The sequence below is a fragment of the Mirounga leonina genome, unplaced genomic scaffold (assembly GCF_011800145.1).
Source record: "Mirounga leonina isolate KUSES-001 unplaced genomic scaffold, KU_Mleo_1.0 Mir_55, whole genome shotgun sequence".
NCBI classification, from domain to species: Eukaryota; Metazoa; Chordata; class Mammalia; order Carnivora; family Phocidae; genus Mirounga; species Mirounga leonina.
In genome coordinates, this window is record NW_023270816.1 from 1817767 (window position 1) to 1933651 (window position 115885).

A 115885-nucleotide genomic window follows, 5' to 3' on the forward strand; every position below is an offset into this window, starting at 1 on the left:
CGGGGGCTCGGGGGCTCGGCTCGCGGCGCGGGAGGGTCTCGGGGCGGGACCCCGGACGCCAGCGGCGCCGTCTGCAAAGTTTGCGTCTGAGCCTGGGCTGCGGCCGGGCCGGAGCGGGGGAAAGTTCCCGCAGCCCCGGAGCTCGCTCGGGGGCAGCCGCCGGCCCCCGGCATACCCGGCTCCTGCCCCGAGTGGCGGCCACTGCCCGCCGCCGCCGCCGCCGCCGCGGGGAGCGCCCCTCCCTCCGCCGGAGCGGGGGAGCCCGGCCGCGCCGGCCGGTTTGGGGGGCCCGAGCCCCGCCGGAGAGCACTGGGCATTTCCAGTGACGGCCCGCGAGCCAGGGCTCCCGCTTGAGGGAAAACGCATATTGAACGCCCCGCGCCTCCACTTCCTTCATTTTTTTCTTGTGTTTTTTGGTGTTGGGTTTTTTTTTTTTTTTACCTTTTGTTTTGCTACCTTTTCGGTTTGAATGGTATTTCCAGCGTGAATAAAATACAGAGGGAAATGACTGTGCTTTCAGTAACGAGTTTGCTTGAAAAAAAGGCCCAGGCCCGAATTACGTGGTGGAACTTTGACTGGAGCATGGTAATTGGCCCGGAGTGGTGGTTTGCTTATTTTAGGGTATTGTTCGTGGCATTAGCGGTCACCCTTTGCCACCTGAGCGTGCAGGAGCCACCCTCCCCCGCCGCCTTTCCTGGGGCGTTTTCTTTAGTTCGTCATGCAAAGTAGTAACTGGGAAAGTCGCAATCACTGAGGACTCCCGGTGGGAGACCCTTCCCAGAGCTGGTGATGTGCTTTGAGGAATGGCTTGACTTTTGCAAATAGTTTTTGTGATGGCACCTTAATACAGCATCGGCACCCTCTTCCATATTTATGTTTGAAATCTCTGAGCTTTTGGGTTGGCGAAAACCTTATTTTGTTGTTGGGTTTTTGTTTTTGGATCAAGGATCATTTAGGAAAGGATATACAGTTTGAAATCCCTTTGAAAGATCAGATTGTCTGATGTCATTTCAGACTGTTATAATTTGTGCTCTGAATCTGCTTAGGTGCAGTGTCTATTTTTTAAAAATGGAGATTTTCCTCCAGGGAACCTGTCGTCTGCTGTTACTGAAATAATTACCTGCTTGTTAATACATTAATGGCTATGCTCTTCCTTGGTTTTATTAGGTGTGGTAGAACTTGGTACCTTTTTAACATACATAATTTTGTGTTGATCTTTTTAAAAACAAAACTCAAGCCAAGGATTTCTAAGGAAATCTGATTTTGAGGTTTGTTGCCAAACATCCCAGAAATGGCCAATTACAGGTCCTATTTTGCACTCATCTTGCAACCTTAAAAGCTGTTTGTGGTAGACACGTGTTCAGTGGAGGTCAGTGTTGTTGTGTTTTGCCCTCTGATCTGCTGATGCATGTTACCTGAACCCTCTTTTCAATCAGGTTAGCAACTAGTGCAGGTATACATAATGAAAACTTTATTGGATAGCTAAAACTGAACTTAGTTTTTCTGTAAAGTTGAAAAGGGCAGTGATCCTTTTTGCATGTGTCCTCACTAAACCAAGCCTTAAAGCACGTGTAAGCACTTCCTACCTTATTACCTACACCACTCTGGAGGCAAATTCCCGTGATTCCAAGTCTGTCTGTCTGTCTCCTTTTTAATCACTCTTCCACAAGGTATTCATCTCCATGTTCACATGATGACGAGCCACTTCCAATTTAAAAAAAGAAAGGAAGAGCAAAGAAGCACTTGTTAAAAGAGGACCCTAACTCCGTTTTCTGATCTACTTCCTGGTGATCCTTGTGTCAAACCAGTCTCATTTTTTTTATTATTACCAGGGAGGAAAGTTGTCCTTCTTTTCCAATCCCCTGCAACCACACCCCTGCCTTTGCTGACATCTGAGTAGTTTGGAGTTTTTCCTTTTCTCCCTTTAATGGGGTAGGTGGTGAGGACACACTCAGTAATAACTTCTAACTTTTTATGAAATTTCAGACTTTCATGGCACTCAGGCTCTTGCTGCAAGCCTCAAGAGATGAAAAATAAACAACAGTACTGGCTGGGTTAGGTGGTGTTGAGTTTTCCTTTGAATTTACCAGAGAATGGCCTCAGTTCTTTTCAGAACTAATTTTCTTATGTATTGCTCTGATGTATTTTTTCGAAAACGCAGTTATCTTTGAACTGTCGTGATTAAAAAAAAAAAATCTGCTATGTTCACAAGGGAAAGAAATTATCTTTTAGAAGAAAAACTTTAATTGGGCAATTCTTCCCTGCCAAAGAAAGTTCATCAGTACCTGCACATTTAAAGGGATTATCTTCTTTGTTTCTAATCGCTGCTCAGGAGGATGCTGAATTCAGTTGTAAGTAGGTACATTATTCTGACTCCAATCTTATCTCCCTTAACAAATACAGTGAAGGGCTAATATGCCTGTAAAGTCTTGGCTTCTACTAGAAACCTCAGAAGGTTGAATTTTATCACAATCCTATGGTGGATTTAGGAATAAATTAAGTTTTATTTATTAAGTCTTAGGAAAGAAATTTTTTTTTTTTTGCCCACATATATCAAAAGGAGCATGAAAATAGTTAATGGAAGTTTATCCATAGCTATATAATTTAGCTGTAATTTCCTTGTCAGAGTTAACCTTTGGTAACTAAGTTGGTTCCTTTTGTGCTTACATAGTCAGTTTTGGGAGTTATTTTAACAAGATTCTGGGAGTCCCAGATGCACTTTTTTTTTTCTTTTCTGTCTCCAGTGTCTAAAGTAAAATATTTGTGGTAGTGCTTGGTTAAATTGAGTGGGTGTGGAGTATTGAAAATACTGGTAGGAAATGAGTGAATTGCTCAGGACTGTTCCATGATATACATTAGTGAGAACAGTAGAAAGCATATTTTGTAGTCTATCCTAGCAAAAACCTCTTTATTTGAGTGAAAGAAATATCTTCCTATTCTTTCTATTCAAATCCAACGTTAAGCCTTAAGGATTAACGTTGGATTTGATCATTTTTTTAAAACAGTATAGAAAATGCTAACTATTCAATTTTGTGTAAAAGTAAGTTTTAATGTCTAATAAATAGAATATCTGGACAGTATTTGTATAGCCCCCCTCCCCCCAAATACTGATAGTAGAAAGGTCAACCACGTTCTTACTGAGAAAGGAATAGTTGAGAAAGCAGAAATTTTTTGCAGTTTTCTACTGCCCCCTGTTTTTGTATTGACCATCTGAAAATTATAATTTTACTTTGATTGCCCACCTAAACCTTTTCAACTTCGCCTATACTGTTCTGTTCTTTTCTGGAATGCTTTTCTCTCGCCTCTTCCCTCCAGATGCGCCCCCCCCCCCCCCCTTTTTTAAACACATTATGTTTCAGCTCAAAGCATCCCTTCCTCCGGAAAGCTTTTCCTGATCCCCGCCCACCTCTGTTACAGGGTCACATTGTATGTCCGGCTGCCATTTTATATGTTTTGGGGTGTAGTGGCTGTGTCCTATAGGATGCCCTCAGCCCCAGGAGGCTGGGACTGTGTGTGCCTGCTCACCTTTGAATCCTATGTGAGTGGCACAGGCGAGGCTCTTGATAAACTTACTACATGAATGAATGTTGAATTTTCTTGCCTGGGTTCCTTGCTGTCCAGTTTGAAAGTGCGAAAGATATTCCAGGGAGAGTAGTGACTGCTAACTGACATTCTTTGAATTGTGCACCTTTATTTAAAAGATTTTTGTTTATTTATTTGACAGAGAGAGAGAGAGAGAGAGCACAAGTAGGCAGAGCGGCAGGCATGGGGAGAGAGGGGGAGGAGGCTCCCCACTGAGCAGGGAGCCTGATATGGGGCTCAATCCCAGGACCTTGAGATCATGACCTAAGCCGAAGGCAGACGCTTAACTGACTGAGCCACCCAGGCACCCCTAATTGTGTGTTTTAGTAAACTTTTCCTTTTTAAGTATACATGCACAATGGAAAATACACATCTACAGTTTAGGTACTAGAAATCTTTTTTATATCTAGCAATTCAGTTTTACTAGTGAGAAGTTGGTTCTTATGTTTTCAGGTACTTGGAACAAACCTCATACTTCTGACACTTTAACCCATGGTTGTTAGAAGTGTGTTTGATTTCCAAAAGTATAGGGTGTTCCTGTTTATCTTTTTGTTAATGATTTCTAACTTAATTGCATTGTGAACAGGGAATCTGATAGTCATACTATACCTGAAAATTTGTTGAGGTTAACTTTGTACCTCTCTTATAGTCCACTTCATAAATGTGCCACCTGTTTGTAAAAAACAATATGTATATCCCCTAATCGATGTGTGTGTTCTGTGTATGACCATTAGATTGAATTTAGTAATTATGTTGTTCGCATCTGTATCATTACAAACTCTACTTGATCCATTGTATATAGCTGATCTTTTGTCTACTTGATGGAGATGTTAATTAAAATGGTGTTTTAAAAAAACTTCTCTAAAATTAGGGCGCTAGGGTGACTGGATGGCTCAGTCAATTAAGCGTCTGCCTTGGGCTCAGGTCATGATGGTCCTGGGATGGAGTCCTGCATCAGACTCCCTGCTCAGCGGGGAGCCTGCTTCTCCGTCTCCCTCTCCCACTGCGGGCCCCCCCACCCCCTTCATACTCTCTCTCTCAAATAGATAAAATCTTTTAAAAAAAAATTTAAGTTTAGAATTAGTATCATCTTCAAGGTGAATTGAACTTTTTACCAGTATGAAGGGACGCTCTTTATCTAGTGTTTTTTCCTAAGGACAATTTTGTCTAAAGTTAATGTGGTTTCTCTAGCTTTCTTTTGGTAAATATTTGCCGGGTATATAAAAGCCTATAGCTGAATTTTACCTTTTTATCTAGTCTGGTGATCTTCGTGACTAGAGAGTTTTGTCTGCTTTTATTTGTGTTTACTGATGTGTTTGGATTTCTGGCTACCATCTTATGGACTGACTGGGGATTTTTTTCCCTCTTCCTCTTATTTTACCTGCTCCCTCCCCAACTGTTTGGAAGGTTTGTCCTATATGTCAAATTTTTTTTCCAGTGGTTACCATAAGCATGTATGTTACCATATCTAAATTAAAGTCCGAAGTTACTCACTATCATTACCCTCCTACTGAATTACAAAAAGGCCTTAAGATATTTAACTCCAATCATGTGCCGCAATATGGTCAGTTACTGCCCAGTATTGTAATTCTGTCTTTTCCACCAAAAATTAGATGTTCTTTTTATTTTTTATACAGCTAATGTTTATTTAGATTTAATCAAATTTTACCATATCTTTGCTTACTATTCCTGTTTACATTCCAGTCCTCCTTTCTGGGATGATTTTCCTTCTGCTTAAAATGAATTCTTTGGAATTTCCATTGGGGAAATTTGTTGTTGGTAAATATTTTGTTTGTGAAAATGTATTTTGCTTGAAAGGTAGGTTTCTAGGTTGACCGTGTTTTCTCTCAGCATATTTGTAGGTGGTATTCCCCTGTCTTCTGTGGGCTCTCAGAGTTACTCCTAAGAAGTTAGTGGTCTGATGTTGTTCCTGTAAGATGGCCTGACTCCTCTCTGCCTGTTTTTAAGACCTTCTGGGTAGCCTTCCTACCGTGTAGTGTTACCTCAGTCCATCCATGTGTGGATGGTATTGGCATTGCGTGAACTTTATTGGGTATGTTGGGTCTGACGATGGGAATTTCAATCGTTCTAAAATAGTGCAGTTAGTGGAACTTTCTGTGGCCATGGAAATGTTCTACATCTGTGCAGTCCCATATGGCAGCTGCCTGCCACGTGTGGCTAATGAGAATTTGAAATGTGGTTAGTTGAGGAACTGTGTTTCGATTTTTAACTTAAATAGCCACTCCTGGTTAATGGCTGCCATGGTGGGGAGTGCAGTTGTAGAGAATTCCCAGAAGTGATTATTTCGTGAACAGGCCTCTTCCCCATTCTCTCTCTCTGGAACTCGAATTAGCGTGACAGGGTCCAGAGGACCTCTAACTTCTTACTTTCAGCCCGCCGTGTTCTTTCTCTTTGTGCTGCATTCTGGATCATTTCTTTGGCTCTTACCTTCGGTTCACTACTCTTTCTTTGGGCCTCATCTGCTCTTTTATCCATTACTTTTATTTCAATTATATTCTGTTTTTAGAAATTATATTTGGTTCTCTTTCAAATCTGCTTGGTCATTCTTTATAGTCCCACTCTTTGCTCATATGTTTAAGCTTCTGTTAAGCATATTAAACATTTATAGTTTGTGTCTGTTCTGGTATCTGAAGTCTAACTCAGCCATCTGTTTCTGCTCACTCTTACTCATGGTGCCTTGTTTTCTTGTGTGTTTTGTATGTTTGTGTGTGTGTGTTTTTCCTGTGAGTTGCTCATTTTCCTTGGAACTTCATCTGAGGGAATTTTGATAACTAGATTGAAGTTAGTCTTCCAGAGGGAATTTGTCTTTGCTTATGCCGGTCTCCTGGGGACACTACATTCTTGTGGCCACTTTAATTCCTGGCTCAGTGTTCTTCCATCCGTTCTGGTAGCAGAAATACTTCAGATGTCAGGGGAAATTTCCCTTATTTCTCTACTTGGGTCGATGATAAAACAAGTTTCCTTGCTGCCCACTTTGGAATGACAGATTTTCTCTTTTCCCCTTATACTGAAGTCCTTTTGGGCTGCCAGTGTCTAGCTTAACACAGGAATCTCTCTCTCCTACCTCCCCCAGGACTGCCTGTGGCATACGGACTCGAACTCAGGGTCTCTGGGGTCTCAAACTCAGGGTCTGCAGGAGACTCCTGGAGTGGAATCCTGTCTCAACACACATTTTTCTCCCAGGGTTTCTGCTCTCGATGCCTCTGTGACCTCTCTAGAGACTTTCCTTTTGTGCTGACTCAGCAATGTGTTTTAAAAGGTGTTTATGTGTGTGTCTTTTGCTTTTAGTATTCGGCACTTTAGTGTTTAGTCTGGTGGTGGGTGGTTCAGGGTATTGGCCTGCCATGGGTGCTGGAACAAAATCCACGTCAGAGCTTTTTTTTAAAGATTTATTTATTTTAGAGAGACAGCACATGCATGTGCATTAAGTGGGGGAAGTGGAGTGAGAGGGAGTCCTCAAGCAGGCTCCCAATTAGTGTGGAGCCCATCGTGGGGCTCGATCTCACGACCCTGAGATCATGACCTGAGCTGAAATCAAGAGTCAGGCGCTTAACAGACTGAGCCATCCAGGCGCCCTCCCAAGTCATAGCATTCTTTTTTTTTTTTTTTTTTAAGATTTTATTTATTTATTTGATATGAGAGAGAGAGAGAGGACAAGCAGGGGGAGTGGCAGAGGGAGAGGGAGAAGCAGGTTCCCCGCTGAGCAGGGAGCCCGATGTGGGGCTTGATCCCAGGACCCTGGGATCATGATCTGAGCCGAAGGCAGACACTTAACCATCTGAACCACCCAGGCGCCCCAAGTCATAGCATTCTTTATAACAGACTGTAAAGTGAGGGAAGGGAATATGTGCACACATAGAGTCAGTCTCTTCTTTGGAAGGGAAAAAGGTAAAAAACAAAGTAGTTACACATTTTAGTGGAAACCAAACCTTAAGTCAAGTGATCAAAATAACAGACTGTGGTGGGCATATTTCACTTTCCAATTGGGGTTTCTTTTCTTCCCCACCCCTCTTGTTGACTATTAAAAGCACATGATGGATTTAGCCCTACTTATTCATTTTTAGATATTGTAAATACAGTGCTTGAGGATGTTACTCAGTATGACTCAATTCTTCTAAGCTATTTTTAGTCTCTGAAAATGGAGTCATACAGTATCATTACCTGCAGAGGCAGGAGGCAAAATCACCTGTTGGTGGTGGTTCTTGACGTCAAAGAGACTTCCAAACTTTAGGGGTAAGTTAAGGAAGGTGAAAAATGCACCATTTATCTGGGAGCTGTTACCCGTCATCATTCCCGACCTCCTTCCTTTGAACTCCGAATGAGCTCAGTGCCAGGCCCTCTGCTGCACTTGGGATGTCGGCATAAAAGGCCTCATCCTAGCCTCAGAGAGCACTTCCCAAAGTTGTAGCTCCTGGAGTGTTGGCTCTCTGCTGGGCACAGTGGGGGCTCCTGGTGCTGCTTCTCAAGCCCACAGGGCTTTCTAAGGAGCTGAGTCTTGAAACGTCTGGTTTTTTCTTAAATTCACGGAGTGAAGTTTTGCCCTTATTCTATCACATCAGTCACTTTGAAGATACGTCTATAACACATCTTGGCAGTCTGCAAGACCAGACTGTCTTGTAGGAACCAGGCTACCCAGTTGAGCAGATACTTCAGCTTCTCTGTGCCTGTCTTGTGCTGGAAGGATGATAAGATCTGGATCCTTGCCTAAGGGAGTTGACAGTCAAAAATTAAGGAGCTGTTTGAAATGTACCAGTTAAACGTCAGTTTAAATGTATTTTCTAACGCAAATTCACAGAAGAGGGCTTGAAAATGTAGATCTATGTGTTAATATGATTGGTCTGTCTCATGGTGGCTGCACCCAGGAGCTTCTGTTTCATCTTTTAGCCTGTTTTGAATTCTCAAGATTTTGAGTAATGAATATTTGTTGCTTTTGTAATGTGGAAGAAAACAAGTTCTTTCCCATGTTTCCTTATTGTCATTAACCGGGCCCTGAACGCAGGTTCCCAAACTTACCCACCTTCTGTTAATTTGCTTTGAATTTATACTAAGATGAAAAAAGTGTTTTTAATTAATGCTTTTAAATAGTAAGTGGCACTTCAATAGAAAAATGCTAATGCATGCAGGATTACAAATGGAAACTTAAAATTCTATTTTACTTCCCTAAGCACTGTGTTTTCTTCTTCCAAAGGAGAGAAAGTATGTTTTTTAATTTTTAAAAATAACTGAAAACCAGCACTGAACCTGAAGTTACTAAAAATTGGTGCTTTATAAATACTTTTGTAATTTTAACCTGCCTGACTGTGCCCTTTCCCTCAGGAGCTTGAAGGAAGCAGGGCCTCTAGCCCTCAATGGGCAGGACTGGGTTTTCATCACTTCCTTATGTTCCCTGCCTTCATAAGATTTTGGAGTCGAGAATTAAATTTAAGATTTTACAGCCTTTTTGTTGATGTGTCAGACTTTGTCTTGTGATTGCCCTGCCCAGTTAGTAGAGCACATTCAATGTCCTCAAACCACCTCCCCAACCTAGAAAACCCAGTAGCTTCTAGATTACTGAGATTTGTAGTTACCTTATATTGATTTATCTTAATCATTTAAAGCCAAAATGATACCAAAGAATATGGAGATTGTGTATAGAATTCTGATACTTAAACTACTTCTAGTATTGACTGCTCTATCTGTAATATTTTGAAAACCATTCCCCTTTCTGATAATTCAAAACATCTCATTCTGTTTCTATAGTTTGTGTTATGAAAGTAACAGATCTCTAAAATGCAAGTGGTAGTTTTCCTTAGACTCCCCTCTTTGACTCATTAGCAATCTCTGCTGTAAAGAAAGATTATGGCAGTGGTAATAAGCTTCCTTCTGAGGGAGAAATTGGACTCTTACTAAAGTGCGTGGATATTTTATGAGCTGTGATCGTGTTTCCGAGACTTGAGGCACTGATGGTAGAGCTGTGGTACCCCAGCTGCGCCGCAGCCCCCCATCCAGAGAGCTTGTTAAATCACAAATTGCTGGGCTCCAACCCCAGAGTTTCGGATTCAGGAGGTGGGGCTCAGAACGTGCATTTCTCCCAGTTCCCAGGTGATGCTGATGTTGCTGGTTTGGGACCACACTTTGAGAACCACTCTGTGGAAGATGAAAAAAGGAGAATCAGAACCCAAGTTCTATTCTTGGTTCATCCTGAAAATCTGTGGGCTCTAGAATGGGGGCGGGGGGGGGGCACAGTAGCATGCCTGTGAGCAGTGAGTATGGTTTCTTGTGTTTCAGTGACTTTTCTAACTGGATTCATGTGATGCTGAAAATCAAAAGATTGGTATTCTCAAGGAAAGGCTGGTTTCTTGTCAACTTGTGGGTCATTTGTATTGTATGCAAATGGGTCTCTGATGATTATGGTGGGAGGTGGCTGTGGCTAATTATTAACTCTTCCTGTTGCTTTTAAGATTTTATTTATTTATTTGACAGAGAGTGCGAGAGAGGGAACACAAGCAGAGGGAGTGGGAGAGGAAGAAGCAGGCTCCCCTCTGAGCAGGGAGCCTGATGTGGGGATCGATCCTAGGACCCTGGCATCATGACCCAAGCCGAAGGCAGACGCTTAATGACTGAGCCACCCAGGTGCCCCTCCTCTTGCTTTTAGTTAGACAGAAAACAGGCCATACAATTGTGTATATCATTAGAGTTTACAGTAATCAGCCTTCATTTATTTGCTTTGTGGAGTATGTGTATAATGATAACAATTTCTAATTCACTGGGGGGATTACTAGGTAAAGGAATCCTGTTTTTTAATTATTTTATAATTCATATAATCTGATATTTGCATAAATCTAAGTTTTTAAAAAATCTTATTTGTAGTGTGTGCCTATTTTGGTGAATTTGAATTGCATCAGATTCAGTTTTCCTATTTTCTATTGAGAAACTATCCAGGTTTCCCCCTGAGGCCCCCTTAAAAGCCTTAAAGAAGTAAAATTTTGTTAAAGTATTTATTAAAGCGAGAGAAAAGGTGAGTGTAATCCCTGAACTAGAAAAGCCTACCTTTGAATAATTGATTGGTTTGGACCCATGCATGAAGGCAAAGGTGTGCTTTGGAAGATAGCTTTGTGATTGAGAGCCTGTCTGTGATCCCGTAACTTGCCTGTAGTATCTCTGAGAATTAACACGTGTCTAAATAAGAATGGTGCAGACAGATACTTTAAAATCTTTGTTGGCATTTACGCCATTCAAAGTCTATTTGTTGGATCCATAAACAGTATATACTATTAGTTATGGAAGGAATACATTTAATTTTCACTGTCTAATGTTAACATTAGACTATTATTATACATAAATACCAAGGGATATGTATGGGAAATGTTAAGTATGCCACCAAAAGTCAAATGCATGGGTTTGTTTGTTTGTTTTTTCATTCATCGGCCTTTACCCAGAACTTAGAAATCCTGTAAGTGCAGAATGCATGTATATTTTTCTACTCTTGAAGATTTATAGTCTAATGGGGAAAACACTTCAGTGTCTTTAAATGTTACAGTTGCTGCTATAGAAGTACATGCCATGTACTGTTACGGCACAGTAGCTGGAGTCAGAAATGAGACCCTCCATTTTCCTGCATTCACTTTCATTGGAAACTTGAGTAGAAATGAATTTATGGCAATAAAGAGACTGCAGTTTGACAAGTTCACGTAAAAATAAAAGTGTTAAGTACTCAGACATACATTAGTCATAATGCAGAGGAGGATCGTTTGTCTACTTGAGGACATTAGCGAGCAGTGTCAGATAAATGAGGACACATACTCAGATCGAAGTCTCTTTTAAAGAGTTCTTTATTAGTGACTGCCCTTCCAGGACAGAAAGTACATTTCACAGAAGGCAGATGTTTCCAGTCTCCTGGTTGTGATCTAAAATTTTATCTGAGACTGATCACACTAAGCCACTTTTAGGAATCCGTAAACAACACGTGCCATGCAGAGAGTCAGGCATGGCTCTTTCTGAAACCCCATGGTCATGGACATAGTCTCGCAATGGTTAAAACAGATCTTTTGATTTCCAGCTTACCAATTTAATTAAAATGCTTGGAATGTTTTATATGCCTGGTTTGCAATACCTCCAGTTTATTCCAGATTAGGGATTCCCAGCTGGTGAGCTTTCAGGGGATGAAACATGGTCATAGACTGTGTGTCTTTTTCACATTTGCAGTACTGTTTTAAAAATATATGTCAGGGGCGCCTGGGTGGCTCAGTCGTTAAGCGTCTGCCTTCGGCTCAGGTCGTGATCCCAGGACCCTGGGATCGAGCCCCACATCGGGCTCCCTGCTCCACGGGGAAGCCTGCTTCTCCCTCTCCTACTCCCCCTGCTTGTGTTCCGTCTCTCGCTATGTCTCTCTCTGTCAAATAAATAAATAAAATCTTTAAAAAAAAAAAATAAAAAAAAATAAAAATATATGTCAGTTGTGTTATTAATAAAATATGAATACATTTACAAATGTGAATGACTTCAGGTGCTTTTTTGGCATTATGTTACTTATCAATGAATTGTCCTTTTGTATAATTACTGTTGTTTGTGGGGTGATGTATGTGTGTATGAATTAATTTTGAGGGGCGCCAGGGTGGCTCAGTTGGTTAAGCGTACGCCTTCAGCTCCGGTCATGATCCCAGCATCCTGGGATTGAGCCCCAAGTGGGGCTCCCTGATTAGCGGGGAGTCTTCTTCTCCCTCTCCCCCTGCCCCTCCCCTCCACGTGCACATGTGCTCTTTTTCTCTCTCTCTCTGTCTCTCAAATAAATAAATAAATCTTTAGAAAATTAATTTTGAGGTTGTTGAGATCCCTCTATGATTCAAGGTAGTTATTGCATAAAAGCCCATTTCCCTTATTAGTATTTGCTTTACCTTAAGTTTTATATTTAGGAGAGAGATTTTACTGGGTTTTCTATTAGAGATTCAATGAACAAATATGATTTTATATAATCATGAAGTTTGTTTCAGTGCAATGGTGGTGGTAGAGCACAGAGATTGGGAGTGTGGGCTCCAATCCAGATCAAATCCAGCTGCGTTACTTAGGAAAGTTACCTAATGCTTCAGGTTCCTCATCTGTAAAATGCAAGTAATAATATGAACTCAAGTGTGAATGCCACAGTCCAGGTAGGGAAAACATAGAACTTTATTTTCCATTAATAATTTACAGCAAAGTATGTCCCCATCCTCCCGGGGAAGTAGAACTGTCATCTGTGAGTTCACAGACCTCCTCCTCTTGCCTAGGCTTAGGTATGATTTGAGGATGGGGATCCCTTTATGACGTCATGGCCCGGGGGGGACTCCACCCTGCCCTCCACCACCTCTCTGCGCAGCGTGGAGGTACTGCTTGTTCTTCTGGTCTGCGCCCTCAGTGGGGTGGTTCTCTCCACATGCCCTTGCTGTGCCCGAAGGGGTGGGAACCATGCTGCTGTTGTCATGCTCTCGGGGACACAAATCTCTGCAAAGCTCAGACACTGTCTGTCCTAAAGCATTAATAGCTGTTCCCCTCCGGTCGATTTGCTGTTTCACTGGGGCTCTGCCCCGGGCTCACCATTGCCTCTAGACTCGGTTCTGTACTTCTCCGTCTCTACCCCAGGCTTTGGGAGTGGAGGTGGAGATGTGCAGTATTTCTCACAAGTGTGTTTTCTGTGTAGACCTAGCGTTCCCTCTTCTTAGGGCCTTTGGAACCCACAACCGGGAAGGCTGTTATGTTCTGCCATGTCCTGTCCCTCTCCCGAGGCAGTGGGCACTGATGATTTGGGTTTGGGGAGGTGGGAGTAAAGACAAGGAAAACAAAAACCCTAGGGATGAAAGAATGACATTTCAAAAATACTGTCTCTACCAAATCATCTCAAGAATTAAGTAAAAATTCATGCAAAGGGCTTACCAAGTGTCTGGCTTATAGCAAAGGAGAGTTGTTATGGTTCAATGGTGTTATTTGTATTGTTATAACAGTAAACTGTAAACTAAGATCTGTTAGACCCCAAGATCAAGGGTCCACCTTAACTGTATTCAGGGAGCTGAAACAAATTTTTCTAATTTCATGTTACACTTGTGGAGGCGATCAGCCTTTCTGTCTGCTTCATATTTATCCGAAACTTCGGATAAGTTTCCGAATTGGGGTGTCTGACAATTTGAGTTTGAGTCTTTTGCCATGGCCTTGGTGTGCCTTGTTAATTCTGGTAAATTACCTTTCATACATCAAAACAAGATAGAAACGAGGCCAAACGTTAGAGGCGTGGAGGACAGAAGTGTGAATAAGTCCATGGAGTGCGCTGGCTTTGCTGGAAGAGCTGTGCTGTTGAGCAGACCCGCTCCCTGAGCTCAGATGGCACATGTCGCCGCATCCTCGCCGTGGTGGGTCACCGTGTCACCCTGTTCCTTCAGTACATTGTTGAATACCTGCAATGGGCCAGAAACTGTTGGAGCATTAGGAATACAACACTGAAGGAAAGAACTAAAAGGCCCTGCTCTCGTGAACCTTGCCTTCTGCTGGTGGAGGGGATGGCAGGGAACCAGGGCGGTAAGTCGGCAGCTACAGCTGGGAAGAAAAGTTGTCCGTGAGCGCGCGTGCACACCCAGCGCTAGCCGGGCGGCCAGAGGAGCCTCGCTGGGAAGGTGGCCCGCCAGGAAAGGCCTGAAGGAAGGTGCGAGCACTGTTCCCCACCCCAGCAGCATCTGGGGAAGAGCAGCGGGGCCCTGGCTGGGCCTGGGGTCCTGTGGGGGTGACGAGGCCTGTGACATTCATTCCGAGTGAGATGTGAAACCGCTGGCTTTTTTCTTTTTTCTTTTTTTTTTTTTTTAAGGACTTGGGCTTGCCTTTATTGGCCAAAGCTAACCGTGGGGAGTTAATACTCTGTTCACTTTCGTATTATTGGACTTAAGTCTTATTTTATCTCTTCTTGAAACTTGATTGTATTTAATTAAAGTCGCACTAGGAAAATTCCGTGCAACGTTTAAGCCAGTCAATGAAAGAGCTATAAAAGGATTGATAGAGTATCCTTTTTTAAAAAAAATTGTATTTTAAGAGCACACGTCTCGTGATGAGCACCGAGTAATGTATGGAATTGTTGAATCACTGTATTGTAAATGAAACTAATATAACTGTACGTTAACTACAGCAGAATTAAAAATAGATAAATTATTCTTTTATATACGAAGACTACCTCAGTCAGGTCAGTTGAAAATAGCTTTTAAACGAAATTTAAAAAATCTTGAGCACAGTGAATTTTAGATTCTATCTGGTAGAACTTCTCAGATGTCTCCTGGTTATACTGAGAGCAAATACATACATCTATCAGCCCACTTGCTTATTTGGAGTATAGGATAGTTGGTTTGGCAATCATCATCCTATCAGCTTAACTGGTGTTCACCCAGACAATAAGTAAAATATTTCCAGACTGAAAGATTTTAAACAGATACAAAAATATTTATAACCGGTTACAGCCAACGTCATTCGTCCTCTAACTGGAATCACCGCTTGCTAACGCAGTAACCTTTCTGAAGCTTCAGCAATTTTGAGAACAGTAGTGTGAGAAACCAACGAGAACACCGAGAATTGGGTCAGAATGTTCTCACAAGCTTAGAAGAAGTGGCACCATCCTGGCTTAGGCTTTTGAGATTCAGTGAATCTTTATTCTTTTCCTGGTTCCATGAGCGATTTTTCTTCTGGGGGGGATAGGAAATATATTAGGGAAATTTCATATTGTGCTTTAAAACTTCATGTCTGTGATTTTTAAGATATGTCTAAGCAGTTTGGCATGATGCAGTATTTTTATTTTATAACTTTTCGATTTATAAAAATTTCAAACACAGACAAAAGAAGAATAGTACAGTGAACCCCCTCAGTATGTACCCATCACCAGCCTCAATAGCTACCAACTCCTGACGGTTTTCTTTCCTCAAACCTTCCTCACCTATTTTCCCCTTCTTTCATTATTTTGAAGCAGATTCCAGATGTATTATTTCATGATAAATATTCAGTATAGGGGCACCTGGGTGGCTCAGTCAGTTAAACGTCCAGCTCTTGATTTCTGCTCAGGTTATAATCTCAGGGTCGTGGGATTGAGCACCGCGTCAGGCTCCTCGCTCAGTGTGGAGTCCGCTTGTCCCTCTCCCTCTTCTCCCTCTGCTCATGTTCTCTCTCTTTCTAAAATAAATAAAATCTTGGGGCGGCTGGGTGGCTCAGTCATTGGGTGTCTGCCTTCGGCTCAGGTCATGATCCCAGGGTCCTGGGATCGAGCCCTGCATCAGGCTCCCTGCTCCGTGGGAAGCCTGCTTCTCCCTTTCCCACTCCCCCTGCTTGTGTTCCCTCTCTTGCTGTCTTTCTCTCTGTCAAATAAATAAATAAATAAATCTTCAAAAATAAAATAAAATAAATAAAATCTTTAAAAAAAATATTGCAACATATACCTCCCCAAATAAGACTTTTTAAAAACATAACAATTATTCCTATCATACGTAAAAATTGAGAATAAATCCTTAATATCTTGAAATATGCAGTCTAATGGTAGGCAGGGTTGTAAACATACTCGTAAGTTAATAATTCACTGTATTTAAATGTCTTGATAATGCATTAAGATAAGGACTGCCATCTAGTTAACTAGATGCTTAGGTGAAGGTTAAAATGATTATCGATTGGCATTTGTATGAATCTGCCAGTGTTAATTTAAAGCAAATTTGGCCATAGGTAGTGTGTCTACAGCTCACATACCACAGGTTTTAGAATATATGTATTGCTTTCCTCTTGTCGACTCACTGCCCTTAACAGAATCCTCAGCAGACAAGGCCCTTCTAAAGCCTTTCTGTGCAGTTCAGGTGGTGCCAGCAATGGGCTGATGCTTAGGATTAGGGGAAAATGGGATTATATAGTCATTTACTACATCAGATGTGACCTCCAAGTGATACCTGTAGTTGGTTAAACTCCAATCAGACCTTGGCTTTCTATCACAGGATTGGTAAATGTATATTTATGTATTCTTAAAATAAGATGGTATTTTCATTCTTCACTTTCAGCATGTTTTGCACAGAGCACAGAGCGCATGGGCGAATCTGGGAAGGTAATCCTAGGGGGTACAGGCTGCATGACCCTCTCATTGTTGATTGCTTAGCTTGGACTGTGGTTCTCCTGGACCTGTGGGCTTTGAGGAGAATTGATGGGACATGCTGAATTCAGTGTTTGTTCCTTACTCTCCTACCTTGACCAGCTGCCTTGAGTAAATCCCTGTCTCAGTAGGGCCAGATCATGATTTAGACAATGATCAGAAGTGCTTTTGTGACATTTTCAATGAAAATGGGTTTTAGGCAATTACCTGAAAAGCAATAGAATGTAGTTTACTAAAGTAATGCAGTACCATTTTTTGTTCCTGTTTTACAAACAAGAATGGTATAGCTCTTTAAATTTAGAGATCTTACAAGTATGGGGAACTTGATAGTTACAGTTTCTGCAGTAGTCTTTCCTTCTACCCTAGAAGTAAGGGTGGACTTAATCCTATGGGGAAAAAAAATGTTCTCCTGGTGGTGACGGCACATAATCTTTCTCGGCATTTCAGTTTAGCCTATGTTCTTTGCTTACTAGAATTTGCAACTTTAAGCAACTAGGCTTACCTTAGAGGGTATAAAAAAAAAAGTAAAGTCAGTCTCTGTCTTGAGGACCTCATGGTTTTAGTGTTGTAAAAAAACAAACAGCTGTACAGGACCATACTCAATATGAAAATGAAACATACAGACCACCTCACTGAAGTTCAGAACACCCTCTCCCCTGCTTCCTCTGCTTTGGGCCCTCCCGGCTAGCACCGCCCTCCCTGCCCACTGTGCCGCCTCTGTTTTACTAATCTGTTCTCTTGATCACACCGTATCTCCCATTAGCCTTAGAGGACAATGGCTCTTCCTTTCTCCTTTTCATATTCTTTTGGAGTGATTAGTAGTAGATACTCAGATGATTTTCTGAGTAGGAGCCAGGAGCCCCTGGGGGTGCTAGAGAGGCCAGGCGTTGCATCTCACAGTCCTGGGTGGAGATCCTGGCTTCACCGCTTTCTTGCTCTTTGACCACAGGCCCATTAATCACTCTGGGCTAGGGTTCCTCATCTGTAATTATGCAGGCATGTTAAACTTCTGATGTGCAGGAAGGTCTCAAAGAGTATGAAGAATCGTCCTCCCCTTGCCCAAATACGAATTGTATCATCACTGGGAAACCCTGGCCTAGGCTAGATCACTCCCTAGGGTAGACATGGGGTACCTCACCTGACTCACAAGAGGGAGGGATGAAAACCTTAACAAAATGGGGAGGGGGGTGGTCCAGTAAAGAGGGAAGAAGAGGGCATGAATGTCGTTGATCCTGATGGTGTCTTACTGGGTGAGAAAGAGTAATGGGGGCCGGAGGGGGGGGTGGTATTATGGAATGGGAGATAGGCCAGATTTTTAGATTATGGAGGACCTTGAATGTCAGGGAATGAATTTGAACTTGATCTTAGGTGATGGGGTATGATAAGTTTTTGATATGTGACTGATGCGTATTTTATCAAGGGAGCTTTGCCGCAGCCTGCGGAGATGGCTGTGTGAGAGGGAGGGTCGCGGCAGGAAGATCAGTCCGGGGCTCCGATATCACGGAGGGTGCAGGGCAGAGACCCGGGTTAGATGCCACTTCTTCCACTTACCGGTCATTTGACCTGAGGGCCAGGTACTTAGTGTGTGTAACTGGTGTGAGTTGCTGTTTTTCCTGCAAAGCTGAGTCAGCTGCTACCATAGGGCTCTTTTGAAAATGAAGTAAGGACATGTGTCGAGTGCCTCAGTCCCAGGGATGCTAGTCCAACTGCACTTTTCCTCATCCACTTGGTTTTCCCTCTTGGTCATGTTATTGATTTGCAGGAAGGACCAGCTGGAAGGGGAAGAAGAAGAAGCTGGCAGAAATCTGGTCAGAGGTATATTTCGTGTCTCGTAGAAGGTGCCTTGTTGGGACCTGGCCATGGAGCTTTCCTGTCTTCTCGATCTTCAGATGTTATGAGTCCCTTATTTCTAAACTTTTTCTGTCTCTTGCTTGCTTTGTAGCCTAAATTTCTTCATTTGATCATGTATGATTCATTCTTCTGTTTTTGGCATGAGAGACTTTAAGTTAGCTCTTTGCATTGTGCTTTATTTTGCTAGCGTTGGCAGTCTTATTTTACTACCTTAGACTTGTAATTCAGTAAAAACCAGCTCTAGTTTTGTGGTTTGCTGTTAGCTGTAGAAATCTAGAAGAGAAATTGTCCAAAAGAGGAACCACTGTTGAAAAGAAGTCATGATTGGGGCACCTGGGTGGCTCAGTTGGTTAAGAACTGCCTTCGGCTCAGGTCATGATCCCGTCGAGTCCCGTGTTGGGCTCCTGGCTCAGCAGGGAGTCTGCTTCTCCCTCTGACCCTCTCGCCTCTTATGCTCTCTCTCTCTCAAATAAATAAAATCTTTAAAAAAAAAATAAGTCATGGTTTAGAGTACTGCTCTTCATCCAAGTAGCAGTTTAGAGCAGGCATTCCTCATGTAACCCAGTGTGTGTGTATGGATGTTGAAGGAAAGGCATCATTTTGAGTAGTTTAATTTTAAAGATCTGTGTATTTCACTTAAGTATAGTAGTGTTCTTGAAATACTTTAATATAAAGATTTTTTTTTGCATTTAAGACAGGGGATACTCCATTCAGACCCTTCAGAGAAATGGACAGCCTGGGTCTGTAATAAAGTTGTGTTTTAAAGCATAGGTCAGTAATTGTATATGAGAATATATGCACTGCTACGTACAAATTAACTTCAGAGCACAGATCAGAAGTTAGTATTCCTCTCCTTCTTCACCGTCCCCTTCAACAGAATCCACACCAACCTCCTCATAATCATCCTGGTCAGCCATGTCCTCATGGGCCGCAGGAAACTCTCCTTCCTCGATGCCTTCGCCCACATACCAGTGAACAGAGGCACACATGGCGTATAACAAACTTGTGGTCCAGGTGAGCCCGGGCGTCAGCGATGACCATGCTCAGCACGCTCATAGCTCGCTGTACTTTTTTTTTTTTTTTTTTTTTAAGTCAGAAAACCAATGTTTTATTCCTAGAGCTCTGCCATATTTCTAGCGGGTGCTGATGGTCACCTGCCACACACACACCAGGTTTCCTCTGTGTAGTTGGCAAACAGAGTCTGACCATCAGCAGACCAGGCCAGAGAGGTATACTGGGGTGGCTCTGCCTTGCTGCTGGTACTGATAACTTCTTGCTTTAGTTCATCTATAATGATCTTGCCTTCCAAGTCCCAGATCTTGATGCTGGGGCCCGTGGCAGCACGGAGCCAGTATCGGTTAGGACTGAAACACAGGGCATTGATGATGTCCCCACCATCAAGTGTATGAAGGTGCTTGCCTTTGTTGAGATCCCACAGCATGGCTTGGCCATCCTTCCCTCCAGAAGCACAGAGGGATCCATCTGGAGAGACAGTTACAGTGTTCAGGTAGCCTCTGTGGCCTATGTGATTGGTCTCCACAACAGGTACCCCAGTGGGAGGCTGGTAATTCTGCCAACTTTCAACCTGTTCAGGTTAGCGTAGGTTCGGCGTTCAGTATGGCCTCGTTGTCCACCATGAGGCACAAGCAGAGCGCTCCAGGATGGTGTGGGTCGTGAGGATGGAGTAGGGCTCACCTACAGCTATGTAAACCCGGGGGAGGGTAAATGGAGAACTCCAGCGTGGACTTCTCTCCATAATCGACAGAGAGACGTTCCATCAGCAGGGAGGTGAGACCAGACCCAGTTCCCCTCCAGAGCTGTGGAAAACCAAGAAGCCCCGAAAACCTGTGCACTGGTCGGCCAGTTTCCAAATCTGGCCCAAGACAAGGTCAGTGATCTCCTTGCTGATGGTGTGGTGCCCTCGGGCAGTTCCTGGCAGCATCTTCCTTGCCTGGGAGGAGCTGGTGGTGGGCACCAGTGCCACTTCATCGATGACCGTGGGTTCCAGGTCTACAGACACTGCCCCCGGCACATGCCTGCCAGCCCCCATCTCCCTGAAGACGGCGTTGAAGGCATCTGCTCCTCCCCCAGTGGTTTTGTCGCTTGGCGTCTGACCGTCGCGCTGGACGCCATGTTCCAGGGAACAATCTGGGCCCCAGACTGGCCAGCGTGGACGGAGATGCGCTCACGCGTGGTGGCTGCTTTGTGGCTGCCCAGCAGATGGCCGAGAGCGGCAGGGGAAGGGCTTGCTTCTTACGCGGTGACTCCTGGGTGGTCGATGTACAAGAACCTGCCGATGTAAAATATTTAACTTAAATTCTTGAAATAGGCCCGAAGGGAGTCGCAGGTCATCTAGTCTAAGCCTGTCATTTTTCATGTTTGGAAGCTGAGGCCTAGAAACTCAATATTCAGTGTCTTTTACTTTATGAAATAATCATGGTTATGATGAGGACCCAGCGTCATTAAGGAGAGACTTTTTTTTAATGAGTACACTTTCAGGGTAATCTTTTTGAAACCAGGAAGATACGTAATACTTACCAAAGAAGGACCGTGAAAAAGAAATTTTTAAAAAATTTCATCCATTTTGATGATTGAGCTTTCAGGACAGAGAGGGCAAGCGGGAACTGCCAGGAGGGCATTGCTGAGAAGGACAGAGGCCACGTACAAACTCTGCTGGGAGATTAATAATTTCTACCCTGGGCCCAGGAAGGAGCAGGAGAGCTGATGTGATGTATCCTACATCTTCTGTTCTGGTTTTAGTGGTGCTTGATTCCTGTAATCTGCTCTTCGTTTACTCATAGGTTATATATACAATATCCCCTTTTTCCTCCTGAATGCTAGTAGGTTTTTTGGGGTTTTTTTGTTTTTGTTTTGTTTTGTGTTTTTTTTTTTTGCATGGAAACGTCAGGGAAGTCATGCTAAAAGTAAGGTGTTGATTTTAAAAACTCTTTTGTAAATGTACCTTTGTATTATTTGACCTCTGGCTTATTTACACTTAGCAGGACTAGCACTTCACTGAGGCCTTTGCACTTGGCTGTTCCTTCCTGCCATACCTAGCCTTACGTCCTCCTCCATCCTTGTTCCTCACAAGCTAGCTCCCTCATTCTTCCGTTCTCAAAGTCACCTTCCCCAAACACCTTAAGGTAGCCCTCCACCAGCCCGTTACTCGATCACATCACCCAGTTTCTTTCCTTGTACTCACCACAGCTGGAATTGCCCTGTGTGTTGAGTGACTGTCTCTTCCTACTAACAGGCTCTGAGGGACGGTGGACGCGATGTATCTACCTGAACGGGGCCTGGCAGTGGTAACTGCCTATGACATGTGATGACCACATGAATGCATATCCACCATCTAGCTTCAGTCTGGTTGCCCGCCGTCAGCTTCAGCGATTCCACTGCATCCCAGGAGAATTGCCTCTGATGGCGTTAAGCTGGAAAAACGAGGATATTGGGAGAAAATTCTTCACCAAAACTGTGGTAGAGTTTTAGGAGAGTAATTAAATGATTGGGATAAGCATTGACATTGTGCAAGGTAATGTTTAGTTTATAAACTTGGGAGATTTATGATTACTTGTTAAAGTACTGGTTTTTGGTTCTTTTAGCTGAGACAGTAAACCTGGACTAATGAAGTTTTTCATCTCAAGAAAAGTGCACTTTCTGTAATTTCATAACGGAAATAGGGCGATTGGATTTATTTGGAAATGGTAGAGGATTCATGAGCTCGAACATCTAAACACCTGTTAGGAGGTAGCTACTGTGCTGTGGTGATGAATGGATTAATAATTCATCCATCTAACATCTATTTGAGTGCTGTCAGGTGCTGTGCTGAACAAGATAGAGAAGGAACTGACAGTGTAGTAGATAAGTTAACAAGCAAAAATAGTGTGGTGTAAATACAGTGATGGAGAGGTACCGCGTAGGCCCAGCGGCAGTCCGCAGGAGGGGCACATAACAGATCTCAGAGGTCTTAGGGTGCTTCCCATAAGTGGAGCCTAAGCTGGGACCTGAGAGATGAATGGGGCTTAGGTAGAGAAAGAGGGAAGGTCTGTACAGATTTGGAGTTCATCAGTGTATGGATGGCAGACCCTTTACGGGTGGCCTGTCTCCAGAGGGAGCCTGAGAGAGGACAGACAGCAGAAAGGGAGGAAGTAGTGGGCACGTGCTCGAAGCTAGAGGGAGGAAAAGGTTTCAGGAAGGAGGGGGTAAACAGCAGAGTCAAGTGCGGCCAGGAGGCCAGCAGAGAGGAGGGCGCAGGGGGTTAGCTGTGGGAAGGTTGCTGGTGTCCTCGGCCAGAGCCATGCCAGGGGCACCAGCTGACAAAGCTTGAAGAGTGAGGCTTGAAGAGTGAGGAGCAGGTGAAGCAGACGCTGTGCACACAGAACACGAACCGCTGTTCTTAAAATTGTAATTTCTTAGATTAAGAGAAACATGCACCCCAGTGTTTATAGCAGCAATGTCCACAATAGCCAAACTATGGAAAGAGCCAAGATGCCCATCAACAGATGAATGGATAAAGAAGATGTGGTCCATATATACAATGGAATATTATGCAGCCATCAAAAAATGAAACCTTGCCATTTGCAATGATGTGGATGGAACTAGAGGGTATTATGCTAAGCGAAATAAGTCAGTCAGAGAAAGAGAAGTATCATATGATCTCCCTGATATGAGGAATTTGAGAAACAAGACAGAGGATCATAGGGGAAGGGAGGGAAAAGTGAAACAAGACAAAACCAGAGAGGGAGACAAACCATAAGAGACTCTTAATCTCAGGAAACAAACAGGGTTGCTGGAGTGGAGGGGGTTGGGAGGGATGGGGTGGCTGGGTGATGGACTTTGGGGAGGGTACATGCTATGGTGAGCACTGTGAATTGTGTAAGACTGATGAATCACAGACCTGCACCCGTGAAACAAATAATACATTATATGTTAATTAAAAAAAAAGGAAACATTGGTCAAAGGAACACTTGGAGAGTGAGGATGATGGAAGGAGATGGGAGAGGTTGAAAATCCTGGAGTGGCTAGAAAGTGGAACTTGGGGAATGTTGTCCCAGTGGGCCTGGGGGTCAGGTGCAGATGATCACTGTAGTCCCCGAGAGAGTTTCTTTTTTCTTTTCTTTTCCTCTTCTCTTCCTTTTCCTTCTCTCTTTTTTTTTTTTTTTTTTTTTTAAGATTTTTATTTATTTATTTGACAGGGAGAGATACAGCAAGAGAAGGAACACAAGCAGGGGGAGTGAGAGAGGGAGAAGCAGGCTTCCCACCGAGCAGGGAGCCCGATGTGGGGCTTGATCCCAGGACCCCAAGCCAAAGGCAGACACTTAACGACTGAGCCACCTAGGCGCCCCAACTTTTTTTTTTTTTTAAGATTTTATTTTATTGGGGGCCTCAGTTGCTCAGTCAGTTAAGTGTCTGCCTTCCGCTGAGGTCCTGGGATTGAGTCCCGCCTCGGGCTTCCTGCTCAGTGGAAAGTCTGCTTCCCCCTGTCCCTCTGCTGCTCTCTCTCTGTCAAACAAATAAATCTTAAAAAAGAAAAAAGAAAAGATTTTATTTATTGGGGGGGCAGAGAGAGAGAGAGAATCCTAAGCAGGCTCCCCACTGAGCACAGTGCCCAACACAGGGCTTGATCCCAGGACCCTGAGATTAGGACCTGAGCCGAAATCAAGAGTCAGACTCTCAACCGACTGAGCCACCCAGGCGCCCCCCAACGGAGTTTTCTCCTGGCCTCTCCTAAATTCTTCCTTCCTTTCTTTGTCTTTTGTTTTTTGAAGTTGGAGCCCAGGTGGTACCGTAGTTCGTGTAAGTCCCACAAATGCCCTAAAGCAAACATTGACCCTGAAGCTTATCACATCTGCTTTACAGTGTTTGGTGACGGTACTGAAAGTATCTTACTCTGCTTTAAGGCTTCTGTTGACCTCTGAGAGCCTGTCTTTGTTTCTCTGACTTGTTTCTCTGGCCACTGGCCGCTGTGAATATTTGAGCACCAGCCATCAGCTACAGAAGGCTAATCCGTAGAAGGAAGAAAAGTGCAGTTAGGGGGCCATTCATTTTCTTCCACAATTGTACATCTTTATTTGTACAGTCTTCAAAATTGTGGTAAAATATACATAAAATTTACCATTTTAACCATTTTAAGTGTATGATTTAGTGGCCTCAGTACATTCACGATGTTGGATAACCATCACCAATTTCCAAGTGGGAACTCTGCATTGTAACTAGACAGTAACTCAGCATCTCCCCTCCCAGCCCGTGGTAGCCCGTTCTCTTCTCTGTCCCTACGAATTTGCCTCTTCAAGGTGCCTGGTGGAAGTAGAGTCCTGCGATATCTGTCCTTTGGTATCTGGTTTCCTTCACTTGGCATGGTATTTTCTAAATTCATCCATGCCTGCGTCTATCATTCCTTTTTGTGGCTGAATAATACTTCAGGGTGGTTGGTTATATACTGTTGATGGACTCTCGAGTTGCTTCCACCTTTTGGCTATTGTGAATAATTGCTGTATCAATGTTTAAATAATTTAAAATTAATGTTTAGTTTTTAATGTTTATCAGTTACAATAACTGATTTAATGTTTAATGTTAACCTAGTCACAGATGATGGAATTAGTTGACATTTCTGGGTTAGTTTCCATTGATTTCCTCTCCTTATTGGGGTCTAGTTTCCTGCCTGGTAATTTTTGATTGGATGCCAGACTTAGTGAATTTTACCTTTGTGGGTGCTAGATAATTGTATATTTTTCAAAACTTTCTTGAGCTGTTTTCTGGAATGCAGTGAAGGTACTTGGAAACAGTTTGATCCTTTTGATGCTTTAAGTTTTGCAGGATGAGATGAGAAGAGCCTTTTGGGTGGTTTTCTCCCCACCACTGAGGGGATACCTGTCTGAGTAATTATCCAGTGTCCTGTATCACAATCCTTTTCCGCTATGGCCACTGGGAACCCTAGCTATTTCCAGCCCTGGGCGAACTTTGGAGATGGTTCTACCTGCTGCTTCTGTGGTTCTTCTTCCCTGGTTGGGCGGTTTTCTTGCCAACACGTGCTGCCCAGGACTCAGCTGGAGACACAGTCTCTGTGCAGTTGCTTCTGCTCCCTCTTTGCCACCCCCCCTCCCCCAGTCCTGTCTTCTGAGTCCTCGGTTCTGAGAGATGACACGCTTTGCCTGGGCTTCCTTCCCGCCCCGTGGCCGCAGTCCCGGTGGCCGGCAGTACCCGTGGCAGATCTTGGGCTTACCTTGTCTCCCCTCCCAGGGAGCACTGTCCCGGGCCGCCTGTTGTCCACGGCCTGAAAACTGTTTCACGTGTGTTGTTCAGTGTCTGAGTTGTGGGAGGTGGGAGGGTAGATCCAGGACCTAATATTCCAGCTTCTGTGAAGCTGAAGTTTGTCCCCTATTTATTATGACATTCTGAAGTAGGTTTTGTCCAATTGGCCTTTTCCCAGGACCGATTATCTTAAGAGAAGAGGGGCCCTGGTGTCCCGCTTCCCTCCTCCCTGCTCACCTTTCCCGTGTCCCGCGTAGCCGTTCTGCAGTGACCCCTGGCTGCTGGCTGCCTTCACGCATACCCGCGTCCGGTCGGCCAGCCATGCGGGGATCCCGAGGCTTGGTGGCCTCAGGCACGGATCTGATGCAGTCTCCCAACCGGCTGGCTGGCAGAGGGGGTCCGTCCTGTGGGCCAGCTGCAGCCACTTCCTTCTGCTCCCCTCGCCTGCACCCCGATGTGAGTGAGGGCCGCACAGCAGCATGGGCCTCTGCAGCTTCATCCTCTTACTCCTCGGTCTTCTGTTCCATTTACTTCAAGTGCAGTTCAGGCTGTAGACCGCGCGCGTACAGTCGGGGTCTTGCTTTGTTACCAAGTCGACAGTGTCTCGTCATCGAGGTGTTTGGACTACTTATATTTAATGTGATGATGGACTTGCTTTGGTTAAGGTGTACCATCTTGCTGTTTCTTCATTTGCTGCATCTGTCTTTTGTTTCAGTTTGTTCTTTTCCTTTTATTTATAGATTATTTAATAGTATTCCTTTTTATCATTGGCTTATTAGCTATTTATACATACATGTTTCTCTCTCTCTCTTTCTTTCTTCCTCCGATTGCTTTCAGGCTCGCAGTATGACACCCTGACTCCACACATACGGGAATTCAGTCACAGTGTACTCCCGTATCTCCCTCCTGTCCTCTGTTTGGCTGGTACATTTTATTTCTCAATATTATAAACCCCCCAATACACTGTTGTTGGTCTTGGTTTAAGAGTCAGCCGTCTTTGGGGCGCCTGGGTGGCTCGGTCGGTTAAGCATCCAACTCTTGGTTTCGGCCCAGGTCGTGATCTCGTGGGTCTTGGGATTAAGCTGCGGTGGAATCCGTGCTCAGTGGGGAGTCTGTGTGGGGATTCTCTCCTTCTGCCTCTGCCCGCCCCCTTACTCTGTCTCTCTAAAGTAAATAAATAAAAGTCATCTTTTAAAAGTTACTTATCTTTTAGGGAAAGTAAACAATGAGATTTTTTTTTTATATGACCCACATATTTACCATTTCTGATGGTCGGTGTGTAGTGGGGTGTGCGTGTGGGTGTGAGTGGGTCTGTGTGTGCACCTGCATTCAAGTTTCCATCTAGAAACCTTCAGTGAAAAGAGCTTCCCTTAACATCTTGCGGTGTCAATTTGTGGTGATAAATTCTCTCAGCTTTTGTCTGTCTGAAAATGGCTTTATTTCATCCATAATTTCTGAAGGATGTTTTTGCTGTATAGAATTCTAGGTTGATAGTCTTTGTTATTTTTCAGCACTTGAAAGATGGATGTTGACTTGTGTTGTTTCTGCTGGGAAGTCTTTGGTTGCTCTCTTTCCCTTTGTAGATCATGTATCTCTTTTTTTCCTTTGATTGCTTTTAGGATTTTTCTCTTTATTGCTGATGTTCCATGATTTGTTTATAATGTCTCTTTGTGTGGTGTTGTGTGTGTGAGTGGGGGGGGGGGGCGGATTTACTCAGATTCTTGAATCTGCAGGTTATCGTTGTCATCAAATTGGAAAGATTTTGCCATTACTCCTTCAGAAATTTCCATACTGCCTCCCTGCCCCTCTGGGGCACATGTGTATTAGACTGAGTGGGTCTGTCTCACAGGTCACGAAGGCTCTGCCCATGTTCAGAGCCTCTTTTCTTTCTGTTGCTGTTTCTTCAAGTTCACTGATCTTTTCTTCTGGCATTATCCGTTGAGCCCATCCAGTAAATTTTTTAATTTCAGAAATTGTATTTTACACCTGTAGTCGTTCCATTTGGATCTTTTTTATAACATCCATTTTTCTCATTATAATCATATGTTCCTTTAAGTCCTTGAACATATTTATAGTAGCTGTTCTAAAGTGTCTGCCAATTTTATTATGTCTGTCATTTCCTGGTGTGTTTCTAGGGACTGATATTTTTGTCCTGGGTCACATTTTTCTCTTTCTTGGCTTGTCTGTTAATTTTTTATTGGATAGTGGACATTGTGTTGGCATGTTGCTGAGTGTCTGGATTTTGTGTTCTCCCTTTAAAGGGTATTCAGGTGTGTTTGGTAGGCACTTACATTACTTGTGAATCAGTCCAGTTCTTTCAAGACTTACTCTAAGTTTTGTTGGGGTGGGGAGTCCAGAGTAATCTTACCTTAAGGTGCCTTTAGCCCTGCCCTAGCCCTGTTGGGGTCTCTACCATGAATGCTTTGGATGTGTTCAGTGAAGCTTCTCCACTCTGGTTCATCGTAGCTCCCAGCTCTGCCCTGACCTCTGAGTATTTTCTCAGCCCACAGCTCTCCTGTAGTTGTTGTTTGCTTGGTTTTAAAGAGTTTTACCCTATTGTGTGCAGCTTAGTATTCATCAGCAGGCTCACAGAGACCTCTGTGCAGGTTTCTGGAGCTTTTTCTCTGAGTAGCTGCTTTGAGAGTCTGTCCTCAGTTGCTGAACCTCCTGGAGTTCTGGTCTCAGTGTCTCTTCACCTTGGCAGGGCCTGTGCTTTCTGCCTGGGGTTCTCCGCTTGGATTCTTAGTGTTTGGGTCAGACGGTGCCTCCAGGCAGAAAGCTGGAGGCTTCCTAGGGTTCACCTCATCTGCTTCCCTTCTCTCAGAGTTCACTGTCCTCTGCTCCCTGTTGCTCAATATCTGGAAACTGTTGTTTCATGTGTTTTGTCCAGTTTTCTAGCTGTATACAGTAAGAGGGAAAGTCTAGTACTGGTTGCTCCTGTGGCCTCCTATGATTTTGATTAATTTTGTTATTTTAACTACTGAAATTTGATGTATGACTTATTCATTTAATGTACTAGTCTTTCTCTTCTCTATTTTATTTGGTCTGTACTATAACCTCTTTCATTCCGCTTTTAATAGTTTAATCCTTCTAAGGCCCTCAGTGGATTCAGGTTATACCAGGGAAATGATACTGAAGTTCCAGGGCACACAATTATTTTTGGCACCTTGCATAGAGTCAGTATCTTGCAGTTTATCCGCGAGGTCTCCAGATAACAGTGAAGACTGCGTGTTAGCTCAGATCCCCTTTCCTGTGCCTTTCCCTGGTGTGCAAGCGAGCCCTCTGAGAATCTTTGTGTTGTTTGAGAAATACTGATTTTAGGGGAAATTTCGGTTCACATGAGGAACTTAAGGCACTGAATATAATACAATATTTTGACAGATTCCTTTGTGATGACTGTTTCTCTTAACTTTCATGAGATAATGTGGTTTTTTTTCCCAAGTGGGATTGTTGGAGTACTTAGCACAAAGTAATCCGTGTAGTAAAGGGCCAAGTAGAATTTGGCCACCATGATCATTAGCACCGGATGAAAGGGGCTGATAGCTAAACAAGAATTTATTTTACAGGACAGTTTAATCTGAACTAAGTTTTCACTCTCATGGGGAAAATAAATATTTCAAGGGACTTTGTGCCATTTTGGAAACTATGCTGAGTTTATATTAAATATGATGAAATGTTGAGAGATTTTAACATGGTTCTTGCTTTTTGTTTGTGGCTTTAAAGTGCTAAAAATAAGGTGTTGTCATTCTGCATGTCTGAAGTCATAGTGTGTTTCAGGTGCCTTTTTAAAGTGATCACAGTATGTTTGGGATGAATTTATTTGTAATTCTCCCAAAATATCCCCTTGGGATTTTGGATGAAACTGCAGTAGATTTATAGACTGACATGTTTATGGTGTTATCCCTTTGTTCTCAGGAGCGTGATGTGATTTATTGATATGACTTTCTTCACTAAGGTTCTTCATGCCTGTGGTTATCTCTCGTGCTTTATAGTTTGGTTTTTGTGGCTATTAGGAATATCTTCCCAACAAGTTATTATTTACAGAGAAACTGTTGACTTTTGCCAGTTTATCTTAGAATTGGTTTTATTAAATTTTCATTGTCCTGTTATTTTTGCAAATGATTGGGGTTGAGGGACTCCCTGCAGACCAACCTCAGCATTGCTGTACTATCCCTACCTGCATTCTGTATTGCATATACACGGGGGGAGGGGGTGTCTGGAGGGGGTAGTTGACCCTACTGGGAGGTGGGGCTCGTCCTTACAAGATCTGATGAAGTGACAGATTACAGAAATACCTTTAGTGGGAATAAGTAACCCAGTCCTCACTCAGCTCTTTGTCATGAACCCCAAGGCTAGTTCAGACCACTTGGTGGGCTGGAAAGAGGACACAGTTGTGCAACAACTTTTAGCCCAATACAGAATGTGTACATAATGTTCAAAAAACCCAAAGGTCACGATAACTGACATTTACAGGGCCCTCTGTGCCAGTCACTTTTCTAAGCACTTTGCATTTATGACTTCATTTATCATTTGTGTCACGAGGCACATGCGGTTATCCTTATCTTATTCTGGAGGAATTTGAGACAGACTTGAAGGAATTTGGCCAAGTTTAGAAAGCTGTTGAAATGGTAGTGTAGGGAGTTGACCCTGCGTGGTCTGGCTCCAGAGTCCACTCATCATCGCCATGTTACCAGTGATTACATTTCCTCTCCCTTTGTTGGGGGAATGAAAACCATTGTCAACACATAGTGCTGAGGCCCTGGGGGACCGGGTGGGGGGGTGGGGGGCAGACCCTGTTACTGGGAGTGTGTGAGTTTTCAACCAGTGGTCTTTGGGATTTGGGGAACTGTTTTCTTTTACACTTTTGTGTCCCCTTTTTTGCTACAAGTCACGTGTCCTTTAACAATCAGATGGGGGGTAAAGTTACCTTCCTAACCACAGCTAAGTAAGTTTTTATGCGCTTTGCCCTGGAGGTTGCAGAGTGGGTTAGTAACCTTGCTGCTGTGATAGAGAACAAGGTAGATGTGCCGATATGAACAGTCCTAAGATTAAATACAACATGGAGTGTAGAGGAACATAGGTACTGTGGTTCTAATTGGTTCTCACGCATGCGAACACGTGTGCCCAAATGCATGACTTTTTTTTTTTTTTTAAGATTTTTATTTATTTATTTGACAGAGAGAGACACAGTGAGAGAGGGAACACAAGCAGGGGGAGTGGGAGAGGGAGAAGCAGGAGAGAGAGAAGCAGGCTTCCCACAGAGCAGGGAGCCCGACGCGGGGCTCGATCCCAGGACCCTGGGATCATGACCTGAGCCGAAGGCAGATGCTTGACGACTGAGCCACCCAGGCGCCCCCCAAATGCATGACTTTTTGAAGGCTACTTTCAAATCTGTTAGCACTTTGTGCCCTTTGCAGGAGGAGGAGAACATTTTTGAACTTTTTACTTTTTTAGACTTCATTGTATTGCTTTTGTTGTTGTTGTAAAATGTATTATGAATATTATTTTTGTGCAGTGAAAATAACAGTACTCAGAATGAGAGCTCCAGGAAGATGTAGCCTTTTGTACAGATTCTGTCTGCCTCCCAGTCCTAGTCCTCTTGTAAAGTTACGCTTTGGAGGAAGCATTGGGTATTTTCAATAGGATTCTGAGCTTCCTAGGTGGAGGTACAAAACAGTGCTTTCAATTTTTAATTTTGTTGACCAGGCAATAGGTTTATGTTAATTAAAAAACAAAACAAAACAAAAAAAAGCACCAAGATTGTGCAAAGGGGATGAGGCTGGAAATTCCTCTCCTATCTGTCCCCTCCCCCAGCCAGCTGGCTTCTCTCCTTGGGGGCTGTTACCAGTTTCTTTTCTATCCTTACAGAGATAGTCCATGCACATACAAGCAGAGGCATTTCCCCCCCTTTTCACACAAATGGTATACCTTGCTTTATTTTCACACATTCATTAGAGATGATTGCACCTCTGAAAAAGAAGCAAACCCCTAGTTCTTTTCTGCTGCGGAGCTTGGTGCTCCGTTTGGCTGTGCTGGGACACTTGCTATTGTAAACAGCGAGGCAGTGAATACCCTTTTGTGCATGTCACTTTGCAAACATGTGAGTATTTCTAGAGGATAAATTCCTAGAAGAGGAATTTCTGAGTAAGAGAGTATGTGTGTTTGTAATTTTGATAGACATTACCAGAACTGCCTCTCACTTCCATTCACACTATAGGACTAACCTATTTCCCCGAACCTACGCCTTCATCAACATGATGTTGTTAGGAGTTTCATTTTTGTTTCTCTGCCATGCTGATAGGTGAAAAATAGTATTTGTTTAGTTTTATAAGTGAGGTTTTACATTTTTTAGAGTCATCCTTTTTTTACTGATTTGTAGGTACCCTGTGTAGAGTAGGGGAACTACCCTTTAGTCTGTGATATGAATTGCAAATATTTTTTCCCTGTTTGTCATTTACTTTTTATCTTATTATATTGGCTTTTGCCAGGCAAGGCAGATATGTTTTATTGGGGCAAAGAGAAATTTCTCTCTGCCTACCTTTTAAGGATTTAAATTCTGTTTCACATTTGAAGTCCTCCTCTACTGCAAGATTATTTTTCAAATTCTCCTAAAATTTCCTTTAGTACTTTTTATAGTTCCCTTAAAAACCTCTTTTATTATGGAGAATGTCGAACATAGTAAAAAACAATAGTATAATGAAGCCTAAGCACTCATTACCAAGCTTCAGCGACTGTTGACTTACCTTGTTTGGTCCAAGACCCCATCCATTTCCTTGCTCTTACATAATTTCTGAAGAAATGTCAGATCTTTTATAACTTCATCTGTAAATATTTTAGTGTATATTTCTAAAGATGGGTAGTCCTTTAAAAGTATAACCACAGGGGCGCCTGGGTGGCGCAGTCGGTCAGGCGTCAGACTCGATTTGGACTATGGTTGTGATCTCAGGGTTGTGAGAGAGAGCCCAGCGTCCGGCTCCTTGCGCAGCACAGAGTCAGCTCAAGTTTCTTTCTCCCTCTCCCTCTGCCTGTCCCCTCTGTGCTCATGCACCCCACGCTCCCTTCCCCCTCTCTCCAATAAATCTTTTAATTAATTTATTTATTTGACGAGAGAGACACAGCGAGAGAGGGAACACAAGCAGGGGAAGTGGGAGAGGGAGAAGCAGGCTTCCCACGGAGCAGGGAGCCCGCAGGGCTCAATCCCAGGACCCTGAGATCATGACCTGAGCCTAAGGCAGACGCTTAACGACTGAGCCACCCAGGTGCCCCTAAATAAATCTTTTAAAAAATGATTTATTAAAAACTAAATAAAAATAAAAATATAACCACAATACCATTTTGATACCTAAAAATTGAATACTTTTAAATATCACATAGCTCTTAAGTATGCAGACGTTCAATTGTCATATCATAACCTTTTTTGCATTTTGTTGGACTCAGAATCTAAATAAAGTCTATGTATATTGCAATCGGGATCAATCTCCCAAATCTCTTAAGTTATGGGTTCCCCTATTCCACCCCCTCCCCCGACAGGCTTGTTTTTGTCTTTGAGATTTGTTAGAGAAAATGGATTCTGTAACTTCCTACATCTGTATTTTCTTACCGCATCCTCATTGCATAGTTGAATATATTCCTATATATTTCCTATAAATTGGTATGAGGATCTAGAATGGCAATAAGATGCAAATTCCTTTTTTAAGTATATTTCATAACTGGCATTGTATCCCATCAGAAGGCAAATAATTTCTGGCTGTCTTTTGGAGGCACTATGCTTAGATGCATTAAATTATTAGGGATTGAAAATGATGTTCTAGTTCTATTATTCCTTTTTCATTTATTTATTAGCTGTCCTCAAGGTTCATCCACATTTATGCATGTTGCAGAATTCCTTCTTTTTAAAAGCTGAATAATACTCCATCGTATATGTATGTATATCACATTTTCCTTACGCATTCATCTGTCAAAGGACATTTGGGTTGTTTCCATACTGTGGCTATTACGAATAATGCTGCAGGGAATACGGGAGTGCTGATATCTCTTTGAGATCCAGATTTCAATTCTTTTGGATGAAGACCCAGAAGTAGCATTATTGGCTCATATGGTAGTTCTAGTTTTAATATTGTGAGACATCTCCCCTCCCCGCCTCCCGAAAAAAGAGATCTCCATATTGATTTCCATAGTGGCTGTACGATTTTGCATTAGCTGGAATGTTTTATAGAGAGACACTTCTTCTCTGGTACTTGATTAAATAGTGCTACGGTTTATAAAGGAGAGGCAGGATAAATGCCTGTTTTTTTTCACCTGTATTTACCAGTTTTCAAAATTCCCTGTATCCTATAATGGTGATCAGTTATTTTTATCATTTTGAACTCACAGATTTAAATATATTTGATGTGTTAGTCTACTGCAATTCTTGTATTGTTGCTTATATTGTCCCATATTTGGACAGCAAGCTCCTCTGCAGGTTGGAGCCTGTGTCCTTTTGATTCGGTCATAGCAGGTTTTGCTAGTGTCTTTCGTATCTGGTAGGAAAAGACGTTCCAGGCCCATCTTTGTATATTGTGTGTGGGTTTTTTCTTGTTTGTTTTTTTTCCTTTGAAACCTGAAATCAGCCATTTCTTTAAGTAAATCTAATTCCTTTTAATGAAAAATGCTATTTGAAGATTGTAATCTGGGCACTCGCTCTGTGATTCCTCCCTTCCTTCCTTTAGTGTAAATATTTGGACCATCTTGGAATTTATATTGGTATAAGGCATGAGGTAGGAATTCACTTTGGTCTTTTTCCAGAGATCTACCCATTATTATGAAACAGTATAATGTCGTCATAGTTCTTTGTTGTACTCTTGCATACTATTATTATACATGTCTTTGGGACTAGTTGTAGACTTTCTACTTTTTCTAGTCTCTGCTTGGTTTTTGGTGAAAAAAAATTTTTTTATATATTCTTTTTGTTTTTATATGGCCAAATTTTAGGATCAGTTCTGTTTCAGGGAAAAAAAATCTGTTCATATTTTTATTAAAATCGGTGAACAGTTGCTATCTGGATGATCTAAAAACATGGAAAGGTTCTTTGTATGAATTAAGTTTTTGTTGCATAAGAAAGTATCCCCAAACTCATAACTTAAAACAACAGAGACAAAATTTTTCTTTAGTTCTGTGGGTAAGCTGTGGGTGGTTCCAATGATTTGGAAAGCCCAGCTGAGGCTGGATGAGCTTTGAGTGGCCTCCCCGCAGTGCTGGACTCTCACCTGGTGCAGCTGGGCTGGCTCGGGTGGGATGGCCTCATCTGCAGAGGCCAACCCGGGCTGGTTCAGCGGTCACTGAGGCGAGCCTGGTGACAAGACAGGCAAGGCTCCATGTGCAAGTGCTTTTCATGCCTTTGCTTCTGTCACATTTGCTGTTATTCTGCTGGCCAAGGCAAGCACATGAACAAGATCAGAGTCAAGAGATGGAAAAATAGCCTTCGCTTCCTCATGCATTGGAGGAGTGGCAAAGTCATATATTGCAAAGATGGTATTCTTATGGGGAGAGGAGGATTTCTTGTGGCCCCTCTTGCAAATAATCTGCCCTATTCCCCAGTTTTTCCAACTTTCAGGAACATTGTAAAGCTTTTTCCAGATCACTTTCTGCTTTCTGCTACTGTATATGGTGTCTCCCTCCTCCCATTTTAATTTAGAATTCTTGGGCAGGTGGTACATGTACACAATTAAAATGGAAATGATGTGAGGGGTGCCTGGGTGGCTCAGACGGTTAAGTGTCTGCCTGTGGCTCGGGTCATGATCCCAGGGCCCTGGGATCGAGTCCCGCATTGGGCTCCCTGCTCCGCGGAGAGCCTGCTTCTCCCTCTGCCTGCTGCTCCCGCCGCTTGTGCTCTCTCTCTCCCTCTCTCTCTCTGACAAATAAATAGATAAAATCTTTAAAAAAAAAAAAAAAGGAAATGATGTGAAAGGAAATCCACTGAGAAATGCACTCCTTCCCTCTCCCACCTCTATAGGTAACCAGTTTTAAAATAATTTGTTTCTCTCGTGCTTTTTGGTGGAAATACTGGCAAATATAAATATCCTTCTACCTAGGAAAAGCAGTAGTCTTCTGTATGCCCTGTTCCGCAGCTTGCTTTCTTCTCTCCGTGGTGCTCTCATTCCACACCAGTGCAGAGAGACTGTTCACATTCTTCCATTGCTGCCTAATACTCCCTTGTGGTGACAGACTGTGGTTCACTTGACCAGTTCCCTGTGACTAGACGCTAGGGGTTGTATACCGCACCGTTTGCCATAAATACCTGGTACACAGAGATGCATCTAGAGAGTGGAGTCCCAAAATGAGATTTCTGAGTCAAAGGGTCAATTTATCTTTAAGACTATAGTGAGGTAGCATTTCTCCCTCCCCAGATTGGCAGAATATCCAAAAGTTGGGTAATTTATTCTGTCTGTGAAGCTACAGAGAACCATTACTCTGACATATATATATTTTGCTGGTAATAGTTTAAATGGTACAGTCCGTAATGGAAATCTGGCAGCATCTTGCAAATTAATTTGTCTTTCTTTATGTGTGAAATTGAGCATTTTCTTTTAAATATGTTTAAGTGCCATTTATATTTTTCTATAAACTGTTTCTCTGCCCATTTTTCTGGGTTGCTGGTCTTTTTCTTAAGTTCAAGAAGCTCTCTATATTAGGAAGAGTAACCCTTTGTGATATGAATTACATCTTTTTCCTTTATAAGTTGTGCGATATATGTTAATGATTTTTTTTTTAAGATTTTATTTATTTATTTGACAGAGAGAGACCTCAAGAGAGGGAACACAAGCAGGGGGAGTGGGAGAGGGAGAAGCAGGCTTCCCGCCAAGCAGGGAGCCCGATGCGGGGCTCGATCCCAGGACCCTGGGATCATGATCTGAGCTGAAGGCAGACGCCTAACGACTGAGCCACCCAGGGGTCCCTATGTTAATGATTTTTTATAATAACTTTGTTCCCAGCCATGTTACAGGGGTCAGCAAATTGTGGCCCATGAGCAAGATCTGGCCTGCAATGTGTTTTTTGTAAATAAAGTTTAATTGGAATGCAGCCACGCTCATTTGCATAACGTGTCTGGTAACTTTTGTCCTAGAGCAGCAGAAACAGACCGTATGGCTTGCGGAACTTAAAATGTTTAGTATTGTGCCCTTTGCAGAAAAAGGAAAACCGACCCCAATTTGAAGCAACTACATCAAAGTGTTTCGTATGATGCAGCCATTTTGATCTGGCCTTAAAAATAAAAAACCCAGTTAATTTCTTGTGTGTACGTGCAGTTATGAAGCCGTGGGCAGAACAGGCAGTCACATGTGGGCGTCAGAAGTGTCTCTTTTGGCACATTACTTGGTCAAAGTGACGTTATGTATGATATGGCCCGTTTGCCGCCACCTAATCAAATAACTATTAGAGCACTTTTGTCCAGTTGTTCTTATACACAGTACATAAAGAAGCTTTGATCTGGGTGAGTTTGGGTAGGAAGTCTCTTAAAATCATCTCTGTCTCTAGCAGTTCGGTTTGGTTCCGAGGATTTCCTTGGTCCCAGTCCTTTCCAGAGCTATTCTCCATGTATGGAGTACAGGGAGGGGCAGTAATGTGGACATGGATGGTGCAGTGTGATTTATTTATGATGGCTATTCAGAACTTTTCTCTTCCTCTTGTGATTGTATAATTGCCCTTTGTTACACTCAGATTTAAGATTAGTCTAAATATGTCTTGGAAATTTATATTCCTATACTCAGTGAATTGCTATTTACATTTCTATATGTCTTGGAAATTTCCAGAATTGCTCATCTAATTGATCACTAGTTAAAAAATTCCTCTAAGTGCATCATATTTCAAGAAAATAGATACAAGCCCATTTTAGGAAAAAACATTTAAAGAACATACCAGTTTCACTGGTGGTTTATTCCCGAAATTTTTGCATAAGAAAAGTTTTTAGCCATTCTTTATGGCTGCTACAATTCTTTGTAGAAATTTCTTCTTTTGGGAGAAGATCTTTTACTAGAGCAACTATTAAAATAAAACTTAATGGAACTTTATCATCCTGACTGTATTCTTGAATAGGTCATAAACACGTTGCTTGTGAACATTTAAGGAAACGTTATTTTTTTTTTTAAGATTTGACAGAGGGAGCATGTGTGTGCTGTCTCTCTTGCGGTCTCTCTCTGTCAAATAAATAAAATCTTAAAAAAAGATCATTAACATATATCGCACAACTTATAAAGGAAAAAGAAGGTTGAAGATCTGGTTAGAGTTCATTACAATGCAGTTGACAGGGAAATTTGGTTATTTTTGTGACATATGCTTCAGGATAATAACATACCAGCGCATCATATTTCTAGGAGTTTCATGTAATTTTTAGAACACTTAATTTTATTTTATTTTATTATTATTTTTTAAAGATTTTATTTATTTATTTGACAGAGAGAGAGTGAGAGCAGGAACACAAGCAGGGGGAGCGGGAGAGGGAGAAGCAGGCTTCCCGCTGAGCAGGGAGCCCGATGCGGGGCTCGATCCCAGGACCCTGGGATCATGACCTGAGCCGAAGGCAGACGCTTAGCGACTGAGCCACCCAGGTGCCCTAGAACACTTAATTTTAATAACATATCAACGTAAGTATAATGCAGGAGGGTTGAATATCACTTATTTGACAATGCTTCCATGTAATTTAACATACCAAATAAGCCTAATTACTTTAATTTCTCAAAAAAAATCTTTGAAACATTCTATGGGCCCTCAGATTATGTGGTCAAAAGATTTTATTTTAGAAATTGATTTGGGGGAGTAGGTCAGAAATATCAAAAGGTTTGGGCATTTGATTAAATAGAATCAAGTCATTATGAAACAATTACCCATTTAATCACAATGACAGTACAAGATTTCAAAGGCAAATACAGGTTACAGAGTTGTGAGCAAAATTTAGCTCTTTTCCTGTTAAGACTCAGTTTTCTTAAGTAATCAAAGAGCTGATAAACATAGGAAATTATTTTGGCAAATAATAATTGTTATGCAGATAATGTAAAAGGTAAAGAAAAACTTTTGTTTACAATTTCTTAGGGAGAGCAGACCAATAGTTCAAGAGAACTTTGTACTTTTAACAAACAAACAAAAAAAGTTTGCACCAGGGTACTTTTGATATTAAAACTCATTTACTTATTTAAATTTATCCTCATCTCAGCCAGTACTGACCACACATAAAGTTCTTTCTGAAGACTGTTTCTCCATAAAACTTCTACAAGTTTTTTTTTACATTCAGATTTTGCCCTAAATTTTCCCTCTTTGAATAACCAGTCCCACTTGAGGACAACGTTATTTTCTTTTTCTCCAACAAATATGCATTTTCATTCCTCATATTTTTTCTTATGAAAAGCACATCCCACTTTCCTCACATACCAAGTTGTTTCCCTTGTTGTTTCCAGTGATCTTAATTATATTTGTTAGAATTCTTAATGCTTAGAAACCTTAATTTCTAGTGGAAACAGGGTAGTAAGCAATTGTGAACTGTCATGCCAGAATTCATTAGATTGGCAGATATATATTTTATATGAATGTGGTGTTTCTCCATAGTACAGTCTTTCAGTAAAGCATAAAGTATGATTATTAACAGACCCAAATTTATCCTTAGTTTCTGCATTGGTAAGACAGTAGATAAGCCATGTTCATTACTTAATGTTTCCTTATTTTATCTTATTGGAAATGATCTAGACAATCAATGAATTTAACTCATCATTTAACTTAGCAAGACTTTAAAATCTAGGTTACCAGAGATTTCGGAAGCTATTTAAAAGTTTACCTACAAACCTTTTTATTTTATTTATATCTATTTAATTTACTTGTTCTTAACAGTTATACCCATAAAATTTGATGAGGCATCAGACAAAGTCAGCTGTTATTCTAAGTTTCTTTTTCTTCTGGAAGATTTTGCAATAGAGATACCATGAACTTATTTGACTTTTAGTAAACAAGCAGGATAAACATTTTATATTTAATGCTGATAACTCTAAATACATGTCTGCAACCTTAAGTTAGTTTTAATACCAATATTGCCCCAGATCACTTGAACTTGAAAAACGTTTGGGTTAGTTTCTATCTTTCTGAGCTTTAGGATGGCCAGTCCTTACAAGTGCATGCCTTCAAATCAACTAGCTCTTTTATAAATTAATTTTAGCGATACCATCCAGAGGTAGAGAAAATATCTCACATTTACAATATACATGGACACACAAAAAAATGGACAAGATATAAACAAAATCTTAATTTTCTTTCTACTAATATTTGTGGAGAGGACATTACAGGCCCAGTTTTTAAATACTTCTTTTTTTCTTTAGTTTCAGGAGATTGTGTTTACATTTCAAAGATAAGATTTATAATTTTAAGGGACAGAGAAAGAATGTAAAAAAATTTTTTTCTAGACTTTCAAGGTAATTGCTATTAATTGCTATTTAAAATTTACTTTTTTTAAAGGTATAGAACAGTTGTGTTCCAATATCTTGATCTCTTATAATATGTACAAACATTTTGAGAGGAATAGGTGAGGCTTGGAGATTGGTAAAGTTGGTGAGCTTTAACTTGTTTCTAGAGTTATAGTTCTGGTTTTGTAGAGGTTTGTAAAAGACAGTTGTTCCTAATTCCCCAAAGACCTGGATTACAGCCTGAATATCAAGGGATTGGCCCTTATTTATTTTTTTTAAGATTTTATTTATTTATTTATTTATTTATTTATTTATTTATTTGAGAGAGAGAGAGAGCATGGGGGGGGGAGGGTCAGAGGGAGAAGCAGACTCCCTGCTGAGCAGGGAGCCCGACGTGGGACTCGATCCCAGGACCCCGGGATCATGACCTGAGCTGAAGGCAGTCGCTTAACCAACTGAGCCACCCAGGCACCCGATTGGCCCATATTTTTAACTAAATTTGCTTCTCTATATCAGGAAGAATTTTAACTAAAATGGGAACCAAGAGATTTATGACTTTGTAAGGTATGTATAGAGCATTTTAACAAAAGCCTTTTTTTCTGGGTACAAAATTTACCCTTGGCTTTGATTACTCCCTGAACATTGGCCTTTTGCAGATCATTTGTATAAGGCCTAGGAGAAATTTTGGTCATCTATTTCCTCAGTGAAGGCAAAGTTGTGAAATATAGTCAAGTAATCTAATTGCTCCCTAAATTAGGTAGGGTCTTTTGAAAGTAGAAGTAAAAAGATTTTAGAATTTTAAAGATCTGCAGCTGTCCAGGGGATGTGAATTCTTTCACAGCGGGGTAGTCTGGGATACATCTGCAAAGGACACTGTACAGGAATGCCCAAGGCAGGCAGAACGTGATCCCAGGGCCCGGGAGCGTAGGAGCGAGGCCAGCCGTATTGCCAGTCTCAGGTGCTTTTTATTTTCTGGCTTTCAGCTCTTACATGAGCATCCTAGATACCTAGAGCCTAGGGATTAGGCCGGAATGATCTCTGTAATTCAGAGGGAAGTTAAAACAGGCAGGTGAGCCTGGATTTTAAGAAGGGGAATTTACTTTGGGTGTGGACATTTATTTTTAAGTCTTAGGGCTAATTTCTGTTCTTTTGTCTTGTCAGGGGAGTCTCTGAGGCTAGCCATTACACTAATAACACAACTGAGCTCGCTCTCTCTCTCTTTTTAATATAGCCAGTTTAAGGGATCCATTGTCTGGCCATTGGTGAGTAGGATCTATTAGTAGCAACTCAAATCAATAAGCCTTTTAGTGGCTTAACCAAAGATGCAAGAGGCTTCCAGAGAAGGACATAGATGATGCAGACCCCATGATCCAAAAGTTTACTCCCGAAACTAGTATAAGAACGTTTAAAGGCACGGGCAGTAAGGATGGTGTCTCCCGCATCCCATGAGAATGTGAGATGCCTCCAGTCACAGGCCTACTAATCTGTAACACCAGGCAGGTGCTTCTGGAATGGGACTCAAGCAGTGAAAGTTGAGATGACAGAAGTTCCTCTGGGCTGGGACCTCTCGTGACAGACACCCCTGAGAGCTGGCACAGCTGGACAGAGAGAGGCTCGGATCCCCAGTCTATTCGACTGGCCACCAAGGTGCACCCTCTGGATGGTGGAGACCAAAGAGAATATTCCCATTGGTCATAAAGCCAAGCTCTTAGGACATGGAACAAGATGAAAGGAAAACTCCAAAAGCTTTATATAAAGTAAGCCTTGGATCTGCTGGAGCCACACTAATACCTGGGAGGGATGTGCTGTGGGGTTGAGGACTGTGTGTTGTCTTAGAGTATACACCTCATTGTACAGAAGTTTTCTTGAGGTTGGCAGGTGACCTAGTGTCAGTCTACCCTGTTGTGGGGCCAACTTCTCCTATCACGGGAGTCCTCTTGAGGTGGCCAGTGCCCTAGCAGCTTTTAAGTGCTCGACCCCTGCCCACCAGTTTTGTGGCTTTGGCTTCCAAGATGTCCCTTAGCAACAGATGACAAACAATAGAAGAGACACAAAGGAGAACAGAGACCATCTCTGGGAGGAAATGGATCAGTAACCAAATGTAACCAGAGTCACTAAGCCCAAGGAACTAGTTCCACAAACATTTTCTCCTGCTAATCTGAGTTTAGAAAGTAAGAAGAGGACTCTCACCGTCTTCTCCATTGACTCTGCAGGTAGAGATTCCGGGAGGCTGACATGGTAAGAAATCTCACCTTCTGTGGCTGCTGGTCAGATGTCCCAGGGTCTCCCAGCTGTACTTGAGTCCGGGGTGAGCAGGGGCTGGCAAGTTAAAGTATCCTGCCCAACCACGCCAACTGTCCAGGAGCATGAATTCCTGTCCCTTTCTAGGGACATTCCTGTCCTTCTAGCTGGACTAAGAATCAAATTGACATGAGACAGATTAACAGGAGAAAATGAAATTTAATAGCATACATACAGGGAATCCACACAGGCAAAATGAGGTATATGTAGCTGAGGTACAGGGGTGCAAGACCTGGCTACGGGGGTCCCAGACAGACTGGTTTTGGCCATTCGCCACTGACAAAATCCACAGGCAGAGAAAGGAGCCGTGGTAAAAACAAGAAAGGAATTGATTTCATTGAGACCACCCACCAGGAAAACAGCACCCTAGCATCTCAAAGACTGTCTCCAGAGTGCTGAAAGTACTTCCAGGTCTGTATAAGGAAAATGTGGGGCAAAGGTGGGTGGGTACGTGCAAGTGGGTACGTCAGATGTTGGGGTCAGGCATGTGGGGTCTTGCTGGCTCAAGGCAGACCTTATTGCTTAAGGGGGTAGTTTTGGTTCTCATCATGCTTTGTCCATGGGGACTTTTTTTTTTTTTTTTTGCCTGAGTTAAAAGATAAGCTGGACAGAAGAACTTAATCAGAAAGTTTGAGGTCAGAATGCAGGTGGTTGAAGTCCTCCTTCAAATAGGAGGTTCTGAACTAAGATGGGGGCAGGGGTCTGGGGCTTCAGAGGAAAGGAGTGCATTTCCCAGGGCAGTGAGAAGAGCAGGTATCTGCTAATTAGATGGTTGCCCTGCCCTGCAGCTGGGTCATCAGATACAGTTTATCTCAGCAAATAACCCTTATTCTGGGGAAGACCCTCAACGTGGATTCTTCTATGTGGTTAAGGGAAGGGCAGATGTTTCTCTTGAGCTGCAGGGTCTCATTGCCTTCAGCTGAGAATAATCTTCCTACTAACGTGGTCCATCTTGGGGGTGGCCTGCCCTTGGCCCCAACACCTTCTTTGGAAATTTTAAGAGCAACATACCCAAAATGTGATAATCGATCCATGTCCTCTGGGAAAGAGTTTCTTAATGTGTGTGGCCATCTGGGACCTCAACCCGGCCCTAAATTCACAGTTTTAGTAACGACACAGGGGAAGCTGAGGAAAGCATGCGTAGCAGGCTTTCTGAGGACTCTAGGGCAGGAAAGGATAAACAGTAGTTGGGTAGAGTTGGATGATGGCTTCAGAATTCAGAAAACTTAGTAGGTTGGGGCAATGGCTAAATCTAACAAGATGAAATTTTACAGGGATAATATAAGATTCTCTGTTGGATGCAAAGTAACAGCTGAACAAGCGCAGGCCAGGATTGAACTGAAATCACAGATTGTTATAAACCGAAAAGCATTTAAGTCTTAATCATTTAGAATAAGGACAAATACATCTGCATATATTAAAGGTATAATAATGCTCTTAGAGTCTATTAAAGGAAGTTCTTTTTCTTATGATCTTGATGGTTATGTAAAAATGAGATAGAGGAAAGCATTAACGGTATACGATTTCACAAGAAGTCAAATGAGCGTGCTGAAGTAAAACACGCTTGGCATTTGAGGGCCGCCTGGTGGCTCAGTCGGTTAAGCGTCTGCCTTCGGCTCAGGTCATGATCCCGGGGTCCTGGGATCGAGCCCGCATTGGGCTCCCTGCTCAGCCGGGGGTCTGCTCCTCCCTCTCCCTCTGACCCTCCCCCGCCAAAGCTTGCGCGCATGTGCTCTCTCTCAAATGAATAAATAAAAAATCTTAAAAAAACAAAAAGCAAGCTTGGCATGAACTAGTTATATAGAAATATCACTTACATGTAAAATTTCAGTTCTCAGGGGTCACATTAATAAAGGATCTGTCCATCTCTTAAAATTTTTTAGTTTTAGTTTTTGAGTGTCTCTGTTTTTAAAGTGAGAGAGCTACATTACTGAAGATTTACTGCTTTTCCCTAGATTTAATTATGATTTATATAAAACCAGAGAAGCAGGTGCTTAAGGATGGGGACTTGTCCTCTGCATTTTGACCCCCACATGAACTTTCTGCAGCCGGTTTTGGTTTTTTGTCATTTTGAACTTTTTAATTCTCTTGTTCATTTTAGGTTCTAGTGTTTTGTTTTGCAAAATAGGAAACGCAGTAATGTTACTACATCCAGTGTTTCTCTTTTATTTAAAATGTCGTCTTAATAAATTCTTTGGTTTGGGGTTATTGGTTTGTATCAACTTGGGCTCTCTTGGTTGTGTGACAGAATCTGAACTCCCATTAGCTTAGGCACGAAAGGAGACCCGATGGCTCTTGTGTCTGAGAGCAGGAGAGCAGCCTCAGGCTTGTCCCTCGAGTGATCCCCTCAGGACGTTCTTTCTCTTTGTCATTCCACTTTGTACCTCAGCTAGTTAGCCACTGGCAGCATTTTCAGAGAAAAAGACCCTTGCTCCCCAGCATCTGTATCGATTTCTAGGAAAGAGTTCTGATTATCCCTGTTTGGGTTATGTGCTTACCAATGGCTTGGAGTCAAGCAGGAAGTTTCCAGAAGGAAGGGATGTGGAGCAGACAACAGATGTTTGCGACGTGGTCAAGAAGATTGAATACTTTGATACCCCTCTGTTCTCTCTCAAAAGGAAATGCGTGTTAAGGATGATGGGTTCCGCACATACCCGCGGCGTGGCGCCACAGGTCTAGTCCAGTGCCTGGACCATCGAGAGCTTTGGATCTGTAATGTTTATTTTACTGTCGCTAGATGATGGAACTTATGTTCAAGATTGCGGTCTACTATCCCTTCACCTTCTTCTATAAGACTTTTTGGTATTGCTGTTGAAGAGATTGTTGTTGACGGTATGTTTTCAACATGCAGTATCCCATCCCCTGCTGTCCAGGAACTGTGTAGAGACTTAGCTCCTGAAAATACTTGAGTCATTTCTTAAACTGTAGCCAACGCTGGAGAAAGCAGCATCAAAAAATGGACCTTTTCTCAAAGGCCGTACAAAGCATAGGGGGACTGATGGGCATTTGGGGCGGAGGCCAGCATCTCTGTATGCTGTCAGTGGTGGAGCGAGGGAGAAGCCAGATCCAGATACCAGAAAAGCAGGTAAAGAGAGACAGCGCCCCGAGGGTTTCCGTTCTAGGGGCTCCCGGGCTACCTAAGCTTGGTAAGAGTGGTTGCTAAATTTGTTTTCTGTTGACACGTTATGCTCATTTGGGGATGTGCTTTTTAACATTTTTTTGTTCTCTAAAATTGCTCTCAATTCTAATTTCTAAGAAGCGTCTCTAGGATTTTTTTTTCAGGCGGCTTAAATCCGTGTTTCCATAAACCTACAATGTTTATATATATTTTTCCATGGCTAAAGTTCAGTAATATTTAAATGTGGGAGTTTCGAGTTTTCGTTTTTGACTTGTTCCATCAAGTTGTACATTTGGTACACAAGAGGCTTTGGTATGCTGTAGTGGGGATTAGATTTAGCTGCATTAGAAAAAACTTGTTAACCGGGATCCCTAAGGAACAATAACCAAGTAGCAGGTGGTTCATCCGGCTCCTGGGTGCACACCAGGCCCTTCCCAGGAAGCTCGCAGTCCTGGGGGCCACGCCTGGCCCAGGGACCCTCTTCACCCTCTTCACCCTCCTCACGCATTCATCTGTATCTGCCCTCGATGCGTGAGGAATTGAGGTTGGGGTGACGTGGTTTTTAAAAAATACCCCACCACGTGACCAGCAGAATTCTGTCAACTCTTGCAGCAGTATGAGAAAGAGTCATCAGGCGTCCCGTGTCCTGACCCCAGGAAAACTGTCGTTCACAGAGTTCTGCTCCGGCCTGCTCTGGCCACCCCCTTCCCAGCCTCTCAGGACGGAAGGCCAGGAGCTGATGCCGTTCTGTGACTGACAGACCGGACCGTTTGTTTCTTTCTAACATTTTGTTATGAAAAAACCTCAAACATGTAGAAAACTTGAAATCATTTTCCATTGAACACTATCAGCCCATCTAAATTCTGTAAACAACATTTTACTCTACCGGCTTTGTTGTATATTCATCCCTCAGTCTTATCATCTTTTTTTTTTTTTTTAACGTATATCAAAATAAATTAGTATTTGGAGGGTGGTTGTTTTTTGTTTTTTTGTTTTAACCTTTTACCAGTAGCTGTGAATCCTTAATCCTTGTTCTGAGATTTCAGGCATCATTAAGCAAGTGTGGGGAGACTGCACTAGCAAGCAGGAGGGCCTAGCGCAGTTCCAACCATATGGTGGGTGTTCAGTAAATATTTGTTAAATGAGTGCAGTTCCATTAGTCCTGTTTGACTAGCTCTGTACATATACTTGAACTTGCCACTTAGGACAGTTACTTTCCAAATAAATCGTCGGTTTCCTAGGTACATGAAGATGGACCTTCTTTTATGAGATAGTCCATGAAAGACAATTATTTAGAATATGAAACGGATTAAAAATATCTATTAAGTACTATAAAATATATCTATATGATACCTACTTTTTACCACAGGGATCATCTTGGAATGTGCACATAGTGGTGTTCCCGGGAATCCACGTTTCTGGGTTGACGCACACCTCAAGGAGCCTCTTGAGGAAGAGGCTGAAGGAGCAGCCCCACCTCCCATCAACCAGAACAGCTTCCCTTTAGTCTGTTTTCCATGGAATTAAGATTTTATTGCAGGAAAAGTTGGAAAATCACAGCTATTAGGTCAGCTAACCAGTATACACCACCCCGTGGAGGCTCTGGTATAGTGGGTAGTATTCCAGGAGAAGAATGTAAGTATATCTTGCTCCCTGGATCTTAAATTCCGAGTTTAGTTGGCTAGGGGTACTGCATCATTAAAATTCATCCCAGTGGCTCTAGATAAAGAATAGTGAGCATTTTCACTGCCAGGGAATAATCTAAACGTATGTATGAATCTTACATGAGTGTACACATGTGTGCATCTGTGTGTTCCTTTAGTCCCTGAGAGTGAGTGTGCCCAGAATGAACGATGTCTCTATTTTCACTTCTTACCTCTGTAAAGAAAGGGTGTTGGGGCACTTAGGTGGCGCAGTTGGTTGGGTGTCCGACTCTTGGTTTGGGCTCAGGTCATGATCTCCGGGTCTTGAGATCCAGCCCTGTGTCGGGCTCTGCACTCAGTTCAGATCTGCTTGTGATTTTCTCTCCCTCTGCCCCCGCCAAATAAATAAATCTTTTAAAAAAAGAAAGAAAGAAAGGGCATGCTTTTCTCTCCCCAACCCGCCGATGAAATAGGTGTGTTTTGAGGACATTTTGGGATCTGATCTCTGAATGCAGTATGGGCAGCTACCAGAAACCTTCCCTGTTTCCAAAACAGAGTAGGGGCCCTCACCGTTGGTGTCCTCTTTCCTCACAGTAGGGCTGATGAATCATTTTGGTAATATGTCTTCCTTTATTTCAAAACAACCATAGCCACGGTCATGAGTGTTCATGCCAGCATGTTTACAAATTGTATGATAAAGATTGTTTGATTTTTTACTGTGAAGTTTACATTTGTAACTTCCTCTGTTTGTCTCTATTCCCAATAGGCTCGGGTTATGTATGATTTTGCTGCTGAGCCTGGCAATAATGAACTGACGGTTAATGAAGGAGAAATCATCACAATTACAAATCCGGTAAGAGGTTTTAAAATCTGATGGTCTCTTAAGGACAATAATTATTTTTAAGATTTTATTTTGTTGAATAAGTTGATAATTCAAACCCACACAAATTTTTACCCTGTTGTTTATGAAGTATTGATGGTGAAGTAAGACTCTATATTTTATAAACAGTGAATAAAAGTTAAGTCCCCCAAAGATAGTTGGATGGGGTTCCATCAGACAGAAATGGAAGGAGATGTCCCAGACAGATCCCAGCCAGATCACAGGTGTAGAGATTAGAAAACATTCAGTGTTTCTTGGAAGTCACAGCTGAGGCTGATTGACAGCCTGTGAGCCAAGTGTTTGGCTGAATACTACACATGTATTCTTGACATGTTTTCTCCATGAACTCTGTGAGCTAGGGACTTTTAATCTGTGTTTTACAAATGAGGGTAATGAGACGTAGAGGGTAAGCAAACTTGCCCAAGATCACTTTGTTTATAAGTGGCAGAGTAAGGGTGCAAAACCACATCTGCTTGGCCTCTGAGCCTCTGCTTTTTCTCTCTGCGGGAACACAACACATAAACAAGGGTCCCAGGGGTCCGGGGCACATATGTGCCAGTAGCAGACAGGCTAAGAAAACTGGCTCTTCAAGCCAAATCAGACAGGATCTGTGGGCCAGGATGTAGACTTTGGACTTCATTTGTAAGTAGTGGATTCATTTAAGGGTTTTCTTCTTGATGTTGTTGTTAGGCAGGTGATGTCGTGAGACTTGCATTTCCAGGAAATTAATCTAGCACAGGTGTATTGAGTGAACTGGCGTGGCGGGAGCCTGGGGATGCGACTTCAGGTCGTAGCAACAAGAATTGAAGAAAGCTGAACACAGGAGGCCTTGCAGAGTCAGACCCAGAGGACTTGGTGCCAGATTAGATACTGTTGGAGAGAAAAGAGGCAGGGATCCCCAAGAGTTTTGGCCTTTGACCTGAGAGAATGGTGGATTTATTAAGTACGTGAGTCAGAGAGAAAAGCTTCTTTGGGAAGATTAAATGAGTTTATTGTTAGATATGTGGCGCTTGAAGAATAGTAAATAATTAACCCTTCCCTACAGCTTTGCCTCAGTTTAAAAATGGAAATGGCCGAGCTGGAGGTGAGAGCTGGGGATAGGCCAGCTCTCCAGGACACCTTTGAGAGTAGCATGTGAAGAAGGTGGCCGGGACAGCTGGAGACGTCTTGGGAAGGGAAGGAGGAGATGCAGGTGTTCCTCCAGGTGGGGGGGACAGGGGCCTGGGACAGCTCAGAGACCGGGGAAGGAGAACGGGAATGACCAAGAGAGGATGGTGGCTTCTTAATACTGATAGTATTTTCAAAACCTGTCTTAATATGTTTTAGATACAAAAAATAATTACTGGGTAGGAAAAGTATATATAGTTTTAGATACTATACTAAGTGTATATAAGTAAATAGTTTATTTTTAATCATTAGAGAGATTAAAGATTCTTTATCTGATTTTTTTAAATGAAGAAATAGTCTTCATTTCCTGGTAAAATAGTATTTACTCAAAAATGGACAAAGTAGTCGCTTAATGTGATTTTTATTTTTATTATTTTATTTAAAAAAACAGTTAAGCACCTGACTCTTAGTAATAAGAGTAATAAATCTGTAAATAAATAGTAATAAATAAATCTGTTTTTAATAAATAAAAATAAGCCATTTATTTATTTAAATAAATTTAATAAGCCATTTATTTAAATAAAATAAAATAGTAATAAATAATAGTAAATAAATAAATAATAAAAATAAAAGAATGGGGAATGACCAAGAGAGGGGAGAGGCAGAGGGAGAGAACAGCCCTGACTTGGGGCTCGATCCCAGGACTTAGAGATCACAACCTGAGCCGAAGGCAGACGCCCAACCATCTGAGCCACCCAGGTGCCCCTTCAAATGATTTTTTAAAAATGTATTATGAGGGCACCTGGGTGGCTCAGTCGGTTAAGCACCCGACTCTTAGTTTAGACTGAGGTCTGATCATAGGGTCATGGGATCAAGCCCCACGTCGGGCTCCAAGCTGAGTCTGCTTAAGATTCTCTCTTCCTCTCCCTCTGCCCCTCCTCCCGCATGCGTGCTCGCTCTCTAAATAAATAAATAATAAATAAAATCTTCAAAAAAAATGTGTTATCTAAATTCAGATAGGTATTAACTAATTGAGACATGATTTATGAACTTAAGACAACTCTTAAGGTGAAAAAGTAGGACTTTGTTGAGATAATAGATTGAAAAGTGGGAATTCTAGTATATTTTATAATTTAGTTTAGCATTGTTTATCCAGAAGAATGAAGGAACCATGGATCAGTTAGCTTTTCCTAGATAATAGGCAATCCCAAAGTTTAGTGGCTTAAACAAACAACCATTTATTGTCTTGCTCAGGAACCTCCAGGTTGGCTGGATGGTTCCACTGACCTGAGCTCTCTCACACGTCTGCAGGCACCTGGTGGGCAGCTGGGGGCTCAGTGCTTTAACACGTGGTCCTTCAGGTGTCTGGCAATTCCCCTGCTGAGGGTTGGCTGGCTTGGGGTGGGGAGTCCAGGAGACTGAGCCTTTTCTCTGTCATCTAGCAACCAAAGTTATTCACACAGCTCTTTTGGAAAAAGTGTGCAAAGCCTCTTGAGGCTAGACTCTGAACTCACTCTATGTTATTTCCACCTCACCTCATTCTGTTGGCCACAGAGGTCACAAAGGACAACACAGATTCCAGAAATGAGGGTGTCATTCTGCTTCTTGACAGTCGGGGCTGCATTTTTGTCATCTGCCCCCACCCAGTGAATAGAGAGGAATTACACATGGATGACACTCTAGCCTATTGAATGGGCTACTTTTCAGTCTTTGATCACTTGTTTGATTTTTCTTGTTTTTAGATGATATCATTTTCCAGAGTAAAGAGAAGCCTTAAGAATTTATAACTTTGAGGGCGCCTGGGTGGCTTAGTAGTCCGTTAAGCATCCGGCTCTTGGTTTTGGCTCAGGTCATGATCTCAGTGTTGTGTGCTTACCCTCGCTCGCTTGCACTCCCTCTCTCTCATATAAACCTTTTAAAAAAATTTATAACTTTGAACAGTGTTAGCTCTGTGGGAATAAAGAGCTTAACATTAATTATTTTTTCATGTATAACAAAGCAAAATTTCTGTAGGAAATTCCAAATATAATGTCATATTTTTTCTTTTCTCTCTTTTTTAAACTTTATTAGGATGTTGGTGGAGGATGGCTGGAAGGAAGAAACAGCAAAGGAGAACGGGGGCTTGTTCCCACAGACTATGTTGAAGTAAGAACTTATTGTCCTATAGTAATTAAACCTGGTCTTTGTCAGACATCTTTTTATGAATTATGGAAAGTAGCAACTTTATTTTTAATAAAAAAATTTCCATTGTAAAAGTAATACCTCCTAATTATATAAAACATGAAAAATACATTGAAGTAGAACTAAGAAAAAATGTTACCTATAGACCCAAGCTCCAAAGAGTGACTCCAGATATTTAAATTAAGTTCCTTCTTGGGAGAGCAACTTCTAATTATTCTGGATGAATGTCCCTATTTTTCCTTTGTTTATATTGTGTAATCGCTGTTGCCTGTAGTACTGTTTATATTACGAGTTCATTCACAAAGTTTAAAAAGATTTTTTTTTAAGTAGCTCTCTTTGCTCTGTGCTGGTTTAGGACCTATCCCTCAGCCCGCACTCCCATTCCCATAAACAGAGGGTCTTGGATGAGCTCCTGGGAGCTACTAACCTGGTTTAAGCTCTGTGCCCATAGATGGCAAGGGTAGTGTTCCAGCCCCTGGAAGGAGCCTCCCACCTAGGACACACTCAGCTGACAAACCCCCCTCTGAGCCAACCTCCTGGCGCCCCCTGCTGGTTGTCTGTAGGTTACTCAAACTTGAGTTCTGGATACTTGGGTCAGCTTGCCTCTCCCCCCTCCAGTGACCAACTGAAACCAAGGTTGCCTGGTGCCCTGTGAGTAAAACGGAAGTGAGATCAAGAACAAGGGCCCTCTGGTTCCCTCAAGCAGAGAGGAATGGTGCCCCGGGGGGATGTTTACCTGGGTGCTGTCTCTCTCCCTGTTGTTCTTGATGGAGAGTTGGGGTGGGGAATTTTGAACCCTCTGGAGAATCCGATGAATCTGTGGCTCTTCTTCTCAGAAATCTGTGCATGTGCATGCACCCCAGGCTCGCCTGTGCAGTTCCAGAGGGCTCACAGGCCCCTGGACTCAGCCCACCTGTCTTAATGTTTGTGTCATGCTTTACCTCTGTGCACTGTGCAGGCAGGATCCTAAAAATGGACAAGAAGGAGAACAATCTGAGGATTTAAGTTGGTGCTGGCATTGATTGCATTTTCTAGAACTCTGCATACTTCTAGAAAGGAATAGTTAATATAGATGTTCAAAGGCTACCCTACCTTTTAAGAATATAAACCTCTTTTCCATAATAGATGACAATTTTTGCTTGCCTTTAGAGACTCTGTGAACTACCCCTAATCTATGAAAAAACTGTGGTTCTTTCTAATATTCAGATTTTGCCCAACGATGGAAAAGACCCATTTTCTTGTGGAAATTCAGTGGCTGACCAGGCCTTCCTCGATTCCCTCTCAGCAAGTACAGCTCAGGCCAATTCGTCAGCTGCCAACAGTAACAACCAGGTGAGTCTTCCGTCATCTGGCTGGACTGAGAGAGCAACGCATCTCTGACGGCTCACGATGTGTTGTAGCGGATGCTGTTCCCTGAAAGCACAAAGTAGCTGTTAGATGTCTGTGTGGCATTTCTGTTGGGCATTAACAAAAACTTGCCTGTTAGACCGGCTGAAGACTGTTTTTAAAGTTGATTATAAGAGAGAATGCAGGGTGTCCATTGAGCGTTGCTTCTAGAAGTCTGGCATGATACAAACACAGACCCTTTAAGGTGCAAATATTCTCCCAAGTGGGGGAGGAAAGGCAGGGTCCCACACTGAGGCGATGAGTGTCAGAGCTCCAGCTGGAACAGGAAATGATTTCTCTGACCTTGGCGTGTTTCTTACACTCATCTTGCAGATGCAGTGCAGGTGAAAAGTGGCCACAAATCCAGCGCTCAGCACTCACTACTGCTGTTGTATTGCCTCTAGGAAACTTAAAGCCGTGGGACGAGTTGAGAAAAATACACGGAAATTCGACATTAATTTTAATGAAAGTTTGACCAGTTTAGGTGACTCTGCCTAGTTCAGTTACCGTTAAATGATTACCTTGGGTGAGCGGCAACAAGAAAAGTCAGAAGATGGAGATCAAAATGTCACCGCTTCCTGCATCCTTAGAAACAAATGGGCTTTAGGGCGTGTTATTTCTTGATATTCTTTAACTACATAGAAGGTTTTCAATTATGTGAAGCGTCATAGTCCTATCACTTAGTAATTATTTGCTTACAGAATGCTTATATCTTAACCTTCCAAGATAATTTATCCAAGTGCTGTTACCATATGTTAACTGCAGATTCTGTACGTTTTGATTTATTTATTTTTTAAAGATTTTATTTATTTGAGAGAGAGAGAGTGAACAGGGGAGGAGCGGAAGGAGAGGGAGAAGCAGACTCCCCGCTGAGCAGGGAGTCCCGACTCGGGGGCCCAATCCCAGTATCCCCAAATCATGAACTGAGCTGAAGTCAGACGCCTAACCAGCTGAGCCACCCAGGTACCCCGATTTTATACATTTTTAAATAGCTTTTGGTGGACATCCTGAATTACAAATTAGTCTGGCCCAATTTTAAAATTCAGAGGCAAAGAGGTCACCGTAGTTGAGCATTTTCCTGCATTTTGTTACTCTAGAATACCTGAGAACATTGGTCAGTTAAAGATTACTCAGGATAAAACATGAAGAAACAGTAGTCAAGCCTCACTTGAAGTTTACCAGGGATTCTCAGCATGAGTGCTGTGGATACTGGGGCCTGAGCTCTGCGTTGTGCAGTGTAGCAACACCCCTGGCCTCTGCTCTCTGCGTGCCAGTAACATCTAGTTGCCCTCAGGTGTGACCATCAAAATTATCTGCAGATGGTGCCAGATGTCCCCTGGGGGCAAAGCCAACTCAGCTGAGTTTACCGAGTTAAACAAAAACATCCATGAAATGGGTTTGCATCGAGTAAAAGACAACATTTTAGTAAAAGGGAATGATGCTGAGATGATTTAGAATAAGCAAAGGAAACAAAAGATGAAAAAATATTCATCCTATTTTAATTCAGGGACCTACTTCAGCCGCTGTCTCAGGATGGACTAAAGCACTCTGACCGCAAATTCACCATCAGGCTCAAGTCTTACTCTGTTACGAAGTAGCTTCCTCGGTATCTAAATGTAGCAGTAGGAACTGAGTAGCATAAGTCGAAATAAAACCAACTTTTTGAAGGTGGATTTTACTAATCCATTCTAACATTAAATCTAACCAGATCCTTTGAAAGCAAAGAAAAAGTGAACTGAAACTAGAAGTAACAAAATATAGAAAGCATGACCATAATTAATTAACTGAGCATTTGGATTTAATTTAAATAAAAAAAATTTTTTTTTTTTTTTGAGAGAGGGAGTAGGTAGGGAGGGACCGAGGGGGAGGGAGAGAGAGAATCCTGAGCAGGCTCCACGCCGAGCCTGGAGCCCGACGCAGGGCTCTGTCCCACAGCCCTGAGATCATGACATGAGCCAAAATCAAGAGTCAGACGCTCAACCAACTGAGCCACCCAGGCGCCCCCTTCTCAAGTAAAAACATCTATGCTTTCAGTTATCTGGAATAGAAGAAGAATTTAAATAGACCAAAATGGTGGTGCGTTTATAAATACCATGAAAAATGTCATGAATAGGAAACCAGGCAGCCATTTTTAATTGGTAGCTTTTAAAACTTTTGCTGTCAGGTTTACTCATTCTTTCATTCTCTTGAATGTCAATAGGAAAAAACTATTTTTGTTCCAGGGTTATGCCCGTTGGGATTTTCACATTACTCTGGCAGTGTGTGCTCTCCCAGGGGACAGTTTTATTTGGAGGAGCCAGCCCTGCCCTCTCCCCGGTCAGGCAATGCAGGGCGCACCTCCCCTTTCCACCCTGCACACTGCTCCAGATCAGTCTGTGTTTGCTCTCCTCAGCGCCAGTTATTTTAAATCTGGCTTTCTTCCCACACAGGCAAGGTGCAAATAGCCAATAAACATAGGAAAATACTCATTTTTAGAGTCTGCTCTTAAAGGGTCAGAGAATTAAAATGTTTTAATACCGAGTGTGAGGAAAGGCATGTTCAGACAGGCATGTTCTGATGCAAAGCTGGAGGAAGGATAAATTGATGAAGCATCTGGAAGGCAGTTTGATAACATGCATTACTATTTAAAATGCATGCCCTCTCTGATGCAGCAGTTTACTTGCAGAGCTGCCCTTGGAACACAGCCATGTGGGCAGAAGCTTCGCCACACATGGTTCCAGCAGCAGGAGGCTGGGACACATGCGTCGGGCAGGAGGGGCCTGGCCAGGCGGGACCCCAGGGCAGCCCCGCAGGGGGAAGCATGCTTCCCGTGGGAGCAGGAATGTAGATTTAGACACACTGACGTGGACGTGTGATTGTTTTCAAAGGCATATCAGTACGGTAATGGTACCTTTCCCAGGCTCAAATACACACACACCGCAGATGCAAATTGTGTAGAATATTTATCAAAGGATAACCCAGAAATGAATCGAATTCTCATTGTTTTCTTACTCAAATACAGATTTTTAAGTTGCATGAGGACCGCTATTGCAGTACCTTTAGAAAAGAAGAATCATTTTTTAGTGGTTCACCTCAGTTTCACTATCAGTTCTCTGTCTGGGATTTTAATAGCTTCAAGGGCGATTCATTTGGGTGGCAGTGCCACCAGCCTCATGCAGAGACCTGTGGACAGTTGCCCTCATCTTGATTTGCACCCAGTTATCAGGGTTTAAATTATACCATTGCCCCGAGTCTGAAAAACTGTTCACAGTAGATCTTTACAAACCTCCTATATGGCTGCCTCTGTGGACTGCACATTACTTAAAGGTTCTATGAACGTAGATGTTTCATCTGAAGGTTTTAGAGATTTCTTTTTCTATCTTCGTTAAATACTGGCAAGAACCACCTACCTGGGATAAACTGCTTCTCTGTTTCTCGCGCCGCATCCCAGTTCCCTGGGAGTCTCTGGTTTCCTCCTTCCCGCTTCCTCACCCCCTGCCACCTGCTCTGGCTGCCCCACCCCCGGGGGCGGTTCGGGGGCGTGGGCCGCACCTGAGCCTGGCGGTCAGACCCGGTGTGACAGACCGGCTCCACTGTATGAGCTTCCGGAGTTGGAGGACAAGAGCCCTTAGAGGAAGTTACACACGGAGACATTTCCTAAATACTCTTCCTTCTCGTCTCCCTCTCCCCTTCTCCGAGGGATGTTCTCGATGCCTTACCCTGGTTCATTCCAGCCTCTCTCCCTCTCCTCCAGCCACAGACATGTCTCTCCAATCTTGAGTTTTCTCTTCGGTTTACTCCATTTCCAGCTTCTTGTTGACCGTCTCTATCTGCCTCTCCGTTCTGTCCCTCAAGATGCATAATGAGCAGATCACTCAGCATTTCCCCACAAAACTGGTTTCTCTTTCTCACTTTCCCGTATCTTTCTCGGGAATGTTCTTACTGCCCTCTTTTCATTCCTCTGTGAGACCCTCGCCTGATGGGCATGGCCTGCGCCCTCAGATGTGAAAGGGCAGGAAAACCCTTGCTTCTTATCCCAGGACTCTCGCTTCTGTGCCTCCACTTCCTCATCTGGAAACTCCCATAGAATGGCAGGAACGCGCAAATGGAGAGACGGGCTCAAGTGTTCAGAGAGTGCTTGGTACTCAGCAGGGACTTCGTGATTGTTCGTTTTAGTAGCTCGGATACCACTGCCTCTAAAATAAGATGGTAAGTATGTCAGTTCTTTGCTCGAGCAACTCTCGGGGCTCCCCCATTGCCTCCTGAAGCGCGAGACCAACTCTACATGTCAAGAGAGCCGTGTGTGGAGCAGGGGGTCACCGTCCTGTCAGTAATCATGCAGACCTGGGACAGCGCACAGTAGGGAAAGTGTGTGAGAAACTCAGCTGCACTTGAGGTGCGACTAGATACTTTTCCGGCCTCAGTTGTATTTCTCTGATTCCCTAGCATGGCCCCGTCCTTACTTTATTCTTCCTTGTGTATTAGGCTCCGGGCCAGACGGGCTCTTCTCCAGATACGCCCCGTGCCAGTCCCCCTTCTCTTTGTCTCTTTTGCGCTCTCCTCCAAGAATGATAGAATAACTCCTCCTGTCTTTCAAGTCTGCCCAGCCCCCAAGGTTCAGCTCAAATACCGCACCCTTTATGAAGCCTTGTTTGGTCTTTCCTTCTCTCGATTCCCTTAGTGCTATTTGTGACTCTTATCACAAATTTATTTGTAAACTTGCAAGCTTGGTGAGAAGCAGAGATTTTGTCTTATTTTTTTTCTATTCCCATAACCTATAAGAGGCCTCGCACCATACTAGAATGTTCTGCACATGTTGGAATGATTTTTTTGTTGTTGTTCTTCCATAAATACAGCAAAAGGTATTTTACAGTGGAAAATGTTACGAGGTTTACTGATTTCAACCTGAATTCTGTCAAGGGAGGTTGTGTTGTTCTCAACATTGGCTGTAGGACTAGGAGCCATCATAACACCTCATTCTACCATCTGCTGATTCAGAAATAGTTCATTCCCTTATAGGAAATCCACTGGGATTGTTAATTACTTTTTAACCATTTAGATATTAAACAAATGCTCAAAGTTAAGTGGGTATTTAGGGAAATAATATCTTTTTATTCAGAGCTTTTCAGTGTAATGGTATTATGAAGGATTTTTAATTGGTTAAGGGATAAAGAAGGCAATAGTAATTTTATGTTGGAACTACATTTGACTTTATCATTTCTCAAAAAAAAGTCCATTTTTAGGCCATCCTAAGGCCATTTTGTAATTCATTTAAAAATAAATCAGAAGAATGCTTCACACAGGTATTAGGTTTGCTTATTATTTCATTATCTCAAGTAAGATCTGTAATGCCATAGACTTCTCACCGTTGTTTATTGAGATTTCCTCTTTACAAAACCCTATTGGAAAGGTTCTCTCCGTCTCCCCACCCCCATATGAATCCCTTTTAATGGACTGCAGGGCTTTGTAAAGAAGGTTGTAGACATCTGTTTAAAGGATTTGCTGACATTTTCTCCAGAACTGCATCAGGCTAGCAATACTAACTTTCCATGCTTTTTTGATCACAGATCCTTGCTTTGTATAAGACAGCTTTATGCATCTAGGGAACCTTTCCAAAAGTACATGCCATGAAGTTCATTGTTGAGGGTGGTTTGTCATTGTTGTTTGTTTTCGTCTAACAGGAAACAAATGACAAAAGGGAAGGATTTGTTTTGTTTTTTACCTGAACACTGCTTTGATGAAGGGCCAGTGAGCATTGTTATAACACAGCCCATCATCAGAAGTGTCTGTAAGCCCATCTCTCGTGGACTTTTATTAGATCCATCTGGAAACTACTTGTAGCATCATCCTGTTTGGGACATGCAGTGACCTATTTTAAGACTTTGCGCTAACAAAATAAGTCAACTCTCTAAACTAATACAAATATTTCCTGCTTCTTAAGATAAGTTAATAAAATAAGTTTTCATTTTCTGTACTTAAAAAAATACATAACTGGAGTTGACATCTGTGTGCTTAGAATGTGAATTAACAAAGGGTTTGTTAAACCAGTTAAACTTTTTGGGTCATTTCCAATCAGTACAAACAGCTTTAATTGGTTCTTGTGATCTAGCCTCATTTTTTTAAAGAATGTAGAAGTTTTATATTCTGACCAGTGGTTTTGTGATGTTAGTAGAGGTTCATCTGAATTAAATTAATTACAAATAGATAATGTCCTTTGAGCAAAAGATCTATAAGGAACAAAACAGGAAATTTTACAAATTCTTCTACATTCTGAGTAGAAATGGCTGGGCTCTCTACATAAGAAAACTTTATACCCTCTGTAGGCTCTTCTGAGAAAAAGAGTTAAGTCTTTGTCAGAAACTGTTGAAATGTGCTTGGGCATCACAGTATTCGCTTTCTTTTTTTTTTTTTTTTTAAGATTTTATTTATTTATTTGAGAGAGAGAATGAGAGAGAGAGAGAGAGCATGAGAGGGGGGAGGGTCAGAGGGAGAAGCAGACTCCCTGCCGAGCAGGGAGCCCGATGCGGGACTCGATCCCGGGACTCCAGGATCATGACCCGAGCCGAAGGCAGTCGCCCAACCAACTGAGCCACCCAGGCACCCACAGTATTCGCTTTCTGCCCCTACTTCCTAACACAGCTGGCATGTGGTCATCATATGTCTGATGGAGAGATGTCACATAAAGACTTTGGTGCCTCAGTCCTACAGATGAGTTGTCAAAACAAAAGAAAAAGAAAAACATAAATAGCCTCAGACTTCACAGAGCAAGCAGTTTTCTTTTCATTCCTGTTGCAAATACCTGGACAAAGTCTTGCCCTGGAAGGAAGGAATTTTGTAACTAGAAACTTCCATCTGTGCTTCCAAGCAGGGGACCATTCATGAGGGTGTAGTGGAATGAGAGGCCATGGCAGGTAAGCCAACTGACAACAGACAGAACGTGTGAGCGTGGGATGGAGGCACAGCAAGAACTCCGCTGTGTGGTGACAAGGGGAACCTTCGATTGCTTCCACGGCCTCTCCCCCAAGGTAACAGTGTAAAGGGTAGTGAGCCCGTGATTCGGGACTCCTCTTACCTGGCAGACTTACCAGGCCGAGTGGTCCGCATTGACCTGTATTGATTGGAGCGTCTCCTCTAAGGAACCAGGTGGGCAGCCAGGGCCATGACCACCCATCCGTTTTCTTTTGAGCCGTCGTATGTCCTTTGTACTCACATTTGCTGGTTTGGTAGAAAGCCAGATAGAAAGCAATCTTAATGAAATATGTGTTACCTTTTTCATTAATTCTCAGACCTCAGTAACCCTCAACGTCCAGCCTAGTGTAGGGGGACGCACAGAGAAACAGTGGCATCATTACCGTTCTCTGCATCTTGTCCCGGTAGCTCCTGTGCGGCTATTCTTGTGATGTGTGCAGTGAAGGTTGTCCTTCTCAGACCATGTCTTGTGTGCTTACCGGGAGGCCAGTGAATGAGTCAGATCTCACCACTGTTATCCACAGTAGGAGTGTGCTTCTTACTGGTCCGGGTTCCCTGAAGATGTCCTACAAGAAGCAAAATACAGCAAAATATAACAAAACCAGAACCTATCATTTTTGTGGACTAGTGGTTTTATTTTCTTTAAAAACAGTTTTTAAGAGGAACCCTTTAGTATTATTGAAGCAGTACATATACACTGTAGAACATTGGGAAATTCAGGCTAGCCGACAGAAAAGCATCACATCCCCACCATGCACTACTGTTTACACCTTGGCATAGTCCTTATTTTCCCTGATGAACGTGGTTATCCACATGTTTACCCATATGAGACACGTACAGTACATACTCTTTGTAACCTTTTAAAAGTTGACAATCATTTTCAGTACATTTTCATCTTGTGTAATATCCAGACCAACTTTAATTTTCCCAGCAGACCCAGAATGTCTTTTACAGCTTGTTTAAGAACTGGCGTTCAGTGTAGGGCCCAGGCGTTAGGTCTGGTTTTGTCCACTGTGTCCTTCACATGTTTCCTTTCTTTCCAGCACAGCCCCTACTTTTTTATTCTTAGTTGGTTTTCCTGTACAATTCCCGTCTTTTGGATTTGTCAGATGGTTCCTTTGGTATTGTCCAAGTTGTTCCTCTATCCTCTGTACTTCTTATAAATTGGAAGCTGTACCTAAGGTCTCAAAGGATTCAAAGTGAACATTCTGGGCAAGAATATACCATAGGGATATTGTATATTCATGCTACAGCACATCAGAATCAGTCCACCGTTACTGATCAGAATGACCTTGGGTCAGGTTAATGGCAGTCTTCTGTTTCCACCGTCTGGTTATGTTTTCTCCTTGTGACCAGAAGGTAATCTGGTGTTAATTCAGTGCTATTAACCATTCACCTAATAGTTTGCCACCAGTTGATATCTTTGCCTGAATCAATAAAGCGATTTCTTCCACATTTACTGAGGTGGCTTTCTTCTGTAAAATAGCACTTTTCCTTTATCAGTTGGAGCTGGTTAGCTACCTTGGAAAACAGTTTCTACTGGAATTCGGTGTAGATGTCCAGTTCTTTCCCTTTCACTGCCAGATTGCCAGGTAAGAAGTTGCTTTAATAGCTTCTCAAGTAGTGACAAATGAGTTTTCCTATTTTTTTGGTATTGTTGTGGACCCAAGGGTTTACACTGATCCCGTGTGTTCCCACTGGTATGGGTTTTTCTTTTTTATGCTTAAAATTATCACCCACTGGAAGCCCATCAAAATGTTTCCTCTGTCTCATCAATATCTGGAAGCTTTCTTGCTCTTAAATATTCTTGCTAATTCTGTTGTCTGTGTCATTACTGGGTCAGCTTTGATTGATTGGTTTTTCCTTGTTATGGCTCATATTTTTTGCTACTTTTCATGCCTGGTGATTTTTTATTGGAAGCCAGACCTTGTGATTTTTACCTTGTTATATGTTGGGTATTTTTGTTTTCCCATAAATATTTTGGGGTCTTGTTCTGGCATGAAGTTAGGTTACTTAGAAACAGTGTAACCCTTTCACATTATTTTTAAGCTTTTTCAAGTGGGACCAGAGCAATGTTTCGTCTCGGGGTATTTTTGCTTCTCTGCTGAGGCAAAACCCTTTTTGGCAGTGTACCTGATGCCCTGTGCTCAGGAGGTTTTTTCTTCTGGCTGGTGGGGGTACTTAATCCTTTCATGTGGTACACTCACTAGTACTAGCCCAAGACCTGGGGTACCCCTGTGCGGCTCTGTAGAGGGCTGTCTGTGCAGCTCTCTGCCCTGGGCTCCCCCTTCTATCTCCTCAATTCACAGGAACCACTGGTCTTTTTGTGGGTTCCTCATCCTGATCCGTGGCCTGGAAAGTCTCTCTAGGCAGGATCAGGTCCTTTATTGCCTGGTGTCCAATGATTGGGAAACGGTTTCATGTATTTTCTCGGTTCTTTTTTTAAAATAGTTTTAGTTTTAAGTGGAAAACTGGATCATGTTGATAGCCTACTTTGTATATTAATTGATTTCCAAAGTCAAGTTTATCTACATCTAGAAAATGGCGATAATACCACCAACTTAACAAGAGAGTTGTACCTGAAAAGTGCATCCTCGTGACACCATGTGAGCGTTCTAGTAATGACTTCCCTACTGGAGAGCTGTGGAGCCGGGACTCAAAGCCTGGGAACGGGGCTCCACAGCTCTCCTCCTGACACCAGTTCCAGTTTGGCCTTGAGTAGCTTCATGGGAGTGTATCCGTTACCTGTTGTCGCGAGGACGCTGCGTACCGAGCCAGGGAGAGCCTCCAGAGCACGCACCAGAGGCCTTTGCTTGTGCGGGCACGGCCTGACTGGCTCCTGCCCTCACCTGGGCCCGCTGGGTGTCACTGTGGCACCGTGCCTCCTCCTCGTCAGCCAGGTGGCTTTGCTCGTCTTACGTGCCCGGTGGCTTTGAAAACACTGGTTCAACATCTTAACATTCTGAAAAGCTTGGCTTTGTGTTTCCTCTGGAGTTTCTTTCCTTGGCTGTGTGACTTGCATGATATTTGTTCCATTCCCTCTGTGCTGCTTAGGATTATTTTTGGCGCTTCAGTGACACCGTGATGTGACTGACAGCAGCGGTCTCCAGAATGCGCACTGACCATAACCCACTCCTCCGCAGTCGGGGCTTTGCTTTTGCATGTAAAATGTTTGTGAACGGACAGCATGCTAGAATTTTCTGGTGCACTTAGCCCTGCCACGAATTTGCTGTCTCTAGTTAAAAGCTTTGGTATGCTCTTTTTTTCTTCACTTACTGAGCACCCTTTTTGTTTTAAGGTGGATATTTTGGCTCAGATTGGTTGTATTGAAAGTCTCAGCCAGTCACCACCTTCTTCATCTTCTCCTTCTCCTTCTCCTACCATAAATAAGGTAAAGCTCAAACTTGAATGCAAGAGGAAATTAACATTTAAAGCCCCTCAAAGTAGCCCTTTTCCACAAGTGAGGTGATTGTTTCAGGTGAAGTATCTTCCAGAAGGCCTTCTTGGGGTGTGGAGACACGGGGTGGAATTGGTAGGAATTGGCAGGGCAGCTGGGATTTGCACCTGGGGGAGTATGTCACCGAGACTTGTTTGGGGATCTGTTCCATGGGCAGTGAGAGCTAATGAAGGGTTCTCAGTCACGTGGTTGACAGAGTCAGGAGCTGTTTGGTACCATAAAGGGCAGGCAAGGAAGAAGTTGAAGACCTTACAGAAGGAGAGAGGAAGCAAAGCCAGAAGAAAGGGAGAGAAGAGGCTGCTCTGGGTTTGAAGCCTTGGCTCGGGAGCAGAATGGGTTGTTTGGCCAAATGCCTGCGGTTGGGGGCACAAGGGTTATTGGGATTGAGGGCAAAGGGGTCAGAGGCCATAGGGTGATTAAACCAGGTCATCCTAGGAGGTTGTTACAGGAGGGGTTGGGCTTTGAAGGATCTGGCATCTAGCACCCAGAAAATGTTTGTGCCAAGCGCCCCAAGAAGGGATATTGGGGGTTGAAAACAGAGAGGTCAGAGGCCAATGCATGGCAAGGTGGGTTCAGAGAAAAAAGGAGACAGACTGTGTGAGCTGGCTCCTAGTTGTTGGTATTAGAGGAGGGGCCCTGGAAGTCAGTAAAGGCCATCTGAGAGCGAGAGAGAGTGGTCAGTGATCGAAGCTGGAGAGGTGTCCAGTGGGCCAAGCTGTGAAAGATTTATCAGCAAGAGTCACCTTGAAACAGGATAGAGGGAATGTCCCAGGAAAAACAACAGAGAAGGAAGCAAATAATTACTAGATTTGCCTACAAGGATTTCATAACCTTAGGAGGAGCTGAGATCATATAGGTAACCAAATATATAGCAATTACTATAAGCAATTTATAAACAAAGTAGTTTTATTTATTTTTAGCCTAATTAATTTTTTTTGTAAAGTCCATTCATATATTTTTAAATTTAAGTATGCTTAGCATGAAGTGTTATTTTAGTTTCAGGTACAATGATTCAGTAATTCTGTATATTGCTTACTGTTCATCTTGATAAGTATACTCTGAATCCCCTTCATGTAGCTCACCAGTCCCCCCACCTCCCCTCTGGCAACCACCAGTTTGTTCTTTGTATTTAAGAGTCTTTTTTTGTTTGTCTCTTTTTCCCCTTTGTTCATTGTTTGTTTGTTTGTTTTTCTTAAATTCTGTATATGTGTGAAATCGTATGGTATTTATCTTTCTCTGACTTATTTCACTTAGTATTATGCTGAGGTCCATCCATGTTGTTCAGATGGCAAAATCATTCTTTTTTATGGCTGAGTAATAGTCCCTTCTGTGTGTGTGTGTGTGTGTGTGTGTGTGTGTGTGTGTGTGTGGTCTTTATCCATTCATCTATGGATGGCCACGTGGGCTATTGTAAATAATGCCGCAGTAAACATAGGGGTGCATGTATCTTTTCAAATTAGTGTTTTCGTTTAAATGCAGTAGTTTTCAAAAGAACTTTTTTTTTTTTTTTTTTTAAGGATACTTGCTCTGAATAGTTCACATCTGATTGTTTCCTCGATGTCGATGAAAATCTTCCTTTGCTAACATTATAGTCTTAATGTCACAGCAGTGTTGACCTTCAGTCTTCCTATCCTACTTTATAACCCTCTGTTCCTTTTCAGTTTCCTTCATGTAACTTGCACCAGCTTTTCTGAATCTGAGGCAGACTGCCTCGTTTCGAATTCTAAGCCTGAAATTCCCGGCCAGAATTTCAGCCTGGCTGCCTGACCAGAACCCATGCCCTTGACTGAGCTGCCCTCAGCCTATTATTTCACGGGGCCGGGGGGCTCAGTCAGGACTTGATGGAAACACTAGACAAATGAATGTCTGTACTAACTGTCCTCTTATATCCAAAATTTCTGTACTTCTTGAAGTTCTCATTCTGAAAATAAAAACCTCATAGAGTTTGGAGGGCACAGAGTATATATTGCTGAGTATAACTCCCCTCCTCAAAGAAAACCAGGGAGGAAGGGCTTCTCTTAAGTCAAGTGTGCTTGTCAGGCCCTCAGCATGACTGCCTTCATTTCCAGTATCCGCTAGAATGCCTTGCAGGTATCACCGTGTAAGCTTATATTCGAGAAGTTCACAGGCATCTGGATGAAATGTCCTTCTGCTGTTAATATTTGACTTAAATGAAATGGGATTCCAGCTCAAGAACATACCAGTTTTACTTCTAATTCAAACAGAAGAAATCATCCCACAGAAAGCAATGATCCTTCAAAATCACTAGTAACTTCATTCTTTTTCTTGAAGGTGTAAGAGATGTTTGAATGGAATCATACTTCACATGTAAAAAATACACTCTGGTTCTGGTGTGTGACAGGCAGTTATCCCCACATCTGTCAAAAAAGGCCAACCTTGATAGTATTCTAGAGCATTAAGTATTTTAGACAGTTTGGGTAACTTTCTTGCAAATTCCCCCTTTCTTTGTTCCTTTTTTTTTTTTTTTTTAACACAAGTATTTTTTTTTTTTAATGTGAGAAAGAAGACTCAAAGGGGAAAATTTGCTATTCCATGTTCTTAGATAAACAGATTCAATATCAAAATTGTTTTTTTTTTTTAAAGACACTGTTTGGTTTCCCTGAATTTATCTGTAAGTTTAAGGTGATACAAGTAAAAATCAACACATTTTTCAAAATTTGACATTCTGATGCAAAAGTTTAGATTTACTTTTTTTTTTTAATTTTTAAATTTTTTAAAAAGATTTTATTTGACAGAGCATACGCAGGGGGAGAGGCAGGGAGAGGGAGAAGCAGGATCCCGCCCAGCAGAGAGCCCAACATGGGACTCGATCCCAGGACCCTCATGACCTGAGCCAAAGGCAGACATTTAACCAGCTGAGCCACCCAGGCGCCCCTAGATTGTTTTACTTTTAAAATATTAAGCTGATGCTAAAGTTGATGTGTAAAAATAAACCAATAAAAGATTTATGCTAAAGTATTAATACTGTTCTATCTAGTGGGCTAACAAGTCACTTGGTACTTATACAAATGGATTCCTAGGAAAAAGAGTCCAGAAATAGGCCCAAGTCCAGCATACGAGTAAGGTGACATTTCAATTCAGTAGGGGAAAGATGGATTTTTCAGTAAATGGTATTAGGCCAACAGACTGACTACAAGAAAAATTAAGTCAGATTCCCTAATTATTTCCCCCACCAAAGTAAATTCCAGGCAAATCAAAGATTTAAAATTTTAAAATCAAGGAAATAAAACCCCCCAAAACTGTGGTTGCCTCAAGTGGACAGGGCAGGGTGAGAAGTGGGCTGCAGGTTCTCTCACTGTAATAGTCCTTGAAACCGGATGCCATGTATTGTTTTCTCCAAAGTTTTATTTACGCTATTAATAATTGAACTGTAAAATTACTTAAAGGAATAATGGGAAAAAATATTTTAAAAATTAATTTTGGAGCATGGCAGAACCCATTGGCAAGTCGGTGGGAGCGTAGGAATGGAACTGTCAAATGGAACTGTACAATCTCTTTGGAAAGCAGTTTGACAGAATCTGTCAGCTGAGAAAGCCCATTCTCCTTAGCCCACCAGTTTCTCTTCTGGGGATTGCACATGGTTGTATTGGACACGTGGGGAAGGATGTACAAGGAGGTGCACTGCAGCATTATTTTTGGTAGCAAAACACTGACAGCACGATACGTGAGCATCGGCATATACTGGTGAAGCTGTGGGAGTTAAATATGGTGGAACAAGCCACGGGGAAGAGCCATGTCACCCGTATGTGCTGATGGACCACAGAGAACGCGTCAGGCCGCGAAGTGAAAAAAACAAACACAAGTGCAGAGCACAAAGGTTTAGAAACAAAAGGGACCTCTGGGCGCGGGATGTTCGATGAAGTATATGGAAGGAATTCATTGGTGGTAGTTGTCTGAAGAGAATGACTGGCAACCTGGTAGCATATCCTTTTATTCTGTTTGTGTTTTTTTGTGTTTTTTTTTTTACTGGGAAGGTATGACTTTTCCATATAAAAATTAAAACCTCGTCAAAAATATAGTGGATTTGCTTTAAAACAGTTAAAGCAAATAAAACAGATCCTTGTCAGCATGGATAATCCCAAAAACATGATTTAAGTGAAAACAAGACAGCTTGCAGAGAGACACATCCCATGTAATGTTGTGTCGGTCAGTTTTAAGAACCTAAAGCTGTTACTTAGGACCGTGTATGTATGCAGTGGAGGTATGGAAACATCCTCAGGAATGGATACAGTTCAGGGAAGTACTTGCTGGGGGGTGTGGAGAAGAAAGAGCAAGTACGACAGCGACAGCCACGTGTCATAGTCCCTTTGTTACTGGTTGTCAAGTTCCAAGGAAGCAGGGCAAAAGATTAACATAAAAAGAAAATGTATGAGGTTGATGCTGCTCTTTGTGCTTTCCTTATCTATTTATTTAAATGCAAAATTATTATTTAAATTTAAAATTGTTTTAAACTTATGTCCGTTTTTTGCAGCACCCCTAGTATATTCTGTTAAGTGATTCCTACTGAATTGAGTAGTGCTTTTGAGAAGTCACAAATGGTCTTTCTCCCTTTTTTTTTTTTTTTTTTTACCTCTGACAGCAGGTCAGCAGTGGCAATGACCCCTGGTCAGCCTGGAGTGCTTCCAAATCTGGAAACTGGGACAGCACGGATGGCTGGGGGGCCAAGCCAGAGGGGACCACGGCCCAGAGAAACACCTCCAATAACTGGGACACTGCCTTTGGTCACCCCCAGGCCTACCAAGGACCAGGTGAGGAGGGGGCTCTGCCAGTGCCCGGGCCCACCCTGAAAGTGACTGGGGAGGGCATTCGAGTTAAAAATAGAATTTAATCAGGGGCGCCTGGGTGACTCCGTTGGTTAAGTGTCTGCCTTCGGCTCAGGTCGTGATCCTGGGGTCCTGGGATCGAGCCCCACATCGGGCTCCCTGCTCAGCAGTGCCTGCTTCTCCCTCTCGCTCTGTCTCTCCCCTCCGCTTGTTCTCTCTCAAATAATAAAGAAATAAAGTCTTTAAAAAAAAAAAAAAGGTATTTTAAAAATAGAATTTAATCAAAGGAGCACTGTGAGGTGCTCTTGTCACTAGCAGCAAACCTAGATTTCTGGACCCAAATGTGGGTAGTCGTTAATTATAATCTCTAGTCCCAGCTCCGCGATCCATATCGGAGTTGCTTGCAGGGGCCAGGCTCACAAGGCAGGAGAGCAGAGCGGCCCCGTGGCTGGGAAGAGGACACAGTCCTCCTGTCGCCAACGGATTGATAGCATTGCAGGAGACCCAGCTCACAGTCCTGGTCCTCCATGGTGCCGGGGACTGGCCAGCTCCATTTTTATATCCTCTTCCCACTCTAAAATCTTAGCAGCTGACACACATTTGTTTTAAAACCTTGGGCCCAAAAAGTGTGTATACAGATCAAGTATGATTTATCACCTGCTGGTTTATGACGTCTGACCTAATGGTTTTTCCTCTTCCTTAACTACCTGTTTTAATGGAAGTACAGAGGCAAAAGAGGAATTTGTAGACTGGGAAACAATTCAGGAATTAAGAAAAAGGGTATTTATGTCTGTTCTGAGATTAAATAAAAAGACAGAGATCCGCCCCTCATTTTTTTATGACCCGTGGATGAGCACATCCCGTGGAGAATCGAATGTGCTAGTGGCCGGGGACTTGTGCGCAGGAGACATGAAGGGCACAGGCTCCCGCTCGTAGCAGGAGTCACGGGCCAGTGGAAGGGCTGCGACCCCACAGCTGACCCCAGTTCTGTACCAGCTCGGCCCAGATCCTTCCAGTACCTTCTGTTCTTTTTCGTTTTCATTTTGGCCTTTGTCTCTCGGCTTCTCTTGGTGGCACCCTAGGGCCAAGATCCCAGGGCATTTTTCTGTCTAATGGTAAAAGGACACGTGAGGCCATCAGGGTGGGAGACAGAGGCCCAGACGGCGGGAGGAGGACGTGGGGGTGGGGGGAAGCCGGCAGCAGCGTCTGTACCCGACAGAGACCACTGTTCAAATGGGAGGCTGCGGGCGCTGTAACGCCCCCTTGTCTCATTTCTTCTCTTCCCCTCCTTCCTCCCCTCCCCTTGTCCTTCCCTCACCTGTATTATCCTTGGTGTTAAAGAATTCCTTTTCAAAGATCTATTATCTGCCTTCCATCCTTCCTGCCCAATATTCGTGACTGAAAGGGTATTTGATCTGCTTATTTCCAAGTGTATAAAGTGAGAGTTACCTGTGTGCCGGCTTGGCTTGTGTACCCTCCACGGAGCTGCTCCTAGTCTGCACTTCCCTGAAGTTCCTCACACTGACAGCCTCATTATTTCTAACTTGTCTTTTGCACTAAAAGGCAGAATCCAGGGTTGGAGCCCTTGCACGGACTAGAGCACCCTCACTCCGCATCTGCCTTACATTCCTGTGCTACAGCTTCTCTCGTTTTTTTTTTAATTGGCTAACGCAGTCAGTAGTCACTATCAGAAAATGAGGTTGTTCCATTTTTATTTTGTTTTTCTTCACCGGTGCTCTTCTGTGCCCACCCCTAGCCACCGGTGATGATGATGAGTGGGACGAAGACTGGGACGACCCCAAGTCCGCTGCTCCCTACTTCAAGGATTCAGAGTCAACAGAAGCAGGGGGTGCTCAGCGGGGCAACAGCCGAGCTGGCTCCTCATCCATGAAGCTGCCACTCAACAAGTAGGTTTAAAGGGCATCGGGGAACGTGAACTCCACGCAGAAACAGAGGGGAGATCCAAGGAGGCTTTCCTCTTTTCAGTGATCTGGGAAGTTTGGGGTGTCATTTGATCATTTCTATTTGGATCTTAGCTTTAGAAGCTTATTGGAAGAATTTTTTTTTTTCTTTTTAAAGTGAAATATTTGTTCTGTTTAATGATCTGCCAAATACTGTTTTTACCTTTGTCAACTCCATGGCACATTGATGTCACAAGAAAGCTAAAAATAATAATATTAATAATAATAACTCCTTTAACTGTTTTCCTATTTGTTGATCACTTACTGTGGGCCAGGCATTGCGCAGAGTGGCTTCCATGAGCTGTCATGTGACCCTCGTATCCCTTTGTAGTACATAGACTCTGTTTCACTATGGGAAGAACTGAAGCCCAGAGAGGTTAAGTAAGTGTCCAGGCTTGCACAGCTGGTAAGTTAGGATCCCAGGCATTCCTTCAGTCTCTCAACTACTATGCCTAGGATGTTGTAAGACTTTGTTTCATTTAGATTTCTCTGAGATGTAAAACGAGAAGAGTTTGGAACAGTATTTGTAGACTCAGTGCCTGACAGGGAAGCGTGTGGGAAGGGGTGAGTGTGGACAGAGCACCGTGGGATTCCCCGCAGGACAGACCTGCATGAGTCTGTAGTTCACACAGGTCAAAGGAGACACAATTTATGACTTCCCTAGGAATCCTCAAATTCTCTTCTTACAGCAGTGTGCTTAATAGAGTTTTTCTAAAACTACCACCACTGTTTCTCTGTGTTCCAAGTCCGTGATTCAGAGCAGGAAGGAATGTTAATCTGTGTCTGGAAACAGTTGTAAAGAGAATGTTTGCTGTGTACCTGGATGTCAAGGTCTGGGTCTAGATCCACACATGGAAGTTTGAGTCCTCCTGGTTCCGCTCTGCATGTTTACATAGCATCAAGTGATTGGATGAGCTGGCTTTTAGCTACAAGTTCTTCCTACTTGTCTATCCACTTCCTTCCATTATGTCTTTTCATGTTCAGTTGCATGCGTTATAAAATTAGTCATTCACATTGACTCTATCCTTTTCTTAGAGTGGAAGGTGAAGTTCTCAGTGTGGTCTGCAGTGATGTAAATTAGCATAAATTACAAGTGCATTGGAACCCATTTTACTGTAAAGTATCTCTCAGCCCCATTTTGACAACGAGGAAGCGCAGACTCCATCATGTGTGTGGCCTAGCGTTCCTGGCTACTGGTTAGGGAGGCTCTGCCTCATGCCCAGGCTCCTGACCCTGCTTTTCCTGCCTTCCTGTGCCCCACGCTCACCTGCTCTCCTCTGCTGTATGATCTTGGGAAGTGGGGTGACCCGTTTGAGCCTCAGTTTCCATATCTCTGAAGTGAAGGGGCTGGCTTTAATTTAAAATTCTCGAAAATTTCAGTTCAGGCTGAAACCAAATCAGAGGAATCCTAAATTGACCCAGAACCTCTGAGGCATCCCTCTCTCCCTCTCTCTCTGGTGCTGAGAGCTGTTTAAAATCCTGTGGCTCTTTTTTTATTATTACTATTTAACTAGACTAGTATATAAATGACTCACAACAGTCATTAAAATTTTTTAAAGTATTAACATTTTTCAGCAGTTAATCCATTTTATATGACAGCCGTGTTCCTGTCATGGAGCATAAAGCTTACACTAGGAGAGATTAGAAATTGAAGTATACTCAAGCATTATAAGAATCCATCTTGATAATACTGAAAGAATTAATAAATTGCACTGCTGTTCAATAAGTATTAAATGAATCGGCCCTAGAGGTTTGCTGTGATCCCTAAGAATACCGAAGGAAATGTGAAATGGGACCTCTGCACTCAGAGGCTTACAGTCTAGTTAGGGAATTGTCACTCTGTGTAATCCCCCAATTTTTTCCATCAATATTTTCTAGCAAAAGTACAGGTTATTTAATAAAACTGTTCCAGATTAGTCCATTATGCATTTCGTGTATTCCTATAACTCCTCTGGGTCTTGGAAATACAAATACTTTCTCTAAGGTATTTCTAGTCTGCTGTAATGTGTAAATGGATTATGGTGATTAAGCATGATAAATTATATAGCAGAAGTATGGTCAGAATGTTGAAGAAGCCCAGAGAGAGCTGTACCTGAGGCTGTAGGGAATACTTTCAAAGAGATGATGACATAATTAGAGATAAGTTTAATTTATGAATATATATACTAGGCTCTTTATATAACTCTCTCATTTAATTCCCTCATTCATTTAATTCCCTTATCTTAAAAGGCAGGTCATATTGGTCCCATTCCTCCCAAAAGGAGACTGGAGCTCTAAAGGTCACATAGCTATTAATTGTTGGAGTTGGAATTCAAACCCAAGACCATTCAGCTCCTAGACCCCTCTTTGTTCTCTCGTGTATGAGCTGTGCTTAAAGACTGCCTAGGGGGGCACCTGGGTGGCTCAGTCGTTAAGCGTCTGCCTTCGGTTCGGGTCATGATCCCAGGGTCCTGGGATCAAGTCCCACATCAGGCTCCCTGCTCCACGGGAAGCCTGCTTCTCCCTCTCCCACTCCCCCTGCTTGTGTTCCCTCTCTCACTGCGTCTCTCTCTGTCAAATAAATAAATAAAATCTTTTAAATAAATAAAATAAATAAAGACTGCCTAGGGAAAAGAGGTAAGTCATGTGAGGATGAAGGAAAAGACAGGCCCCTGAGACCATCACATTGGCTTTTAATTTGGTATATGAATGAAATAGAAGTAGTGTAGCTGGTTTTTTGTAGGAATAATATTTCTTTTTCTATTGTAGGTATTTTGCTTTCTGAGGGTCTTTTTTTTTTTTTTCCTGTTTATTAAAAGAAATTCTAAAACCCAAATTAATCTTGTCCTCTTTAGAAGTAGTGCTTTGGATGGCTGTATGTTTATTCCAGCTTTTCTCTGATTTTAGAACGTTTGGGGTCTCTACTAAGGAGGAGACTGGTTTTCTTTTGTGTCTTGTAAACCAGTTCTGAAGACAAGTCTAAAAGAAGATGGCTTATGAACAAGTGCTTATGAACAGTGACGGTTTCTCTGGGATAATTGTGGCCTCCTGCAGGGACTATGTTGAAAGACAGCTTCAGTTTGGATACAAATGCTGGCGTGTGGCCACGGCCCCATGTGTTCAACTCCAGGGGCTGTGCTCGGTACTTTCTCCTCCCGTGCCCCGGGGGACAGTTTTCTAGGCTGCCCTTCACTCTCTGTGGTGGTAGAGTGTTTCCGATCCAGTTAAGCAAGTAGAGCACCCATAAATATCACACCTTCTGGAGTCAGACTGTTCTCTTACCAGATAAAGCTTAATTAAATGACTAATTGGCCATTGAACAATCTGATTACATTAGGTTTCATTTACCAGTTTTCCTAGTCCTGCTATATCTGAAAGGCAGAACAAGGTTAAAACTCTTGTATTAAGAATATGTGGACCAGAGTTGTAGAATTCTATAAGGAAAGACATAAGACTCACGCACGGGCATTTATCTTCATGACTAGATTTCCTGGATTTGCAAAACCTGGAATGGAACAGTATTTGTTGGCCAAGCAACTAGCAAAACCCAAAGAGAAAATTCCTATCATTGTAAGTTTGTTCACTTTTGTTTGCTTCCTTTGTTTCTAATTAAGCTCTTTTTATGATATCTTAAAGCTAAGAGGGTTATTAGTCTTCTGGAGGGTATTTTTAACACATTTAATGCTCCAAATAACTGACGGGATGTATTAGTATTGCAAGAGTAGTAAAGATAATTGGCATCAAGTGATGCCTGTTGTTATATTTAGATATTTTTTAATTTTTACCTCTATGACTATTAGTAATTGAACCAACCACGTCTATAGTATATATTCTTTTAATAATTTTTCTTCTCTAAAGTGTCTTGAAGACATGCTGTCTTCCTGCCAACTCTGTATATTTAGCTAATAAGCCCAATTCAAATATTTAGGTTTCTGCCCTGGCAAAGTGCATGCATATTATCCAAATAAGATGCCCTTTCCGGGGCGCCTGGGTGGCTCAGACGGTTAAGCGTCTGCCTTCGGCTCAGGTCATGATCCTGGGGTCCTGGGATCAAGCCCCACATCCGACTCCCTGCTCAGCGGGGAGCCTGCTTCTCCCTCTCCCTGCCACTCTGCCTACTTGTGCTCTCTCTCTCTCTGTCAAATAAATAAATAAAATCTTAAAAAAAAAAAAAAGATGCCCTTTCCACTGCGCTGGTAATAATTAGTCTTTCCTCCAATAAAGCAGCTGTCAGGTCATAGTAAGGACTAAGCAAATACAAGCTAGGAGTTAGTGACACCATTAAGAATCTCTCCCTCAGAATAACTTGATTATTACATAACATGACATATAGGCTCTCTGTTTTCACCCAAATGTTGATTGCTGATAGATTTTCTTTCTAAGCATTATCTAGTGCTATATTTCCAGATGAATTCTGGAAAAGAGAACTCTGGCTATCTTTTGACCCTATTGACTTAACCCTGTAACTGTAGGATGGGGACGGGGTTGGGGGAGAGTCTTGAGTGTAATTATCATAGGCCCAAACAAGGAGGAGGAAACATCTGGTCTTATTCTAATAATCTCTAGGTCCTGGGAAACTTGATAAAGTGCAAAAATGATACTGGATTTTTATTATTATTATTATTATTATTATTAGTTCCTACATCTTTGAAAAGCTTGAAATCCTAGAAACTCCAGAAAAAAGGGCTGTGGCCAAGAGCCCCTTCCTCCTTTTTCCCTCAAAGCAAATTTGGGGTAATTATCTTCTGAGTGGTTAGATTAAAGATTATTTTAACTTTTAAATTTTTTCTTCAGACTTTTTAGTAAATACTGAACATGTATTGTTGTTGTTTGCACTAAATTTAAAACTCCACAGGACTAAAAGCCCTCAAAGGGGACTTTATCACAAGCACGATAGTGTTGTAGCTAAAATACCCCAGCGTCGGAGTTGTCCCATAAGTGTCACGTAGACCTGGGCCCCCTATACCCTGTAAGCAAGCCACCTGTGCAGGCTCCTTGCATGGAAAGGGAAGCTGAGGGATAATGCCTTCGAGTCTTCAGAAAACCAAGAGAAAGCAGATACGTGGTTCTTTGCTCTTAAGGCACAGTAACCCTGCCCACTAATAAAATGTGAGCCCCTGGATATTGGGCCCTAGTTGATCAGAGTGGCCTCTTTTGGTCCCACTCACTGAGGGCGGTTTCCAGAGATTCCTGCCCTATAGCTTTCAGGGTTTTCTGGATCTGGGCTCCTCCCTGAGGAGTCATAGTAGCTTATTGTCAAGATCTTCTCTTTAGTCCCTTATTAGTAAGATTGTTTGAGCCCTGGTCACCTCCCTGACCTCATAACCTCTGAACTTTCTTACCCCAGCCTACTTTTTCTTTCTTCCACCTTTAAAAAGAATTAGGACTGAGTATACAGAAAGTGAAAGTAAGCATTGAGAAAGTTTGAGGGCAGTTTGACATTGTCAAGACATCCAAGTGTGTAATTTCATATTTCACAAAACTACCAGTCTGTGATAGATTGGAAATCTTTTAAAACCAGCCCTTCATCACAAATGACTAAGACAACTGGACTAGAGAGAGGAAATTGTGTTCCATCCTACACTCCCCTAGAGGAGAGGGAGACAGACATCTCTTCTCCATGGCCTGAGATGCCCACATGGAGAGCAGAAGGGTTTGTCCTAGCAAGTGTGTCTTTAAATATATAACCTTATCAGGAACAGAGAGCATTCATAGAACTTCACAAAGAGCAAGAATGACCCTCCACAGGACTTGTAGTCCTAAAAAGAATCATTTGATGATTTATCAAATATATTGACTATTTTTCCATATTACAAAATTAACTCTCCCTGAAACGTTGTGTAGGTTGGAGATTATGGCCCAATGTGGGTTTATCCTACCTCTACGTTTGACTGTGTGGTAGCAGATCCCAGGAAAGGCTCCAAAATGTACGGTCTGAAAAGCTACATTGAATATCAGTTAACACCTACTGTAAGTATCGACGTTATCAAAAACAGAATCATGCATGCATTCCTAGCTAAAATTTGCTTTTTTCTTCATTTTCCATAGTTGGCATTGGTAATGTTTTCTTCTCTTTCCCTTGTATTTTAGAACACTAATCGATCTGTAAACCACAGGTATAAGCACTTTGACTGGTTATATGAACGTCTCCTGGTTAAGTTTGGGTCAGCCATTCCAATTCCTTCTCTCCCAGATAAGCAAGTCACAGGTGAGTGCGTGTGACACTCAAATGACAAGTAATGAGACAGCAGAGCATCTGTCCTAAAGTATATCAGTAATGACATTTTCCATCTTCTGGAAGAACAAGATGTAGGAGTTTGGAAAATACTGTACGTGTATATACACTGTATATAATATGTACACCTAACGAGAATGTTTCATGAAATTTCCTATCAGAGTTCTTATACACGTATCTTAAGTTCTAGCGAAGGCATTGTGTCCTTCTTGTTACATGATTTCCTGTAAAAGTAATATGTGAATTCTTTAAATACGAAAAATGACACCTGAGAAAATAGAAATGATCCAAATAGCCTGAAATGGAAATAAAAATGTACGATCCAAATGATGTCGTGCAGTCCAGCCGTGTTGCTTTCATTAGAGGTATGGAAGCATCAGATATAGAAGCCACAGAGCATCCAGGTATTAATGTAAGAAGTTGTCAGGTTTTCCACTCAATTATTTTGGTGACTATTAATATTTAAATGTTTTTGTTTATCATTGATAATGACTCTGTCCTGTTTCTTATTTATTTAACATGTGCTATTTGCCCTGCTCCCCCTGCCTCAAATGATCCTCTGGTAGATAATTCACAGTGCTACCAAAGCCCCTTGTAAATATGCAGTCAGAGAGTATTTGTTTCTCTCTGCTTTGAGAACTGTCACTGATTTTTTTTTTTTTTTTTTTTAAATCTCCAGCCTCGTATAGAACCTGGAGTATCAGTACTCAGAACTCAGTATGTTTGTCTTGGAATAAATATGTAAAGAAGCTGAGCTTTACTGAAGATTAGAAAGAGTTTAGTATGTGGCTAGAAAATTTGCAGCTAAATGAAACTAGTAAGTATAGAAAGGAGAGGATCAAAGATGAGAGTAAGGCCTAAAAGGTCAGCACTGGAGAGGCCTCGAAGGAAGAGCAACCTCGAAGGGCTGACCTGAGCCTGGTGGGAGGATGCGTGGAATCTGTGAAGGAAAGCTTCTTTCCTGGGGGTCAGGGAAGATGGAGAGGGCTGAGTCCTCATTCAGCAGGAGCTGAGGTGGGTAGTTGGAGAGGGACGGGGAGTCTGGCAGCCAGATGGCGGAACCGGCTCTACACACTTCCAGTGTTGTGGAGACAGGTGTCCCTGCCTGCTGGGTGTCCCCTGCACGCTGCTCGTGCACGTGCTCAAGTCAGAGCCGTTCGGCAGGCTCTGGTCCACACTGCTGAAACAGGGCTTTGAATCTGATTCCAGAGCTTCCTCTGTGAACGTACACGATGTAACTCAGCTAGTCCTGAGCTAGAACAAGTTACTTTAGGATAAGAAAGTCACTCTCCTTAAAACTTTACTTTGTGCTTTACTTTGCTGTATGTTTAGGTTTCTGTAAAAATTTTTTTTTTTAAAGATTTTATTTATTTATTTGAGAGAGAGAATGAGATAGAGAGAGCATGAGAGGGGGGAGGGTCAGAGGGAGAAGCAGACCCCCCGCTGAGCAGGGAGCCCGATGCGGGACTCGATCCCGGGACTCCAGGATCATGACCTGAGCCGAAGGCAGTCACTTAACCAACTGAGCCACTCAGGCGCCCTCTGTAAAATTTTTTGAGATGGAAAGTTTTGTTTTTACAGAAGTTGTTTTGATTGTGACCTTTTTTTTTTTTTTCTGGAAAACTTTTCAAAAATTTCCAACTGTGCATAGCTGAGAGTGGGGCTGCATTGCCCAATGGCTGAGACAGCCTGGCTGTCACCTGGGGTGCTCCTGCACGTCCCTCGTGGAGCCAGGTTGGCTGAGTGGAGGCCGCGGCCAGGAGGCCAGGTTGGTGTAGACTGATTGCGGCTTCCTTCCACCCCGAGGGGTCACCGTGCTGATACTCACTGTCCCTCCTTATTGTTTGACATCACAGCTTTCCTTTTACAAATAAATTTAAATTGATTTCCATGAAAACTTCAGTTCTGCCTTTCTCCTCGTTTTCAAATTTCAGTCTGTTTCTTGAGTTTTATGTTCTCCTCTGTCAGCTTGGTTAGCACATTATGTGCTTCATGGTGTCCGAATAAACAGACTAATGAGCTACTTGAGGGTTGTAGGGATTTCTCCTATCTTTTAGGCTTTAATACATTGTTTATCCTAGACCAAGATAATTCAGTGCTATTTTAAAGCATTGTAGAGTCACAGTTCTCCCCCCATACGAAGGTTTGGTTTTTTTAAAGTGCAGGCCCGAAGCCAAGGGGGTGTCATAGAAAAGCAAGAAAGCAACAGCCGCTCAGTCTGAAGAAAGTTGAGCTTTGATTCACTGACTGGGATATGTGCCGAGGAAACCGAAAAGCACAGAAGCCACTTTTATTTCTCCCTTCTCTCGTTTGCCTCCTGCCTGTGGTCCCCACAAGATCATTATTATATAAACTCGCCTCTCACTTACATCCTGGAGAAAAGAGAAAGGAATGCCAAGTAGATGATGTCATGATATTTCTGTGGACTTGATAATCATTCCATGAGAAACTTACAGCTAACATTTTTTATTTGTTGATAGATTTTGGTTTTTTGAGAAATAATATTGAATGAATCTGGTTTTATTCCTGGGTGCAAACTGGTATACTCACATACTTGGTAAAAACCTAAGGTTTGTTGAAAATGGGGAATTAGAAATCCCCCTCCCCCGACCTTCTTTCTAATTCTCTGGAATCTGGTAGGAAAATCCTAACGAGCACAAAATAACAATCTGAAGTCAGAGTTTGGAAATAAACCAGCAAAAAATTTTTCAGGAGGGATAAGAATCATTAATGAATTAATTAATTTCAGTCAATGAGTACGTTATAAACTCTCCACTCTCTCCTAATGGAGAATTGAGTATAACCCAGGTTCATGTTGACTTACTGGGTCTTTTCTGCCCAGGAGGTGGGTCATCTTCTTTCCAAGGGGTGAGACTTTGTTTCTTCGTAGTTTAAGGTTCTGTAGCACTTAATCTCTACTCCTAGGAAGTGCAAAAACTGAATTGTTTTGAGATACAGGAAGTGTCTAGACCCAGCATGCTGTTCAAGGGACACCTTTTAGGTAATGAGTTTTTGCTGTGTGGCTCTGTAGTGCTCTTCTTTTTAAAAGAAATTTGTGCTTATTTTACTTACAATTTCTAAAGGAAAGGCCAGGCTGCATTTTTTAAAATTTATTTGTGAACTTCTATACAGTGAACGCACTCCTTTTGGTGTAGTTTTAAGAGTTTTGACAACTATCACTTCAGTCTTACACCCACCCCGCTGTATTCAACCATCACTCCCCCAGATTCCCTTGAGCTGCCCCTTTATACTCAGCCCCTCCCCTAGTTCTAACCCATGACAGCCCTGATGGGTTCTTTGTCTCTACAGTTTTGCCTTTTCCAGAATATCATTATAAATGGAAGCCTATAGACCGACCTCAAGAAGCAAGAAAAATCTCAAACAACCTAACCTTACACCTGAAGAGCTAGAAAAAGAAGAACAAACAAAGCCCAAAACCAGTAGAAAAAAGGAAATAATACAGAGCAGAGATAAATGAAATAGAAACTAAAAAAAGCAACAGAACAGATCGATGAAACCAGAAGCTGGTTGCAGAAAAAAAATGGAAGCGTACAGAGTGTGTCTTCTGATTGTGGCTTTGTTCACTTGCTATTGTGCATTTGAGATTCACGCATCTTGTGTGTATCAGTTTGTTTATCGGTTCACTCGTTGGCAGACATTTGGGTTTCCAGTTCGGGGCATTTATAAATAAAGCTGCTAGAAACATTTACATACAAGTTTTTGTATGAATGGAAGTTATCATTTCTCTTGGGCGAATACCTAAAGGTAGAATGACAGGGTCATTTGGCAAGTATAAGTGTCACGTTTAAGAAATTGCCTGTTTTCCAGAGTGGCTATTCCATCTTGGAATCCCCACCAGCAGTGGATGAGAGTTTCGGGGGCTCCACATCCTTACTTGCACTTTTCGATACTGTCAGTTTTTCTCTGTTCTAACAAATCTATTAGAGATGTAGTAGTACCTCATCATGGATTTAATTTGCCTTTCCCTTGTAACTAGTGGTATTGAACATCTTTTCATATGCTCATTTCCCTTCCATATATTTTCTTTGGTGAAGTGTCTGTTTAAATCTTTTGCCCATTTCTCATTAGGTTGTTTTCTCATTATAGAATTTTGGTATCTTTATATTCTGGAAACAAGTCTTCTGTCAAATAATGTGATTTGCAAATAATTTGTCCCAGGCATGGCTTGTCTTTCTCTCAACAGTGTCCTTTGCATAACAAAAGCTTTTAATTTTAATGAAGTTCAAAGTACCAATTGTTTCTTTTATGGATTATGCTTCAGATATGATGACAAAAACCTCTTTGCCCTAGCCCAAGTTCCCGGTAATATTTTCTCCAGAAAGTTTTGTAGTTTTAGGTGCATTTTGAGTTAGTGTTTGTGTAAGATGTGAGGTATGATAAGGCAGAGGTTTATGTTACGCATCTGGGTATCTAGTAGTTCTCACACTATCTGTTGAAAAGAGTATTCTTTCTCTGTTGAATTTCCTTTGCATTTTGTCAAAAATCAATTGAACATATTTGTGTGGTTTTATTTCTGGACTGTATTCTGTTGATTTATGTGTCCATCCTTATGCTAATACCACACTGTCTTAATTAGTAAATCTTTAAATCGGGTAGTATAAATCCTCCAACTTGGTTCTTTTTCAAAACAGTTCTGGACTATTTTTCATTTGCCTTTCCATATTCATTTGAGTTAGTTTGTGGATATCTATAAATAATCATGTTGGGACTTTGATTGGTATACATACAGTTTGTAATTGTTATATCTTCCTGATGTAGTGACTCTTTTGTAATTATGAAATGTGTCCTCTTGTCTCTAGTGAAATTTCCTGTGTTAAAATCTATTTTGTCTGATATTAATATAGTTCCTCCAGTTCTCTTATGGTTACTGTGTGCAAGGCTTATCTTTTCCCATCTTTTACTTTCAGGCTGTTAGTGTCTTTGAATCTGTATCTCTTGTTGACAACATTGTTGGAGCTTGCTTTTTTATCAGGTCGGGAAACCTCTACATTTTGATTAGAGTTTTTGGACCATTCATATTTACTAATTATTGACCCAGTTAGGTTTACATTTGCCATTTTGATATTTTCTATGTGTCTTGTTTGTTCCATTCCTCCTTTACTGCCTTTCTTTTGTGTTAAATATTTTCTGATGTGCTGTTTTAATTCCTCTCATTTTTCCACTAAATTTTAAAAATTATTTTCTTAGTTGTTGCCTCAGTGGATACAATATGCATCTTTCTATAATGTTACAGTGCACTTCATATTAATACTCAATTACGGTAAAATTCATAGAAACTTTTCTCCAGTATAGCTCTGTTTCCCTCTCTCTTTTTATGCTCCTGTCATCATATATTTTATATCTATATCTGTTATAAATTGAACAATACAGTATGATAATTATTGCTTTCTACAATCTTGTCTTTAAAGGAAATTAAGAGAAGAAATTAGGAAAAAATGCATCTTTTATGTTAATCCATGTATTTCTGCTGCTGTTCATTTCTCTCTGTAAATTTGGGTAATTTCCTTTTAGCCGGAGGCAGTATTTTTTTAGCCTGAAGGACTTCCTCTAATATTTCTTTAATACAGGTCTGCTATTGGTTAATTCTCTCATCTTTGTTTATCTGGGAATGTCTTTGTTTTGCCTTTATTTCTGAAGGATAGGGGTACTGGTTGTAGAATTCATGGCTGACAGTTTTCCTTTCAGCATGATGAATTTGTCTTTCCATTGCTTCTGATCTCCATTGTGTCAGATTCACACACACCCACACACCCACCCACCCACCCAAAAATCGTGAGGCATTTTTCACTTGCTGCTGCCAAGATTTTGTTTCTGTCTTTCAGCAGTTTGATTCTGCTGTATCGTGGTGTGGTTATCTTCATATTTATCCTAGCCAGGTTTGTTTAAAGTTTTCCATCAAATTTGGGAAACTTTCCCCTGTTACTACTGCAGATAAATTTTCTTCTCTCTTCTCCTTTGGGGATTCCCATTACCGGTATCTTGGTGTGCTGTATGTTTTCTGAGGCCCTGTTCATTGTGCTTCCATTTTTTTTTCTCTCTATGCTTCAGATTAGATAACTTCTATTAATCTGCAGATTCCCAGATTCTTTCTTCTGCCATCTTGAATCTGCATTTGAGCCCCTATAGTGAATTCTTAATTTCAGTTATTGTATTTTCAACTCCAAACTTTTCATTTTAATTTTTTATAAGTTCTTTTTCTTGAGAATCTTTGTTTTGATTCCATGTCATGTTTCTCTTTACATTTTTAAACATGACTTCCTTTAGTTCTTTGAATGTATTTCTAGAAGCTGCTTTGTGTGCGAAATTCAGCATCCAGAAACATTAAGGGACAGTTCCTATTGACTCCTTTTTTGTTGATATGGGTCATACCTTGTTATATCTTTGCACTCTCTTAATTAATTTTTTGTTGAAAACTGAACAGTTTAAGAATATATTTTAGCAATTCTCGATTCTAATTTTTCCTCTCTGAAGGTTGTTGTTTCTCCTGTATTTGTTTGGTAAGTAACTTGCTTAGGCTCTGAAATCTCTCTCCCCTGAAGTTCAGTTATTTTTGTGTTTTTTTTTAAGTTTGGCTTCCTGGGGTTCACCGTTGTGTCTGTGTAGATTTGTGGTAAGCCTGCCTCAAGCCACTAAGGCTTCTGTCCTCTGCTGATGGATGTCTGTGTGGGTAGGAGGCTGCATTCAAAGCTCAGATAATTTTCAAGTTGGCTGTCCTGGCTTTTACTTTTTTGTAAGCCTTTTTGTGTCTCCTTTACAAGTGTGTGCAGCCACAGAGTTGGCCAGGGGTATGTGGCTGGCTTGGATCCCATCTGGACTCCACTGTTTCTGCACACAGCCTCAGCCTGGAATATGCTTGGCCCAACCAGGCAATCTTGGCTAGTGGAGCCGTTGGCCCTTTCTGTTCCCCAGCCTCTGGATTGTCCCTGCCGCCACCACCGAGCACGGGCATGTCCCCCTGCTCCAGGTCAGGCCAGCCTCTTACCTCACTAGGGGACCTGCAGTGGCCGGTCTTCACAGCCTGTCCTATATGGGCAGACCTTCCATGTCCACCAAGGAGAGGGTGGGGAGGCCGAGGGGCACTGGGGGAGACAGGAGCAGCCCCATGCCAGACATTTCCATGCTGCAGATTTCCACGCTTCTTGCATAAAGTTCAGCCGTTTTGCAAATATAAACACTTCTCAGATGGCTCTTTGCCTTTGGTTGATTTCCAAAACACTTATTTTTGGTGGCTTCTGTCCAGCTTTATAATTGTTTTGGGGGGATGGGAATAGCTGATTGCCTCACTCGACTGTACCTGGAACTTTCATCTCCAGAAGCCTTTTAACTAATAGTGGTTTTGTTTGGGAGGCTTATAAAAATGTCCAGTGTTCACTTGATGACTGGTATGTCAGGCTTGTTAAGCTGATTTTCTGCTCTTAAAACAGAAATATCACTCATTAAGCTATCTTTTAGAATGGTCATAAGCTCTGAGATGGTAGCTTTTACTACCGCATTAATGGAAAATGGCTTTTTCTATTTTTGGCTTAAGTAATTTAAAAAACCAAACGGAATAAAGAACTCAGTCATTCTGAGTTACTTTTCATAAATACTAAGTTTAAGTTTGTGTATCTGAGATTATATTGCATTAGGACACATTTTTATAAATATAGAAATTTTATGCCCTTTGTAAGAATTATTTATTAAATTCCATTTTCTTGCCCCCTTTCTTGCCCCATAAGGCTTCATATGGTCACACAGAATGGGCATAGTCTTAGTTTATCAAAATTTTTCATACCAAGATAAGATTTGCTTTTGAATTCGTTGAATACTTAGGGATCCTTGAAGAAAATCGCACTTTGTGGCTGTGCTTTTTCTTGTCACAATTAAAAAGCTTGTTAATTTGTTAAATCAGAATCTCATTCTTATAAAGTGTCTGTTGTATCTTTCCTGTGTCTCTCTGAGCATTTGCTGTGTTACAGCTGGTTTTTAGGTTAGTGAGAAATTACCATGGTCTTTACCTTTTACTAAATAATGTTCTACCAAGTACCCGTAGATACAAACGGCTTTTCCTTTGTGATGACGGTAACTCGCTTTACACTGCAGTCTGCATCACTCTTGCTGTGCCCCTTGCAGGTCGCTTCGAAGAAGAGTTTATCAAAATGCGCATGGAGAGGCTCCAGGCGTGGATGACCAGGATGTGTCGTCACCCAGTAATCTCAGAAAGTGAGCTTTTCCAGCAATTTCTAAATTTCCGAGATGAAAAGGTAGGACCTGTTATTATGATAGTCTTAGGTCATATTGAGAATTGTCACATTCACATCAATTTTATGTCTGAAAGTTAAAATTATGTCAGTTAGCTATTTCTCATTTCCTCCAAAGACAAAGAGGGGACAGAAACCTAGGTCTTCACCGTAGGAAATAAGTCACGCTATGTGGAAGAATGCTTGCCAGAATGGTTTTCCATAAATTGGGAATGGATTGGCCCAGAGTTGGTAGGAAGTGAATGATGTGATAGTGTGAGGAATTTTTTTCCCTAGATGCTTTTAAAAATACCCAAACTGGATCCAGGATATTATCCATATGAAGTGAGGGAAATAGAGTGAATGATTTCTTGAGATCCTTTTTTTTTTTTTTTCTTAAAGATTTTATTTATTTGGCAGAGAGAGACAAAGCGAGAGAAGGAACACAAGCAGGGGGAGTGGGAGAGAGAGAAGCAGGCTTCCCGCTGAGCAGGGAGCCTGATGCGGGGCTCGATCCCAGGACCCTGGGACCATGACCTGAGCCGAAGGCAGATGCTTAATAACTGAGCCACCCAGGTGGTGATTAACGTAACAACAACAACAAAAAATCCTCTTTTGACCTTGCGGTGTGGTAACATCATGAAAAGAAAAGTAGATTCAGAAGTGGACCATCCTTCTCAAAACTGAGTCATTTTTTCCAGAACTATAGTTGCATGTCCAGAGTAAATGCTGGTCTGTCTTTGTCCCCGTGGATAGTCATTCTGCCAATGGCCACGTGTTCTTTGTTGAGAATCAAGAAAACATTGGCTGTTTGACATCTCATTATTGTCTGCTTTGGAAATAGTTTTCTCTCTCTCTCAGTAAGCTTTTACTCTATAGTGTATCTTTTTATCCTGTAAAGATGGTTTCTCCATACTTCTCTCATAACAAATATTACATATCTTAGAAAACAGTGCAAAGAATAAAAGCGTAAGTTAGCTCAGATGCCAACAGCAGATACAAAATAAGTTAGAATCCTAGAAAAAAAGTCATGAGATTATTTTCATGTCTAATCAAATACTAGCATATTAAATACTTTGTTGGAACTTTCAGACAGATTTACTTGCTAAACTGCTTTGTAGTACTTTTCCCTTGTTAATGTGAACACATTTATAATAAGTATAAATAATCTGGCTCTGTGTATGCTTACAGACATAGGTGTACACGTAATGTAGTATAAAATATTTGGGCCTTATTCTCAGTTGCTGCTTATTTCTAGAATTGGCAGGCTCATTTGAGTGGGTTGCATGTAACCAGGCCAGGAGCTAGGAAACAGGGAGGTGCTTCAGCATTTTTTGTCTAGATCGTAGCTCTGGCCTTGCAAGGTGCCCTGGAAAACTGATTTCTCTGGTGAGATGTAATGTTCAGCCATAGTATGCCCTGTAACCATATAGTGGTGAAACTAGGTACTTTGAGTGAGTTACTTTGTAAACTACATGGAATCCCCTCCCAAGTTTGTTGCCTTTAACAAAAGTCCTGATTTTCCAAAGATTTGATTTAGAAAGCACTTCTAAAGATTGTGTCTTACACAGAATATTATTATTAAAAATACTAATACATCTAGACACTGGGGTTTGGGTGGATTTGATACAATAGGAAAAAGAAAGAACTTGGAGTCAGGGCTCTGCTTCTAGCTCCTACTGTGATCTTGGCCACGGCATTGAATCTCTGGGTCATAGTTTCCTCACCTGCTAAATGACTGTGTAAAACTAGATAATCACTAAAAACTGGGATTCTTTGGCCAGAAGTAGCTTGTGTAGATGGATGGACATAGTAAGTTTTCTGTTACTAGAAATAAGTGGTTAGTACGATAGCTGGATATAAGACATTACATATTTACATACCAGCAATAAATGAAAACAAAATGAAAGTCTAAAAAAAACTATCAGAATAGCATAAAAATATATCTAGGAATAGTATAAGAAAATGTACAGAAAAACTCTACGTAAAAAACTATGAAACATGTTTGAGAGAAATAAAACCTGGCTAAGTGTTCCAATGCTGTTTCATGGATTCACAAGCAGAAGAGATGCTATACATGTGGAAAATCAAAGCACTAAGAATAGCCAAAGTACTCTTGAAAAAGAATGACGTGGGAGGGGGGCTTTATTGGATATTAAGACTCATTACAAAGCTAAAATAATTTTAAAAGCATGGTATTGGCATAAGGATAGACCATGGAACAGAATAGAGTTGGATGCTTGATTCATGGCAAAGATGGTGCCAAGAACAGTGGAGATAGGACAGTCTTTCCAGTCAATGGTGCCGGATCAACTGGATGGGGTCATTGAGGAAAAATGAGATTTGGTCACCACCTCACGACAGTCTACTGTTGATTTTGTTAGGGATGACACCGGAATCGTGGCCCTGTCTATTAAAGGTATTTATAGGTGAAATGATACTATGTCTGGGACTTCCAATAAAATCAGCAAGAAGAAAATAAAAGGTAGAATGGAAGAGAATAGAAAAACCAAGACTGGCAAAATGTTGATACATGTTGCAGCTGAGTCTGGGTGGGGGTTAGACTTTTCTCTGTACTTTTATACGTGGTTGAACGTTTCTGTTGTATAAAGTTTTTTTTTTTTAAAAAATCAGTTCCAGGTGGTTTGAAGGTCTAATGTGAAAGGCAGCATAATAAAGCTTCAAGAAGGTTACATAGGGGAATATCTTCATACCCCTAAGGTAGGGAAGGATTTCTGAAATATGACACGAAAATGACTAGTCACACAGGAAGAGGGTGATAAATTAGACTACATTAAAACTAAGAACTGCTGTGTATCAAAGAAAGCCTTTAAAAGTGAAAAGCAAGCTAAAGATCTGAACATACAATAACCAACAAAGGGCTGCATTTTGGAATATATGAAAACCCATACAAATCCATAAGAAAGATAACCCAGTAGAAAAGGAGATTTGGTGTAAGGTACCTCACGAAACAAAGTGTCTCAGTCATCAACAGATATGTAGCAAACTACTTAACCTCATTACCTCATTAGTCATCAAGCAAATGCAAATTAAAACTACAGTGAATGCCACTGTGCACCTGCCGGAATGGCTGACATTAGAAAGACTGACCAAACCAAGCTCTTGGTGGGCTGAGGAGCTTTCAGGCACTGCTGGTGGGTGTGAAATGGGTAAGACCAGTTTGGAAAACCACCTGGCATTACCTGCTACAGCTGAACGTTTTCCACCCAAGCACACACCTGGCAAAAGGGTGCACGCGTGCACCAGGAGTCGCGTACATAGCAGCTGTACTCGTCACCTGGCGGGGCCTGGAGGGATCCCAGTAGCAGGATGAATGAATAAACGGGGGGGAATGCACACAGTGGAACGTTGTGCCACGGTGGAATCCACGGACGGCAGCCTGACGGCACTGTGGCCATAGCTCCTGAGCACAGCCTGAGCCCAAGAAGCCAGACACAAGAGAGTACGCGGAGAGTGGCCTTTGTTCAGAAAAACTAGCAGACCCAGATGAGGGACATGTGCTTAGACGATGAGACTTGAAAGGAATGTGAGGAACTGGGCAACATTAAAGAGCGGATCCTGGTCACCTCGGTGCGGGAGGGAAGGGGAGGTGATTGGGAAGGGGCAGGAGGGGGCTTCTGGAGTGCTTGCTTTTTTCCCTCGGCCTTGGGGTAGTTCCCCATATATCAAGTTGTGAGAACTGGTTGCTGTGCACTGTTGTTGGGGCACTTTTCTGTGGATGGATGGATCTATATAGGTAGATCTTGCAAAAATACGTTTTGTTTTTTTTTTCAGTAGCGCATATCACTGGCTCCTGTCTTGTGTTTTAGGAAAGCTTTCGTCTTTTTAAGAAAACCATTTAACCTAAACTTTGAGGCACTTGGTCGGGACTCCCAGGGGTGCTGAGCTCGCTGTGTTAACGTCGCCGTGCGCTGGGAGAGCAACGGGATGGAATTACCTCCCCCCAAAGGGACTCGGGCTCCCAGGGACCACTCTGCACGTCGGCACTGTCCGTGTACTGACATTACACTGGGACGTGCAGACACCCCACGGTGCAGAGGGTGATGGCGTGGGAGCTGCTGCCAAAAATCAGAGCTAGTCAGTCAGTGAGCCGATTGCACTAGGGAGTTTGAAAGACCAGTTTGACTCCGCTCTCCACTGTGACATTATAATGTTCTTATTTGCAGGAATGGAAAAGTGGAAAGAGGAAGGCTGAGAAAGATGAGCTGGTGGGAGTTATGATATTTTCCACCATGGAACCAGAGGCGCCTGACTTGGACTTACTAGAAATGTGAGAGCTCTTGTCACACCTGCCTTCTTCCCAGCCCGTGTCCCCCTCCCGTGCGTGCAGGCCGCAGCCACAGTGCAGGGTGCGACCGTGATCGCGTGGGGGCCACGGTCAGGTGACCAGGAAGACTTCGCTTGCACGGGAAAGCATGGTCTTTCTAGCCATAGCATCAAAGTCTGCTTCCTTTTTACCTTGAAGTCCGTGGTTTCTTAGCTGACATGGAAATTTCTAGTCGTATCTAATACAGCACGGTAAGACAAAGTAGCCCAGGGCCAGCGCACACCCACGTAACAGTCAACAAGGCAGAAGTCTCTGAACATCGCCTTGAAGGAAGCAAATCTCTAACCTGCTTTTTTGTGCTGTTTTTCAATTTGTTGTTTTTAATTATGTAATTTTTTGAAATGTAGGTTGGTTGAAAATCAAGTAGTTCCTTTTCTATGTAAAGGCTATCAAGAAATCTTGGGGGTTTTGTTTGGTTTTTTTTAAGAAGTTTTTTTTTATAAAATTATCACTTACGTGTTACCAAACGTAAGAAGAGAAGAAAAAAGAAAAACACAATCTTGCAACTACCCAGAGAGAAAAATCAATGTTAATGCGTTGGCCTAGGTCTGTAGTCTTCTGAAACGTCCTCTGCACATATGTATCTCAGGGAAAAATTGTTTAAAAAGGAAAGACCTCACACTGTGCATTCTGTCTTCTAATCTGTTTTTGTTTTTGTTTTTGTTTATTTAACATGATACTGGGATGAGTTTTTCAGGTTGGTACTTTTTACATCCTCTAAGAACTGAGATGTTCAGTATCACTTACCTGGTTGTGTCCAGGTTACCTTCGGTTCGCTAAAGTACTTGCTGGAATGCATGAAGACCCACTCAGTACCTCCACTGATAGAATTCCACTCAATCATATGTTCAAGAAATCATGATTTTATATACTTTAGAATAATTTTAGTTAAAAGTCACAGGGAATTGAGAGGGGAAGGGAAGGAGTTAAAATTTAAATGGCAGATTTTTAAGTCATTCTTTAAAAATCTGTTGGTTTTTTTAAAGATTTTATTTATGTGAGAGAGAGAGTGAACATGAGCGGCAGGCAGAGGGAGAGGGAGAAGCAGGCTCCCCGCTGAGCAGGGAGCCCGAAGGGGGGCTTGATCCCAGGACCCCAGAATCATGACCTGAGCTGAAGGCAGCTGCTTTACCGACTGAGCCACCCAGGCGCCCCTTCTCTAAAAATCCGAATCAAGCCTGGTTAAAGAGCAGTTGTTACAATGCAAGAAAACAAGTACCCGCGGTTACGTTCGGCGGGAGTCTTCCCCGACCGTGTTGATTTTTCTCCTCCTCCTCGTCACACTGACCATTTGGTAGAAGAGTCAAGGACATGCCTTCTTGTGTTTTGCCCCACAGAGAACAGAAGTGCGACGCCGTTGGTAAATTCACCAGAGCCATGGACGACGGCGTGAAGGAGCTGCTGACAGTAGGACAGGAGCACTGGAAACGGTGCACGGGACGTAAGTGCCGTCCTCACGCCAGCTCTGGGCCCTGGTCGTGGCGGTGCACGCTCGGTCTGTGGCCTTCACCGCACTGAGGAGCCGTGCGCTCAGACGCAGGTGCCTTAGTGAACTGAAGGAATGTCATACCCACAGCCCGGTGGCAACCTCACTTGTCAGCCCTACTCAGACAGCAGAGAATCGACTCCAGCAAAGCCAGTTCAAGAACTTGCATAAAACACCGTGTTCCCTTAAGTGTTTCTAGTTATTTGGGGTTTGTAATCTACGGACCATTAATCTTTTCTGCATGTGTAGAGAGTACTTGTTATTTTTAATCTCATGATTGTACTTTTTAGGCTTTATCCATTTGGTAAGTAAGATGTTGTATACAGAATCTTCCTCAACTTACGATGGGGTTGCATCCCGATAAGCCCATCCTAAGTGGAAAATAGCCTAAGTCGAAAATGCGTTCAATACACCTAACCTCCCAAACACCACAGCTTAGCCTGGCCAGCCTGCCCTTGGGCAAAATCATCTCACACAGGGCCTGTTTTATAGTAAAGTGTTGAACATCTTGTGCCGTACTGAAAGGGAAGATCAACAGAATGGCTGTCCGGGTGCAGAGTGGTTGTCAGTGTGCTGGTCGCTGACCCCCGTGGTCGCCGGCGGGTGAGGCTGCCGCTGCCCAGCATCACGGACAGGGTCCTCCCACAGATCATAAGCTCGGGACAGGAACCAAATTCAAAATTCCAAGTACGGTTCCTAGTGAATGCATATTGCTCTGGCACCATCATGAAGTCAGATTGTTAAGTCAGGGACCATCTGTATTTGCTACAGCCCTAATTTTTTTTTTTTAAGATTTTATTTATTTATTGGACAGAGATCACAAGCAGGGAGAGAGGCAGGCAGAGGGAGATGCAGCTGAGCAGGGAGCCCAATGCGGGGCTCGATCCTGGTACCTTGGGATCATGACCTGAGCCAAAGGCAGACACTTAACCAACTGAGCCACCCAGGTGCCCATTACAGCCCTAACTTTTAGGAAAGGCCAGGATAGTTGGCTGTGGAAAGCATGAGCTGGGTCAGACTAGGGGCAATGTGAGCCTGGGGGGCCCTGCCAGCCATGGCTTCTACCTGCTCTTTCCATGTCCTCGAGGACTTCTTATCCCCACCCCCACCCCAATCCCCCCTTCCCTTTGTGTCTAGACTGTCATTCTGCTGACCTATGTTGTCCTGTATTCCCTGGCCCCTCACGTCACGTAGTCCAGGCAAGGAAACTGTCACTGCCAGCCATGGGGGTCACACCAGCCAACTGCCCTCCCACCTCGGAGGTGGGCCTCGGAGGACAGGTCACCACTGCGGTTCTGTTCACATGGTCTTCGAGGGCCAGAGACGCTCAGGAGTTTTCTCCCCTGTCCACCCGTCCCGTCCTTATCACCAGCTCAGCCGCCTGAGTCCCAGAGAGAAAACTGAGCTCTAGTTACCCAGAAAGTGGTGCTGTGAGTCCCTGACTCAGTAACCTAACCTCATATGAAGGCTAGTAGGCTAGCCATAAGGCTGGTATCTAAGAATTTTCCGGCCTTCAACTCGTACACCCTACAAGAATACTGGTTGTATTCAGTTTTATTTTGTTTTTCTCTTAAAAGTGGCTTCTACTTTGAATAATAAAGCTAATACATACCCACTTTTAAACTGTGATACTCAGCATAGGAAGGAATTTAATTATCTGTTTTGTAAAGATTTATTAACAAATGATATTTTTCTTCTAAAGAAGGGAAAAAATAAAATTTGAAGTCAAAAAATAATTTTAATGAGTAAGAAACAATGTGGGGGCGCCTGGGTGGCTCAGTCAGTTGGGCGTCTGCCTTCGGCTCAGGTCATGATCCCAAGGTCCTGGGATCGAGCCCCGCATCGGGCTCCCTGCTCGGTGGGAAGCTTGCTTCTCCCTCTCCCACTCCCCCTACTTGTGTTCCCTCTCACTGTATCTCTCTCTGTCAAATAAATAAATAAAATCTTTAAAAAAAAAAAAAGATAGAGCACAGTTAATAGCAATATTAAGATCCATTAAATCCAGACCTGAAACTAAGCCTTATCAGGAGTTGGCAGACTGTGGCCTGGAGGCCAGATCTGGCCTGCTGTCTGTTTTTATAAAGTGGAACACAGCCAGGCCCACTTCTGTACGGATTACCTGTGGCTGCTTTGCTGTTACAGTGGCAGAGTCAAGTACTTTCAATTTTAAAGAAACCTGTGGTCCCACAAAGCCTGAAATATTTACTGTCTGGCCCTTTGCGGAAAAAAAAGGTCCTGCTTCTCACTGAATGATCCTCTACCATTCACATAATACTCGACATCAACAAAACCACTCGCGGCGGCGGGCCATCCGTTCGTGCTCGAGAACAGTTGCTCCATTCTCATGGCACGGAAATACGATGCCATATCCTAAATATAGCACTAATTAGGCCTGAAATGGGAAAGTACACAAATGCAGCATTAGAAAACAAAACGCACCGCCCTCCTTTGGTCACAGGGAGTCAACTCATGAATAAAAAGGGGAGTGACGCTTCTGTTAGTGATTTCATTGTAAAATAATTAATTTTAATTGATAATTAAGAGCTTAATAATTAAGCTCTTATGAGACCATAATAATAGTAAAGCATTGAAATCTGTATGTTCTTTGAAAGCTAGAAGGGCCCGCAGAGATCATTTCGTTAATCATGTTACACAGTTGAGAAAGCTCAGATCCCTCCTCCCTGGTCCTGTTGAGTCCTTCTGCCATATTTTTCTCCACACCTTGTTGCCTTCAGTTTTGCAAATAATCATTGATGCGTACCTAACAGTGGGGAAAGCAAGGCGTTTGGAATCACAAGTGCCACATCCACCATTTATTAGCCATGCGACCCTGGGCAAGTCAGTTTACTTAGCTGAGCCTTATTTTCCTAACCCACGGAATGGAGATGGTGTGTCTGCACGCGGTAGAGGGGTTGTCCTGGTGATCACCTAGGACTCGGTGCAAGTGCTTGGTCAACTAGAAACCCTCTTCCAGATGAGCTCCCAGGCGCTTCAACTTAACGCCGTGAGTGAGGATGTGGGGCCAGGGTGGTAGTTCGGAATGAGAGCATCCGGCCACGAACTGAACAATCAGTTAATAAATTTCTTTGAAAAAAATCATGAATTTAAAAAAGCCAGTGATTTTATTAAAGAATATAGACTCTTTTGAGTCACTTCCAATTTCTTTTATGACAAAAGTAATCACTTTCAGGAAATAGTCCAATCCCATTCCTGTTTGCTCAGAGGACTAGTTAACAATGTCTTCTTCTTTCTCTTTCAGCGTTACCCAAGGAATATCAGAAGATAGGAAAGGCCTTGCAGAGTTTAGCGACAGTGTTTAGTTCCAGTGGTTATCAAGGTACGGCTGTATTTATTTATCCTTCGGGCCCTTAGTGTCTTGTGCGGACCAGCCACCCCCCGGGCTCTTGGAAGCACACAGAAACTCTGCAGCTAGGGACCTTTGTCACCGACACTTCAGCCGGCTAGGCTGCCCCACTCAGTACTTCTGTACCCTCACCTTAACTACTTTTGAGAAAAGTGGAGCGTGGTTGTGCTCTGTGTTTCTTGCTAGCTTCTTAGCCTTTCTTTGCGCTCAGAGACCGCTCTTGTGTTGCCCTGGAACAGGCAGCTATGATAAGTCACCCTCTGCCCTTGCTTTCATGTCTCTTCCAACCTCAGAAGTCAGGTCCTCCTGTTACAAAGGCCGGAATTTGTCAAGGCCGTTTGGAGGGAACATTTTGACTAAGTAACAAATTCTCGTTGCCTTAGGTCTCTGCGTGACCTAGAATTATTCTCAGCTGTGTATGGGGCGTCTTACGTACCATACTGTGCATCTTACCTGTGGTGTCTCGGATTCATTGTACTTTTACATTGACAGCACTTGTGAGAACAAGCTAGCTGTTCTCCTTTCTATTTTGGTTTACTTTTGCTTAGTTTGCTCAGTGGAGCAGGTAGCAAGTAAAAGTATTTGTCAGGTGAGTGGCACTTACTAAATTTACATGTGTCCAATCACTTACAGAAATGGCAGAATTGGTACTTTGGCCATGGTGTTTATTCTGATAGGGAAGACAGTCTGTGGAGGTCAGTGTCTGAGCGTTTTTAGGAACAAGAAATGAGTCTCCCACCAGAATGGAAGATTTGGGGCTCCCACATATGAATATTTCTTTTTGTCCTGGCTGAATTGTGTCTTATAATCCCAACTTTTAGATTGGATGGGAGCCCTGAGGATTAGTTCATCTGGCCCCCTCATGTTCGAGATGAGGAACGTAGACCTGGAACGATCAGCCTCCTGGCCAGGGTGCCACAGGGGGTTGACGGAGGAGCCAAGTGTAGGGCCACCCCCATTGCTTAGGTGCCGGCAGGACTCCAAGAGCACTCTCATCTTTGTGCTTCTCTAGTATCTTGACGGGTGGAGAGCTTGTGTTCTGAAGATGCTGGACCCCGATCAGTGTCCCATGTCAGAACTCACCTGAATCTTGCCTTCCTTAAGCCTCCCCCCAAGAGCTCTCTGTCCTCCAGCCCTGCCCCCGCTTCCCGCCATCACTCCTTAGTGCACAAAACCCCTGTGGGAGAACTGGCTCTGCATTTGGGGCTCCCCCAGGTTCTGGTCCCTCATACCAGCCCCCATGCATCTGGTAAAAGCAGAGCAGAGCCTCCCGTCCCAGCCAAGTCCCTCTGCTGTGGAAGGCGCCCTTTTCCTCCGCTCTCCCCCGGCCTCCAGACCCGACAGCTTGCCTAGGGTGCGAGGCTCAGCCCTTTCTGAATTGAGTTCCTTTGGGTTTCTTCATTCCCACAGTGCTTCCGTGACTTTACAGAGAAATATGATGGTTTAGTTTATTTGGTATTATTACATTGAGAGCAAGGGTCTTGGCAGTTGTCCCCATGCTAACTGGAAATGGAACCGCTCCAAGGTGAGATTGTAAGCCTAACAATGATCCTTCCAGTAGCATGGACCCAGACTTGACTTCCATTTCTTGAAGTCAGAAAACTTAAAAACCATTCAGAGCTAGAACACAGAATTTGTAAACAGCAATTCCCTTGTTCTCCGGGTCAATGCCAGGAGAGACAAACCACTCACCCTTCACTAAATGTGATATTAATAGAGGGACAGATAATTGAACCAAAAGTCTTGAAAAGGGGGGAGGAGAAAACAGTTGGTAATCTGGGAAATGGGTCCTAAAGACGTCCTTTGTAGCTTTATACTGTACATAAGTCTTTCCATATATTTCTCGTTCTGTAAATTTCAGTAGAATCTGCGTACCTTCCAAATGATCAGCTTCTCTCCGGAGTTTTCTATCTGTATAACTTCAGCCCGGAGCAACCTGGCAAAAAGGCAGGATAGAGAGGGCTGTGGGGGGGTTGTGGGGGAGGCCCCGGCAGGATGAGGACATCCTGGAGGGGAGGTGGAGTAGGAGAGGACCCTGAAGATGCTGTGCCTTCTCCGCAGCGCCCACCCATGTGATCCCTCCCAGCCATGCCTCACTTGGCGTGGCTTCCTTACTGTTTTCCCTGCTCAGAGCTATCAGTCCGTGTGTTATCAAGTATTCACATTGCAGACGGCACTTTGTCAAGTATTAAAAGTACTCAGTGTAATGTGCTTTACGGGGAATATCATTCAACTTCCTAGAGATCTTGTTTTCAAAGAACTTCTCAAGTGCCCACAGACTAGCTTTTCACGTTTCAAGGCAAATGAGGGTCAGCAGAGTTGAGTGCTGTGTCTTATCACGTCTTCCTTTGCTCAGACGTGCTGGTGACGTGGGGCAGTGCTGCACTCTTTGATCTTGCAGTAATTCAGAGGATTCCGGTTCCTAAGAATATTTCGGATTATGTTAAATATAACCTTCCATGCTCCCTCTCTGAGTACAGAAACTGATACTGGAACAACACAGAGACTATTCGCATGGCCTTTGTGCAGATCCATGAAGCACTTCTTATGGATTATCATGGAAAAATAATGGATAAAAATATTTAGATGGTTATCTGGAGCGGAGAAGAGGAACGGGTGTAGAAGCTAGACCTCCGGTTTTATCTAGTTTTACAGATTTTACTTTGGAACCATGGGGATGTTTTACATTTATATTTATTCTACATTTATTATTAGAAAACAAATTTAAAATGTAAAAGAAAAAAAAATCCCTAAAAAGCAAAATAAATCACTTGATACATCAGGATGAAGGCATAACCACGTAGAGAAGGATTACTTCACATCACCGTAAAACATTATATCAATGATTCTACATCCCTAGTAGCAGATTCCTTAAAGTCAAAAAGACTTCAAAAATCTTTTGTTTTCAGTAATTATATAGTTAGCAATAAAATATTGGTATTGTTATTCTAAAACTTCTAAAACTATTTTACATATTGTAGGGTAAAGCAAATACGTAATTATGTTACTGTTTTTAGGAACTAAGTTTTTTAAATGAAAGAACTAAACAAAAATCAAAAGTTTTAAAATACATTATGAAAAATCCTGAAGTCCTAAATTTGAATTGGAAATCTCCATATGAGCTCATTATGGTTTTCCTCTTTTAAAAAAAATATATTTTTCCTTGCTGTGTTCATTGAAAAGGCCTAGAAATACCCAATCCAGTCACGAGAAGCACCTCTGGCGCCCCCCACAGGGAAATTTCTCAACACTGTTCCTCCCAGATGAACCAGAGCTCCTAGCAGAACCCAGATGCTGATTTGAAAAGCCTTCCACTGGCCAGTAAATACAAAGAGCATTAGTGAAAATAATACTTTCTCTGCAATGAAGCTTATCAAGTATGTGTAAATCCAGACTTGCAATGATACTTTTTTAAAAAGTTAATCTGTTACCTTTGGGGAATGGTTAGAGGATCAACTCATTCTGAAAATGGTAAAGAGAAAGAAGCATTTAATGTGCTTTTTCTCTTCCAATACCTCAAGGTAACCAAGTAGTCGATAAAGGAGAGTTCCTCTTTATAGAAGTGCTTCAGATCAAAGGAGTGATAGGAGTAGAAGAGCAACACTTTGCAAACCGTTCCTAAAAGGAAAGATCTAGATGGTACAGGGAACAGAGGACTGTGTTATCACCACAGACACAGTCAGCAAAACCCAGGCTGCAGGTACCAAGGCAAATACCTGGTTTCTTCAACGGCCCAAAAAGAAATTTGCGAGAAAAAAGGGAGGGAGGAGAAAGAACCTAATGATTGAAGAAACACTTCAGCTCTCTGCCATGTGGGCTTTCTCTGAGTCCTGAAAGCAGCCAGCTCGATTCCAGATCCAGGGAGCTGCCCACTGACTAGATAATTCAACAGGAGCAATTCTCATTTCTCCAGTGTGATGTTGGTATTGTCCTTGCCTTTTAAAGAGTGCTTATCTCTGACATAGAATTTATGGGTGCATTGTAATGTGGCCAGCAAAAGGGGGAGGTAGGGGATGGATGGTGCAGGTGCAGAAAGACTGGCCATGAGCTATTCATTGGGAAGCCAGGTGATGGGTAGATGGGGACTCATTACACTGTCCTCTAGTTTTGAAAAGCGTAGTGTTTGCCATAATAAAATTTTTAAGTAAAATAAACGAAGAGAAAATACTCACAAGCCCTGATGTAGCTGTACTGATTTCCAGGCGAAACCGATCTCAATGCTGCAATAACGGAAGCAGGAAAGACTTACGAAGAAATTGCCGGTCTCGTAGCAGAACAGGTACCCCCATGGCCACCGGTCCCAGTCCTGGTGCAGATTGTACGCTGTTGGACCCACGTGTTTCTTTAACCAATTTTAAAACAAACTTTGCAAATAGATCTCCTCTTCTTTTCTATCTTTGTTCACTGTGTATGGTAATAGTGTTTCTTCGGGTAAGCCAAAGTGATGGATACATTTATCACCGAGAAATCTAAATGAGTACCTTCCAGTGTCGGTGGCTCAGATCCATCCTCCGTCATCAGGGGGTTGGAATGTTAGGGCAAGAGCACCGTTCACGCCACCATTTGGACTCTTGCCCTGCCTGAGGCCTGCTTGACTCGGCTGGTAAATGGCAGGCTCTCAGGATTCAGCAGCCACTATGGAGAAGGCACCCACGCGGGCCCAGGCAAGGGGCAGGTCTCTGTTCCAGCCACGTGGCTTTTATTGGGGCCTTCAGTGGTCCGATTCCAGTTCTTTTTACAGAAAACAGATAATAAATTCCCTTAAGGGGAGTAGGCATCAATGTTGTTTCAAATCCCTACATTAAAGAAAAGTTTCTCAGATGACTTCTTGAAATACGTGCACACATGCGCACACACCTTCATGTTGGTCACTGACTACCACTACTTATAGAAAAAGATTAATTTTTAGAACTGTGCATAACATAGCTATTAAAAATTATAATTCAGGGGTGCCTGGGTGGCTCAGTCGTTAAGTGGCTGCCTTCAGCTCAGGTCGTGATCCCAGGGTCCTGGGGTCGAGCCCCACATCGGGCTCCCTGCTCTGCGGGAGGCCTGCTTCTCCCTCTCCCAACTCCCCCTGCTTGCGTTCCCTCTCTCGCTGTGTCTCTCTCTGTCAAATAAATAAATAAAATCTTTTAAAAAAAAATTGTAATTCAGAAAAATTGAAAAATATTAAGTTGCCAGTTAAGAGGACTACCAGGTTTGTTTGTTTTTTTTTTTACATTGGGTGAGGACTACCAGATTTTTAATAATAATTTATATTCTCTGCTAAAACTTAGACATTAAATGATTACATCTTATTTGCTTGTATATAAATAGTATTAACTAGTTTTTTCCCCTACTGTATCATATTTTGAGCCACCTCAAAATAACTAATTTTACCAACCAGCCTAAAAATGATCTAATGTTTTATCATTTTCTCTCCAATCTACGATTGAGAATGTAATAGTCTTGGGGGTTGTTTTCTTTCAGGAAAACTAGGCTGAATGTTTAGCCCTTGATATACAGTAACTCGTACCTGAGGCTTGGCTCATACAGTCCTCCAGTACGACCCTTTTCTGGATTTCTCTGCCAGTAATAACCAACCTGTGTCTCGTTGTAGCCAAAGAAAGATCTCCATTTCCTCATGGAATGTAATCATGAATATAAAGGTTTCCTTGGCTGCTTCCCTGATATTATCGGCGCCCACAAGGTAACTTGATCCCAGAAGTGCAGACAAGATGACATGGGTGAGCCAGGGCCATGACGCATGGCCACTGAGCGGGCCCAGTCGCTCAGTACGGCCCTGAGTTGGGGAGCTTTCTGAAACCGGCCGGAGCTGCTTGGGCTGTTTAAATAGTGAGGTCCCATAACACGTTTAGACTATGGGTAGTTTCTAGTTTCTTCGAGTCTATAAAAAGATTACTTTGAGGGAACAAAAATGTGAAAAAAATATTCCTTTATGCCTATACTTGGGTCAGGTATCAAACAACATAATCATGCTGTTTGAAATTCAAGACAAGATTAGGAATCCTGCTTGCCCTTACTCGTGGGACCCCTGTCAGCTGCTTGGGCAAGTCCTCAAAGACCCTTCCCCGTCGAGATGAAGTAAGATATTCTGTCCCCCTGGGCCTGACGAAGGGTTTCCTAATGAAAATTTAAATGGTCAACATCGATTTTATATTTTTGTACTAATAAGGAAACTATATAATTCCCACCATAACGGTACTTTTAAACTGAATTTTGAAATGTTTTGGGGTGTCCTCACATTTCAATTCTGGTTCCTTTTTCTCTGTTTCAAACTCTACATACTATTTCAGAATAGGGGCATTTTATCAACTGTCGTATTCTGGGATACTGTGATGCACCTGGATTTACTAGGAGAATCTCTACAGAGGCTGAGTCCGTGACCCTCACAGCCCTGGCATGTGGCCGTTTTAGCATTCAGCTTAATAATCCAGGTGTCAGGAAGGGAAACCTTGTGCAACTTCAGATAATTTAATGTCAGGATCAGAACATCGATGGACACTTAGGTGTTTCCACATCGTGGCTGTTGTGGGTAATGCTGCGGTGATCCTGGGAGTGCAGTGGTCTCTCTGAGATAGTGATTGCTGGGGGAGTAGGTCTTAAAAATTCTCATCACAAAGGAAGAAAACAAACCAACTTGTAACTGCGTGAGGTGATGGCTGTCAGCAACAGTTACAGTGGTCGTCGTTCTGCAGTATATACAGACATCAGATGATTATGTGGTGCACCTTAAACTCATGCAGTGCTGTATGTTAATTACATCTCCGCAGAACTGAGGGGGAATAACAAAAATATAACAAAAATTAAAATCTCAGTTAAAAAAACCAACTCAGAAGAGTTAGCTTGTCGTAGGGATCTATGTCAGCAGCAGAGTTTGGGGCATGGAGCCTGATGTATGCACGAGTGTAAAGTTTTTCTTTGCAGACTGCTCTGATGAGCACTGTGATGATACTGGAGGGGGCAACGTTTGGCAGCTGTATCCCTACTTCTGCCTGAGTATCGATTTGAAATTGCTGCAGCGCTCCTCCCGGAAACCAAAGTAAAGCTGCCGGTCAGCGCGCTCCAGCACCCGCGGCCAGCATGCCCCCGAACAGAGACAGAGAGCCGGGCGCAGGCACGAGGCTGCCCCTCATCAACCTTCTAAACCCCCGATGCCTGCGTCCGTCCCCTGCGCTCCTCTCGTCCCGGCACGGGCTCAGACATTACGGAAATAGAGTGCTGTTTGCTTTTCATCCTGTTGTAGCATAAAACTGTCCATTTTTAGCTTAGTTCTGTTTTTCAAGAATAGCAACCCTTTTGCTTCCAAGTGACTTGCAGGAAGTTATATTTAGGCGCTTTCCTACTTTCTTTGTGGGAACATTTTTTTGTTCAGTAGCTGGTCAGTTGTAGAAGATGTGGGCATTGTTATATGACAAACGAATGACTAATCCTCTGAGCGTTGTTTTATTAACACTGTTGCATGTGTATTTCACAGGGAGCAATAGAGAAAGTGAAAGAAAGTGATAAACTGGTCGCAACTAGTAAAATCACCCCCCAGGACAAACAGAACATGGTGAAGCGAGTTGGCACCATGTCTTACGCATTGCAAGGTAAGACCGAGCAAGGTTCGTGCGCTGCCAGCGAAGATGGTCCCTCTCCCCAGCGGAGGTGTTTTTTTCCTGGCTGGAGAGAAACTAAGCAAATAAGAGCTGATTTCAGGTCCCCTCCCAAGCCTGTTGTTTGCAGGATCCCAGTGTTAATGGAAATGAACCCCTTTCCCTGATCGAGCCATGAATGACAGCCTGATTAAACCCGTGCGTCTTTATTATTTCTCAGAGGCAGTGAAGATCCTTTTATAACCCTTAATATTAGCTCCGATCATGATGCTGTGTTAGGTCCCAAAGTTCAGCTTCCAGCAGTTTGTAACCTCTATCCCCGGGACTGTAGAATGTAAAGGGAGCTTGGACATATTTTTGGGCAGAATTTGAGTGTTAGTAGAAAGAAGATAGTAAATGGTTTTTATATATTTGAGTGCTTTCCACCACACAGGAGCAGTGAACGGATTTTTCCTGTTTCAGTGGACAGACGGAACAGGCATGGGCAAAGGAGAAAGGGGAATGATGTTCTAGTTTGAACAAAACCACACAAAATATGGGACAGGATTTCTCATTGGCTTTCAGGAATAAGATCGACTTACAGGCTGTTGGGGAATGAGTGTTGGTGATGGTGGGGGTCCTTGAGAGCCGGCCAGAAGAGCCTAGACTTGCTGTGGGCATTAAGAAGCCAGTAAAAGGTTTGATGGTGGGGGTCAGGGGGGTACACCACTCAGGGAGAGGGTGGGAGAGGTTGGGGGGCAGACGTCAGAAGGCCCACGCAGAAGACCACTGCCTCTGTGGTCTGAGAGTTCTGGGCCTGAAGAAGACGTGGTGCTCGGGGAAGAGAAGGAAGCATGTTTGCAGACTTTTCCAAGGAACAGCCCTCAGGACTAGGGAATGAGTGGGACAAAGGGACCAAGTTTTCCAGAACTAAGACAAGTAGGGGCAGAAATGGGAAAACCTGAGTGAAGATCTTTCTGAAGGGTTTGACATGGGGGATTTGGCTTTGAAGTTTTCCAAACAGATAAATGAGAAGCTTCATACAACTTGAGATAATAGAAAACTCAGAACAGTGCCCTTTTCATAGGAATATATGCCAGCAGCTGGCTTTCCAGGTGCTCAGAACGAGGGAAGAGGCAGGTGGCGATGTGATGGGGCCTCTCTTGAGTTGGTGATAGGGGGGTTAGGGGCGAGTCCCGAGAGACAAATTCAGTAAGGGAGTCCTCTGTGAATAGATACATTCAGCAGAGTTGAAGAACAGGTGTCCAGATCCTCTCACCTGGTAAGAGGTTGGGTTCTGGGAGCCCTGATGCTCAGCAGCGAAGCTCCATACAGAAGAGGGTCCCCCTGCGTCACACTCACCCATACAGCCTTTCAAGGGCACCCAAAGAAACCCAACCCAAGAGGGAACAGACCAGGGCCCACCGGGTGCCTCGCTGGGTCCTGCATCACAGATGACGTCCGCAGAGAGTGACCACCACGTCGGCCTCCTGCTCCATCTGTTCTGGGAGAACAAAGTCCACATGTGGGGGATTGTGTTGGGTTCACAGTATCTCCTCTGCAAGTCAACAAAAGTCATCCCTCTGCTGGAGAGTATTGTTTGCGCTCAGATTATTTTCAGATGAGTTTTCTAGCTTCTTTATAAAGTGATTTGTCAGGAACTGGCCCTGCCCTGAAGCCAACCAGATGATACCGAGCAGAGCAACCTGGCGCTGTCTGTGGAAGTTTGGGGGCTGATTGATATTTTGGTTTTGGTTGTAGCCGAGATGAATCACTTCCATAGTAACCGGATCTATGACTACAACAGCGTCATCCGCCTGTACCTGGAGCAACAGGTGCAATTCTACGAAACAGTAAGTCAGCCTCCCCAGGCCCTTTGCATGCAAGCACATGCGTGCGTGCGCACCCACTCACACACACACAGGAGGATTCCTGGTAACATAACTCTGACCGTGTAAAGTTAATCTGCTTGTGTTTTTTAATCCTATGTAATAAACCAGAAGAGGTTAATTATTGAGCAGGGGTTTTTTAAATCCCTTTTAATTATATCTGCCTTTTCCTTTCTGAATCATACTGGGTTAAAAAAGGTTTCTCTTATGCAAGAAGGGGTCCTGACGCTGGTTGTGAGGCCCCTAGAAGTCCTTACTGGGAGGTTCCCCACCCCCACAGCTTCTCTGTGCCCGGGACAGTGAAGGACAGGAGGCCCCTGGCCCTGCAAGCTCTCAGCTGGGGATGGAGCCTGGCACCGCGGGCAGGCTTCATGAATGAGCTTTCATTGTGCACCAAAGGAACTGCAGAAAGGAAACGAGAGAGAGAGAGAGAGAGAAACCTTAAATATTAGGTTTGTGACATTTAGGAAACAGTCACAAAAACGTAAACTTTTGTAGTCTGCGTAGTAATTTGGTTGTTTACCAGAGTGTCCAGAAAACAGGGATCTAGCGTGTAAGTGGAAACTTCGACATCTGAAGGCAGGTTCCGTAACTGTATCATTGACCATGTGCTGGCCGCCATGTTTTTACTCAGGGTTCCACTGTTGCCATGGTATTCTCGCGTGTGTGTTCAGAATGATGGTAGGCCAGCCCCACACTCCTATGTGTGCACGTGTCCTCTTTCAGCAAAACAGTGCGGAAAATGTCAGTCTCCAACAGCAAATTCTTGAAAGGGAGTTGTGATCAGTGTGCTTGCTGCATAGTGTGAATTGTGCGTTGGAAGCAGTTGATTTTGGCCTGAGTTTCCAGAAGGAATTCCCTGAAGCATTTTTATCGCTCACAGCGTGCGGTGCCTGGGCTCTCTGTGTAGTAACCGCTGGTGCTGTGCGGTTGCGTCTCATGCATTAGAATCGAGATTGCATTTATTCGACGTGAGAAGAGCGTTGAAGGGCAACTTCTGAAACTCCGATCATGTTGATTTGATAGATAATCTCAAGCCTAAGTGAGGTTTAATTATCAATGACATTGTGACTCAAAATAGAAAGCCGTGCATTTTAATCACTGTCCTCGTTAGAAGTAACAGTTCTATGAGAAAGTAACCCTTAAATACTAAAATTCCCGTACTTGTTCATGCAGCAAACATGAATTGAGTACCTATTATATCCTAAGGACTTACTCCAGTTACTTGGCTCCAAGAATGGCTGTGACATCTGTGTCCTCAGGGCAGGCCTGGGCACATAGCCCCAGCTGCGGTCCCGCACTGGCTTTATCACGGAGGCGCGGACGGTCTACACACGGCGGACCCGCAGCGGGTGGGATCCGGGCGGTGTGCTCGGCCGCGGGGGCTCGGGAGTGCACGGGTGTCCGAGAACACAGGGGAGCCTTGGCAAGCACGACCCCCACCCCACCTGACTCCTGCTCTGGAAATGCTGCTGCTGAGACAGGCACCGGCCGTGCCAGAAAGAAAGGGGGCTTCCTGCAAGCTGGGGGCACCGCCTCTGACAGCACCATCTGGGGTTTGGGGAGGGCCCCCCGGCTGGTTGGTGCTGGAGGAGACTAGAAGCTTAGCGCGGTTCAAGTCTGAAATGCTTGCAGTGTCTGACTCGTAAGAGATGGCAAGAGTAGGATGCCGTGGGTCCTAGTGGGACTGGTAGCTCAAGATTGTCTTGTTTCTTCACCAGATTGCAGAAAAGCTGAGGCAGGCCCTCGGCCGCTTCCCGGTTATGTAGAACACACCGGAACACGAAGAGAACTCCGAAGTGCTTCCTCCTGACTTTGGGCAATGCAATCTTATTTTTTTTCCCCCTTCATCAAAAACAAAAAGGAACGAAAGAACGGAAACCAAAAAGAAATAGAGTTGCAAAAAACTGCGTCTGTTTTATTAACCAACCTAAATGGATCAGTTACGTAGGGATAGTCATCTTTGGTTCGTTTCCACCTCCATTATTTAAAACAATGGAAATTGTCTCTATTTTTGGAAAGTACTTAAAGTTATCAGAATTTTGAATGGAAAATTAGGGGTTTCCCCCACTGATATTTTACATAAAATTGTAATTTTTACGTCGTCCATGATCTCCTGGGTCTTACCCAATGTCGGATAATTACTAATTGCTTTCTTAAAAATATGAAATATACCAGAATAAAAAATATATATGTTTGTATATTTTTATAACTCTTTCCAGTCCGGTGGGATTCCTATCTATTTAGGAAAATCTACATGCCTTTCAGTGACATATTTACGACTCCAGTGCTTCTGTTTCCAGGAGGGAGGAAGCAAAGAGGGGCTCCTGGGAATTCTGGCGCCGTCACGGTGGCTCGGGGCGGAGGGGTGCTCACGTGACGTGTGCCATGAGAGCACGCGGCTTGGCAAAAACTGAGGATCCCATTCACTGCCCCCGCTTCCCTCAGGAACGTTGCTGAGTGTCCCCTTCCACGAGGAGGGCTTCCTTCCCAAGCCTGGTTAAGGCATGGTTCTTGCCAGACGGAGTATGTTGAAAACATTGGGGGTATTTGTACAATGTTCCGACTCTGCTCCCAGGGATGGCGCCACTGCGCTGAGTCCTGTGCTCAGGAAGGAGTGCTCCCCCAGAGCTTCACCCCGAATTGGAGTCTTCAGCTGTTCAGTCAGAGGTAGTGAGACATGTTTGTGAGGGCCGTCATTTGCCGCTTGATTTGGATAGTAGACAAGCGGGCCGGGGGTGTTATCTGAAAACATGAAAAGCACAGCTTAGTAGACCTCTCCATCCCCCCAGATGGAAAAGTTTAGGGACTGATAAGGGTGACAACCTGGATAATGCCCAGTAATCCCGGGAGCTTCTGTGTGTAAGAAGTTCAGAGTGATGTTCTTCCTGACCACATCCGAAACTTCAGATGGGATTTTTGTGATCACTAGGACTCCAGTTAACGGCATAAAGCAAAACCTAATCTTCGCAGACTGTCAGCTTTAAATCTGAACACTCACAGACACAATCTTCCTCCTGCAGATGAGCGTGTCCGTCCTCCACAGTTGCCTTACGACATTATCCCCACTGCTTTCATTTTCCTGACCTAGTGATTATAGTATAGAAAATGGAAAGTTTGGGCCAGCACAAATAAAATGAAACCAAAAAATAAGTAGAAGAGGAAATCAGATGAACGTGAATATGAGAATTTCTTGTTCTTTAATATCACGGGTTTTGTTAATGTTTTATAAGTAATTTTCCCGACCTGATTTTTCTTTTATAAAATCTCATAGAGCAATGTTTATGATACAGCCATTTAATATATGTACAAATTGTAAAGAATATGTATAAATGTTTAAACAAATGTAAGAGCATGTAGAAGCCAACATATAAATAAATTGTTAAAAAACCTGTACAGTAAATTCTGAAAGCACTTTTTCAAAACACTTTTTAGTGTTTGTGTGATTTATTTTCTTTCTTCCTTTCTTCCTTTTCTTTCTTTCTTTCTTTCTTTTTTTTTTGGATAATTGCTTCTTGCCTCCAGCTCCTGAAAATAGTCCAGGTGATGGATTTTTCCCCCAAGCCTAATTCTCCTGATAATGAATTAATAATTTAATTCCTTAAGTCAGAGTCACTGATCCTGGAAGCATGTCATAATCACCAGAGAGCTGTAAGAAGCAGATACTGGTGCTGATGGCAAGTATATTAGGGATCCACAGAGAAACAACCAGTGTGTATGCGTGTGCACGCACACCTTGTGTGATGTTTGCTCTTCTCCATATCCTGTAACTTAATTCTATGGTGTAAAAATCTCATGTTACAAGGTAAGAGAATAAGAGGGGAAAGAAGTCAGTTATTTGCTTTTACACACATGCACACAGGTATTTAAACAAAATGAGAAAACATGACAGTTAAAATCCTTTTATTGGGCCCTCAGCAGTGGCCGGGGCCGGGTCAGCCTTGGTGAGCGAAGTGCCTGCTGCTGAGCCCACGCATAAGCTCCATCCCTGCTGCCGTGGCACTTTGTTCATGAGCCCACTGGGACATGACAGGGGCGGCTGGGGAAAGAGGCTGACTGGTGTCCACAGAACAGGCCATCCTATCCACTTGATTATTAAAATCCTCTTCCGCGGAGGTCACCTTTGGTGGGCATTTTTGGGACACCGAGATCTTCACTTTTTTGAGGACAGGTCTGTCCACATTCCTCTCTCCCAAATTTCTTTCTCACCAGTTGTCCAGTCCTGTCCTGTTCCTTTCAGGTATCTGACCATCCATCCGCCAAAGCATGGCCACAGCCCAAGAATGGATAGATATCCGCCCAGGAGGCCATTTCTCCTTCCGAGCAACATGAGCAGCTGGGCGCACTGGGCAGGATGTCCCTCGACTGTGTCCTTCAGGCATGTCCCGGGGAGGGGCTGTGGTGCTGCAGCCGTCTGCTTTCGGGTGGCATCTACATCCCGTGCAGAACCACCTGTAACCCAGGCCTGAGTCTTCTCTTCCTCTGTCAGCTGATCTTTGACAGCTCCCCAAGCAGCCATAGGTCAGGCTGGGAGAGAGAAGACGGTGTAGCAGGAGTGGGGACCGTGGGCGTTTGGGCCACTTGTCCCTATGGGGCCTGCTCGGGCCTGATCACGTATGTACCACTTCCGTTTGATGATGGAGTGCGGCCGTGCGTCCCCGACTTCATGGCCCGATGGGTCAGATGGCACCCAGTTCACGAGGGGCAGCTCAGGTCTCGCCGTAACTTGGGGGCCCATGGGTAAGCGTTTAGTCTCTCCTGAGGCCCAGTAGCAAACAAGAGCTGTTTCTCACAAGCGGAGTCGTTATCTGGGTGGGGATAGCAAGGCTTGGCTCCCAAATCCTAAGGGCTCACTTTATCACTGAGCCCTGCCGAAGGCTCCAGACGGTATCCCTGTCTGCTCGGACATTCCAGGTGCCTTTGGCTGCACTGGATCTGACGGCCCCAGCGTGAGAGCAAAGCAGCCTGCATGGCAGCCTGGACCTGCTGGGAAGCCTTCTCTTGTTCTGGGCCCCACACCAAGTATCTGCACACCCTGTGGCCTCGTCAAGTTGATGATACCTCCCATGTGTTCTGATTTAATTGATCTGAGGAAGGGGCCAGGAAAATGAAGAAGGAACCTAAGGGAAAAAAATGGCAGGAGGTACTCAGAAAAATGGTAGCTGACTGCGAGCCGGGAAAAGTAACAGGAATTTGAAAGTGAAAAATTACCCGTTGCATGTTGATACTTGGAAAATTCTCCTTCAAGTGGCAACATTTTAATGACCTACTGTATATTTCGTTCCCTATGGGTTCAAACACATCATGTGGTTCTTAGAGGATATGTTGATTTCTTATTTTATTTGTACCAACCTTTATCACAGAAGAGCTCTAATTACAGAATAATTTATAATATTGACAAATCTCGACCCTGTAAAAATCAGTATTTGGAGAGGAGAGGTAGAGGCACGGTGGAAGAATGGGGTCAGTCTCCTTGCCGAGACGGTCCACACAGGCCTCCCCTGCAGCGGGCAAAGGGCCCCAGCCCTCCCCCCGGGAGCAGACGGAGCAGCGGGACCGACCAGGTGCCCTGTGACACACACACTTAGCAGAAGAAACACGCATCAAGCCCGGAGCAACGTAAGATATCCCCAAATAAAGAAATAGGCCCCTACGTGTGTGTCTTAATTTTTTCAACCTGTTTGATTTAAAATTCTTTTCTCCAAGAAAGTAGAATTTGAGTTCCTTTGGCAAGGGGGGCACTTTCCCACGGGTCTCTTGCACTCTGCCTGGCTTGGCCCGCTGTGCCAAGAAGGAAGAGCCTGGACTGCTTTAGACCCGGGCCATTTCTCAGGGCTGTTTCCAGCAAGCATCCTTGATGGATGACCTAACGTCTTCTTCCCGGAAGAAAAGCAGCCTTGCTTACTGCTTGCTGTGAAAGCTTCAGGCTCCTCTCCTGTAAGACAACCCACTCACTCCATGTGCACGCGTCCCTCGGGGGTCTTCCGACCCCCACTGTCCCCCAGAGGCTTGCAGGTCAGGGAGAAGACAAAGCTCGTGCTGTTTGGGGCACCACGGGTAATAAAATCTGTGGTCTGCCTCACCGAAGCCTCCTGCCAGTGTCCGTGACACAGTAACATTTATTTGCTCATAAATAGAACAAAATCAAATCCCAGACCCAGCTGTTAACTTTTGTAAGAAAACATTTCTAAAAAAGAATAAGAAAATGAATAAAACCACCAAAAATATAGACCGTGAAAGGATGAGGAATAATCTGTCACACTCCACCAGCAAACAGTATAAAGGAACAGGAGAACAAATCGAAGTTTAAGCAAAGCAGAAAGGAGATTTTTTTCCCCCCAGCTTTATTGAGCTATAACTGACATGTCATATTGTATGAATTTAAGTAGACGGTGTGATGGTTTGATACATGACTCTTACTTGCAAATGACCACAATAAGGTTTGTGAACATACCCATCCCCTCACGTAGTTATAATTTCGTGTGTGTGTGGCGAGAAGCTTTAAGATCTACTCTGTTAGCAACTTTCAAATATATTGTCAACAGTAGCCGCCGTGCTGTACGAGAATATCTGAATGCCGTTGGCAATTCACAGGACCATGGTGAGCCAGTTGGAAGGCCGTGAAACCTCTGGGGAGAAGACCGTTGGGCTTTTCAGTCAACAGTAAGTTCAGAGGTCTGCAGGTGGAGGTACATGTCCACATCTTAGGCCAAAACAAAAAGTTCAATGAAGCAATCGGTCTGCAGGATTTGCAGAGCTCTGTGGGCGGAGAGAGAGAGAGACCGGTAAGGTGTGTAACTTGGGCTGCGCAAGACCAGCTGCTTGAAGATGTGAAGTAGTGTTCTGATAAAGGCTGAAGACTTCCCACCCAACCCATGGCTCATGGCTGGGAGCTGCCCTGCAGAGAGAGCGCCTGGAGCAGAGTCGGGGAAGCCCGGGAAGTGGGGTTGGTGGTGAGTCATTCATTCTGGAGAAAAGCCACTGACTTCCTGAAAGTAATGTTGGTTTACCGGCAAGCTGGAGTCATGCGCTTCTCCCCGGGGTATAAAGTGACGTCACAGCATGTGGTGAACGTGAACACAGCCCCCTTGGCTGTTCTGCAGTGGTTCTCAGCCAGAACACATTTCCTGAGGCTGGTCTTGTCGTCTGGTGGGTAGAAGTCAGAGATGCTTTGAACATCCTCCAATGTAGAGAACAGCCCTCGAAATAAAAAATTATCCTCCCAAAATGTCCAGAGTACCCAAATTGAGAAACCCTACTTTAAAACAAACAGACAAGGGGCACCTGGGTGGCTCAGCCGCTTAAGCGTCTTGAGTCTTGGTTTCAGCTCAGGTCACGATCTCATGGGTCCGTGGGATCAAGCTCCGAGCTGGGCTCTGCACTCAGCAGGGAATCTGCTTGAGGACTCTCTTCCCCGTCCCTCTCCCCAACTCGCATTCAAGCGCTCTCTCTCACTCTCTCTCAAATAAAATAAATCTTTAAAAAAAAACATAAAGTGAACAGACAATTGTTCTTTGCCTGGGGACCAATAGATGGTTTCAGGTACATACCGAAGGTGCTCAGTAAATGCATGTGGACGAGAATCAAGGCTATTATCGGTAAAATCTAAAAGAGCCCAGGGTAGTTGGGGAATAGAGGCAACAGGGGCCGCACTAAGGCTAAAACCACAACACTTGAACCAGGGAACAGAGCAAAGCTAACAGTGAGTTTTGCTAGTGGTTCTTTGGGGGGATGTTCATGAGTGATCTTTATCATAAAATTATATTTTTCCGAGCTTTTTTAAATTGAGCTTGTATTGTAATTCAAAAAAGTGTTTAAGCTCTCGGAACAATTTCGTTTTGCATGTTAGTACCAACTCTGTTCCCTGCCTACTCGTTAGTACCCAGACAGACAGGGAGTCTGTCCAGCGCACGGACCTCAGCGCATGCTGTTCGCTTCAGCCCTGGCACGGATGATCAGCCCGCTAAGGTGTGAAGACCGTCCTTCCCCTGGAGAAACCCTTGTAGCATGAAGAGACTTGAATTGTGAGTTGGAGCCCAGGACTCTGGTCCCAAGTGTGACGCCAGCATCTGTCACCTTGAACAAGTCTTGCACGCTCTCTGCCCTGTCCCCTCCTGCACGAAGTGCCAAGACGAGAGCAGATTTGTCCCAAAGCCCTTCCCAGCACTGGGAATGTCCGTGAGTCACTTAGGGAAGAGCAGGGCGGGGGCCCCTGGCTTCAGCTGGGGGGCAGCGCCTCTCTGGGACAGCCACCCCAAGTGACCCCTCTGGGGACAGTGCCAGTGGGCTTCAGGGCAAGGCCGGGGTGTGTCCAGGAACCTTCTGCTTCCATCACCTGGTGGCCCCGCCGATTCAAAAGCCGCACGTGGCCGCCAGTTGCACCAGCTGCTCCAGGCACATCTCACCGGGCAGGAGACAAAGGGGAGCCTCCCAGCAGATGCGATCCCGGGTGAACGTCGAGACACCCCCTTTCTGCTCCAAACCTTCTTGACCTCAGAGCGGTCAGCAAGCACGAACTCACTCTGCCGCAGTCACGAGGTGGGGCATGGCTGCCCACGCTCTCTTCCAGAATAGTCACTGGCCTGTTGTCATGCACGGGGACGGCAAAGTCCAGGAGTGGCACCCCTCTGCTCCAGCCCCTTCCACGTCTGGAGAGCATTCCCGATTCCCTTTGCCTTGGCGAACCCTGGTCCTTCACAAATGATGGCGGAGCTCCAGAATCTTCCCACTTCCCAGAGTTGGTGTTGGCTAAGTTACAGGCAGGGAGACCGGTTCTCCCCAGAGGGAGGCCATTCCATCCTGGAGATGGAGGCAGACCGCTTCTCACTGCTTCTCACCCCCGGTTTGCCTGCTCCGGGTTACTTTTCTTAATTGATTCCGTTCTCTGATTGGCACCCGTCTATTTTTGGCAGTCAGACATTAATGATGGTTTTCTATTCTGTTCCTTAGCCATCAGAACATAAATAATTTTCCAGTGAAGATGGGAAAGAAAGGGTGGTTAATACTAGAAAAGTTAGGGGTGCAGGGCTACCTAGAATCACACGTAGATAGCAGCCCTGTGCTGGTGACCCCGCTTGCCGGTTCCCTCCCACGTGGGTAAGGAAACAGCCTCAGGCTAAGTTCAATTCCCTACTTCATTTAATACATGTTGGCTGGTAGGGTTATGGATTCACCTGGACCTCAGCCGGGTCCTGCCGAGAGCAAGATGGGGTCACTCCTGCCAGGCGGGGTCCTGTGTCCAGCAATGACGCAGGCAGCAAAGGACTGCAGCTCCCAGATTGCACAGGGACCAGCACCAGCTGACGACGCCCCGGACTGACAAGCCGCAGAAGCAGGGGAGGTCTGCGGGCCCCAGACCGATTCAATCCCTTTAAAAGGGGACGGTTTTTGCAGCCGTCGGACTCTTCAGACCCTGGCCACTTTAAAAAGGCAGCTCTGCCCGATTGATCTCGAAACAGAACTGAGATCCTCTCTTCATGGCTTGAACATAATAAACAGTAAGTGCCGAGAGCTGACCTGGACTGGACCGGGGCCTCATCTCAACTAGGCGCCCACGGATTGCGAGTTTGGTTCGTTAACTCGTGTTACTTGTGTTAACTAGTAGTTCGTTAACTACATGTTTGGTTCGTTAACTCGTGTTACTTGGGTTAACTAGTAGTTCGTTAACTACGTGTTACTTCCTACCCTCTGTGTTACCTTTTTCTTTTTCTTTTCTTTATTTATTTGAGAGAGAGCGTGCACATGAATGAGGGAGCAACAGGGGCCAGAGGGAGAAGCAGGCTCCCCTCCGAGCAGGGAGCTCAATCCCAGGACCCTGAGATCACCACCTGAGCCACAGGCAGACGCCCAACCGACTGAGCCACCCGGCGCCCCTGGGCTCAGTTTTAAACTCTAACGTTTTTTCTTGCTCTCTTCTGCAAACCTCCCCTCCTTCCTTCTTAGCCTTTTGTTTCAGGAACCTGGGACCCCCACCCCTCCCCGAAAAACATGCGAGGCTGGCAGCAAGTACATGACTCCTGGTGAAACCGGCTAGATCCTGTATTTCCATATAAAACCCCCCAGCCCCTTTGCGGGGTAGGGGTTGCAGTTCTGAGGGCCTTAACCTGTTGCGGCTCCTTTGCCGGGCAAAGCCATACAGCCAGTGTTCCTCTTTATTCCCAAACTCTTTGTGTTATAGTTCAGCTGTGAAGCCGGAGGTGGATTTTGGACACGGGCAGGAGGCGGTACATAGTTTACTACGTCGTGGCTCTCGCCTTCCTCTGGGCCCACTGGTGCACCACGCTTCCCCATCTCCATAAAATCAGGTGTCACCGTGTGCCTTGCTCCAGCCAAAGCGCAATGTGTGCACTTGCAGGGGGACGCACGGGATTGTGGGTGCGCATCTCTCTGGCTCTTCGCGGCCCAGGCTGACAAGGGGAGGAGGTGCTGAAGGGTTCAAGCAGCTTAGAACACTGAGCCAACACACAGAGGGGAGGTGGCCTGGGGCGCTGCTCCCCCTACCCTGCCCAGAATTTTCATGAGAAGAAATAACCCCTCTTGTCTTAGGAGTTGTGTCTTAGGCTAACACAAGCTACACCGCATCCCCCCGACCCATGTAGCCGCTCATTACTGAGCCGGAGTGTGAATTCATCCCTAGCCCTAAACAGGTGTCTGGAAATACGCTGGCTTAATGAAGCAGATGTAGTTGAAAATGGGCCATTTGAGGGCACCTGGGTGGCTCAGATGGTTAAGCGTCTGCCTTCGGCTCAGGTCATGATCCCAGGGTCCTGGGATCGAGTACCGCATCGGGCTCTCTGCTCCTTGGGAGCCTGCTTCTCCCTCTGCCTCTCTCTCTCTGTCTCTCATGAATAAATAAATAAAAATCTTAAAAAAAAAAAAATGGGCCATTTGGAAAACTCTCAACCCACCTCAGAATGAAGAGCAGGAAGAAGCAAAACAAAACAAAAATTTATAAAAGCAAATAAACCACTTTTGTGAGATTGAGTTCTTTTGTTGATGTGTTGAAATCACTTCAGACAGATCGATCGATCCATTGTAATTCAGAAGGGTTTGTTCTTCCCACACCAACATCTAAACAGAATGGAAAATGAGTTCCCATAAACTGTAGGCATATACCTACAATGGCAGAAGTATTGGCCCCCTTCACCCTCCCTGGGGAATTAAGGTTTTTCTTGAGGAGCCCTCTGTTCTTTTTTTCTTTTTCTTTTTAAAGATTTATTTATTTATTTATTTGAGAGAGAGAATGAGATAGAGCATGAGAGGGGGGAGGGTCAGAGGGAGAAGCAGACTCCCTGCCGAGCAGGGAGCCCAATGCGGGACTCGATCCAGGGACTCCAGGATCATGACCTGAGCCGAAGGCAGTCCACTTAACCGGCTGAGCCACCCAGGCGCCTGAGGAGCCCTCTGTTCTTGATCCTCTTCTTTGGGATAATAGTAACTGCATCTTTCTAGTGCCTTGGATGTGTCTTTGTAGTTAAGATTTACTTCGCACCATCTTTGGAGGTACTTCTGTGAGCAGCTTTTTCTAATTTGCTTCTGAAATAGGAATTCTTGGCCTTGTGGTCCACGTAATACCAGGTGTGTGTATCAGTGAATTGTAGCCGGGGCGCAGGGGTGCGGGAGCGTCTGGCTCCGGGGGTCCCAGACAGACCAGGGCTGGCCACTCGCCACAGACAAAACCCAAAGGCAGAGGAACAAGTGGGTGGCGGCACAGGAAAGGGATTTATTCTAGCGAGGCCAACGCCAGGCAGACAGCGGACTAGCGTCTCAAAGACGGTCTCCAAAGTGCGCCAAGTACTTCCAGGTTTATATAAGGAGAAATGTGGGGCAAAGGCGGGGGGGCCGTGAAGGTCAAGTCCATCGTTGTCGCGGAGTCAATCACGGCCAGGGTCTTGCTGGCTCAGGGCAGGCCGTGGTGCTTGAAGGGTGGTTTCGGTTCCCATCAGGGGAGGCTTCCCCCACAGGGTCTCCCGTCTGAGCCGAGAGACCAGCCAGAAAGGAGAACCCAACGGGAAAGTTTGAGGTCAAAAGGGAGGCAGCCGAAATCCTCTTTCAGAACCACATCCGATTGTAGGGATATTATTCATGTGCGTATTTTGCATTTTTCGCAGTTGGGGAGCCACCGCTGATTTCTAACATTTCTGCGGAAAGGGATTTATACTTTTCATCATCTTTTGAAAGGTATGGGTGACTCAGTTAAGGATCCAGAGCTACTGCTTTCAAGACAGAGTCAATTTCCTCATCTAACCAGACTTGCTCACATTTCATCCGCCACATCCTGGTCTCGTTTTTCTTTTCCTTATAACACACGGACTGAAGGAATGTCCTGAAGAGGGAGGGTGGCTAATCTCTCAAGTGGACAGGAGGTAGTTCCCACGAGGCCCTCAAAGCTTCCAGCGGGTTCCCCCGCTCAGCAGTCCGAGCGAGACCCAGTATTTCAGTCCATGCAGTCACTGTGGAAAGCACCAGGGGCTCTGGACGCCCAGAGCCTCTGTGGTAAGTGGTAACGGATGGCAGAGTGAAGACCTGCTCTCCCCCTTTGGCCAAAGGAGGGGAGAAGGGGAAAGGAGCTGAGCCTGGAGGAAGAAGGAGCGAATTCTTCTGCTATGGAGGTGTGTTTCTTTTCAGAGCTGGCGGCCCTGTGTGTGGAGTGTGAGATTTTTGTAGGAAGGGTTTTGGAAAGAAGAGGGAAAGTTGTGGCAGACAGAAGGGAAAGAGAGGGCAGTAAAGAGAGTGAGAAAACCCCTGGCTCTCTCATCCCTATTATTGTTTAAA

At 43.4% G+C, this 115885-nt stretch overlaps 1 protein-coding gene and 1 pseudogene across 1 annotated transcript; one reads left to right on the forward strand and one right to left on the reverse strand.

The window, feature by feature from the left end:
• Nucleotides 1–20145: 20145 nt before the first annotated feature.
• LOC118001924 lies at nucleotides 20146–26106 on the reverse strand (annotated as a pseudogene).
• Nucleotides 26107–45262: 19156 nt separating this feature from the next.
• Nucleotides 45263–106538, forward strand: LOC118001925 (sorting nexin-9). The gene is made up of 20 exons (XM_034992110.1): nucleotides 45263–45327; nucleotides 45454–45610; nucleotides 47255–47278; nucleotides 48053–48139; nucleotides 51344–51418; nucleotides 52661–52786; nucleotides 67849–68014; nucleotides 69786–69936; nucleotides 73455–73539; nucleotides 75814–75939; nucleotides 76060–76177; nucleotides 84338–84468; nucleotides 88632–88735; nucleotides 90130–90233; nucleotides 93538–93615; nucleotides 97845–97921; nucleotides 99245–99334; nucleotides 101123–101237; nucleotides 102984–103075; nucleotides 104833–106538. The coding sequence occupies exons 1-20, from the start codon at nucleotides 45263–45265 to the stop codon at nucleotides 104878–104880; spliced, it is 2019 nt and encodes a 672-aa protein (XP_034848001.1). The 3' UTR covers nucleotides 104881–106538.
• Nucleotides 106539–115885: the final 9347 nt, after the last annotated feature.

Excerpts from the sequence above, each read along its gene's own strand:
- LOC118001925 (XM_034992110.1), top strand. The coding sequence starts at position 45,263 with ATGATGGAACTTATGTTCAAGATTGCGGTCTACTATCCCTTCACCTTC. Across the intron at positions 69,937-73,454 it reads ATGAAGCTGCCACTCAACAA|ATTTCCTGGATTTGCAAAAC; the intron begins GTAGGTTTAAAG and ends CTTCATGACTAG. Across the intron at positions 76,178-84,337 it reads CCCAGATAAGCAAGTCACAG|GTCGCTTCGAAGAAGAGTTT; the intron begins GTGAGTGCGTGT and ends TGCCCCTTGCAG.